Source organism: Equus przewalskii, chromosome 3, assembly GCF_037783145.1.
Source record: "Equus przewalskii isolate Varuska chromosome 3, EquPr2, whole genome shotgun sequence".
Classification (NCBI taxonomy): Eukaryota; Metazoa; Chordata; class Mammalia; order Perissodactyla; family Equidae; genus Equus; species Equus przewalskii.
The window spans coordinates 91,991,759-92,135,937 of record NC_091833.1 but is presented as its reverse complement, the minus strand read 5'-3'; positions in this window follow the sequence as shown (position 1 = coordinate 92,135,937).

Genomic DNA, 144,179 nt, shown 5'->3' with positions numbered 1-144,179 from the left:
TGTGGCAGGCATCCCACATATAAAGTAGAGGAAGATGGACACAGATTTTAACTCAGGGCCAGTCTTCCTCAGCAAAAAGAGGAGGATTGGCAGCAGTTAGCTCAGGGCTAATCTTCCTCAAAAAAAAAAAGGAAAGAAAAATTGGCAAAAATTAATGACAAAGAAAAATATTAAGAGCAGCAAGGCAGAAAAAATAACCTAAAAGGGAACCTCTATTAGCGTTCAGCAGATTTCTCAGCAGAAATCTTACAGGCTAGGGGAGAGTGGAATGACATATTGAAAATTCTGAAAGACAAAAACCTTCAGTCAAGAATAGTCCATCCAGTGAAAACATCCTTCAGGTATGATGGAGAAATAAAAACTTTACCAGATAAACAAAAACTGATGGAAAATTGTCACTCTCTATCAGAACAGATTAGCAAACATTTAATTATAACATTAAAGATAAAAGGAAGTAAAACTTCAAGAATAAATATAATCACTTCATTTTAACCACAGACTCACAACACAAAGTGGAATAAGTTGTGACAGCAATAACTTAGATAAAGAAGCAGAAATGGATGGAACTGGCTTAGGCTAAGGGAATAAGAGGCTATCAGAAAATGGGCTAACTCATCTATGAGATTTTTTATACAACCTTCATGGTAACCACTAAACAAAAAATCAGAACAGAGACACAAGTGATAAATAAAGAAAAAACTGAGAAAATCATCATAAAGAGCCATCAAACAGAATTGGCAGTCCAAAATACCTGGGATGAGAAACAAGGGAAATACAGACAAATCAGAAAACAAGTGATAAAATGGCAGTAGCAAGTCCTCATATATTAATAATCACTCTACATGTAAATGGATTGAATTCTCCAATCAAAATATATAGAGTGCCTGGATGGATTAAAAAACAGGACCCAACAGTATGCTGCCTCCAGGAAACACATCTCAGCTCTAAAGACAAACACAGGCTCAAGGTGATGGATGGAAGATGATTTTCTAAGCTAAGATCAAACAAAAGAAAGCAGGTGTTTCCATACTTATGTCAGACAAAGTAGACTTCAAGATGAAAAAGGCAATGAGAGACAAAGAGGGACAGTATATAATGATAAAAAGGACACTCAACCAAGAGGACATAACACTTGTAAATATATAAGCATCTAAAACAGGAGCAACAAAGTGTATAAAGCAGCTATTAACCGACCTAAAAGGAGAAATTGATAGCAACACAATAATAGTAGGTGACCTTAACACAACACTTACGTCAATGGGTAGATCATCCAGACAGAAAGTCAACAAGGAAATAGTGGAACTAAGTGAAAAACTAGACCAGATGGACTTTATAGCTATATATAGAACACTCCATCCAAACACAGCAGAATACACATCCCTCTGATAATGGGAACAAGACAAGGGTGCCCACTCTCGCCACTCTTATTCAACATAGCACTAGAGGTTTTGGCCAGACCAATTAGACAAAAAAAACAAATGAAAGGAATTCAATGGCAAGGAAGAAGTGAAACTCTCACTATTTGCAGACAACATGATTTTATATGTAGAAAATCCTAAAAAATCTGCCAGGAAACTATTAGAAATAAACAACTACAGCAAAGTTGCAGGGTACAAAATCTGTTGCATTTCTATACTCTAATAAGGAACTAATAGAAAAATAATTCAATAATAGAATCCCAGAGGCTGGCCCAGTGGCATAGTGGTTAAGTTCACACACTCCACTTCAGCAGCCTGAGGTTTGAGGGTTTGGATCCCAGGCCTGGACCTACGCACTGTTCATCAGTCTATGCTGTAGTGGTATCCCACATACAAAATAGAGGAAGATTGACACAGATGTTAGCTCAGGGACAATCTTCCTCAAGCAAAAAGAGGATGAGGGACCAGCCCTGTGGCCAAGTGGTTAATTTCACACACTCTGCTTTGGCAGCCCAGGGTTTCGTCAGTGGATCCTGGGTGCAGACAAGGCACCACTCACCAATCCATGCTGAAGTGGCATCCCACATAGCACAACCAGAGGCATTCACAACTAGAATATACAACTATGTACTGGGAGGCTTTGGGGAGAAGAAGAAGAAGAAAAAAAGAAAGTTGGAAACAGATGTTAGTTCAAATGCCAATTTTCAAAAAAAAAAATGTTTAAAAAGAAAAAGGAGGATGGTTGGCACTAGATGTTACCTCAGGGCCAATCTTCCTCACCAAAAAATAAAAATTAAAATTAATACAACGCCATTTACCATCACAACAAAAAAATAAAATATCTAAGAATAAATTTAACCAAGGAGGTGAAAGACCTACACAATGAAAACTATAAGATATTATTGAAAGAAATTGATGATGACATAAAGAAATGGAAAGATATTCCTTGAACATGGACTGGAAGAATAAACATAGTTAAAATGTCCATACTACCTAAAGCAAGCTACAGATTCAGCACAATCCCAAATCAGAATACCAATGACATTCTTCAGAGAAATAGAGCAAACAATCCTAAAATTCATATGGGACAACAAAAGACCCTGAATATTTAAAGTAATCCTGAAAAAAAAGAACAAAGCTGGAGGCATCAGAATCCCTGACTTCAAAATATACTACAGGGGCTGGCCCAGCAGAGCAGTGGTTAAGTTCACACGTTCTGTTTCGGCAGCTCAGGGTTCACCGGTTCACATCCTGGGTTGGGACATGTCACCGCTTGTCAAGCCATGCTGTGGCAGGCATCCCGCATATAAAGTAGAGGAAGATGGGAATGAAAGTTAGCTCAGGGCCAGTCTTCCTCAGCAAAAAGAGGAGGATTGGCAGCAGATGTTAGCTCAGGGCTAATCTTCCTCAAAAAAAAATAAATACTACAAAACTATAGTAATCAAAGCAGCAAGGTACTTGTCCAAAAACAGACACATAGATCAATGGAATAGAATTGAAGGCCAGAAATAAAACCACACATCTATGGACACCTAAACTTCGACAAAGGAGGTAAGAACATGCAATGGAGAAAGGAAATTCTCTTCAATAAATGGTGTTAGGAAAACTGGACAGCCACATGCAAAAGAATGAAAGTAGACCAGTATCTTTCACTGTACACAACAATTAACTCAAAATGGATTAAAAACTTGAAGGTAAGTCATGAAACCTTAAAACTCCTAGAAGAAAACATAAGCAGTACACTCTTTGACATATTTTGAATACCATGTCTCACTAGGAAAGGGAAACAAAAGAAAAAATAAACAAATGGGACTTCCTCAGACTAAAGAGCTTCTCAAGGCAAAAGAAACAAGGATCAAAATGAACAGACAGCTCACTAACTGGGAGAAACTATTTGCACATCACATATCTGACGAGGGGTTAATCTCCAAAATATATAAAGAACTCACACAGCTCAACAACAAAAGAACAAATAACCCAATCAAAAAATGGGTAGAGGATATAAACAGACATTTTTCCATTGAAGATACACAGACGACCAACTGGCACATGAAAAGATGTTCAACATGATTAATTATCAGGGAAATGCAAATTAAAACTACAATGAAATAGCACCTTACACCTGTTAGAATGGCTATAATTACCAAGACAAAAAACAATAAATGTTGTAGAAGATGTGGAGAAAAGGAAACCCTCATACACTGCTGGTGAGAATGCAAACTGGTACAGCCACTATGGAAAACAGTATGAAAATTTCTCAAAAAATTAAAAATAGAAATACCATACAACCCACTATCCCACTACTGAGTATTTATCCAAAGAACTTGAAATCAACATTTCAAAAAGATTATGCACCCTTTGTTCATTGCAGCATTATTCACAATAGCCAAGAATTGGAAGCAACCTAAGTGGCCATTGACTGATGAATAAAGAGGATGTGGTATATATATATATATGGGAATACTACTCAGCCATTAAGAAAAAGACAAAATTGTGCCATTTGCAACAATATGGATGGACATTGAGGGTATTAAGCTAAGTGAAATAAGTTGGACAGAGAAAGACAAACAGCATATGATTTCAGTTATGTGTGTAGAATAGACAAATATATGGACAAGGAGAACAGATTAGAGGGGATGAGGGTTGGGGGGTGGCACATATATATGGTGACTGACAACAATATACATCTGAAATTTCTCAATTTTATAACCTATTATTGTCTCAATAAAATAAATATAATAAGAATACTACAAGAAGAGAAAATTTAGATCACTTTTCATCATAACACAGAAAAATCCCCAAAAGAAAAAATCAGCAAATCATATACAGCAATAGATACAAAGGGTAACTCATGATGACTACATGAGATTTATTTCAGGAATGAAAGATTGGCTTAATAGTCAAAATATTATAATTCATCACATTAATAAAATAAATAAAATGTATAATCATTCAATAGCTGGAGAAGAAGCATTAGATAAAATTTAATATTCATTTATAAGAAAAAAAATCTCAGAACCTTTTTATCGAAAGGAATATCCTCTATCTGTTATAGGATATCCATATAATTTATCTCAGTAAATCATATTATGTGATAAAATTATGTTTTCTCCTAATTTTAGGACCAACGCAAAAATATTTCCTCTCCCCATTTCTATACAAACCTGTACTGGACATCCTAGCTAGTGCAATAAAAAAAGTATATATATCTACATATAGGGCATAAAAATTGGAAAAGAGGTGAAATTGTGTTATTCACTACTTAGCATGTGTGAACAGCAACATAATAAAAAAATACACACAAATACAAACAGTAGGTGAATTTAGTAGGATACAAAGTAAACATATAAAAACCAATTTTATGTTTACATACTATCAAAAGCAGCTAGAGAAAAGAATTTAAAAATAATTTTGTATAGCAAAAATACATGAAATCATTAGAAATAAATATTAATTGAAAGACGTGTAATGCCTTTGCAAAAATACCTAAAATCATTGTGAACTAAACTAAAGAAGATGCAGTCAAATACTCATAGATAGGAATACTCAAAACCATCAATCTGTTAATTTTTCTAAATTAAACTATAGAGTTAACACATTTATGCTCAAAGTCAAAATTTGTTATAGTAATTGACAATTTAAATCTAAGATTTATATAAAAATGCCAAAGCTTTAGAATATTGAAGACAATCATGAAGAATCATGAAGAATCATGAAGAATACAGCAATTCAGACAGCGTGGCATTTAAATAAGAATAGACAAATAGGTTCAATGCACCAAATGGAGGCCAGTGTTGAATTGTACATTGATTGGCAATAAATATTTAATTAAAGAGTCAAAGCAATTCAACAGGAGAAGAACATTTTTGCAAAATGTATGCTTAACTAATTGTATACAAGCATTAAAAGGAAAATAATCTTACCCCCACCCCATGTCACCCTGTGCAGAAATTTTAACCTGATACAGATAATAGACATAATTTAAAAAACTAAATCTACATCAGTTCTGGTAGAATAAATAAAGTACTAATTTTATTATCCTGGTTTGCAAAGATTTATTAGATGGGACTCAAAAGGAAAAAAATCTTGATTTGGATTTCATCACAATTAAAACTTTTTATTCACTGTTAAGGCAGTGAAAGGTCACATAATAAACAGGACAAAAAGATTAGTAATAACTATTCTAGCAAAGGACTCATCAAAAGAACCCATCTACATCAGTATTAAAATGGCAAATATTCTCATTAAAATTTGTATAGAATTCCTGAATAGGAATGTCATAAAAGAAGAAAGCTGAATGGCAAAAAACATATGGAAATGTGGTAAACACATAGTTTTTAACAAAAGGCCAATTAAAATCTCAGGTACCAGTGCAAAACCCCAGCTGACTAAAACTAAAAAGGCTGATGATAATAAATGTTAGCAAGAATGTAGAGCAGTCAGAACTCTTACATTGCTGGTGGGAGAGGGAAATCAGATAATTACTTTGGAATTCTCTGGCATTTTCCAATAAAGTTATAATAATATCAACCCTTTGCCTTAGTACTTCCACTCCTAATTACATACCTGAGGGAAAAAAAGTTGTGTTTCCACAAAAAGGCATGTAAATATGTCCACAGTAGCTTTATTCACAATAGACAGAAACTGGAATAAAATACAAGTATCCATAAAAGAGTGAATGAACAGATTGTGGTACATCCATACAATGAAATACTTCTCAGCAGTGAAAACAAGAACTGCTGATGCACACAATGACATAAATGAATTTCAAAAGCATTATATTGAGAAAAAGTCAAATACTAAATAGTACATACTGTCTAATTCCAATTATGTGAAATTAAAGAATAGACAAAATTGATCTATGGTGACAGAATTCAGATGAGCAGATGCCTATGCTGGTCTAGATTTCTTAGAAGGGGCACAAGGAACTTTCTGGGGTCATGGAAATGTTATTTTTCTTCATCTTTGTGATTTTTACATGTGTTTTTACATTTCTCAAAGTTAAAATACAGCCTTGAGATTTGTGCATTTTTTATAGCATGTCTTGTATTTATTCACTTTCTTTTTTTAAGATTTATTCTAATTGCGATACAATTGATATATAATATTGTGTATGTTTAAGGTGTACAATGTGCTGATTTGATGCATTTATATACTGTAGTATGATTCCCACCATGATGTTACTTAATATATCTATCACGTCATGGAATTATTTCTTTTTGTGGTGGGAATAATTAAGATCTAATCTCTTAGCAACTTTAAATTATATAATACAGCATTGTCTACAATCACTATGCTGTGCATTAGATCTCCTGGACTTATTTATCTTTTCATTCCAAGGTTGTACCCTTAAACAACTTATCCCCACACATGTAAATTATGCCCCAATAAAATGATGTTGACTTTAAAATAAAACAATAAGTAAGAAAAGTTCACATAATTTTAAGTCATAGGAAGAAATTTCATTTGGAAGATATGGTAAAGAGTGAACTGGTAGGGTGGAGATAATCAAGGGAAGTTTCTCTGAGGAGATTGCATTTGATTTAAGAACTGGGGAGGAAAAAGGAGACAGCAGGAAAAAAAACATGGAGGTGGATCATTCTAGATAACTAGAACAACAGATGGAGAAGTCTGATGGAACACACAAGAAAACCAACCTATGAAGCAAGAAGAGCCACTCGATGAGTGTATCCATACATGCTTATTCTTGTGTACTTGTTGTCTCTAGAACATATGCTAGACATCTGCTGCCCCTTCAGTATGGGCCCCAGAACGGGAGCTTGGAACACATTTCAACCTGACCTGAAGCCTGAGCACCAAGCTCAGTTGACCCATACCTTGAAACAAACTCACACCAGTCATGGGTATACATATAAGAAAGTAAATAATACAGTTTTGTTTTGGTAAGCCACTGAGATTGGAAGTGGTTTGTTATGCAGTGTTATTACATCAATGATTCTCTAATGCATGGTAGTGATTTGTAATGAAGAGTAGGAATTTAATTATAATTTTATAATATTAGATGATAGTGGAATATATAGGATAGAGAGCTGTCTCAGACTTTGACAAACATGAGACTCTCCTTGAAAACTTGTTAAAATCTACACTTAATGGCCTATTCCCCCAGAGAATATGATTTATTTGATCTGGCTTGGGGATTAGTAATCTCTTTATTTAAAATATTACCCACATCAATCCTGTTGGAATTGTTTAGCTAAACGCACTTGTACTAAATAAGCAAAATATAAAAATGCATTTAAAAATCATATCTCTTGAGGGCCAGCTCCACAGCGCAGTGGTTAAGTTCAAACGTTATGCTTCGGCGGTCGGGGTTTGCTGGTTCAGATCCCAGGTCTGGACATGTCACCACTTGGCAAGCCATGCTGTGGCAGGCATCCCACATATAAAAAAGTAGAAGCAGATGAGCATGTTAGCTCAGGGCCAGTCTTCCTCAGCAAAAAAGAGGAGGATTGGCAGTGGATGTTAGCTCAGGGCTAACCTTCCTCAAAAAGATAAAAATCATACCATTTGTCTTCTACTCTTGAAACATTTTATTTCTTAGGCAAATGTATGTTAGAACCAAATGTACACTTAATTCCCCTTCTATTTTTGTTTGAATAAGCATGTAGTTTCACAAAAGTGAAACCAGTATATTTTGATTTGTTTGGAATATCTACGGGCAGCTTCATTTAAAATATTGCTTAAACTTTGTCGTCCTTCATCCTGCTTGCCTAACAAAGTTTTCATGACTGGAATCTAGACTTTAACTGACATCCTGGCAGATGTTCTTGTCTTTTGTTCTTTGGAGACTAGGTTAAAACAGGTTATCATCGTTATTTATCCCATGGTTTGAAAGTGTTATCATTTATTCTCATGTTGTCTATATCCTTAATTATGGAAGCATATTTTTGCACGAAATGTGTTGTTGAAAGTTTACATGGAACTATGTAGAAATACAGAAATCTGCTACTTCTTTTTTGTTTTCATACAAAAAGCCTCTAATTTTGTGTGATGACTTTTTAGAAGCATTCCCATTCTTCCGTTTTCTAGCAGCAGAAGACTTGGTTGCTAAATTTTTGAAAGAAAAGCCCTTGACTTTCCAATTTGAATTTCAGAAAATTAGTTGCTGCCAGCAAGCTTTTTCTTTCTATTTTACTGCTTTCTCTCTATTTTCATTCTTTATACTACTTCCCAATATGGGATGCATATATGACAGGCTATGTATTAAACAACTATATCATAGCTTGGTTTCATTGGCTGTCACTATTCACAATATTTAATAACTCTGAGTAACAAGAAGCCAACAGCACACCAATATTGTACACAAATAACAAATGAAAAACCTGAGCTAGGATAACAGTTTGTGTTGCAATCACTGTGCTTCTCTTTGTTATTTGACAGCTCATTGACTAAAGCATTAATCATACCTCTCTTTCTGTCCTCCTGCAGGCAGTGGTTGAGGACAATAAAGAATTATCAAATGAGGGCCAGTCATTTTAATCCACAATGTGAAATATAAAGGCCAAAGTATTCAGGGTAACAGAATATGATTATCACATTCCTGTGATAAGGATAGCACTGTGACAGAAGTGCATTACATTAGTTTAGGCTACAGACCATTGTCACAGATATAAAGAGACATGAGGATAAATGCACCTGGGGAAATCAGTATCCATTTTAATGGACTATTCTTCTAAACTTAGTTTTCTGCTGTAGTGACTACCTAGATCCTTATACTAATATATAATTCTGTTCATCATGGTCTTGAAAAGTCTGATTGAATACGCTTTCAGTTCTTTTTTGTAAACAAATTCCCTTTTGAAGTCTGACTTTTGGAGGGCAAGGCAGTTCCCGCATACACATCTATTTATTACTTTAATAGGTTGTACCTTCCCAAACATCTTGTCAGTACTAAAATTAAGGATATGCTCATCACTGAAGATAGGAGGAAACTCTTCCTTGTTAATATCTCTAAGGCCAAAAAAGGAAGAAAGAAAAGAAATAAATAGAAAGACAGAGAGAAAGAGAGAGAAAGAAAGAAAGAAAGGAAGGAAGAAAGAGAGAAAGAGAGAGAGACAGACATACAGAGAGAGAGAAAGAAAGAGAGAAAGAAAGAGAGAAAGAAAGAGAAAGAAAAGAAGAAAGAAATAAAGAGGTGGGCTTTCCTTCCACTATTTAGCAAGTTTAATGTAACTAACAAAATAGATTAATTCAAATAGTTTAAATCACTATACTTAGTCTAAAATAATGTGGATTGGTAATTTACACTAGTTACGCCAGCATCTAACAATTATTGAGGACCTATCATGTGCTGGGAGCTATTGTATGGCAGTAGTCTACAGTATTTGAACTTCTGACATTTATTTGGGCCCAGAAGCAAACAGACAAGGATCACATAGTCCAGGTTTCTTGCAGACAACTGGACCATGTGGTCAAATTTTGGTCAATGTGATATGGTTGGTCAGAAGTCACATGGAGCCTTTTAAGAATCTTACTTAAAACACAGCAGTTGCGAACCCTTTGTTCCCTTTCTGCATCCTTTACTTCTTCCTGTAAACTGATACGTAGACACAATGGTAGGAGAAAGGGCAGTTGCGCTGGTTCATGATTTGTTCTTGTGGGAAAGGCCTGGGTGTACGTTATGAAGCAGTACTGCCACATCAGCACTGGACTGCCTGATTCCAAACTTCTACATAAAAGATAAGTAAGCTTTATCATGTGTTTGCTTGTTTTAAGTCACTGTTATTCTAGATCTCCATCATTCTCTACGTTACATCATACATACAGTATCTCATTTAATACTCAAAACAGCTATGAAGTAGGACTCATTAATATATCTATCCTACTGTTGAAGAAACTTAAGTACAGGGCATTAATTAAATTTTCTAATATCTTACACATTGTAAACAGAAAAGCCAGGTCTTTATATCTGGGCAGTTTGATTCCAGAGACCATGTTCTGAATAAGTATGAAAGATCCGTCCTCCTGATTAAACCACACACCTATCTGCGCTGTGAAGCTGCACTCATTCTTTGTTGTTCTTGCACATCCTATTTCAATTTTCAGAAATGTCCGCATCTAATGCAGAAAGTAAAGACATTTCAACTGTGACATATCTGAGAAATTTCCCTTCAGATGCTCCAGTTGTTTTGTAGCTCTATCAATAGGTTCGCCCCTGTCAACTTTAGCTTTAAAGAAACAGTGTTGCTTAGATTCCTTCTTTCCCCTTAGGCTTGCAAAGAACATTTAGTACCTGACCCTGTGTTAATAATTATTAGCCTTTTCAAAACTCTGAATCTTCAAAAAGAACAAACAACAATCAAAATAAAGTATTGGAGATCCTGAAACGCAAATGCCATTTTTTAAATAATGCTTCCATTGCTTAGTTTTTCTTATTACTGCTACAACACATGGCCATTTGAAATATTGTTATATGGATGAGCAATATTATCTAAGGAAATACATCCTTTATCAATGGGCTTAGATTGCATTTCCCCACCATTTCATCCTAATTATTGCTTGTCCCTGGGAGATTTGCATGTGTTTGCTTTAACGTCTTCAAGAGTAAAAGAACTTCTCTTATGATTGTGCCAGATTCTCACGTTATTGAAAAAGAAATCTGACTTGAAAGAGCCATAACTATACTGAAGGAAAAATCTAGACTGCTAGAACTCTTCTGTGGCAATGATTACACTAGACTTGGCATGGATTGCCCTCACTACTGAGGGGGCCATTCGATTCAGACAGAATGCTTTAGATCCTGAATGTTGTAGACATCTCCTCCATGTCTATAATAGTCATGTTCCCCTTGGAGATTAGGAAGAACGTATACCTAAGATCCAGGAAAACAAGTTAAAAATTTAGTGTGACGAGGAATGGATCTCTTGAAAGAAGACTAATTAATTAGTAACCGTCAATGTAGAAAGATAGGAGGAAGTAAAAGCTCAAATTACTTATACTGAAAATGTTCGACTTCTACTTTATAATTTCTTCTTGAAATTGTCCAATTCCTATACTAAAAGTACTTCCTTTATTTCTGCAATATGATGGCATAGCCACACGATTAATTAAAAGTCAATGTGAAGAGGAGGAATAGTATTTTACCACCCTCAAATTCTTGTGCTTCCAATGAGAAAGTGCATCATCTAACAGAATAGGTTGCTTTGGAGAGAAACAGTACAAAGCATAGTTTCCAAGAGGAGTTATCATCCTTGATATTATACCTCCCTCACTCACTGAACAGAAATCCAATAGACAACCTAAATATCATGGAACAATGAGCAAAACCTGTATGATCTGTCTTCATAACATTATAGGTGTGAATTAGGAGTTCTTCACTCCTTTCTGTACTGGAGAAATTGTCGTCAACATATCCAGCCCTATTTCCTGGTGGATGCTAGGGCATAGGTTTGGATTTCAACACTGTAGTTAGGTGGAGTATACCCTGAAGTTGGTGACATTCCAAAACTCATGTCCTGTCCAATTTAAGTAAATTCTAAGGGAAAATCTCATTAATTCTCAAGCAGTTCTGTTATTTGTTCTGAAATTAGATGAAATACTTATGTCCCAACCTTCAGGCTGTCAGATTCCAAAAACAGAGAGTCTACACATACTGACAATAGCAATTTGCTGTCTTGAATGTTCTCCAAGTAAACTCCCATGTGGGCAGGTTTATCCTTTGGATGGAATGCACACAGATCTCACATTTGAACTAGACATCTCTGCCATTCTAGGCCAGGTTCAGTTTGTACTAAGATCTATTCTTTCCCCACTGACCAAAGACATTCTTGAAAATTCCAATTATCTCTGATCTCTTTGAACTGGCCTTTACTGGTCCTCGTTATTGTACCTCATTCATGAGACTTAATTTCCTACGGATTCACAGCAAAATATGACTCCTCTAGACACAAGGAATCTTGGCTCTTCCCCTTGCCATCTGAGACTGATAGCTGGACCATCACGTTTCTATTAAAGGAAGGAAATGTTCACTCCATCAGACAAATTATTATAGGAACTCCTCTGTTATCTACTCTTCTCTAATCCCATAGTTACTCTTTCCAAGAAGAGGAGGAGTGAATTTTCACCATGATGAGTTTGGGAGAATAAACAGAGTATGCTCAATTCAGCATCTCTGAGTATTCTCATTGAAAGTTGATGTACCTTCAAGACAAATACATTTTGGTATTTCATATAAATACCTATACTGGTGGGGAACCTGTATTTTCCAACTGTTTCAAAATCCAAAGAGAAATAGGGTATCTTTTTAATCGATATCCTAAAATCCAAACATTGATATCTGGAATCCCACTTTAAATGGCTAAGACTGGTGGAAAATATTCTTACATATGTGGGAAATGAAAGGAATTTAACAAAATCAGCAAAGACTAAATCAAGAGTTTGCAATTAGACCATTTATCAATGCTTCAAATGCCAATCACAGATTTCTCCCCAGTTATTACACAAAAAATTTTTATTCTCAAAAACAGGTGCCCACAGACAAAAGTTGTTTATTTTCATGTGCCTAAAATATATCATCACAGATTGCAAAACCTTATCCTTCTAAACCGATGATGCTGAGGGTTTTAAGGGGTCATTGATTTTGCCCTCCAAGATTCTGAAGAAAGAACTTGTAATGAAAATAGAAGTACACTTCCAAGTTCTTTATGTTTTCAGTTAATTTTTTATTATGAAGAGAGTATGATAGATATACCAAATTTTGGAACTAGATTTAATAAAATTTCTCTGTTATTATCTATCTCCTTGACTTCTGGAAGTCAGATTTGGGCAAGTTTCCTCATCAGTAAAATGGTGATGATAATAATGGTTTTTGATCTCACTGACTTCTGGTGAGTATTAAATGCATTAATATGTAGAAAGTTCTAATAACTGCCTGGCACACAGTATTTGCTTAATAAATGTTAATGATTATTATCATCCACTAAAAGATTATGAGGACCCCAGAAGGATTGTTGAGCATTCTTCCAAATGAATGAAAACCCATAGGACATATGAAGGCAGTTAACGCTTTCCCACTGCAGCCATGGTTAGGTTTTTCATAATATTCATTTTTTAACTCAATACTGAAAAAATAGTTTTCAAATAGTTCAAGGTATGTTGAACTAAGGGCATATGGTGCCTATCTATTTTAATTCAACTATTTAGAACATGATAATTCATATTGATCCCTATTTTCCCGGTGTTTGTTTATGCTTCTTCGATAAGGGGAATCAAAAGGTTTGTCATTTATTGGCAATTCTTCAGTAAGCTGTCCCAATATTTTAATTTGAGAAAATGCAATTTTCCCAGAATCTTCCAAGAAAAGGTAGGAACCATCTGGCTATATTGTATGATGTTCAAAAAGAATCATATTCATTTATCATATATGGGGAGGAAAGTAATGACACTTGGTGTTAAATTTCCTGCTTCATTTCTTCTTCTACTACTTTGCTCTTAAAGAATCTCCAAAATCAAAATTCTCACATTTTAATTTGGAGGACCACTTAGGTGAACTCTTTGGGGTTTTTTTACAGAAGAAATCAGAGGAGGTATATGGACTTCTATTCTATTTGTTCCTTTCTATAATTAATGACTCTATGTTTGAGATGTCTAGTACCTGCCTGATGCAAACATTAGTGGTTTGAAAAGATAGTTATTCTTTCCATCTACTGCTGACATTCCTGGTGCATTTCTAGGGCCCAGATATTCCAACATTATAATTATCTAATTCGTGATAGAGTATCAATTTATTGCCTCTCATCTCTAAGTCCATCCTTCATTGCCTGATCTACAATAACTGAGCTGAATCTGTAAACATTTATTTTTGTCAGGTGGCATGATGTTAAACTGTGAATAGAAGGAGCTGGAGGGGCACTGCGGATGAAAGAGACTGGCCTTCACGGTTATAGTATCCTCAGGGCATGCTATGGCAGTGCAAAGCAGGCAACAGTATGTGGTGCTGAGCATTGTACGGCTGCCCAAAATACATGGCACCTCCCTGTAGACAATTTCTCCCAGTACCCTAGTGGGAACCTTCCAAGTTATTTCCGCTATGTATCATCTAAAGGAACTTCTCTGTACTCTTGTGAGCCACAGTTAAACCTCCTGCCAGGAGGTCTTTATCTCACTTCTGGGCGGGTAGGGGGATCTTCCAGATCTCTTCTTTCTTTGGATGCTCTGCCTCCACCCTAGAGGATATGGCTGCTCACTCCATATGCTATTCCTGAATTCTTTATAGTTCTCTTTTCCCCATAATGGCTAATACCTTATAGGAGTTTATAAATTTTCCCTGTTCAAGTTAGTCTGCGTTTTCTGTCTCTTGATTGGATGTTGACTGATAACAGAAGCAGTATGAGGAAATGAGGTGAGATCTGGAAAGATGTAAGTTGGGAATTAGTTTAGTCATACCCTTGGGCTTGGGCATATTGAGGAGACCCTCACCAAAGATATTAGTAATCTGTGGAGTGTAGTGGCATAACAATTAGTGAAGATATGATCTGTGTGGTTGTGATAAAATAACAACTGAGTCAACTCCCTTGGGAGCTCATTAGCGGCTACACTTTAATGTATGGGAATAATAGTGACTACAAAGACTGTGCCAGAACTCCTGGAGTGCATTGGAGTGCTTACAGAAAGAAGTGACAAGCTTGGGAACTTAAACTCCAGCTCAAGTCATAGTCTAAGAACCAGAGAACTTCCATGATAACTATAAAATTAAATCTTATTTCTTAGAGCCACAAAACCAAAATTCCAAAATCAAACACAAAATTGAATTGTAAATGTTGCTGAATTCCAATTACTACATTATCACCATCCCTGAGGGTCAAGTTATAAACATTGACTATGAGTTATTGTTTAGTTGTAGAAATAAGGATTGGTGTACCTACTTTATTTTTTCCTGTTTTATTTGTATATATTTATATTATTCAATTTCCCTTTATCTCTCTCTTTTTCTACTGTTTAACAGAGAATGCCAATGGCAATTAAAATGATAATTTATTCCATAGATTACGTAATGTCGAGAAGAGATTGTAACTGAAGAGGAGTGAACATCACACAGAAATGGATGCAGTCCCTGAGAGTTTTGTCCCTTGCTTTTGAGAGAGGATGAGCATGTTATATCTGTTAGAAGAACTATGGTGTGTTAGAAATGAGAATTTTTGTTCTTTTGCAATTGCTGTCTGGAAGTTTAAGTATGGAAAAGAAAAGTGTGTGAGTGATGATATATTAAAGTTGGCTCGCTCAACATCAATTTCAAACTGCTTATTGTGTGCTCTTTTATATTGCAGAGGCTAAAATCTAAACCAAAACAAAAACAGTTTTCCAGATTCCCTTGAAATATTTGGATGCGATTTTGGTTTGTTGAATCACTTTCACTTCTGGGAAATACTAGCTGCTTTAGAGAAAAGCAGACAGTAGGTTCTGGATCTGGCCGGAGTTGCAGCAGCTTTCTGATTGGCCAGGTGATTTCCTGATTGTGGCAGAAGCAGTGGCTCCCTTAAGGTCCTGGATGTATACTGTGGGCTTTGGAAGTCATTACTGAAAGCTCAGCCTAAAGTCTGTTCCTCAGTCATCTCAAATATTTTGAAAGCTTATTAATATCCTATAATAAATCCCCATCTGCTTAACCATTCTTGGATGGGGGCAGAATCTGCTCTTGAGAGCGATAGATATGATTCGTGAGTATACACTCAAGTGTATAACCTGAGTCCCCCATCATGTTCTAGGGCATTTTTGGTGTATTCTAGGCAGCTTCTTGATGCCTTCTCTGCTGGTCTGCATGTCAGGCATCAATCCTCCCCTAATGCCTAATCCTCTTCATGCCTAATTTAATTCCTATTTCATCTAAATTGCTTGAGGGTTTTGTCTATAAGCCTTGTCAAATACTTTGGGCATTATGAACTCTATGCCATATTACTTTGAAGGACTTCTGATTCTTAAGAGCCATTTCTTCTAACATAAAATCCTGGTATTTTCAAATCAGAACGTTTGTTTTCACAACTATTGTTTATGATGCGGGCTTTGAGGTACTGTTTGAAGTCGACAATAAATAATAAAATGCAGAGATCGTAAATTCAGTTTGATGAATTTTAACAATTGTACACACCCATGTAAACACCATTAAAAAGATATATACATTTTCATCATTCCAGAAGTTTTTCTCATGTGTTTTTCATCCCCCCCCCGAGCCCCCACCATCACTATGCTTACCATTTTGATTTCAATCATCCTAGTTTAGTTTTGCTTTTTCTTGAATTTAAAATAAATTCATACAGTATGATGTGTTCTTTTGCCTGTGGTTTCTTCTGTTCAATATGATGTTTTTGAGGTTTATCCATGTGATGGCATGTACCGTTCATTTCTTTTTTTATTATTGGGTAATATTCCATGGTAGGAACATGCCATGATTTGTTTATCCTATTCTGCTGTTGATGGGCATTTGGATGGTTACAGTTTAGGGTTATTATGAATAAAGATGTTATGTGGACATTTCTGTAGGGTAAATACCTAGAAGACACATTAAACAAGTCCCTCTGAAATACTTCAGGCTTTCATCTAGGGCACGGATTGACTGCTACAGGCTTGTGAGGATAAAAGGAACGAGAGAGATTGACTGAAGCACCAAAACCTGGGAGTAGAGCAAGGGAGAAAAGGCAACCTCCCAACAACTCTACAAGCTGGTATCACGGCTGAGCATCACAAAGAGATATCCAGAATCTTCCTCATGCTCATGCCTCAAGCTTGGCTGAAGGGGAAGCCCCAGTCCCACCCTCGTAATATTTTTCCAAAATTCAAAGAGAAAAATGCTGGAAATAATAAGAAACTTCTCTCACCTTTTCTTCTTGCACTAAGCCTGGCCATTGTACGCTTTAATGAAAAATATTGCATAACCAGACATAAGTTAAAATGAGGCAAAATTGCATTCAGATGCTATTTACTTGATTTTGTTCTCTTTGTGGGCAGCAGAATATTAATCAAGCAATCCCGGAGGAGAGACTCATACTTCATTCCTATATTTAATAGAAATTAGAATAAAGATTTGTTTTAACTTGTGATTTGTGATTTTTTAATTATTGAGAAATAAGAGCTATTCTATCTATCTATCTAGACTTATCCAACTTTATTAATGCATTTTTTTCACAGCTTTCACCCCAAAAGACATCCACCAGCTTTTCTGTTGTAAAGAGAAACCATTCTTGTTTGTTTTGAGAGAGCTTAAATCAATCTCCCTTCAGAAAACTCACTAGAACGACAATGAAATGATATCCTTTATGTCATTAAGTGAACACACGAATGCAGATGGACTAAGAAAACAGGACTGCAGAAGACAATTAAAGTTATGGTGGTAGAAAATAGAGAGATAAGCAATACTGAATTAGCTTATCTGAACAATTTTGAAACATAAGCTGAGTAGGAAGCCAAGATGCAATTTGATATCTCGCACCTGCAGTTTCAAACTTGTGTAGTGCTAAGCTCAGATTCACATCACTTATATGAATTCCTTGGTAACAGCTGAGTTTCAAAATTCAAAACTTGCTTTTGGGTTTTAGAAAGGTAGTATAGTGCATATACTATATAATACGTAATACACACTTTAATATTACATTGAAACATATAAATATTCATAGTGAGAATAAAAGAAAGACCATACATAGTCTGGTAAGGTCATATTTTGTTCCAAACTAATTACAAAAGCAAACAAAGAAAACAAATAAATGAAAAACTTGCACCTTTTGGATCAGCAGATGAGGCGTGATGAACTTCTGTCTCTGACAATACAGAAGTGCAGCTCTCAAAACAAGCAGGGCGACCAACGCGGTTTAAAAGCATTGGAATGCCAAATTCCCTGCCCCATTCTCCTCAGCTACACAACTGACCTTCCTCACTTTGAAGCAGACTGAAAACTCATCTTTTACAGTAGATAAATTGGAGGCATCTTGTGTTGAGAACACTAGAAATACCTGAGTTTGGGGGAATCATATAAATAATAGAAGCTGAGTGAGAAGTTGAAAGACAGGCAATGCATTCAAAATTCAAAGGGGAAATGATTTCCTACTTAGAACATTATACCCATCTAGCTGTCAATGAAATAGGGGTAGAATAAAGGCATTTTCAGACATGTAAGATATCAAAACATTTTCTGTTTTCAGGAAGTTACAGGAGAATATGTGTAACAAATGAGGCAATATAAAAAGAAGCCACATGGGTTATAGAATCAGAGGATGAAATATAAAAGACCAGTAGAAGCAATCCCCAGGGTGATGGTAACAGGATTTAGGAGTATGAGAGCTTTGCAACAAACCTAGGGAGGAACCTGTCCAGCAGATCAGAAAGTTCTAGAAATATCTGCAAGGTTATAAAAGTAATAATTCTTGATTTTTCAATATGTTGTTTATACTCACATTGAACTACTTTGCGTTACTTGTGGAAGAAAAGAAACGTAATCCAAGTGTAGTATATGTCACTGCTGTGAACAGTCATAATATAGAGAATATGTGTATAATCATAAATCACGTATAGCTGTTTGTGTGGAAATGGGTGAGCAGACGTACGTTGAATAATGATGGAAGTGGAATAAAGGTTGTGAAGGAGTGCTAAATCATTATTTTTCCAGGTATAAAAGTGAAAAAAATAATAATCATGTAATTCTAAAATAGAGATGTAACATAAAAGAAAAAAGCTAAAATTGTTCAAAGTGGCTAGTCTGGTGAGCAGGAAATGAGGGAGGATCACAGGAGATTGCTTCTTCCCATTAAATCTTTGTAGAATTATTTGATTCTCTCTATTTTGCGCATCTATACTATTGTTAAAAATGTGTCCTACTTTTTTTTTTAAAAAAGGAAGTGACTTTAAGTAAAGAAAACAGGCATAAAGATACATGAGGGACTGGTTAAGCGCTGTGTTGCTAGGCAGACACAAGGTTTACGAGAGGAATAAAGAGGAGAAAACCTAGGAAGATAGTTTGAGGCCTCATTGTGCGAAATGCATGTTGATGCCAGAAAAGTTTATTTTAAATTCCACAGGCACAGCACTTTATATGGAATGTGTTTTAACTTCCCAGGCCTCCCATCCTGTACTCCCCGAAGAGAAGCAGGACTGCTCTCTCACAATGGCAAGTACCGATTGAGCAAGCACAATTTTCTATTTGTATATTAAGATCTTCTTTCTGGTTACTAGTAATTTTAGGGGATGAGGGATGGGAGAAGTAAAACAATATTAAAACAGAATATTATATTGACCAAAATATTTACCTTAGCGCTTTGGAGATTCTTTTGTGAAGCCCCGCATATCCCTGTGCCACGGTGTCTGCATTCAATTCTTCGGTCTTTGATTACGCAAGTGCTTAAAGTACTGTAAGTACAGAATCAATGATCAGTCTTCGTTAACTCGAATGCGTTCTGCAAATTACAGCTGCCTACTTCAATTAAACCCTCTCTCCGGACCTGCAAAAAAAATGGCTGAGTGATGCCCCTGAATATTCTCTCTAACTGGAGGTTCTCAAACATTAAAGCACATAAGAATCAATTGGAGATCTTATTTAAAATGGAAATTGCAGAGCCCCATCTCAAGAGATTCTGATTCAGGAATTCTGCTCCCATACTCAGAAATCAATCAGCATCTCTCTCATTCTCTCTCTCAACAAGCCACTATGCTTTTTCCGGTGGGTTGAAGACAACATGTTTTTGGGAAAAAGCAACCAACCAACCTAGCTCTCTGTTATGCTTTGTATTTTTTTGGCAGCTGTATTCTCTCTGGCAAATTCTTGTTCTCCTGCAGTGATAATAGGAGGAATATTATTAACATATTTTGGCAGATAGATTCTCTAATTTGATTCTAAACTGAAGCTGGATACTCTATTGAGAACAATGTCTAAAACAACATTTTATTTGCTATGTCGTTAAACAACCCCAAGAAGCAGCAGCAAATGGACCACACAGTTCAATGACTTCTTGCCCAGTATCCTTTGGGTTACAATTACATGTCAATGTCCTATCTTTGAAGACAAAGCTTTAAAACAGGGACAGAATTTCTTAGGAGAGATAGGTTCTGAAACATCCTAAACATTCCCTGACATTCTAAAATCCTTACCATATAATTAAATTGGAGAACTCCTAATTTATGGGATTATTTGTATAGTTTGAACAATCTCAATAATCCCACCGCCCTCAAAGAAAAATTTTGCATGAACAGGTTCTTTCTCTCATGCAAAATAATTGACAATTGCAAAGATAATATTACAATCTTTTTGAAATATTTTTAGCATAAAGTTAAACTTTAGAAGAGCTTAAGAGAATATAGGAAATGAATCTACAGGGAGCAAAAATAAAAGGGTTGAAAAGTGCTTCTTTGCAAATATGATGAGAGACTTCCTTAATTAAAAAAGAGCCAAAAAAAGAGAAAAAGACAGTTATCAAACAACGTAGAGTACTCCAGTTAATTTTGGGTCTGCTAATTAGTTTGCTACAATAACTTAGCAAATTTCAGTTCCACCTTGGCTTTATTTCTTAGCAGTTGATCAACTAGGTTCCCCGAAATGACCCACAAGGTAGTGGTAACTGTGGGAAATCTTCCCATAATTTCTCTTTGTAGTCACGTGACGTACTGAGCACGATGTGGCAAGTCCAAACTGAGGTGTGTTCCAAGTAGAAAACACACACAGGCTTTGAAAGATTAATCATTAAAAAAAGAAAAAAGAATAAATACTATGTCATTAATCATTTTTAGTATATGCTGAAAAGATAATATTTTGGATATATTGGATTAAATGAAATATATTCTTAAAGTTATTTTATTCTATTTATTTTTATTTAAATATGTCTACTAGATAGTGTAAGGTTACATACATGGTTTGCCTTATATTTGCGTCGAGCATTGACTTTATAAGAATCACTCACAAATGAGCCTTTTTTGTGTTATAATTTGAAGTGATATTAACAGCACCTCCGGTCATGATTCTTCATTCTTCCTATCATTTTATCCTTGATCATGAGGTTTTCAAAGAAGACAGAAACTGCAGGAGAGATGCAGCTAGCAGCAGCTACTTCCTGTCATTCCCTCTCCGCTGATTTCGCTCCTGTCCTATGGGTCAGCCCCCTGCTCTGCCCTTGCCCTTGAGAGCTAGCCTCTTCTTTGGCTTGGAAGTGATGCCTCTGTCCTGGTTCCTGTCCTCAAACGACTCTTCTTTCTGAATGTTTTGCAACAACCGCTTCTACAACCTTCAAGTAAAAAATTTCATAAACTCAGTTTATTTCTTACCCTGTGCAAGCTTCAACTAAAAAGGCAACAAAAGTATCAGCTATTCTTAATCATAATTGCAACAAATTGATATTTAGTTTGCATATCTTTATTTGTCTAATATATCAGTGTATCAGTGTATTAACTGAATTGGCAGAACATCTGGAACTCCTAATTACAGGGATAAAGAGTGTGAAAGACTGAGAAGAGATTTTTTTTCCTTAGGAAGAAGTAGTTTGCTAAGCAAATTAATAATGTAGGTTTTTCAGAGCTAATTACAATTCTTTCTTACTTGAATCATTAAAGCAGTTTTCCTCTGCTAGGCAATATTTTGTTAACCTAGTTTAGCCGTAGCATGCACTAATAAAACCAAATTTTTAAAAATATGGCCTATTATTCTGTCACTCTTTTTTGACTCAGAATGAATCTAGCTAAAATTATAAAAAATAAATTAGAATTTTAAAAATTACCTGACTTTTTGCAAAATGCTATTTCTTTTAAAAAATAACTCAGAATAAAATTTCAAGCTGTGAGTTTTATTGAGTACTTAACAAAATTTTAATATCTTGTCCTGGGGTATAGCCTGAGGTTTGAGCAAAATGTGACTTCAGGATACATACATGGTCTGAATAATTAAGATTTAAATATACTACTTTTACCTAAATAGATAGTATAAAGAAATGTAACTCTGAACTAACATACATTTTCCTGGATCTTCTTTTCAGCTATAAAACAGACAAATATGCAAAATATGTATATAAAATATGAATTCATCACATTTCAATGCATACAATAATTTATTTTCTGCCATTATAATTGCTAATCCTGAAATAATTTTGGCAACCAGAAAGAATCTTGCTAGAGTCTTCCAAAACTGCACAGAATACAATGATTTGATAATAGAGAGCTACAGAGAAGCATAAGAAACTGATCTGAGCATGAAATTCCCTGACATGACTCAAGTCAGGCTGGTAATTTAGCAGTGAAGGCTGGCCTGGAGCTGAAGGAAGATGCTGTCATGCCAGGTGGTGTATGGAAGGCAGGCTGCCACTGGGGGAATCACAATTTCCAGTGCACTGTATTACAAGGGCATGTGAACTTGTCAAACCAATTATTGTAGAGCTCAGCAGCAAGATGATGAAAGTCCTGTGGATGGTGGCACTATGAGCCTGAGCAGTCAGTGCATTCAGAGTTGCAAAGCTCCCTATTGCAAGTGTGGAGAATAGGAGTCAGTCTCCAAGGAGAACTGGCTGGCAAACACCGGGCAGGCAAGTTATTAGTCCTGTTCACAATTGTCCATTCCTTAGCCACTGACTTGGCTTGATAAAACTTTAGGCGGGCCTCTCTTCTCCCTACAGGCCTCTAAACTTTGGCTAACCCCCAGACTTTGGCTTTTAAGCAAGCTTAAGGTGCAGAACACGCTCATCCAAGGATGGGCTGAGCACAGAGATATTTTGTGTTGAGCTGCCCAAATCAAACTGTCTGCTGGCCCCTACCCATTTGCCCAGTTTCCCCTCAAAGTTCCTGGTATCCTTGCTCATCCTCCCCTATAAAAGAAAAGTCTTTCTTGGTCTTTTTTTGTTTTTTTGTGTGATGGTTGCAGATGCCGAGGTTGGTGTGTTCTCCCTATTTCGAGGCTGTTTTGAAAGAAAGCTTCACCTTACCTTAGTCTGGATTTTCATTTCTTTGATGGTCCCAATGATGGATCTGCTGCATCTTTCCTTCCCCCTGCTATTCTGTCATGTCACTTACCTTCTTGTGCTATTCCATCGCCACTCTGAATGAGTGGCAAATCCAAGAATAAAATTATTTCTCTTAGATCTGACCTATTATTGCAATTCTTTAAGTCTGTCTAGAAAGCTCTCAAATTCATTTCTCCTTTTTTCCTAGAAAATTCCTCCTGTTCTAAATCTCAGCTTATATACTTCAGAAAGAGTCCTCCGATGCATGCGATTGAATTAGATATCTAGTTTGTTGTTTTCATTGTTCTCAAAGCTTTTTATGCTTAGCCTTACTGTTGTTATTCCCACACTGCAATACAAATACCTGGTTCCTTCCATCTGCCCTCCTAATCTCTCTGAGGGCCAAGTCATCGTCTTATTCATCATCTCTCAGCACCTAACACAGAGCCTACCACATAGTAGTTGCTCATTCATATTTGCTTAATAAATTACCAGATAAATAATATAACGAATACCTAGGATCCCGCATTCACTAGGGAACTAGCACACCCATTAACCAAAGCAGAAGACAAATTGTATTAGAAAAACTTGTTTATCAGTGGCCAAGGAATGCCGCAAAAGTAACCCAGTGCAGTGCCTAAGAGTCCACAGCAGCAAAACTGTATTGAGATAAACCCTATAATGTGATTTGCTGAGGCCGTGTAAGCAGTCACTGCCCAGCTTAATTCCAGCTTAGAAACTAAGCAGAGCCTTACTTCCTCAGGTCAGGGTGGTGGCGGGACATGAGCAAGTCAGAGGAAGGCACAAAGACCAGGAAGTTCAGTCCTGCTTACTTTTATTAGTAACTCAACATTGTGTTTCATGTTACTTTCACCAACCTGAATCCCACTTGAATGCTCTTTCATGCCTGTTCATTTTAATTTTCTATTTTCTTCTCTCCAGTTTTCCATCTACCTTTGATTGAGTCAAAAATTTGTGAACACTTCTCAATCCTTATTGTATTTACTTTTTCCGATCTAAATAGAATCCCCAGACTGTGCCTTCTTCTGTTTTAAATTAGTTTAACAGAGATCTAGTGTTGGGAAACATTTTGAAATTTTCACCTCCTGAATAAAACTTATAAGCTTTTAATGAACTTCACCACCCAAAAGACTGCTTTCATTACAGTATCAAAATAATGCACATTGCAAAACTACATAATGGTAAGATCGTCAAAAGGTTTTGGATGAGTTCTTTAAGCTGATTAAACTGGGCCACCTGTTTTACCAAGTTCGTTTAGCATCGGTGTTTCTTTCATCTATTTAGTTAGCTAACAATTGCCTTGTTTAATTGCATCAGTACGTGATTCTTCTGACAAGGACAAATAGGATATGCTTTCAGAGAGAAAACAGTCTCAAAGGTTTTATTTAGTCCATTGAAAGATAATACCTATGAAGTATTAATATAATGGCCATTAAAAGTTATTTCAAAAAAGTAACTGTAGATATATGCTCATTATTATATTTAATGAACTGTAATATATTTTATTGAAAGTTACATTAAAATATTATAAAAAAGAAATTCAAACTATAGAGCAATCATGAAATTCTAAAAGGGAGAGTAATTTTAAAACAGATTTTTGAATATTGAGTCATAAGTTGAATTCTTACCACGCGCTTTATTTTGTTCTAATAGGCTTTTGCTGTATTTTTGCTGTCATTGTTACTGTTGTCTTGGGAAAAAACAATCTTCTCACAAAGAAATGTGATTATTTGTGTTTAGTATGAACATTTTTATGATCTGGGTTTATTACAATGCATCATGTTATAAATACTAATTATTGGTATTATTAATATTTTTTTTCCTTCTTTCCTCCTAACTATGTATCAGCCTACTGGTTCACAAACTGGCCCCCATACATACAGGGCAAGGAGAGACTGAAGAAAGAGGCAGACCATGCCAGATGGGTAGGTGGCAGGTTTAACAAGCAAGGGAACTTACATTGGAGGTTTGTTGTGGATGGCCACAAGACGAGTAGATCTCAGCCCCCGCCTGCCAGAATCTTAAAAGTGTGTATAGAAAACTTAACTGGGTTCACTCACATTTACCATCCAGATGGTCTGAACACACATTACTATCTCAAGGCTGTGTCCTTGGGGCAGCTTCTAGTGAGGAAAGGAAAGTGGAACACACATTCCGTGGACAAGGGATGGGGTGAGGAGCCTCCAATTGCCTGGGCCCAGCTCTAGGGTCAACTGGTGGTCACATCCTCTCAATTACCTCCTCCAACACAGTCATGTCTTGATTTTATTTAAAAAAAAAATTCTGCATAATATCTCCTTTTCTGTTTTGCAGATACCTCCAGGGTAAAATAGTGTGTGATGGGATGGGGAGAGGATAGAAAAATGTGTGCAGTTCTGTCTGCTTCTTTCCTTAGCTTGTATCTGGCAGTCAAAGCTAATCTTCAAGCACAGCCTGGCCTAGATCATGACAGCTAATGTGCCAGGGGAAGTACTGCAGAGGAGGGGCAGGGACACACTGCTGAAAAGAGATAAGCACTATTGATCACGCGTGTTGCTCATTACTCTAGCAAGAACAAAATAGAATGAATTGAGGATGTAGTTTATGTCCTTTATTATATTTATTTAACGAATGCGTTCTGAGTTCCAACTAAAGAGGAAGCACTAGGAATATATCAAAGAAAAAATAGAAAAATCACTCTGTCTCATAAAGATTAGATTTTCCCATCAGCACAATTAAAGCCTTTTTAAGCAGCACTTCTCCCTGATCTAGCCCCAAAGTTGGACTATGATGGAAACGATGAATACCTTATAGCTTCACTCCATGGGCCATTTGAGCTTGTGTTGTGGTTCTACATCATGATGAGCAGTTCATCCACGGTCAATTAGCATACTTTCTATACCTATAATAGATTGTGAACATTTATGCTACATTCTCTCTCGAAAATTCCACATGATAAATCATGGTAAGATGAACTGGTTTCTAGTCACACTTCTAACAGTTGTTGTAAGCTGCTTGATGTAATTGCTTTTTAGTTCCTCAATCTATAAAATGTGATTGGTAATACAGTAGAATTCAACTTTTACTAAGTGCGTTAAGATGAAGATCATTCCATAAAAATGGATATTCCCCAGGGGTAAGGAAACATGTGGGCCATTTAAGTTAATAATTGTATAGGAGAGAAGGCGGGGAAAGTCAGTCCTCCATTCTACTTTAATAATGAACGGGACAATACATACCTGTTTTTTCCTTATTTACTTTACCTTTTGTAAATGAACTATCATGCAAAACAGCTCAATTAAAAATAAGTACATTAAAGGTCCATAGTACTCTTAAATTGTGCTATCTGATCACACATAGTATCAGGCTATAATTTCCATTATGAAAGCTGACAGATATGTAAGGCCCAGTCCTACTCTTTCTCCCCTCCCTGCCTCTCTCCTTCATCAGTGTTCTACTTTCTGTTAATACTGCAGGCTCTTGAGAGACCTTAGGCTTACTGAGCCAAATTTCATGAGACACCTGTTAAAAGGTCTCTCCCTCACGTCTCTCAGAAAAGGAAAAAGCCTCACAGACCATATTCTGTTGTAATTCAACTGTGTCTAACACATGGAAAGATTTTAAAATATTAGTTTTTAAAATGAATTTAAAACATCAAATTAATGAATACATAAAGAGGCTTTTCTGTAGGAGAATATTCTTTTATCAGAAGTCCAGGCTATTGCTATTGCATCTTCAGTTTTCATTAATGATCTACACAAGAAGAGGATGTTTTTCACTGGGGTCTCTAATCAAAATTGATTTCCTAAGTTTGCTAAAATGCTAAGATTTTTGAGAAAGCCCGCTTTCTTTGAATTCTTGACCTAGGATTTAATGGGAAACTGAAAAGTAGGAAGAGGAAAATAGACCAGATTGCCATGAAAGGGTTGACATGTTGGAATATAAAGAACACCACACACACACACACACACACACACACACACATGCACTCAAAATGTCCTTATGTGGAGATCAAGAAGGTCACATTATAAGCATGTGGGTGAATATCAATAGCAAAGAAAGATAATCTGATGACAAAACTGACAATTCAGGTAAAAAAGTAGTGAGTATGTGTATGTTTCTGAAACTGCTGTGCAAGTGACAGATATAAAAATATCTACAAAGTTAGGAAAGTAAATGAAATATTGGTCTTCAGCTCTTCTGTTAAGGGAGGGGAAAGACCTAAAGCATGCTGAAAGATTAGAAATTCAGTGGTCTTAATTGCTTCTTGTGATAATAAGGATTGCATTCTAAACATTTGGATGTGGATAAGTGACTTGGAAATAAGGATATTTTTATCATTTATTCCAGTTGATCTCTTAGATCTACCACTTAGATATGGGCAGTGTAAATGCATTAAAACTTTATTGGAAGATTCTATTGAAATTATGGTCTTAAAAAGGTAAAAAGTTACAGCTTGCAATATAACAATTTATTCTATTTGTAATTATCACAATGAAGATATGTGAGTAGAGCTAGAGTTAATAAGAACCTGCGTTTATTAGTGTTTTATAACATTATAGATGTCTTCTCTAAAGCTATATAGGGTATTCTATAAAAAACAAAATATTTATTACTCATTCATAAAGTAAGAGATTGATTAAGGAACATTTTTTTGTCTTAATTTTTGTTTTTGATGTTTAAATAGTTGTCCAGGGCACCACTTCAGGAAAGGAAAATTTGGCTTTGACTAAACTATAATGAGAAATATTGAAATATTAACATGTTCAAAATCATGTTAGCAGAATCTTAGATTACTCTTGTCTTAGTTTCTATAAAAATACAAACAAATTTAGTTAATATTTCTGTTGGGTTTTTAAAAATTAATTTTTTATTACTATCTGTACTGTGTTTAGATAACTGAGAGAAAAAAATGATTTTTGTGTTTGAAAACTTGGATTATAGGAAGAAAATTGACCTCTTACTGATCCAGATCTGTTTAGAATTGTTTCCTCCTGCTTCATTCACATGTATGTGTGTGTTTTGGGTATCTTTCTATAAGGTTATAAGCACTTTTCAAGAAAGAAGTTTATCTACGTTCTTCATGGACTTAAGAACCTAGGACTGATCTATTTCCATCACAAGCATTTAACCAACATAGATTCACTTCTCAAGAAACCCTGGGCTTTTTGTTCAAAACTGTGGATATTATGAGAAAGCGTAGTGCAGTTGTAAGTAAATTTTATCAGAGCAAGTCACCCAGTTCGTTTCAAGGATGAGCTCTTAGAATTATAGTTTTTTGGAGGGGTGGGTGGCAATCTGGTCTATTTTCCCCTTCCTACTTTTCAATTTCCTGTTAAATGCTAGGCCAAGAATCCAAAGAAAGCAGCTTTCCTCAGTCAAGAAAGCCTACTTGATCCCATGCCTACATTCATTCTTCTATAGCATTGCAAAAGTGAAATATAACTTCTTTCTATACATAAATGCGTATGAATATACTTATGTGCATATATTTGTGTATGTACATACACACAGATATACATATATTATATATTATACATATATTATATATGTTAAATATTACTCTTTGTTTTCTTTAAGATGTGCTTTCCCTTTATTTTAATGAAAGAAGCATTTTAAGGAGTCCAAAATATTCATTTTTATAACTTTATTGAAATTCTACTGTTTCTTATTACTCTCATTTCTCTATGCCAAAGAACATTTTTAATTAAGGTTATATGAATCCAGGGTCATTAATAATCTGCAGATTAATTGCCACCACATGATTGTAAGATGGCTACTTCGGAAAGGTTATAAATTACGTTTAAGTTCTAAATACTAGGCAGTTCAAACTGAAGAAAAAAACAGTGGGAGCTGATTAGCTGAAAAAATGGAGGAAAAATGAAGGCAAGAAAATAAATAGTTAAAAAAACAATGTTATTTAAAGGATGGTAGGTTATTTATTCCATTTTACATATTTTGATGAAATTGTAATTATGAAAAATTACCAATATAAAGTAATGAGTCAACTCAGTTGATTTTGGAAATATCTATATATGTTCATATATATATGTCGTGGAGTTTTATTCTAAATTTTTCATGAAGTCTTATAGCTTATGAACTACATTACTATCTTAAATTTAAGAATCAATTACAGTCACGTGCTGCAGCCACATAATGACATTTTGGTCAACAATGGACGGCACATATGACGGCAGTCCCATAAGATTAGTAACACATAGCCTAGGTGTGTAGTAGGCTATACCATCTTGGTTTATTTAAGTACCCTCTGTGATGTTTTGCACAATGATGAAATCCCTTAAAGATGCATTTCTCAGAAGATAGTCTCTTCATTAAACGATGCTTGACTGTATATGAGAAATATATATAATTTCATATTTTTTGTACCATATGTGTATAACAGAAAATAATGTCAGCATCTTTAAATTAATTAGAGTCCCTCCATAAATCATAACTTGGGAAATAAAGGTTCTCTAAATTTTATCTTCTATTTCTACCAGCTACACAATGTTATATTTGAAATTTTATTATAAACAACGTTTTAACACTGCCAGTACTACTTTAACACTTCCATCTTCCAAGTGCAGCACTATTTGAGTACTATTAGTGTGTATGTCTGAAATTTGCTACTTGTGAGCCTTAATCAGAAGATCTGGTCTTTACATGGTTATAGAAGTTATACATAGAATTTCTGAGTAGGTTATAATAACCTAGTGGTGACTGGATATGCTTTCTTTTTTTGTATGTCCTATTTCCATATGACTCCTAAGTAAAGAAAAAAAATGTGATTATATACTAGCATAAAATAAAAACACAGAACAGAAATTTCTCACCTAAGAAGGCTAAAGCACCATATCTACAAAGTTTATAAGCAACAGTAGTAAGGATAGGAATTAATATTAAGGTGCAAGTAAGTAAGTCAGTTAAGTGTAAAGTTCTATTTTTATATACAAGTACATACATACACATTGAAGGAAGAAAGGAGAATATAGATTAAAAGCAAAATAAAACAAAATAGACCAATTTTTATTTTTTTGAATAATTCTAACAGAATGACATATTGATGCTACAGCCTTATTGAGATATATTTTGCCTACCATAAAATTTAACCAATTAAAGTGGCAGACAGATCAATGATTTTTAGTATATTCACAGAGTTGTGCAACTGTCACCACAATCTACTTTTAGAGTATTTCAACACCACCAGAAGAAATCTTATATACATTAGCAGTCATTCCCCATTCTCATTCTCCACTCTACCTCCTCCTTCCACACACCACCAGCTCTAGGCAAACACTAATCTACATTCTATCTCTAAGTATTTGCCTATTTTGGAAACTTCACACAAATGGCATAATACAGTATGTGATCGTGATTAGCTTCTTTCATTTAGCAGAATCTTTTCAAGGTTCATCTGTGAGATAGATTTTATTGAGAACTTACTCTTTTATTGGCAAATAAAATTCCCTGATACGCATATTCTATATTTTGTTTATCCATTCATCAGTTGATAGACTGTTAGGTTGTCTCAGAATTTTGTCTATTTTGAATAATGCTAAAATAAATATCTGTGTGCAAGTTTTTGGGTAGACATATGATTTTATTTCTGTTGGGTACACACCTAGTAACTAATTTGCTGGGTCATATAGCAAATTCATGTTTAGCATTTTGAGGAACTGTCAAACTATTTTTCAAAGTGGCTAAACCTTTTTAAACTCCCACCAACAATTTATAAGGTTTTCCAAACTTGATATTGTCTGTACTTTTTATTATAACCCTCCTAGTGTCGTATCTCCTTGGGGTTCAGATTTGCAATTAAGTGACTAATGATGTTGAACATCTATTCATGTGCTTATTGGCCATTTGTATATATATCCTCTTTGGAGAAAAATTCTATTTAAATAATTTCCTCATTTTTGAATTGGGTTATTTGTCTTTCTTTGCTGAGTTATAAGAACTTTTTAAATAAATTCTCAATATAGGTCTTTGTTAGACAGATGATTTGCAAATATTTTCTATTCTGTAGATTTTTTTTTCACTTTTATGATGGTGGCCTTTTGTGCACAAAAGTTTTTAACTGTTATGAAGTCAAAATTATCTATTTTTTCATTGCTTGTTGTTTTGGTATCATATCCAAGAAACCGTTGCCTAGTCCAAGTTCCAAGAAGACATATTCCTATGTTTTCTTCTAGGTTTCTCACTGTTTTAGCACTTACATTTAGGTCAATGATCCATTTTGAGTTATATTTTGGGCATAGTGTAAAGAAGGGGTCCACCTTTATTCTTTTGCTTGTCTCAGCACTATTTGCTAAAGAGACTGTTCCTTCCCCATTAAATAGTCTTGGTTCCCTTATTGAACAACTCACTATAAATGTGAAGGTTAATTTCTGGACTCTCAGTTCTATTCCATTTCCCCATGTGTCTATCCTTACACCAATACTACACTGTCTTGATTATTGTATCTTTTTAGTATGATTTGAAATCATGAAGTGAGTCTTTCAATTACATTCTTCTTTTTCAAGATGGTTTTGGCTATTCTGGATTCAGAATGACATTTAATCATAATTCTGTTACTAAATATCTGTATATTCTTCATTAAGGACTATACTCTCTTGATCCTCAGTTTTATCATCAATAAAAATGGGGAAATATGTGTATCACAGCACATATGTGGAGATCAATTGAAATAAGATAAGTGAAAGAAGTTAGGAAATCAGAGAGCACTAGATAAATATAATTTGGTTTGGTTAATATTGCTTAATTATATCACCATTTTTCCAAAATATTCTAAAGCTATTATCAAATGAATATAAACAAAAGAAAAGTCATTTAAAAATAATTGCTAAGAAGGAAGGCCACATACTATTACACCTAATGAATTTCCTAATCTCTCTAGATTTTGAAGTTACTTGTAAGAATATCCCACAAACTTATTGAAGGAAAATAAATTCCTGGAATATAATCTTTGCCATATCAAATTTTCCTTACATGGAAAACAGGATTTTTTCCAAAGTGGACAAGTTATTATCATGCCTCTAATAACTATAATAACCTTTAGAGTCATGCTCATCAATATTTTTATGTTTTCTCACAAATTAATTGGTTATCATTTGATTGATTCAAGTCATTGCTGCCGTATATCTCTAATTTTCGGATATAGTTACATGATAGATTCAATGAACATTTAAAGATCCTGATCAAATATCTTTTCTGCAATCTGATAAATTCTTAGTTATAACAAAACAGGCTAAGTATATCTATAAATAGAAATCCATTCAGAAGTCATTGTTAGAAAAAAACATCCACTGCTGATATATCTAGTGTGTCATTGCAATCAATTTCTTTGATATATACTAACACAGATATCACTTCTACATCAGTTTGAATGTAAAAAGCAGAGTATGAATATCAGTTCCAATAAAAATGTCAGCAATATTGTAGTATTATTATGTACCAAGTCTAGCAATATATTTTATTATCTCTCAAGCACCACGTGAGGGAACAATATGATTATCTTCACTTTAAACATTAGAAAGCTGAGGTTTAGAGAATATATATAATTCATCTGAGATTCAGTTGTCTTTAAAGTGGAGGCACTCTACTGTTATGCCATGCCTTGTTTTAAAAATGATAAAATAACATTTCCTAATCTGTTTATTTCCCTTTCTTCTAGATATAAATTTGTCTCCGTTGTTAACATCACCATCAGATTTTGCCTGAACTCTGCTACCACATTTAACTATCTTATTTATCTCTTTTATCAATACAAAGTTTTTATTTACAATAATATATAGTAAACTACTCTATTCAAATTCCATGAAATCTTAGTTTGTCACAACTCTACATGAGGAACAATCGAGAAGGTTATTTCCTAATTATGAAACCAAACGGAAATTTTCAGGGGTTCCAAGGTTTTGCTATCTTAATGCATGTGCCAGAACTGTATATTGTAAATATGGTTAGCCTGGAACTCTGTTTCTCAGAATTTTCCTCCCAGCATAGTTCCTGGCGACCATTAGTCAAAGAGATACTTGTAAGACACTTGGAAAATAGAGATGAAGCAGCAGCCATTGCCTTACAAAAGTGTAGATAGATAGTTGTAGACAAATCCACACAGAGCACCTCACTCCACATCCAACTCTTCTCCTGATTGCTGACCCTGATGTGTGACAGTGGCCCCAACCAAGCACTTGACACTGGACCCATGGATTGCTCCTGTAGATTTATCTAGAAGTTTTGTGGCTCCACTTTTGTGGTAGTCATGGTTGGCTTCTCAGAAGGAGTGGTTGGTGATTCTTTTGATTAATCCTGCAACTTCCCTTCCAGGCCCTTACTTCTCTATCTCTCACAATTGTTCATTATCTAATTCCTATTTTTTAAAAAAATCCTTACAACCTTACTTACAAAGGTTCTGCTTCCCTAACTGAGCCTTTTGCCATACAGCATTTGACAGCCTTAACTGTCAATCAATACATTAATTAGATAACCTCTATCTTTGGCCTATGTAACACTAAACTATACTGTTTTTCTTTTTTTTTCTGGTAATCTCTTTACCAGCTTTTACTTTCATTAATTGCCTATATCCCTTCCTCTTTATGCCCCCCGGGTATGAAGGGAATCTTTGGCTCATTGTTCATCTTTTTATTTTCTTCCTCGAAGAACTCATTCATTCCCCTGGTTTCAAGTTTCATGTTGATGATGTTCTTTTTCTTTTTTTTTGAGGAAGATTAGCCCTGAGCTAACTACTGCCAATCCTCCTCTTTTTGCTGAGGAAGACTGGCCCTGAGCTATCATCCATGCCCATCTTCCTCTACTTTATATGTGGGACACCTACCACAGCATGGCTTTTGCCAAGCAGTGCCATATCTACACCCGGGATCCAAACTGGCGAACCCCGGGCCTCCAAGAAGCGGAACGTGAGAACTTAACCACTGTGCCACTAGGCCAGCCCCATCATGTTGATGATTTTCAAATCCAGATGAACTCCAGTTTCACATTTCAAACTCCCTTCTAAGCATTGCCACTTGGATGTTCCACAGTTCCAACACGACACTGTGAATATAATTAGGAGCCTTTTCATAGTGTTGACTCTGCCTCATTTCATTTCTCTCTGTCTCTCTCTCTCAGCTACCACCACTAAACTAAAGTTGATGTGACCCTTTTTTTGTTTAGATACTAGTGGTGAAAAAACTGTGTGTGTGCACATACACATGTATCTATGTGTTTTAGTTCATTAAGTTTAAAAATGAGTACAATTTGATGCTTAGTTTCATTCCTTTCCCTTAAATAAGAATACTCATACATAAAGTTCATCATTATTGGTGTGTCTTAAAGTGTTTTTCAATTATGCATGTGTATACAATATTTCAATTAGCTCATTTGTTGATGCCAGTCATATACAACTACCTTAAGAGATGTAGCTGTTATACTTTAGATTTTTGTGCAACATTTAATTGAGTTTGGAATGCTTTGTTTTTTCTCTCAGAATAGGCTAGGCTATGTTTTAATAACAGGAAACACCAGTATCTCAGTGGCTTTACAACCAAAATTTGTTTCTTGCTCATGCTATGCCATGCCATGCCAAGTTTGAGTGACTCTCCACGAGAGTGGACTCTATCAAGATGAGCTACCATGAGCATTTAAAAAAGGAGAGAGGGAAGGCTGCAACTTGCAGGCAGATTTCATTGCCCAAAGGGAAATATGTGGCAATACTTTCTTCAGGAGTATGGGGACATGTGATATGTCTTGGGCCCAGGAGGAGAGGAGGATGTGAATTATTGGTGTGCAGCATTAAATACCAGGTATATAACATAACTAAATTTTAAAATGTATTCACATTATTTTCATCTTATAACTTGGACAACAAAGAAAATACAATAGGGTTATAAAACTTTCTGTATTTACACTTCTCCAAGGAGAGAGAATGGTACCATTCAGACTTCTTTCTAATACATCTTCTCTGTAAACATGCAAGTTTAAAGTATTGACTATATTATTTTATTACCCCTAAAAATGACAACACGTTGTTCTCAAGTAAAAACTGATTAGAAGAAGTTACCTTATTAAAAAACTGACTGATACTGTTTCATTAGATATTTTCTCAAATTTGCTTTGTTTAGTATAATGAAGGTCAATAGATGCTATAGATAGAATTCTTTTCTTCCAGTTTCGAGAAGTTAGCCTACTCTTAGTCAATAAATCACTAAGGAAAACATGAACCATGATTTAGAAGGTGCTTAAGTGCTGAGCAAAAACTTTAGATTAAAGATCTATAATTCGGCTGTCTATTAATTATAAAGGGAGAAACCTGAAAAAATCTGTCAAAATTATAAGTAAATTATAATAGTAACTTTTCAAGGAGAAATAGATGTTTTATTAAAAAACTGTAAATTTGCATACATGTGTATTCTTTGGCTTTCACAACATTGCGCTCAAACATAAATTGATGATTTAAGCACCACCCTAAGGAAGAGAATAGAAATAGAGAGATAGGAAGGAGAGCAGAGAAAGAAGAGAAGTAAAGATAGTCTCTGGGGTCGCAGGGTATGCCGGATGCCATTTTCAGTCTTGTCCTGAATACTACATCATGTTTGGTTTTCTTTGTTTTAGAAAATGTCACACACCGTGAGCTGCAGCTTTGCTCTGGTTTTACTGCCTGTCATAGTCACAGTTGACAAAGCCAGTCTTTTTACCACCAGTCTGAGTTCAACTATACTGCTGACTTCCTCACGGAGTGTGGAAAATTTATTGCCAAGCAAGGTGCACTTTATGCTTACAGCTATTGCAGCAATGCTGGCAATAATATACTGACATAACCCCAAGCAACTGCTATATGTGACAGAGGAGAGTAGATTCCTAAAGCACAATATATCCCATATTGTATGCGCATATGGGGTAGTAAAGAGTCCTCTACTGCTATGGTAAAATCCTCCATTTGCAGCCATAATTTCCAATGCTTATACTGTTTATTATTTATTCATTTTAACAAGAAAGCAGACAAAGATTTTGTCTATGTATAACTTAGAATGTATATCTAATGTTAAAACATAAATAGAGTAAAAATGTCTTCCAGGGTGTAGGACTCGCACGGTAAACGGGAATGTGTATTCCAGTTTTCAATTATAAGAAAAAAAACCTTTTGCTCTAATCGAAGGAAATGAAACTTCTTTTTTAAAAACTGTTTTTGAGTCTGTGTTAACAAAGTCAGGTAGTTTAAAGTTTTTTCCACATGCAACAAGGGACAGCATTTAAAAGTGAAATGTTTTCAATTTTACTCCTTGTGTTTAAACCCCATCTCTGAAATTTACTACCTGGGTAACCTTGAGCCAGTTCCTCATTAGCTTTGTACTAAATTCTTTAATCAGTAAAATGGAAAAAATAATAATACCTATTCCCTAGAGTTGTGGCAAGAATTAAAGAAATTAATATGCATGAGATAATTGAATGCATGCCGTGTAGTAAGTGCCAAGTAAGCTTGGCTATTGCTATTAGAAGAATTTGTCTAATCTCTTCCTTTAATTCCTTGTAAAGTCCAACCCTGTATTTCCTATTCAAAGGTATTTGAGTCAAGGTCCCTCATTCTGGCACTTAACATCCTCTGTGACTTGAACACTATGAGCTCTTGAAGATTAACGAATTGAACTACTTTTGGGATATTTGAGATCAGTACCAAACGCATCATCCATCTTGTACCCCAACTCACTAAGGAAAGTAAAGCACCATCTCCCTTCCTTCCATCTACTTTTCAGTATCTTAATCTCACCATCTGACTGTCCCAATTTATTTAGCACTGGCTCATTGACCATTGTTGCTCATTCCTATCTCTTTCTGCTATGCTGTCTGGAAACTTCATGATCTTATTAACAAAGTAGTCTAAACTCTGAACAATTTTGTAGGTTTTCTCCACTTCATGGATGTAACTGAAACCTAATCACCTGAGAACAGACTATTCATATACTCCTCTTCTATATTGACTTCTCCTTCTCCAGCAGACCCTGACCTAAGTTCACTCCTTAATTTGGCACCTGGGGATGTCAGTGGTATGCTTCTTGTCTTCCTCTCCATCATCATCCTTGCCAGAACCTGCCTCACGAATTATATGTTACCATCAAAACGTGGCTTCAAATTTCCTGCAGATGCTATCACTTCATTCAATTATTCTCCCATCCATGTAGGACTTCACTCATCACACCTTAACTGAGTACCCATGTTGTAGTTGGCACTATGGAAAATGTCAGCTACTTAGCCAAAAACAAAGGCAGATTCTCACCCTGGACTCATATTTCTCCTAAGGAGTACTATTTCAAGCTTTAAGTCCTTTAATTATGCTCTCCTCTTTCACCTAGAAAAATTATAAACATCTTTTAAAATTTAGCTGAAAAATTAATTGAGTCAGGAAACTTTTTCTCACACTTTTCTACCCCTAATCTGAGGTAGATACCCCTACTCTTTATGCAAAAACGATGTTCCCTTATATATCTATTACTATGTTTATCAAACTATATTGTATTATTATTTCCAGATTAAAAATTTCTTGAAGGTAGGGATCATATTCATATGCCCAGCTCTTAGCATAATCACTGATATATAGTAGAAACTCAATAACTGATTGAGACCAAATTGTATATATCCCTTAAGGAGAGAGATAATGCTCCTTTTATCATAAAGACTCATTTAGACTGAAGCACCTCATATTTGACTCCCTTCGGCATCTGTCACAACTAATTCTGTAGTTCAATACTCATTGAGTTTTGAATAAGTAAATATTACTCTTATTTCTCAAGCACAATTAAAAGCTTATAAGAAAAGATTGATATAAGATAAAGATTTGTCATTTTTGGATATCCCCTAATGGCCTATATCAGTTCTGGAAACAAAATAAGTACTCAATAAATATTTGATATCTCTCTGTATAAAAATATATAATACCAGGCCTTACATCTGATGCTTTGCAAATTTTAAATTAAAAATATTTGAGGATACTTTTATTAAAGATGACTATTTATAGCCATAAGGGAAACTGGGGCATGTTTGATTAACATAAAAATGCAAAGTTAGGGTTCAGAGTGCCTAGCGTTTTTTTCAATTTGACAATATATGGTTCTGATCTAATATTATCATCTGAAATATGAAAATTAAAATAAAATGATGATTTAAATTAGAGTCAAATCTTACCCAAATATGGAACAACATGCTAATGTATCTCTGAGACCCTTTTGTGAATGATATCATGGTTAGGGTCTCTTTCTGTAGTGTTACTATTTCTTTTAATTATAAATGTTTACTTTCCAAACTTATGAAAGCTTCAGTTTCTGTCCTTTTGGTGAAATATGTGTCTGCAGTTCTTTCCTGACAAACAAATGGTTTTGTCATGAGAGATTCAGTGTAGTGTGCCTTTATATTTCACATCCGTTCATAAACACAGTCACTGTGGCAATAAAGAAGAGAGAATGGTGCTGAAGTTGATACAGGCAGGGTGAGCAAGACAGAATTTGGGAGCTTATAAAGGAAAGCCATTTTAGGAGATGGTCACAAAATATGGAGAGGCTTAAGATGATATAAAATGTTAACAGTTCTTTAATTGAGCATGCAATTATATGATTATTTGAATTTGTTGTCTCCTCTATTTGTCCAGTTCTTCAAAGAAAGGTGAGGCAATCTGGACCCATAAATGCCTAGTTTTTTATTTAAACACACCACAACCAGGTCTGCCCAAGAGGGCAGTTTGACCAAACTTTAGGCAGGCTTCGTCTTGACTATCAGCCTTTGATCTTACTTTTCATAGAGCAATTGCTTTAGAAAACTTGCCATTTTAAATTCTTTCTCTGCCCTTTTGAGATGTAAATCTTCTGGAATCCATAAATGTCTTTCTCAAGGACCTGGTAAATGTAATCATCAAGAAAGACAGGGCATGGTATATACAGATGTCAAATTACAATGTTGTACACCTGAAACATATAATGTTATAAACCAATGTTACCTCAATAAAAAAAAAAAGAAAGATAAGAGTCCCTATCTCCCAGGTTCTGTGGGATGGTAGGAGACTAACTTCAAAAAGTGACAACGAACAAACACAGATGGTCTAAGCACGTTGACTAACCTCCGCCTAATTATCCTTCAGTACTCTTCCATTCTCTCACCCCACAGTTTAAAAATCGCTCCACCTTTTGTTTCAGTGAGGTTGAATTCACGCTCTCTCTCTGATTGTGATAGCTTTGAATAAAAGTCTTCCTTGCCTGTTTAACTAGTCTGATGCAGTCTTTCTTTTAGAGTTTTTAGCAGGTGCAGAAGTCCAAGAAATATAAAATTGTGTCACCATTCCTACTTTTTCTCACTTGTATTATCTTACTCCATATTTTCCTAATTTGAGATGATTAGTATTCATATTTTCTAATTTCAGTTTCAAGAAAAGTATATGGAACAACTTTTTTTTTACTTCATCATTATTTTAAACTAAGTTCTTTTTTAAAAAAGAATTCTTATCTTTAAATAAGGTTATGGGAAGTGTAAGTTTATCAGGAAATACATATGAGTACATGCCTGAAGGAAGTTTAAATGAGGAAAGCAATTTGAGTTCCTCAGACCTGACCTAAAATGGGTTGCATAAAATACAAAATAGTTAACCCACTTAGAAAAGAACTCATTCAAACACCGAGTCTGAGAGGCCTGAACCGGAAGTGTACTAAGGTGAGGCCTGGCCCCAGAGATAGATTTTGGACAAAGAGTTGTCAACCAAATCTGGGATCTGCTCTAGGCTAAATTGTGAAGTGATGGAGAAGGACTTTAGGCTCTTATTCCAAAATCATTCCCTTACCTCCTCCCCTTTGCCTGACCCTTGCCTTTATTTCAGGATGTCTCACATAAACACCTTAACTGAACTCACTTCCTTATGGAGTCACAACTCAATTTTCACCATGCCTCTCTACTCTAGGCCAAGCCTTACCTATTCTACATTCCATTCCTTCCAGATTCTGCTCATTAATCAGTCAATCTGATGAGTTATGTGAACAAGTGAGTGTGGGGGACTGGAATTGGTCACCCCAAGATATGTCTCTTTGGCATGAGGATTATTTTGGGCTGGTTACTTTTAAAAACTGCAGATGGGAAAGCAAATGAAAAGTAGAATTTACTTACACTTTGTTAAGAGACATTTACATTTGTAAGAGAAATCTCCATCTGTAAAAGTGTCTCCCTCTCTGTACCAGGAAGAAGGGGGGATGACCTTATCTCTAGAAACTCTTAATTAATGTGGAAGGCAAGGACTTAAATCTGCATAATAATCTTATTCCTGTTTACTGTACTTGTCTGGTAACCTCCTGTAATGGACTCCCCCCACCCCCAACATCCTCCTATGTCTTTAGCTGAAGATGATATTTAAGTTGGTGGCTTCAACTATTTTGGCAAGTTACTCAGGTTGCCTGAGCCTCTCCCATGTATACATGTTATAAAGCTCTGTTTAATTTTATCTTGTTATTCTGTCTCATGTGAATTTAATTCATTCTCCTGCCAGAAGAACCCAGAGAAGGTAGAGAAAATGTCTTCCTCTCCTATAGTTTGGCCACTTGGATGGGAAAAATTTCGCTGGCTGGACATGCTCGCTCCTTCACTGCTGCAGCCCAGAGATCCTGGACCCCTGACGAGAGCCGGCAAGAGGTAAGAGTTCTTACCACTTCAGTCTCCCAGATCTCTGCCTGCAGGGTCCAATGGAAGCAAGAGTGGTGAGTTTTTCTTGCTTTTCTAAATTTAGATTAGCAGGAGAAAATTTTGGTGAGGCTAGCTTCTTGGATTCAGCAACTCTAGGATTTGGTTGAGTACTCATTGATTGTAGATCCTCTTCCTCCCACATATAGTACTTTTCCTTGTCTCTGTCTTTTTGTTGTTTGTCATAAGACACAGCCATCTCTGTGAGCCTGTTGTCTGGGCCTTTTGTCTTGTTCTATGTCTTGAGAGCTTGGCTTTGTGATCTTTCTTGTCTCTGCCATTGGAGGATGCATGTACCGGCACGCATCTTGGCAGCCAATCGAGTAGACTCGGGTTCCAGGACACACTGTCTTTGTCCAGCTGTTTCAGCTCTCAGGGGAGTTTGTCATAAGAGGTCCCAATTGCTTTCATAAGGGGCCTTTGTCATCTGAATCGTTGATGCTTGCTTGCAATGAAGGCCTTTACTTTCTTAGACTATTTTTGGAAGTGAATTTTCTGGATCTCTTTTGGGGATGCCTCTTGTGTTCATGGTTAAGCTTATTGGTTGAGTTGCTGTTAAGATCCTACTCGTCAATGTGGCCAGACACTGGATCATTTAAATTCAGAAAACTTCTAAATTGGGGGAAAAAAATTGTGAGAGCTCTCATCATAATTCTTATTGGTACTAATGAAAAGGCCAAATTAAAAAGGAAACAACACACACACACACACAAATAATGACTAAGCTTAAGACACTAATTCTGGTTACAATTGAATCAATGAAATGCAAAACTCTAAGTGTTGATAAGATTATAAATGTTGGAATTCTTGAGCTGATTTTCTTTATGAAGAGGTTATATCAACTTTGCCTGAGTATGTTTTAAAATGTCTGCCTAGGGAGCCTGGCCCCGTGGCTGAGTGGTTAAGTTCACGAACTCCGCTGCAGGTGGCCCAGTGTTTCGTTGGTTCGAATCCTGGGTGCGGACATGGCACTGCTCATCAAACCATGCTGAGGTGGCATGCCACATGCCACAACTAGAAGAGCCCACAACGAAGAATATACAACTGTGTACCAGGGGGCTTTGGGGAGAAAAAGGAAAAAAAATAAAAATCTTTAAAAAAATGTAGACAGTAACAAAGCCTTTAGAAGAAAAAAAAAGTCTGGCTAGGAATACTTCCCTATCCAATAGTATAAGACCAAGACCTATAAAGTCCTGCCCATGGGTCCTGTCACCATGCTAAAGCTCTTCACTGCCCATGAGCCCTGTCCCCACACTATTCTTTGAATAAAGGAGCACTACTTCCAGACCTTGAGTGCAAGAAATCTTTCTTTTGACTTCTTGGGGCCGCCGAGCCTGCTTGCTTGACCGGCTTGTGAGCTGAAGTTCTAGTCTTCCTTGTGCCCTTCTCTTTTTTAAGGGTGGATCTAAATTCACTTCTTCATCGGGAACCTTCTTGGACAGCTGTATGAATCCACGTTTGCTGCCCATGGCTACTCTATGGGGAAAATCATGGCATTCAGCCTGAAGAGAATCAGTACCTTAAGCCTGAGGGTGATGAAGAATGAATTAATCCATTCCTTCCTAATCCTATCCCTAATACATAAATTTTACATGGGTGTGGGTCGAACACTTAACTCATTAGCATGGTCGCCAATCTCCAAGACTCCCGTGGCAGGTTTCTTTTCCTAAGGCTGTATTGGCATCCCTTCCTATGGCTCCTGACCACACTCTGAACCACAGGAAAGTCCCAAGCAGGACTCCGGTTCAAGGAAAGTACCAAACTCTAACCTTTGGTTGAGTATGGGAACCCCTTCTTGGGAGAACGGCTCCAGGACACAACTGGGTAGAATGTCCCCCAGACTGGCAGAAAATTCTTCACTGTTTTTCTCTATTCTTTTATCTTTGGAACTATTCACCTGGCACTTATTACTGCCAGGCATAGTAGGGAAGGTATACAAGGGACGCACTGCAGAGGAACATCCACCCTCGCCCCTTGCTATAGGAACCCCATAGGCAGAACGGGTAGGATGCTGCCCTAGATTCGAGGGATATTTTCAAGGTGATGGACCCTTTTCTTTCTTCTCTCTTAAGGTTACAGTGGCCACTTTGGGTTCCTTTTGAGCTTCACAATAGAGAAATAAGGAAATCTTTAAAATGACAAAGGCCCACCCCTGGGAGCCCCCACTCTGGTTTCCAGGCCTGATCACCCTGGTGACCAAGTGGGGTGCCCTCTCTTGGCGGTTGACTCATTGAGTATTTTAGGTGCCTACTGAGTTCAGTTATGAGGATAGGAGGCCTGTGGTTTATTCCCCTACATGAGCAAATGAAGTTGTCTTCACCAGTACCATATTTGTGTTTTAACAAGAACCTCTGGAGAGAGAGACTTTATCCTTAGGTGACTATATCATACATATCGATTTTCAGAGCATGGTTAATAGTCCCAATTATACCAGTGTAATTAATCATAATATGCCTTTTTACTCCCAAAAATGCCCCAATTTGGACATAAATGTAAATGGTTAATAGTCCCAATTATACCAGTGTAATTAATCATAATATGCCTTTTTACTCCCAAAAATGCCCCAATTTGGACATAAATGTAAATGGTCACCCTATGTATTCCAAAAAATGCCTCTAATGATGGAAGTTTCAGATATAAAGGCAAATTGTTATTAGAGAGAAGACTGCCAGATTCTGGGGCTTTAAAAATCACAACGTAAGGGGGATTTTCTAGGATTGCTCATATCTTCATGATTTCTAGTCTGGTAGCTAATTGCCTTAAAGTTAGCATGCCCTGGGCAGCCTTACTTATTACCTGAGATGGCTGCCCAGGCAGCAGATTTGAGAGACTCACTGTGAATACTCAAAATCCAAATATGAAGGGGAAGGTAAAAATTAAAACTGGAAAATGAAATGGAAAAACTGCAGTAAATAATAATTGTAATTTTTATTTTTATAATGTTTGTAATTACCAAGCGTTGTTATAATTATGTTACTAATATTAACTCATTTAATAACAGCAACAACTCTGAAGATGATGCTACCATTTTCTGCATTTTACGGAAGAGAAAACTGAGGCAAAGAGAGGTTATATACTTACCCAAGTCACTAAGAAGTAGTGAAACTGGAATAAAAGCGGATAATTTTGTTCTAAGTTTGCATAATCTAAAACATAATTTTGAACTTCCTCTCAGGAAAGGAAGAGAGAGATGGAGAAACAGGGCGAGGGCGAGGGAGAGAGACAGAGAGCGATTGAGTCTGCTTTCATCCACAGTAGATATTAGGCCTGTGCATGACTCTGTATCTCCTGATACCCACTCGGTTTATGTACTGCCTCTCTTCCACCCCTGAGATCTATCAGTCTATTCTACTCTTGAACTGCCTTCTCTCATTCCCCATTCAACTCTAGTTCCCATCTTATCTTGTTTTCAGCCTCGAGGGAAGGATGTCAGACGGTCAACTCCGTCATGCTCTACTGTTGCATGGGACTCACTAATTCCAGATCCTAAGGGAGAAGGAAGAGAGAGGAGGTCATTATAAGGCTATGGTCTCATAGAAGACTATCAGGTGATGAGTGCATGCCAATTATCACTGCTTCTATGTTATTTTAATAAGAATTTTGTCATCTTCTCTGCAATGAGTCGCATTTTCAAAGCCCTTTTCTCTACATCTTGAGAATATGGAGGCTTTCGGGAAGGAGCAGTGTTTGCACGGTGTGGGGGGCTGGTATGCAAGAATCCATATGGTGAAAAGCAAAGACACTCAGAGTAAGCATATGACAAAGGCAAACCATTAGACACCACCACCTCATGAACTGTTTCTCTTGAGTCGAGATGTAGTAATCTGTATCATCCTATAGAATGGACGTTTATCTTGTCCTGTGTGGTCATCCCTCTTTAGTCCTTCTTTTATATTTTCAGTGTATATTAATAATCCATTCCTTAAGTGTACTAGCAGGATATATCTGGATCTGTATAACATAATGCAAATGCTGTGCTCTATGAACAAACTGGAATCAAGGAAAACTCAAGGTAAAATATTCCTAAGAACGTACTTCTATAAATCACACATTAGTGACCTATATTTCTCTAATTTGCCATAGTTATAAAAATGGATGTGTCACATCATTTATTGGCATCATTGCTCTTTAATCTACCAAATGCAAACTGTAAAGGCATACAATTTTTGCTTTCTTGTACCTAATCACATCTGACCCCAAATTTCCAGCCAAATCAATCATGACTGGCACTGCATGTAACTGCTTCTAAAGTTGTCAGTTTCTCCAGGATGCCATGGGGATGCCAGGAAAGTTTCAGGGCAATGTCCATTAAGTGGAGGGTCACCTGCTGAAGGAGGAAAGAGATTTGAAGTCTATCTAATCTTAAAAAGTAGAAAAATGATGGGATCTAGAGCAATGAGATTGAAAACATAAATAGTCCAAGAAGTCCATAAGGAAACAACACTAAGCTACAAGGAAAGGAATTATTAATATATAGACCAAAACCAAACACAAAAGTCCTTTTGACTTGATAACATTTTTTGACAACTTGCTATATTTTTAAAATACATTTGTGTTCAAAAATTTAGACTGTAGAAATATAATCTGATTCAACAGCAATAGAGTTTTATTGATCAGTGAATAAACAGAAAGAAATTAATTGATTTGAATTTTTTAGGCTTTGAATTTTAAGCTCATCATAAAAAAATTTAAATCGGGTTTAGGACAGAGACAGTAAAGTAGGAGTTGGAAATTCAGATTTTGAAAATGTGACATACTGGAGTGTGTATTCTAGTTCCTTCATTTACAATCTGGTTAAACACAAATTTATGTATTTTTAGATCTTGTAATAATATCTTTCACAGGGTCTTTGCCTGGGTTAAATAACATACTGCATTCAACCAAGATATAGGTAGTATTTTTCTTCTTATTATAATAAAGTATTTATTTTAATGAATAAAGTATTAATAAAATAGTATTATTGATGTTGCTATGAAAATATTTAGACTTAAAGAACACTGTCATTCACTCAGCTTCAAGAGAGTAATTTGTTCTTTGTGTTTATAGCAATTTCTCTTGTCTCTCTTGAATATATCACATCTTTATCACGCCGTGGGAGTTTCCCATTTATTTTATAAGGCGAAATAAACTTTATAAACTTTATATATAGATTTTAAACTTGTCTCCCTGACCAATCTGGATGCCCGTCTTTCATAACTAACAATTTATCCTGCATTTTCCTAAAACAATTGTATTGCTTTTGACTAGAAGGTATCTTTAGTTTACAACTGTGTAAATCGTGCTAGCATTTACCATACAACTATTACTGGCACGCACCCAACTTTTTGGTAGATATTAAATGTGTTATCTCAATTTCATTCTCAGAATAATCTGATGAGTTTCATAATATTATCTCCAATTACAGATGATAATACTCAATTTGCAGCTAACACCATGGCAACAAGGGCCACCAAAATCTGTTTCAACCACTTATTATTCCAAATCTTCTTCCACTGCTTCCTTTCTTTATTTACCCCCAAAGCAAGTACTTGCTCTAGCCATATCTTGCATCTCCTAGCGTCTCTTATGGTCATCCATGTTTTTGTGTCTTTGAACAGCAAATTCCTCTGCTCAGAATGACCATCTCTAATTTTTCTCTTTGGAAGAGTTCTCCTAGTGTTGGAAGAACCAGAAATGTTCTCAATGCATTGTGTAATGTACATATCTTTACTATAGCACATATGCAGTGTATGTGTGTGTGTCTGTCTCTGTGCACAGTTTTTTTTTTAAATTTTTTCTAGCCCATTAGACTAAAATCTCTTCAAATATAGTCTTACGGTCCAAGGTCCTCATTTTCATTAATTTTTTTATTCACAGTTCCTAGAACAGTTTCAGGCACATATAGGTGTTCAAAAATACCTGCTTGAATTAGTAAGCGAATGAATAACACTCTGTATGATGTTGATATTTGATATTATAAAGTCAAAATACTACGCAAATTATTACCACTGGAAAACATCATTGTATTTGCATCTAGCCGTTGTTATGTAGTAACCACAGTTCTGACTTGATATTTTAAATTTTATGTTTACATGATCTAACCGGTAACAATAAAGAGAATCATTCAGAACTGTGTTTTCTAAATTGATATTTTAAATTTGACTTTAGCCACAAAAAAGTAGCAAATATTAAAATAAAAGTTTTGTCTTAATAGATTTCAAGTCTCTTTTTCATAACATTACATTTTTGGCAGCTGATCCTTATGGAATAAAAATGATGTGAATCTAATAATAAAATGTAAGCTAGCCAACTCTATTTCCTACAGAATACTCTATAAAATAAATTATCATAAACCAAATTCTTCTAGACAGTAATGATGGATAATTCCAATTTATCTTATTTCATGAATAAAAATATACCCATCATAAATCCTTTCTTTTAACATAAATGACTACTGTTAAATTTCTGATGATGCTACCTCCCACAAATTATCACCTGAGAATCCTTAAAAAGAAGCTGAAATATATTATGGATGATTTCATTCTTAGCATTCATATTAATCCATACACTGCATCTCCCTTATTGAAATCATTTGTCCTTCTAAAACATATTTTATTCAATGATCATGGTACTTCATATTAATTCATCATCATGTTTCAAATGCCAAGTACATTTAAATATAAAAGAGCTTAATTCATCCTTAAAGCAATAAGCATCTATTGGTCGTGCCAGTATAAAAAATGCATACGCAACATATAAAGAGCAAGAAAAACTTACCTTAGTTGACACAGAAATCAATAATATATTTCTTTTTTCCTTTATTTTCTCTCTGTTTTACTATTTTGTATCCTATATTCCTTAACTTTCTGATCATTCATGTCATTTCCTTTATTGCCATTATTAAGGGGTATATAAGATAGGAGAAAAGATACAGGAAAAAATGTTTTTTCAGTATTTAATATATAAAAGGCACTATACTTGGCAATTTACATACATTCTTCCATTTGTAAGATGGATGTTATTTCCCTCATTTTTTTCAGATAAGGAAATAGAGATACAATAACACCTACACAATAGCTAGTGCGATACCAACAGATGGTATAGTAACTCAAAGGAGGAGCCATTGTAAAAGGCTCTCCTGTGTCAGAGAGGGTTTCATAAAAGAGACAAAGTGACGGGAAAGGTTTGACGTACTCTAATTTGTTTAAGGGAAAGTGGTGATAAACTTGAATTAATTATATTATGGATCATGAAAAGTATCAAATGCCAGGTAAGATTATTAAATTTATTTTATTATAAATGGGATATTTTTTATGGTCTTACATGATGATTTAACTTGTGTTAAATTGTGTTTTAAGAAAGTTATCCTGACAACCATAGAGAATCTAATGGAACAAGAATAGATGGGTGGCAAATTGACCAGTTGGAAAATTTTGTGATAGACCGCAAAAGAGAGTTATTGGAGGGATGAACTGTGGCTGTGACATGGAGACAAAAGAAAAATATAAGTAAATCTGAGAAGATGAGAATAATTAACAGTGACAGATTGTAAGCAAAAGTTATCTAGAAACGGGAAGAGAAGCAGGTGGAGTCAGAGAAGACTTCAAATTTCAGAAATGAAAGATCGGAAGAATGATAATGTCTTTGGTCTATCTAGGAAAGCAAGGTTTATGTAGGAAGGTGGAGACTTTGGCTTCAGCATGATGGATTTCAGATGATAAAGCAGTCATTAGAATCAGATACTTGGCGGTTGATCAGAGATACTCAGAATCTACTTGTAAGATTTCTCTCTATAGAGGAGAGAATCGAGGCTATGAGACCACCTGAGCTCTTTCAAAGAGAAAGGGCAAAATGTGATGCCTAGTCCCTCTCACCACACCCTCATTTAGAGAGAAGATAATGATAAGAAAGGAAAGAAAATGAAGATGTATCTAAGATATGGATCCAGAAGAAAGCAATATATCATTACGGAAATCAAAGGGGGCCAGATGGTTCTTTTTTTTAAGTGACTACGATAACAATAATAACCACTTGCAACTTTTTCAGAATTCTCTATTTTTTAAAACATTTTTATTAAGATATCTATGACATATAAAAATTACATATAAGTGTACAACTTGATGTTTAGATATATGTATATGTCATGAAAAGATGACCCTAATTAAGCTAAATAACTTATCCATCACCTCTACATAGTTACCATTTTGTTTGTGTATCTGTGTGTGTAAATTGGTGAGAAGATTTACTTTAAGATCTATCATTTAAAAAATTCCAAGTATATGATTACAATATCATCTATCATAACCATGGTGTATGTTAGATTTCCAGAATTCATTCATCTTGCGTAACTGAAACTTTATACCCTTTGATCAACATCTCCTCATTCTCCTACTCCTCTTGCCCCTGGCAAGCACCACTCTACTCTCTGCTTCTATGAGTTTGACTATTTTAGATTTCACATGCAAGTAAGATCATACAGTATTTGTCTTTCTGTGTCTGGCTTATTTCACTTAGCATAGTATTCTCTAGTGTCATCCATTTTGTCACAAATTTTAGAATTTCATTCTTTTTAAAGGCTGAATAATATTCCATTTTATTTATTTATTGGTCCATCGACAGGCATTTGGCTTGTTTCTATATCTTGGCTATTGTAAATAATGCAAGTATTTCTTTGAGATCCAGATTTCACTTCCTTTGACAGTGTACCCAGAACTGGGATTCTTGGCATGGACTCTTATATGCATTATAGCTGTTTAATGCAAGAAAACCTCATGATGGAAATAATATTTATTATTATCTCTATTTTAGGTTGAGGAAACCAAGACACAGAGTAATTACATAACTTGGCCAAAGGGGGAAAAATGTTAGTTATGATAGTGCTAACTTCTAAGTTCATATCTGCCTGATTCTAGTTATTACTCATAATGATTCTGACATTAAATTAATCTTCATGGTGTAACCACAGATATAACTAAAATTCCTGGCTTGTCTTCTCACTACTTACCTTTAATGCTTTCATCCCAAGAAGAGATGGGTACATTAGTTTATTGGTGAATTGGGAGAGGCAACTGTGTATGCTCAGTCCTTTCTCCTGCTTGTCTGTTTAACACAAAGGACTATGTTAACTTTTCAGTTATGTATAATAATATTGTCCAAGGAGATTGAGACCATCTAGACATCCTGCAGAACATTAAAATGACCCATTACATAAATGACTTCATGCTAATTCGGTTACACAAGCAAGAAATGACTAACATGTTAGAGGCCTTGACTGACACATCCAACTCTATAGAGGGTGGAGGACGAACTCTACGAAAATCACTACATCACATTACCCCTTAGTTACCTTTTTAGGGGTTCTATGGTTAGGAGCATCTTGGCGTATGACATCTAATACGAAAGACAAATTATTACCTCTCAGCCCATAATTACAAAGAAGGAAGTATAATGCCTCCTAAGACTTTTCACATTATAAAGGCAGTATATTTCACATCTAAGAATATTGTTCAAGCCCGTGTTTTAAGTGACATTAAGGTTGTCAGGTTTCAAGTGGGCCATAGAGAAAGAAAGGGCTCTGAGGAGGTTCAGGCTGTGGTGCAAGCAGCCCTGCCATGTGGGACTTGTGATTTGCCAAAATCTGTGAGAGTAGATGTATCAGTGGTGGAAAAAGATGTGTGGCATTGATGGGAAGCCCTAGTTACAGAACAACAACGCAAGACATCAGAGATCTGGAGTAAGCCCATATCATCTTTCAAAACATAACCCTTGGCATGTTCTAGGTATTGGTATAGGTGAAGCGCACAAAGATAGGGCTTCAAGTGACCATGATTTTGGAATTCTGATCATAAGCTGAATTCTTTCTGTTCATCAAGTCATTAAGGTTGGGCAGGGCAAGCAATAATCTATTATAATATGTAATCAGTACATCTGGGATAGAACAAGCAAGACAAGAGAGCAAAAGCAGTCTGTGCGAGCAAGTTGGCCTGAACCCGTTATCATCCACCATATTGTTCCAGTTCCTCTCCTTTAGTTCACACTCATGGCTCTGTGGAAAATCACTTATGACCAACTGAAGAGGAAGAAAAAGCCAAGTGTTGTTTATAGATAGGTTAGTGTGAGATACCTGTGCAAGCAGAAATGGAAAGCAGCTGCTTTATATCTTCGCTTAGGCATACGCTTGAAAGGCATCAGGGGAAGAGTGTTTTCCAAAAAGGATTTTGGAGCCACTTTGACAGTGCATTTGATCACTGGGCATGACAAAGTTTTGCATACATATGGGAATCATAAAGGATTCCATAAAGAACCAGAAAGTTCTCAAAGGCAGAACGCTTGTGCCTGAGAACCAAGCAAGAGTTCCATTGAACTATAAGCTCTGGCTGCCACCTGGTCACCATAGGTGCTTTATGTCCAGAGACCTGGCAAGCATGAAGAGGAGTTACTGTGGCAGGAGTAATTGGCCTGATAACAGGAGGAGGTAAAGGCTGCTGTTACAGGATGGAGGGCAGGGAAGTATATGCTGACATGCGAGTAATCCTCATGGGTTCCTCTTGATTCTCCCTTACTTGATAATCACGGTAAATGTTTATGTGAAGCAACCTCAAGCACATAGTGACAAAGGGCTCAACACTTTGAGGATGATTTCAGTGTCATTGCCACAGGTAAGCTAACACTAGCAGATGGTGAGGGAAATCTAGAATGGAGGACGTGGAGGAAGGAGGTGAGTGATAAATTTAAGTTGTAGTCTAAAGATCAGCTACAGAGTTGGGACCTATAGTTTGTCCCTTCACCCTTCCTTTTCTAAGTTTCTCCTGGAGAAAAAGACTTAACAGAATCCTGGAGGAGTTGCCCCCTGAACAAAGAAGTGGATCTGAGTGGCATGAGAAATGATGGACGGGCCAAGAGATCCACATTCAGTGATGGACTTGTTGCCTCAATTGTTTGTGCTGCAGCAGACAGTTTCAGCTCTCGGCCTCTGCAGGGATGCTTCAGCATAAAACTCTTCCTCTCTTACAGTGACATCTTTCTGGGTTGACCAATAGATGGAGACAGTGAGACGAAATATCCGGGCATTTGAGCTCAATGAGGGGCTACTCTGAAGTGCTGTTTAACACCAGTTGATTGTCTTTTGGTCTATATTGCAACTCAACTTCTCTCCCCGCCCACGTTTGCTTCATTCCCTCCCTTCTGTTGTTGTGTACTCTAGTAAATTTCCTGCCCGCTACACTTAGTTTCAGTCTCCTTCCTTGAGAACCCAGCCTGCTACAGCTGCTGTCATATAAGTCATGTAAGTTATCAGAAGTATGACTGTTGCATAAAATGACCGTGCTATAGAAAGCATTATTTACCTTGTCTCACAAATGTCATTATTTTGTACAATATTTCCAAATCACAGTTTTCTTGATGTCATTTCTGTGCTTGGTATTTTTAAGTAAGCATCCCTCGTAAACTCTTCCTCCCATACCTTTTATTAGAAAAAACTAGCGGAGTAAGTTGCCACTTTTCCTGCTACCTGCCATCAACTAACTGACATACCCTGGATGAGTTACCTAATCTCTCTGGATTCAGTTTTGTTATCTAAGAAGGAAGGAACCAATGATATAAAGTTAAATCCAGAGAATCCATCTTCTATCATTACACATTGCAATATTGTGCCAAAATCAATGGTAATAGAAGATCTACAAGGCTGATGAGGTCATTTTAAATTCAATTCTGTGATTTGGATAAGGCATTAGGGTTGGATATCTTATGCTTGAAGTGAAGGTTTTCAAGATCAGAAATTTTTATTCAATATTCTCTAATAATGAGGCAATTCAGTCACCTACAGTGTTAGATAAAACAAAGGCACTGCAATTAGCCATATTTATATGTATTTGTAAAACCAAATTAAATCTTTGCTTTGTTCTTACTAGGACAGTCTTTTTTTGTTCATTTTAGTTTTGAAAACCTCCATTTTCTCATTGCAGTCTGCGAAGAGTGATTGTATCTTCTGAAAATTAAACGAGGTTGAGATTATTTAAAGAACTTTGATGTGAAGTTTAGAAGCTTAAGATGCTGTGTGTGCTCTGAGGAAATCTCATCATCAGATGCCTTTGAAAGCCCTTATTTGTGTTTCAGTCTGCCTTGATATGTCTTTAGTTTCTTTAATCAATGAACACCACTGTTCCACACAGCCCCTGAGGCAGGAGTTGCCATAAATAGTCAGTTTTCAGTGTAAGAAAAAAGTAAACTGAAAAGGGTGTTCCAGAATAAATTTACTAGTATCTCAGACAAAAGTTTTCAATCACCCTACGGCCACCACACATTGTGAATGGCAAATGAGTCTTGTCAACAGAATCAGTGTCTTCCATATTCTCTGATAATTACATTTTGGTGTCAATTTTAAAAAATGAATTACTGATGCATTTTTTTAAAAAAATATTTGATTGGTTAGGCAAGAATGGCAACAAAACTCCTAATGAAGGAGAGGCCTTTAAAAATGGTTCCCAATTTCTATAGATTTTCTCTATCTATTGCTTAAATAATAAAACAAATAATTGAATAAATTGCCAGTGTCTTTAACTTATCAAACAGAATCTAGGAAGGCTAGAGAGAGAGCTTGGTAGAAAAGACATAATCATAGACTGGAGAGTAATTCTCTATGGGGCAACGAATTCTTGACATTATGGTATCTAAATTAGGTGGCTCTGGGTAATGTCTGAGAACTACCTTTCACTAATTATGTAACTTGGTTAATGACTAAATGCTACTAACTTCAGTTATCTCTTTCATAAATGGGGACATTAACAATGCTTACTTCCTAGGGTTTCTTTAAAAAGAAAATGCACATAAAGGAATTGGCACAGAGTTTGTACGTAATACACTTTAGCACTTCTCCTCCTCATCTTCTTCCTTCTCCTCCTTCTTGGTATCAGGATTTTGTGATGAAACCAGGAATTTGAAATGTAGCAACTCTTGTTTTATATCTCCCTGGAACTTTGTTTTTATCTTCAAGTAGCACCTCCCTGAAGAAGCCTTCGTGTACTACCAATCGAAATAAGTCCCAACAAGTAACTCTGTCAATAACCTATTTTATTTTTTCCTAGCACTTAAAATCATCATCTTATTTATTTATCTATTTACTATTTTGTAATTAATTTCCTGTTCCAATGTCTTTCCGTGAGAGGACAGAATTTGTCTTTTCACACTCTCTCTATCCTGGTATTTAAAAGGCGCACTGTAAATATTACTTGAATTAAGGAACGAGCGCTCTTCCTCTTCCTGTTTCTTCATTAGAAGTGTTAACTGTTAACTGTGAAAAACACCACCAGAGAAATTTGTTGATGAAACATAGCACATTTTACGAGATTTATTGTAGCAAGGGAACACAATACCTTGATAAGGGTCGTCTTAGCATGTCAAAACAGAAAATTGAGATATGGTATGGTTAGGGTTTTAGGAATTGAGTTGAGTGATTTTGAGGCGAATCTTACAGGGTTAGCAAATAGATGGATTACTATCATGACGCAATTGTTTTGAATTGATGGACACAGTAAGATGAGACATGAGTCATGATGAGTAAGCTATTTAGTTGTTTTGGTGTCTCACTTGCTAGGAACTGGTATTTCCTGCAGTAAGCATCTGAGTTATTTTGCTTGCTCTTAGTATTGTTAGCAAAGAAGAGGAAATTGTGTTTTTTTCCAAGAATTGTCTAATACAAGGACCAGGAAGTATTACTGGACCCAATATTGTTTAAGACAGAGATAGAAAATTATTTGGTTTCAGTTATTAAAGATTTATTTGTTTTTGACACATGGATTCCTTTCTTATTTTTACACTATCATTACTTTTGCATATTACAGCTTGATCCAATTTCTATTCAAGTTTTCATTTGTGTTTCTGCATTACATTTTTCTAGAACTCTTCTTGCTTGCACTTTTTCTATCTCCTTTATGGAATAAATTTACATGGTCCCCACATGTTCAATGCATATAAAAATTTAGTCCTAGACTTTCTTGCAAATTTTAGTCTTCCTGAACCTTTAGTCATTAAGATATACCACCATTGTCCCAGATTATGTCAAACATAATCTGTTTGCAGTTGACTCCTAAATATTAAACTTTTATTATGAACTTTCTCTTAAATTTCCATCCACTCTTACATACAAACTAGTCCACCCTTATAAGGTATTATTCCATCTTCACATTCTTGTCTGTATATCCAAATGTTGACTAGTGGGCATCCTCTTACAGTGTTTTTAAAAAGTCCCATTAGAGATTCTATTATTTAGTTGGGCTTGATGCTTTAGAAATAAATTTAACTTTATTCTTCCTGGTGACTCCTCACCCACATCATATTATAATTTTTAGTTGGTATTAGTAACGATAATTGCAGTGTCTCCCATAATAACCTTTGTTTTTCATTCCCATGGCCAAGAATATAATTTACTCTCTTATCAACTGATGTCTGATTTTTATAAATAGACTTTTCTGTGATCTCAGTTACTTTCTCTTCAAACTCACATTCACCTAGTAGCCAGATTAACTTTCCTAAAAATCTGCTTTGACTTTGTTATTTAAAAAATCTTCAGTGACATGGAATAGCAGATAATTTAACATCAATTCACCTTAGCTTAATATTTAGTATTACCTAATAAGTCCCTGGTCAATCTTGGTTAATTTCTAGGTACTCTTTTTTCTATATCACTGAACAGCCATGCTGGCACACTTGCTATGCCTTGGATATGCCTTCATTTTTCTCCATTTCTGATCACATAGTGTCCATGTTTAGAATACCTGTTCATCTTTTAATTCCACTTCAAATTCCTTTTCCATGAAACTTTCCCAAAGCAGTATAATCTACAGGCTTAGCTAAATCTTGAAAGGAAGCGGATTCAGTGACAATGATTATTTTTAATGCACAATAAATATTGCCTTGACATTGACTGTCATTTCACTGCTTTTGTATTTGCTTTTTACATATGCAAAATCTCATGATTAGAGAACACACTCTCTTTTAGATCCTCTGAAGACTCTACTTTGCACATATACAGTTTAAAATAAATATCTTTGCTGTTGACTGTCATCGTTTTAGAGATTTGACAATCAGTAAGGGATGGGCATGGTTCATGAAAGCTCTCTGGAGAGCTAGGGCCATGAGGTAGAAACAGAACGTGATTTGGTTCACTGGGAGTTAACAGGCACATGAATGAAATAAACAAGCTAGAGCATCCAAGAATTGTTCTGAGATGAAAAGTACCTTCAGGCCCTTCAGGCAGCACTGAAAATATTCTTATTCAATAGGCTATGTATGATACTGCTCAGCCTTCTCTTACATAATGTATTGTCTTTGTTTCTATCCTATTAAATGTGCGAAATATATTGAAGTCAATTTGTTTCTAGTCTCTTCATGAAAAAAATATATACAGTTTATCATCTTCTAGGACTCTCCAAAGTTATAAAAGACAAAGAAACTACATTTTCAAAGATTTTGCACATAAAACTGTATCCAAAGTAAAACTCGGAATATTTTCCATTAGCAAGTGAGTTTCCTTTAGGGAAGATATAAATATGTTTATTGCTTTATGTCTTCAATTGTTGCTCTTTGAATAGATGCAGCTTAAGAGTAGAAAATAGCACATATTCAGTCTTTCAGAAGCCCATATTCATTGAATTTAAAGGTACAGGGTAATCAAATTCAGTTTTTTCTTTCGTGTGTTTTTTATATCTTATGTATTGTTTAGTTAATGAAAATAATCTTTTTTTTCCTTTGAATATCCTATTGACTCCCTTTCTAGAAAATGAAACACTTAGAGAATTTTTGGAAAATGCTTACTTCATATCTATGTACTGACTAAAATGACATTTCCCATGCATCTATTAATTAACTTTGAAAAAGTATTTCCCATATGTTCTGAGGAATCTTAGACTCATGAGATTATAAGACTCAGTGCAAGAAAAAAATCTGTGCTCAAATACACTGAGGAAAGCCATGTCCTCAACTTTCATCTGGAGAGCCACACTGCACATTTCAATTTTAAAGGCTCTGAGGAGTCCTGCAGGAAATTTTTTTTTTATATTTAACCTGGAGTTTCTGCAGCATTTTAAATAGCGTTTTTTAGAGCAACACTTTTCAAAATATCTCTGTTAAGGAACAGGTTTGTTTTTCTCTAAGTCATCATGGTATAATACTTTAATAAAACACTATAAAAATGTGTCATTATAAACATGAATTTAAAAACATAATCTGAGATTTTCATTTGTAGCTTCAATAAAGATGAAATAATACTTTCATGTTTCTAGAAAATTCAAAATATTTACACTTAGTTTTTCTTTGTAGACTGAGCCTGGTTGGTAGACCATAATTTGCTTAGCATAATTATAGAATACTTTGGCTGCCAGGATTCTAGAAGATTCCTAAGATTAGTTTAGATTAATTAAGGAATAATTGATAATAACATAAAATTTAAATCATTAGCTTTAAATGTTTTCCATAAACCCCACTCACTTTGGATATATCATATTCATTATTTTCCATATTAAGAGGAAAATAACCCTGGTCTGGCTGCTTTCATGCACTTTTTCCAGTCTATTTTCCTTTAGGTTGACTTTTCCACTTTATAGATTTTTTGTGCAAAGTAACAGTGCACATGCTTTTGTTGTTGATGTTGTTCCTCCTGCAACTTATAGATTGACCTTCTTGCATTGCAGTTTATTAATCTTCTTTTGGTCTAATTCATTACTGGAAGGTCAATTGGCTTTGAGCATGAAGGATTAAGGATCTGACAGGAGAGGGCAGAGGATCAGGGATCAGCTAAGGTGAAAGAACAATGACTATAATAATAGTGTCTTGAGCATCTTCTTCAAGGACTTCTGATGTTCACTTAATGATTCATCACATAATGACTGTTAAAAGATAGTGATACTGAGATCTTAATACGGAGCTCACGTAATGTCAAAATCCTCGGTGTCTGGACAGAATTTGATTTGGACATAGTAACCATCTACTTCTAGCAGCTAGTCCTTAGCCTGGCCAGTTCCTTTGTCATGAACCAGAGGATTTAGGTGGTCTCCCTCAGTGGTTCCTAGAATCTCGATTGCAGGCATGTGACTTGGCTGACTTTTTGAGGGAGATTTACCTCACGCCTTACACTAAAACATCGTAGTTCGGGAATCTGAGGTTCAGCTGAGTTTCTTGTCACTACAAATCCCCAGTGCTGTTCTGATGTGCAGCCAGTTTGGGAAACTAATTCACCATAGGATAAAGCTTTTGACGAGGAGGATTATGTGGCACAGGGCATCTTCTTTCTCAATCTAGCTCTCATACTCTCTAAGAGGTTTTGGGAGGTGAGAAACTTTTGGGATGCTCAAATCTGGCAAAAGTAGTGACATTTTAGCCATTACAAGAATATTAAATGCTTCTGTCAGTATATAGGTGATTTCTCAAGGTTTGGGCAACCACAAATATGAACGTAGCCTATAAAGTTCCTCCAAAGAACATAGTTATTATAGTAGTAGCTACTATTATTTAAACACAAAAGCTCAATCCAAGGTTGTGTGCAGATTACTGAATGCTTCTACATATAACTTTCAGTCTTCTGGCTCCACGTGTGTCTCCGTTTAATCTGCTACCTCTAAACTGCTTTTAAGTTTCTTTGCTATTCAGCTTTGCCTTTTTAGCTATGTCTGCCTCTGATTTATTGAGTTTTTGGCAGTTTTTCTAATCAAAACGGACTTCTGAAGCCAGTCACCATGCTGACCCCAGTCTAGCCTTTGCCACAAACTGCCCTCTGTCCTGCCGACATTCTGTAATGTGTTCTCAGAGTTGCTAGCAATTTACTGTAGCTTTCCTAAAGATGTACCAATCTATAGAGCAATAAGGGATTCCTGAAGTAAAATGTAAGACTTTCTTCCTATCTAGACTCACTACGAAGGCCTTAAGTTTCCCCTCAGCTTGACTATGGAGAGACTTCTTCCTGTCTCTAGGACCCTGACCTCCCTTTCCTTAGTGCGTTTACTTTGGAAAATGTAATTGCAAAGCTCTTCCCTCCCTGTTTGATATTTAAAGCTTTTTAAAAGCCTCTTGGCAGTTTTACAACGAAGGACAGTCTTTCTTAAGGACCTTGGAGGCATCCCCTTGAAGCGTAACCAAAGAAGATGGCACCCCATCTCCCAGTCTCTGTGGGAGGGGAGGAGCCCAACTTCACTGGGTGCCTTGGTCCAAGCTGTAATAACCTCCAGCCATGAAGACACAAAAAAGTTTACTTTTCCTTTGGGTGAGGCTAACTAGCAGCACAGATGGCCCCTGATCCTCCTGTTCATTACACTAGCCTTGAATAAAGTCTCCCTTCCTTGTTTAACTTTGTCCTGTATAATTTCTGCTTTCACAGGACTAATATCTTTACCATATGCTAATCTAAATAGAGACTACTAAAATAATCCACTACTAATTTAAAAATCATTAAATAAATGTGAAAATATTATCTTTAAAATCAGTTTATTTTATAGTATTATTACATTATTATGTATCTGATAACATCAGATCCTTTTGCATCACTTAAACAAATACAAAAGTCTTCCTTATAATTTATCTCAAACTATGGAATTTTATTTTACAACACTAAACAATTCTTGTCTATGTGCATGATAAGTATAATGAAATTTGTATGCCAATTAAGCAATATTCACATATTTTTCTAAGAACCTATTCCCCCTTTTAAATGCTCACATGTCTAGTCTAATAGAGCATGTCTTGATTTTTTATTTCATATTTGCTATGTTGTATTACTTTAGTTTCTGCTACGTGACTCATCTGAAATGATGGTCATCGTTATTCTCTTATGTACTATAATTTTATAAACATATTTGCCTATTTCAGTTTTCAATGGGCCTGGCTCAATTTATAAAGACTTATCTCTCTAACTGTCCTTTTGGGATTTTAACTTGCATTTATAATATTTTCTAAGGTGAGAATTTAATAAAATAATCAGCCATATATTTTACATAATTCTTGTTGATATTTTTTTCCTTTGTGAAAGCCTATCATTTTTATTGGTTTTATTTTTCAGAAAGAGTGTTCATTGTAAAATAAAATTATATAATGACTTAATAACTCTTCAATAACCACCTAGTTAATGATGAGAGCATTTTATAATATTGAAGAGAAATGATAATTGTTTATCAGTCATCTTGGCATATTCTTACTGATTTGTCACCAGAATGCTTTAAAGATTATCTCTTACTTTTAATTCAGAATAGTAAGATTTAAAATGTTTTACTTTAAAGCATTAAAAATATGCTACTTAATGCAATTTTCTGGACTTATGTTTTGGTTTTTTCTTTATATTTACCAACTAGCTAGTTTGATCCATGGCCATTAACGCTTGTAGATGCATCTTTACTGAGCTCATCACAAATAAAACCTTGGAGATGAGGATTTTTAACTGTATTTTTTCACGAAAGATAATTCAATTGAGTTTGATATTTTAGGGTAAAGAAATAGGAGCACAGAAAGATTAAGTAATTTGCCCAAAGTTGTGTTGTTGGAAGTGGCAAAACAAGGACCTAACTCATGGTCTCTATGCACCAAGGTCCAAGCTTCTAACCACTAGGAAAACCTTCCTCCTTAGTAGGCTGCTGGGAAGCGAGTGTGCATTTCTCTTCTTTGCTCCTGAGAGCATGATCTGGCACATCCTTGTCATTGAAGGGCCAATTTGTTCTCCTTTTGATCATTTTCCACTACTAAAATCCAGTGATCTCAGTAAAATCATCCTGCATGATAGACAATTCTATAACCAGATGTGAAATATCACAATTCAGTAGTCTGTAATCAAAATCAGATATTCAGGTTTACATTTAAAAATTTTCGTGTGCTCAGAGGTGAATATCTGCCTGGACTTTGAAGTAATGGACTTCATGTATTTTGAAAATTGTTTTTCTCTATTCCCAGTTTCCCCTTAATTTTACCTTGCTTGATGTGCTTTCTGCAGCCTTCTCACACCATTGCAACATAGAGTGGAGTGTAAGCGTCCCCTGGAGCTAGTCATATTCCCATTCTTTAAATTAGCTGATTATGGGCTGAGGTAGATGTCATTCCCTCTGAGGTGTGGAACTTCTCTCTCTAAAATGACCAGTCTCTACAGACCAATTAAGCAAAAAAATGCTGAGCCGGCTTCCGACAGGTAAAGCCCTCAAAACACACAGCAACTGTCAGCCTAGGTACCTCTAAGCAATTTCTGTAAGACAATTTTCTGAAAGGTTGAGCTAATGGGTTTGAGTACAGCTGTGCACAATGTTTTGCGGAGCCAGCAAAACCAAGAAAATGTAAGTTTTTGCCAGTTTCCTAAAACAGCGGTTCTCTGCTTTAATAAACAAGGCAAGGGAGGAGCAAAGGATCCCTTCGCTACTAAAGCCTGCTTTTCATTTGGGATAAGCAGCAGTTTTGAACTCAGACCACCCCGTGGCCTTCAGTTGCTTAAACATAAAAGGGAAGTCAGGTTTCTAGAGTAGATTTGGCTAAGCTTGTACTTTCATCCTTTTCCCTAAGCTTTTATCTTCTTTGCAGGGGAATTTCTCAGCAGCCTTTTCTGCATAATGATATCTGAAATGCTGTCACCACTAATCGATCTCAGACTTTTTTGAAGGAGTATCATATATTACTTGGGAATCAAAGTGCATACATTTTCTTTATTTAACATTAATTTTATTTCAGTGTAGTAAATGGAAAGAACCAAGGCTTCAGAATCCAACAGACTTGGATTAGAACCCTGAGTTAACCACCTAACAGTTGACTGTTTCTAGGCATTAGTTAACCCCTTCCTATTAGCCTTATTCTCAATTCGCACGTAGCAGATCGTGGTAATACATCTGCTCACACAGCTGCAATGTATCTGCAGAGTGCCTGGCACATCGTGCATGCTTGATGAGTGTCTCCCTTATCCACATTCTGTATACTTCTAAGAACAAAATCGGTCTTGAATTTTTTAAAAAAATTTAGTATTTTTAGTAGAAGACTCCACTGAATTTTCCAACCATACTTGCTGTGTTCATCATCATTATGATTTTCTCCCTCAGGAAAAAGTATTTTAGACCAATCTGATCCATGAGCTGTTTCTCTATAGACCCCAGAGAATTACTTTTACATTTTTAAATGTAGGATTGAAAAAAGGAGAATAATATTTTGTGACACATGAAAATTATATGAAATTGAAATTTCAGTGTCCATAAATAAAATTTAATTGGAACACAGACATGCCCACAAGTATATATATTATATATGGCTCCTTTAGTGCCACAATGGCCCGGATGCGTAGTTGCCACAGAAACCAGAGAGCTTGCCAAGCCTAAAGTACATATTATCTGGCCCTTTATAGATAAAGTTTACAGACACATGGTCTAGAATATTGGGTGTCATCGTGTCAGTACATTAAGAATGTCTTCATTGAGTAGAGCACTGCTTAAAAAATATCAATCCAGATATTAAAATTTAATATGGAACCAAACAAAATATTCACATAGACTTTGTTTATTGTTGCTTATTGTTTGTTTTCTGGAGTGTGAATCACAGAGATGAAGGATAAAATCTAACCATGTACTTTATTCCAAAGAACACATTCTGGAGTCAGGAGTCTCTAAACCTTAGTTTTTCCAGAAAACTTCTTTTATGATTTTTGTAACTCATTTTCCTGCCTGGGAAGACAAGTTTCCTCTTTGTGATCAAATGACCACTAGCCTTCAGTCATATCTGAAATTCTAAAATTTCAATTGAGTAAGTCCTTACTACCCCTTATCAAAAATGCCCTTAACACTCTTGAACTTAGTATTTTATTTAACATCAAAAGAAAAAGGATGTTAATATCTATATAAATAATACCTTGAAAAGCTTACCTTTGAACTCTTTAAGGTGATCGTTATGACTTTTAAATTCAGTTGGCCAGAGTTTGCTTTAGGAAATAATGGAAAACATAGCGCATTAATTTTTTGACACTGTGGCCTCCTGAACCATAAAATGATTAAAAAGCACATCCCTTCATTCTTCATACTTCAGAGTTTCCTTTAATATTCTACATATTTCTAAAGATATTGTACTTTATTTCCCTTCATTCTTTGTACTTCAGAGTTTCCTTTAATATTCTAAATATTTCTAAAGATATTGTACTTTATTTGAAAGCTCTATAAATTCAGTGAATTTCATTTAAATAATGAAATTGGAGAAATATTGAGAATAAAAGTAGAGGAAATGTACACACTATCTTATATTTTCTTGTGTCCTTGTAACCATTTCATGTTCTTTTCAAATTTTGATCCCAAAATAAATTTGTCCATGCACCTACACATTCAAATGAGAAGATAGATGAAAGGCAAAAGGATTCGGATCCAAAGAAACAGGACAATAAAATAAGCTGTTAGAAATTAGGGCAGCACAATAGGCAGGAAACAATTAGGGCACTGCATTTCAGAGATAGGGAGAAGTGGAGGGCAAGGAATAACATAACATGACAGGTGAAGAATGAGCTGGGTCTTTATACTAGAAAGGAGAAAGACGGAGCGCTAGGATAGGGAGGGAAAATCAAATGAGCATCTGCTGATTCAAAATAACGTGTCAACATTCCAGAGGTGAGACATGAAACTAAACAGGAAAAGTAGTAGTTAAAGGGCTCCAGATTGTTCATGAGAAATTAAAGAGATTCGATGAAGATGAAAGAGGTTTCTCTGTTCCTGTAAGCGTAGACATATTTTGTCTTTGGGCGCTTCCTTCTTCAATATGTATCCAAGGTGCTAATTTATTTTGTAAATTTTTAATAGATTTAAACAATCCTACGATAATGTACATAGTGGATCTGATTTTTAAATGCCATAATTGAAATCATTCTAGTTCTATTTTACATAGGTATTATTCAAAAAGAAGTTCACATGTTACCTGCTATGACTGATTATGTTAAAACTTAAATAACCCACTGATATTCTGCCACATAATTAAATTAACAGCATAATAGTATAAGGTTTTTCATGTAAGAAATTAAAACATAAGGTCCATGATTAATATTTGTATTATTCCAATTTCACTTCTGATTCGTTTTTCTAGAACTCATATTTCAAAATGTATTGACATAATTAAACAAACAAGCAAATAATAATCACTCTCCTCCACAAAATAACAAGAACAAGAACAGGAAAAAGAAGAATGATAACAACAGTATCAAAAAGAAGGGCCAGCTGTACCGGATGAGGCAGGATTTTTTTTTTAAAGATTGACCCTGAGCTAACATCTGTTGCCAATCTTTTTTTATTATTCTTCTTCTTCTCCCCAAAGTCCCCCGGTACCTAGTTTTATATTCTAGCTGTAGGTCCTTCTGGTTGTGCGAGGTGGGACGCCACCTCAGCATGGCTTGATGAGTGGTGCTAGGTCAGTACCCGGGATCTGAAAAAGGAAAACCCTGGGCCGCCTAAGCAGAGCACGTGAACTTTGCCACTTGACCATGGGGCCAGCCCCCCGTAGGATGCTTTTTAACAGCAATTTCCATCTAAATGATCTGAGCACTACATGAGGAGCAATAGTCTGAAAGAATGTACCTTTTCTCAGTGTGACAGAAACATCACTCTCCAAAACCTAACTGACTTCATAGCTCTTGAGAAGAAAACCAAGAAACCAGTAAATGCTATACCAGGCCATACCCCGGATCAACACTGTATGCCCTGAAAGCTATTATTTACTTAGAAATAATTTGTGCCCCTATCCCTGTGAGCTGCCCAATGATAACAGTAAGGTGGTGCTTTTTCTCACTAATTCAGAGAGGATGCAATTTCCTTACTAATTTCTACAGGCATTTTGACAGAGTTTAAATGTGCAAGCTGGCTCCAAATATTTAGATTCAATTACCCATGTGCAGAGAGGCACTTTTAAAAAAAGAACTAATGACAATCACAAGGATATTATGCAGCTAAGATCAAAGAATAATTTACTGAGATGTGAAAAAAAAGGAAATAACAAGGAGATTTTGTAATGTCTCTTGTGGAAATGGAAATTCACTCCTTTTTTGTTGTTCAAGGATAAGCCCAGAGGGAAATTCACCAGTTTTAGATTCTCAGGTGAATCTATCAAATATATTCTGTAAGTAGTGAAAGTAGGTTTGTATTTAAAGTTTCTTAACTACTATTTGTATCTATTGTTTAAGGTAAGCCCTTCTCCCTACTCCTGTCATGATTCGTCTTTTTAATTCTGTCAAGGCTTCTATTTCTGTACTCACTTCTTTGACACAGTTTATTCTTAAAATCCAATCTTAATTGCTTGTCAGAGGACCAAAACTCTCAAGACAATACCAACATTCTGTAACAGTTTGTAACCATTGGAGAATTATGATGTTTGTTCTGTACTTAAAACTCCCTGTAGACTTCAAAGTTAAACTTATTGGAAGTAAATACAGGCAATTTTATCATGAATCACTAAACTCATAGACATATTTACAAAGAAAACAAAGAGATTATATTGGAAGAAAATTAATTCTAATTTTCTCTAGAACTTGAAATGTATTTTAAACCAGTTATTCTGTTTACTATTTATGATCAGTCATAATTAGGTTATAGATACCAAGTGACAATGTACAATTTCCTTTAAAAAAGAACATGACCTGTCACAATGATAAATAAGCACTTACATTTTTTGGTGGCTAAATTTTATGCAGTCTCTCCCGAGGATATTTATGTCTTTACACCCCAGGAGCCCAGCTGTATTCTAAACCAAGTACCAAAGCCATCTACACAAACCACTTGTTCATTACTAGATCCCCAGGCTCAGCTCTATTCTCCTTTCTTTGCCAGAAGCTGTACTCTATCTCTTCCTTTGAACTAGATTTCGTATTTGTTGTTATTATCATGACACACGTTTCTTCTTGGTCCTGAACTAGGTATTAAAGAACAGATTAAACAAAATTATGATATTCCTGAATCTGTTCCCAATTCAGAATCACCACTTTAGGCAACAAATAGGACCTACAGTGCTGCTCCCAGTAACACGAACACACTGATGTAGATCTTCAAGTAACACTATCTTGGCCTTGGTGTCTGATGCTTTAATGATTCCTGGATTGGGATTTCAGGTCTGAAGTCATTCATTCATTTCTTCATTCAGTTACTTGTTCAGTTAAGAAAACTATTTTTAGTGCCCACTATGTCCTAAACACAGTCTTGGAATAATAATAACAGTCAGCTTTATTGAGAGCTTACTATATTCACTGAGCTAAAAACTTGACACTTACTTGTCGTGATATAGCTTGAAAAATCATATGAAGTATGTGCTAATATTACGAGCACTGTAGAAGAAAGCAAACTGAGGTTAAATAAGTGAAATAACTTTAGCAGGGTTACACAGCTAATCAGGGACAGAGTATACTTTGAATCTAGGCCCTAGAACTCCAGAGACTACACTGTTTGTCAGTAAAAAATAAGGTTTCTGGTGTCAGAATTCTCATAATCTAAGGGTAGGAGTCAAGAATAAAGAGATAATTGCATCATAATTAGACTAACATGGAACTATGCATATGTTGTTATGATATAGAAGGTGCAACAGCACCTTTATTTAGAGGGAAAATATTTTTGGATCAGTTACCTTAATTCATTACCATGTTGCTTCCAGGGCCACTAAACAGTTTGTTATGCAAGATAATAAATGGAAAGTGATCAGATATCCTTTAAGTGATTTATGTGAAGTGACGTTTGTTTTGTCTTTTCCATGTCTATCTATATTCATGGCTGGCATTTCCACTACCTATTCATTTCTTTCCGCTCCTTTTTTACAACAAAGTAGAGGAATTTAATGTCATTTATTAGTCAATATTGATTAAATAAAATTAACTTCTTCCAGGTTTATGTGACTTAAAATGTGTAATTATTGTGAAATTAACACATGATTTCTATTAACTCTCATGTTCTACATATAAAGATACATATATAGATACATACATACATAACATTTTATATACATGTTATATATACAAATATATATGTATAATCTCTTGACTCCATATCTGCCTTTAGGTACTGCCCTATTTGTTGTCACTTTTCACTCAAAACTTAAAATAGTTTCCTATAATCCATTTCAACTTTCTGAATTTCTTTTCTTTGTTAAACTTATTCCCCAACATTCCACTGAAGCTGTTTGTGTCTATATCACCACTGACCTCCCTATTACGAAGAACAGTAATTCTGAGTCTCTTCTCATCTTACCTGGTCTCTCAGAAGCATTTGAAAAGATTGAATGGCCCCTCCTGCTTCAAACACTGCATTCCCTTGACTTCTGTGATACTGTCGTCTCCTGGTTTTCCTCCTGCTTTACTGATGTGTCCTTCTGAGTCCAATTTTTTGGGTTCTACTCCTTTTTTTGACTTCTAAATATATTTTGCCTCAGAGATTAATACTTCCTAGGCTCCTTTTTTGTAATTTTGGACTTTTTACATTCTCTTTCTTGGTAATCTCATCCTGAATGCAATCATGAATCTATCTACATATCTAGGACTCACATACATGTCTCTAGCCCTAAATGCTACCCTGAATTTCAAAGTCATGTATCCACATTCTCTTGATTGATTGATTGATTCATTCATCTTATCCATCTTTCAGCGAGACAAGATCCCTACTCACATAGCAATTTTTTTCTAGGATATTTGTGAGGGAACAAATCTCTTTAATTATTAGTGCATTTTGACTGTAATATGAAACTTCAGACATTAGAGCATACTAGACTCTCTGAAGGGCTCTTCTAATGCAATGTTGCTGTATTTTTCTTTTAGGAAAATGTTTAAAACACTGCAAATAAAAAAAACCCTGAATTTAATTATTATTTTATTCAAAATACTTCTTTTTAGGATGTATTTTTATTGTTTGTGTATTTAAAAATATATATTTATTGTTAGTGTAATCTATCTATCTATAGTCATTATATTTATTGCACTCCAGTACAGGAAGTTATTCAGTCAAAATAAACTTGATAAGTGGCTGATGTTTACATTTCATATATTTCACATACTGCAAAGTGATATGCATAGCAATAGAAATAGACATAGTTTTGTCCTTAATGAGCATACAATACAAAATCATACTATCACCACTGACAAATAAAAAGGAAAGAGCATAACAGTACCAAGACACATGTTAAACACAAACATCAATAAGATGCTGCATTAATAGGTAGACCTGTAATATCTATGTACGAGACTGAACATGGAAGTTCTGCATCTAAAGGGTGAAGGGCCAAGAGAAATTTGCAGCTGAAATGATATTCAGCCTCAAACACTATCTATATCTTATCTTTTGACAGTAAAATTCTGAGTGTAATCAAGTTAATAAACTCACTAAATAGGGGGCCCAATAGTGACTAACTCACTTAATACTCACATGCCTTTTAGATTTCACCCATTCCTAAAAACAAAGTCAAGTGCCTGCATCACCATACAGTATATTAATATCTAGTCTACGTTATGCAGCAGAGAATCTGCTAAATTTTCATCCTTCCAATAATTAACTACAATACTCCATGATAAACGAGGCCACATCTTACCTTTATATCTTTATATTCTTATCTCCTGCATATGGGTTGATAATCAATTCACACATTTGTATTTACTCAAAGTGACAGTAAAGAAGCCCCCTTTTAATGGGTAAAATCAGTGGCAAGAGAAGTAGGGTTTAGGTTTCTTTTCAAAGTTAATTTACAAAGGATGTGTGTCTGCTCTAGACTCCAGACTTTAAAGCAGATTACTCTGTCCTGATAGTACGTGGAGAACCTTTAAAAATATTTGTATGTACAAGTCCTGCTACTAAAGATTCTAATTTAATTGGTCTGGGAGTAAGGCTCATAATTTTTTTTAATATATATTTTAAAATCTGTATTATTTCAAAGTTTCCCAAATGTTTCAAATGACAGCCGTGTTTAGGAACCACTGATCCAAGTGTGATTGCATGAGTCAAGATACTGATGGGAAATAGATTGCACATTTAAAGCTTTAATAGAAGATGTCTTTTAACAGAGATGTGGACAGGGTTCAGAGACCCAAAAGTGATGGCATTAGCAACATCAGGAAGTTGTTAGTCCCTAAGTTTGTAGGGGCAATACGAGGGAGTGGTGTTAATAGTCCCTAGCAAGTATTGTAGCCAGTGGAGAGGGACTCCAGGAGAGGAACTTTGCCATGGATAAAGAAAACATCCTCATCAAAAAGTAAGACACGTAGGGAGGGAAGACGTGGGTATGGATGTGAAGGGAGAATGGGATAAACAATCTCTTCTCTCCTTTCTGTCATTTTGCAATCTCTGGTCAGCAGTCCCTTCAGTAGATTCTAAGTGGAAATCCAAGGGCCAGTGAGCTTAATATTTTTGTTTTAGTAGTGTTGATGAAAATAATCCATAACCAATCTATAAATGAAAATTTGGGAGAGTTTATTCTGAGCTAAAATCTGAGGACCATGGCCCGGGGCCTTTCTTCCTGAAGGAAGAAATGGCACTGAAGAAGTGAGGTATACAGAGTGGTTATATGCCTCCAAACAGGATATTTCACATATGATTGAAATGTCCCTCCCACAATAGTCACAAGATTGCCCTGTTGGCACAGCGCTTGATGGAAACAGCAGGTAGTGGGTCTGTTATCTTGGAGGGTGTAGCAGGAGGCAAGTCTATTGTCTCGAGCTGGGTGGTCACAGGTGAGAACAGCAATCAGTTCCTAGCCTAAGGAAAGATGTTTAATCCTTAAGGAAATGCCAAGGATGGGAGGGGGAGGGAAGTTGCACCTTTATCTCAAGGGGCTTTGTTCTTGCCATAGGGAATGTCTAAAGCAGATACACAATGCATGCTCAATGGCCATGGTCAGGCCTTTTTGGAAAGACAAGGTCAGGCCAAATTAGATTTACACCAAATGTCTTCCTCATATTCTCCAATCTATCCTATTGCTTGCCATTTTTATTTGTCAGTAGTCAGTTGGGTACAGAGTAAGCTGTGAGAATATGGCATGGAAAATAACCAGCACATTGAAGGACTCTCCAATTCAGTATACATATTTTTTCATTTAATCTTTCTTTTCTTTAAAATCATGATTCCATATCTGTATTATATCATTTTATTCTCAAATTTAATATGCTCTGTGTCTTTATACAATGCTTTTTTAAGTATATAATTTGAAACATTTATTTATTTTAAAAATTACTGTACTAATTATCTGAACTCAAAACTAAAAAAGGCATTGTTACAAATTCTGTGATAAACTAACAAGTAATAACAATAAAGCTCTGGACATCACATACCTTGGTCCTGAAAGGATTGATAAGATTCAAATGTACCTTAAAATATTTTTATACAAAAATATTACCAGTCACTGAAAAAGATAACATGATAATAAGTAATTGTAAAACTTTTTTCTTTCACAGTATTCAATTGATCCCCTAAACAGTTTTGTCAGTTAGCTCCTAAAGTCACTTAAATTCCAATTAAAATGAGAAATTTAAAGCTAAGAACTAATACAGTCACTTGAGTTGTTTTTAGGCTATTAGCAGAATTTAGCTTATAAAATATAATATTTGTGAATGATTTTACATCCATTCCAGACAGGGCTAGGCAATATTTCTCTTCAGAGAATAATATAATTTATGAGAAATTCACTGCCCACCCCCCTAAATTCTCAACAAGTGATCAATTCAATACAATAATTTGCATTGATTGCCTGTGGGCAAGATACTACATTAAGTATGCAAAGTGATGACACAAAAACAAAGAACTGGTGTCCCCAGATCAACCTTTTGAGATAGAACAGGTTAAAACATATGTCAGATAAAAGTCTAACGGGTTACTATTTTTTTGGCTACAGCTCTGCTCTCAAAATTTCAAGCTTTCCAGACCTATAAAAATCCCTTTGTCTTGCCAAAAACTTCAGAAATTCCAGGATTTCTTACAAATGGCCAATTTCTCCATATTCCCACAGGTCTCTTGGCTTTGAGATTGTGATTAGGTGCCACGATGGCTTTTCATCTATTTTGTCTTCTAGTGCCATCCTCTGATAAAAAAAAATGCACCAATATTGTGAGTCAAACATCACCTTTTTCTCCCCAAGTCTCTTATTACTTTCCATCTTGGTTGTTATTTCAGCCACACTGGCCTTGTTGTTGTTCTTCAAATATGCCTTGTATACTCAAGTCTCAGGGTCTTTGCACTACTTTTTTCCAATTGAAATGTCCTTAGCTCATATAACCAGATGGCTCATTCTGTCATCTTCACAGATCATATAACCTTCTCTGCAAGGTCTGCTCTGAGTATAGTAATTGCAAACCCATCTTCTGGGCCAGTGTTTCATCCACCCACTCCCCTTGTCTATTTGTCTATCTCATAGAAGATATCACCTTCTAACAATGATATATTTTATTTCTTGAATTAATTTTACTTCATATCTCTCTTGATTATAATAATCCCAAGAGGGCAAGGATCACTGTCCTCCATTGTTTTTTCACTGCTATAGCCCAGAACCTGGCCCATTGTAGGTACTCTAAATGTTTGTTGAATGAAACAGACATATCCACCATGATAGCAAGATACATTCACACTCATTGTAATTGATTTAGAAATAAATGATAGCAATTTCTGTAATTGATTTATAAATGACTGCTGAAAATCACACTAGGTATCACAACTTGGGGGGATGCAGCTGAAACATTAAGTATAGGGAGCTTGATAAACTTAAATGCCGAATTTAAGGGAAGACAGGATCAAGATAACTAGCTAAATATATGAGTTACAAAGTTCAAATACTTAAGGCAGAATACACTGTCAGAAAGTGGAAAGGAAAAAAAAATTAAGTGAAAGTTCAGTTATTTTATAAAAGGAATTACATAGGTAAACACTTGCCAAGGTGACTAAGGGAAAAAAAGAGAGCAGACAAACATACAACTTTTAGGAACAAAAAAGGGGGATATGACAATAGATGCTACCAAAATTAAATAGAAAAGTCTATGTTATGAATAATTCTAGGCAATAAATTTAAAAATGTAAATAAAAAAGAGAAATTACTATTAAATTACAATTTAACAAACTAACTCAAGAAGAATTGTAGAAACTGAACAAGCTTATAACAATTAAACAAATAAGATTAGTAGTTAAAAATTCTCTACCAAGAAAATATCAGGTTTCCAGAAGGATTTACAGAAATATTTCATGAAACATTTAAGGAACCCCTAATTCCACGTGTATGGATACTCTTACAAATGAAAAGATCGAACGTTTTCAAGCTATTTTATGAGGCTAGCACACCTGGCATCAAAACTGTTAAAGGACGTCATGGGAAAGAAATATTTAAAGCTAAATTTACTCATAAACAGAGATGTCAAAATTCTGAACAATTATTTAACTGAACATAACAATTTATACAGGAAAAAATAGTACATCTTAACCATAAAGATTTTCTCCAAGTATGTCATGGTATTTCCACCCTAGAAAATCTGTTACTACGATCACTACATTGTCTTTAATTTTATTGCGTGGGATTAAAATGTTGTGATATGATTCAACAACTTATCATAATAGCAACTATTAATAAACAAAGAATAATCAAACAAAGTAGACTTACAAAACCCCTCCATAATAACGTACTTGATGCAAATGTTGAAAGAACTTGCTTAAGATTTTGAAAAAAGATGATGATCCATTAAATTACTACTTTTATGTTTTGTGTAAGGTTTTCACCAGTACATTGTAATAATGACATAAAAAAGGTTAATGATTGAAAAGGTAAGTAAATAAATACTCATTATTTGCATTTGATAACATTGTCTACACAGGAAACTAAAAAAATACCTTTACAAAACTGGAACTAATCAATTTGTTTAGCAATATTGCTAAACACAGAATCTACAATTAAAAGTAGATTGAGTTGATTTGCAATTCTATATATCAATAACAATTACTAAGTTAAAAAAATACCATGTTTAGATAGATATGTACCTACATACATTATATATATGTATGTGTGTGTTTTAGCATATATATACTAAAGTAAGAAAAATTGTAACTAAATATGTATAAAAATTGTATCTCAATATGTGCAAGACTATTATGGAAAATATGATCATTAAACAACAAACAAATGCAGAAATATACCATTTATGCATTAGATGTATCAATGTAATTAAATGTGTCTGTTCTGTGAAAACAGTCTCTAGGTTCATTGCAATTCCAGACAGAAGCAAAACAGGAATTATTAAAGAAACAGAAATAATGAATCTAAATTTTAATAGAAGAGCAAAGTCAAGGATGTTTGACACACTCCTAAAGAATGATGGTTAGACTTTCCTTCTGGCTATTAAAACTCATCACAAAGAGTTAGTAATAAAGAGTATATGGTCTTTTCCCAGGATAGACAAACAGACAAATGAAACAGACCCAAATCATTCCCTGATCCTGGTACATATGGGAACTTGAACTGTGAAAGAGGGTATATTTAAGGTTATGAGTAAAGGACTGCATATTCAGTAAATGATTCTGGAACAAACGGTTAGCACTACAGAAAAAATGAAATTGAAACCTTAATCATACCATACTCAAAAATCAATTCCAGGTGGATTAAAGTCTTAAGTATAAAATTCAAATCTATAAAATATTTACAAAATAATGCAGGGGAATATCTTTATGATTGTGGAGAAAGAGTTTCTTCAATAAGACACACAATGTAAATGGTGAAAGAAACAATTGATTCAATAAAATAAGATTTGTGTTGATTAAACGTCAAGCCACATACTAGGAGAAGGGTGAAAATATTTGTACCTATAACTTTGAAAGATTAGTATCCAAAATATATGAAGCAATTCTTTTAATAAATAGAATATACAATCAAACAAGAGCACAATAATTAATATGATTTTCACAAAACAGAAAAAACAAATGGCCCATTAATATTTGAAAATTCACTCAAACTTAATAATCAGAAAATGCAAACTAAATCCTCAATGAAACATTGTCTCACCCCTGTGAAGCAGGTAAATATCATAATTGCCAACAATATCAGAAACTATATAGGATGTAGAGTAACAAAAAATTGAATTCACATTTTGACAATAACTTGTAAAGTTGAAAACGTTGAATCCTATAATCTAACAATTATATTCCTAGATTGTTTTTTCATCATGTAACAGAAGCTAGTAGCATTGTTCAGAAAAAAGTGGAAAAAAATCCAAATGTTTGTGGCCAGTAAAATGGATAAAAGTATTGTGTATACATGTAGAATGAAATTAAATGCAGTGACTAAAGTAAATGAACTATGGTAAATGAATCATTAATATGGATGAATCTCTTAAATGTGAAAGAAAGGCATAGAATATATATATATATAGCAGTTTCCACTTCCACAAAGAGTAAAATTAAACACTTTATATGAGGTGGATTCTTAAGTGATAACATCCAAAAACTGAAAGAAAATAATTAATGAAATTCAGTATACTTGTTTCTTTTGGGAGAAGGAAGCTGTATGAGATCAAGGAGCATCACTCAGGGGGATAGAAGTACTGGCATTGGTCAGTACAGAGGTGTTTGTTTTACTATTACTCTTTAAAGAAATTCTCTTTTAGTATACATTTCACAATAATTTTAAAAGAGATATACATTTCAAAGAGTGGGAGCAAAACTCCTTCAAAGTTCGTGGACGTTTCCCTTACTGAAGTTTCCGGGAATACAGAGGTCTGGGGCACGTTGTGACACCCCTTGCAGAATGAAAGTAATGAAAGTTTTCTAAACTTTAAATCCAATGCACTGGGAAAAACGTAAAAGCATGCTGAGGTTTGGGGATTTTGAAAGAAATAATTTGGCACATGTAGAAATTACTTCCCCAACCTACTTATTGTAGAAAACTGGAAGGCTGCCTGGTTCAATCAGTGGCAAAACTTATAGGGAATTACACTAAAGACTTTCACTTTTTTGGAGCACAAACGCTCTTTTTGTCTATGACCATTCTCCCTTTGAAGATCACTGTCTCCATCTTTGAGGCTCTTCCTAGGCCCTAAAAGACTTAGCTGCTCTTCATAAACTGTATTTCTTTGGACCCCTCAAACCATAAAGTTATGTGTGCCCATTGACATTTCATTGTCAAGTAGAAGTGGGGTACCTATGTGTGAGGTAAGGCTCCTAGAGCTCCTTGCACAAGTACTTTGAGCTGACAATTCATCGTTCAGTGACCTCAATTCTGCTGTATTGCCACCTCCCTCTCAGCTGGCATGCACAGCTTTATTCATATTTCCCAATGAACTATTTGAATGAGTAAGAAAATCTCAAGGTTAGTTGGCTCTGCAAGATGTTTTGGCACCCACTCAAACGGCTGCAGTAGACAGCTCCCTCAGATGTAGTCTGAAGGGGAGGGAGAAAAGGAAATCTTTCCAATTGCCACAACTTCAAGCATTGTATACGCCTGTCACTTGGTCTGGAAGGAGAGACAAGAGGTGTGAATCTCTGGCAATGTATGGGCAGTGACTAATCATTTGGCTGGATGACCAGGGATTTCCATATTTTAAAAAAATGGAAGATTGGTGACAAGGAGCTATACAGAGCATACTTTGTAAGAGTTCTCTAAAAAGGTCTACAGTCTGAAAGTTTTTTTTTTTAAAGATTGGTATCTGAGCTAACAACTGTTGCCAATTTTCTTCCTTTTTTTTTTTTTCTGCTTTTTCTCTCCAAATCCCCCCAGTATATAGGTTGCATATTTTAGTTGTGGGTCCTTTGAGTTGTGGCATGTGGGATGCTGCCTCAGCATGGCCTGATGAGCAGTGCCATGTCCTTGCCCAGGATCCGAACCGGTGAAAACCTGGGCCACCGAACTGGAGCACGCGAACTTAACCACTTGGCCACGGGGCGGGCTCCTGAGAATTTTTTTTAGTATTGCTTGTTTGTTTCCATTTGCATGCTTATTCAAAGATCCTTGTGAAGAAAACGGAAAATAAAATAGAAGATATCCAGCCTCTTTCTACAACAATCCTATTGTTTTCCATTGAGCTCTTGGAAAAAAGAAGAGTGGCCATGAAATCATAGAGGGCATTATTTTGGGGCCCATTCATATAGAAATTCCCTCATTAAGGCTGAATTATGTGACCAGTGCATAAAACTTTTAGAACTCACCAAAAAAAAAAAAAAAAGAAGAAGACGAGGAAGAAACCAAAAAATAAAAACACTTGCAAAAATAAAAACCTAAAACAAACTGCTGTTCGATGCAAGATTGAAAGTAGATCACTGACAACAAACTAGTTTCCAGGAAAGGACAACTACACTCAAGTTGCAAGAGCCTGGAGAAATTTAAAAAACTCAAAGCAGGAAAAAGCCTGGGAGAGAAAGATAAACTGGCTTATACACATGGATTCTCAGGAAACTGCTCCACCCATTAAATCTTAAAATCTTTGAGTAGTCAGTTAATTCTCAGGTCCTTCAGTTCTCATTTGTAGAGTTGCTAAGAGACAGAGATGTCCAAAACTACTGCATTAGTCAATATTTTCCAGAGAAACAGAACAATACGTACATACTGATAGTGTATGTATATATGTATGTGTATTTGGAGATAAAGATCTATATAAAGATAAAGGTATATAATGGTAAGATACATATAAAGATATAAGGATATATAGACATATATATAGAGAGAGAGAGAGAGGTTTTATTATAAAGAATTGGCTCACGTGATCATGGAGCTGATTATGGAGGCCGAGAAGTTCCAAGCTGCAAACACAGTAAAGCCAGTGGTGTAATTCTAGTCTGTATCAGGAGGTCTGAGAACCAGGGAAGCCAATGGTATGAATCCCATTACAAAGGCAAACAAAGACCAATATTCCAGCTCAAGCAGGCAGGCAGGAAGAGAGAGAATCCTCCTTTCCTCCCCTTTTTGATTTTTATTCAAGCCCTCCAGGAAGTGGATGGTGCCCACTCATATTGGGGAGGACAAACTACTTTACTGAGTCCGCAGATTCAAACGCTAGTCTGGAAGCATTTGGAAACACCCATACAGACACACTCAGAAATAATGTTTAATCTGGGCAGTTTGTGGCCCAGTCAAGTTGACATATGAAGTCAACCATCACAACTGCTGTATTGTTAACTTAGCTTCTGATTATTTTCCAAAGCTTGCTGATCCACTTCCATATGGATATGTACATACAACACACAGAAGGGACAATGCTGGGTTGAGGAAAGAGATTGGTACTGGGTTGGCCTGAGTAAATTGCTTAAATTGAGAGGAAATTTGGTTTGTTTGATTTGTTCACATGTAACGTGTTAAGAAAATTGCTCAAATAACACAATTACTTGTCCAATTTGATTGTGCATGATGTGTAAAATAATATACAAATAAGAGATATATATTATTATCATAGATATTTACTTTACAGCACTGCATTTTAATTATAAACTTTTATTTGTATTGCAATTACAATGTTTATTTTGGGGGAAATAATTTTACTATGGTGGGTCAATTAAAAACATGGCCACATACTTCCTCACTTCCCTGTATGCATTCCCTTTTGCAAAGTGAGCTTACAGTTCCCTCGATCAAGATATGGAGCCTGTTTCCTCACTTCTTGAATCTAGGTTGGTCACAGTGGCTTGCTTCGTCCCACAGGACTTTAGCAAACATGATGATATCACAGGATTCAAAAAGTTCTCTTGCTGTGGCAAACCCTGAGACCATCGTTCTGTGAACAATCCAGCTAGCCATGTTAAAGTACACAATTCAGTGGCAGTTAGTACATTTACAGTTCAACCACCAATTCTACGTAGTTCCAAAACTTTTTCATCACCTCCAAAGAAAACACATACCCATTAAGGTGTCACTTCCTATTCCCTTTTCCCCCAGACCCTGGCAATAACTGATCAGCTTTCTGTCTCTGTGGATTTACCTATTTTGGATATTCATATAAATGCAATAATACAACATGCTTCCCTTTATGTCTGGCCTTTTTTGGAGATTAGCAAAATGTTTTCAAGGTTCATGAATGCTGTTGCATGTATCAGTACTTCATTCCTTTTTATGCCAGATAATATTCCATTGGACGTCTATACCACATTTTCTTTACCCGTTACTCTGTTGATGAAAATTTAGATTGACTTCATCTTTTGGCTATAGTGAATAGTGTTGCTATGAACATTCATATACAAGTATTTGTTTGAATACCCATTTTTAGTTCTTTTGATATATACTTAACTGTGGCATTGCAGGGATAGATGGTAATACTATGTTTAATCTTTTTGAGGGGCTGCTAAACTGTTTCAATAGAGCCTGTACCATTTTACACTGTGTACATTCCCTCCAGCAATGTACAATGGTTCCAATCAATTTCTCCACAGTCTTGCCAACATTTGTAATTTTCCAATTCTATTCTTATTGCTATTATTATTATTGCTACTTAAGTGGATGTGAAGTGGTACCTCATTGTCATTTTGATTTACATTTCACTGATGACTACTGGTGCTGAGAATCTTTTCATGTTCTTTTTGGCTATTTGTATATCTTCTTTGAAAAAATATCTATAAAAGTACTTGGCCCATTTTTTAAATGGTTTAGTCATCTTTTTTTTGTTGAGTTATAAGAGTTCTTTACATATTCTGGATACTAGATCTTTATCAAGTATGTGATTTGCAAATGTTTCCTGCCACTATGTAGGTTTTCTTTTCACTTTCTTGAACATCAGGCAACAGGAACTCTCATATATTGCTGTTTGGAATGCAAAATTGTACAGCCATTTTGAAAGCAGTTTGGCAGAGACTTTTCATTTTAAATCATTATTTGTTTTATAGCTCAGCATTCTCACTCTTATGACATTTCCCAAGAGAAATGAAAATATATTTCAACACAAACAATCTTATGTCAATATCTATAGGAGCATTATTCACAATTGCTAAGAACTGGTATTAACGCAATGTTCATCAAATCATGAATGGATGAACAAAACAAATTGTGCTATATGCACATTATGGAATGCTTCTCGGCAATATAAATGAATAAACTATTGATACGGCAAAAATATTTCTTAATCTCAACAATATTATGCTATGTGAAAGCAGTGAAACCCAAAGACTACATAGTGTTTTATTCCATTTATATGGAACTTGTGATATTTATTAAAAAATAAAAGAGAGGGGATTGATGGCAAATCAGCAAAACTAGAATTTTATGCCATTTTGGTGGAGGTTACATAATTTTATACAATTGCTAAAATTTAGAAAACAAGATTCTTAAAATGAGTGAATTTCATTTTATATAAGTTAACTTCAATAAGTTCGAGGAAAATAAGTATCTAACTTATTTGAACCCAAAACAGGGAAGAATTAATTAAATATATGCACTATTTATACCAGTGAAATATTTTATCTCTGGTAACTTTGTTGGAGGGAAGATGCTGATTAGTTTCAAATATAAATTGTTAGGTGTTAATTATGATATTTTTTGGAGGGCTCTCATAAACTGTTTTTCTGTTTTACATTTCAAATGCCAGTGTTTAGCCATGGTTAAGTAGGTATTTTTCTTTAGGGAAAGATCCCAGAGGGCACACTTACACCTGTCGGATTTATATTATTAGCCCAATAATTAAGAATAAACTGAGAAGTGAGAAAATAATTTATTTTATTCTTTCAAATCCTATAACATTGGTAACCCTGTAAACTTCAAGAAACCTGTAACTCTGTTTCCTTGCCGTCTGAATGTACCAATCAACTAAATTACCCAGAAAATGAAAGCGCCTTATTCACTGAGCATTAGGAATGCCATTTTCATATTTCTTATTTCTCAAGTTTCTCATTTAATCTGTAACTAATTACAATCAAGTATCTTTATCATGGATATCCTCCACAGATATTTTTCTACCTAATAATCTCCTATGCTCCTATATATACCTACATAAGTGGTGTACAATAAATAAGAACTGATTTTTTTTTTGAGGAAGTTTAGCCCTGAGCTAACATCTGCCCCCAATCCTCTTCTTTTAGCTGAGGAAGACTGGCCCTGAGCTATCATCTGTTCCCATCTTCCTCTACTTTATATGTGGGACGTCCACCACAGCATGGCTTGACAAGCAGTGCCATGCCCACACCCGGGATCCAGGACTCTGAACTCTAGGCTGCCGAAGTGAAATGAGCAAACTTAACCACTGGGCCCACCAGGCCAGCTCAATAACTGCATTTAAGACTCCTTTTTTGTCTATGACTAGATTGGTTTTTAAGGTCATATGTTATTATTATAATTAATAATCCATCTTTATTATGTGAAACTGGAAGAATTCAGTGCAATCAATAATTAAAACTGGCTAACAACCTAGAAATTACTTCTAATGGTTTTATAATATATAACATATCTTTTTAATATACATCTGAATATAGAACTTATAAAATGATGCCATTTTATCATGCAATACATGAAGATACTATCTTCCAAAATGGCATTACCATTTATCTTGCATTTGGAAATATTAAGTTAAATTTGCAGAATTTTAAACTTTTAAATTAATAATGATGATTTAAATCACTTACTTTATTTTTCATACTTTTGTTTTTGGTTATCTCAACTATTGAGTCCAGCCTGGAAAAACCCCATATGATCAATAAAGGCAATTTTTCCCTTTACTCTCTAGTCATTTCATGTATTTCCTGCCATCTAAGTCTTCTTCTCACTCCCAAGCACATTTAAAGAAAGAGGTAGGATTTCTTAGGGGGCTATAAATGAATGAAAGCACTAGAGAATTTACTGTAAAATCTAAGAATTCCAACTCATACTTGTGAGATCTAGATTGTGACCAAAGGCTGTTTTCACTAGGTCCTCATACCTAGTCCCTTCATTGAGATTCTTCTGTATTTTGTAAGTCAAACTAACATTACTTCATAAGAAATCAGTGGTAATATAATTCTGAAATGTACTGCTTAAACACACACACATGCACAAACACACCCAACAAAAACTAAATGCCTCTTGTTAGTCAAACATCACAGCTCAAAAGACACTCTATTATTAAAATAACAGTTCATTTTTTGCTTTACATAATGCCCCCAAATCATCACTTTTGATGATTTCTAGGCTGAGCCCAAATGATTTAGATGTGCCTTACTAACTGACTTTTAGAAGAATGAAAAAAACGTTTTGAGTCTGTGAAATAAACAACAAGAAAGGATAAGATGTTTAAACAAGTTGCACTTTCTCAATATCTGCACAAAGAAGGGAGAAGACCTGCAATTATTTATTTATTTAATAAAGGTATTAATTTTTTGATTCTCTTCTTGAATTCTTACTAACTTCTAGAAAATATATCAGGAGTGCGAGGTGCAATCATGTATGCCATGCAATAATAAGCACCATATGGAAATATCCAGGATGTAAAAATGTAATTATCTATGTATTATTGACTCTCTATGTCTGACTCACCTAATTTCAGAAATATTTATGTGAGCCAACTCAGAAAACTCTTGCAATGTAACTAGGACATAATTTCTAAACCATATTTTAAAATTCATATTTCATAAATCATTTTGTTAAACAACAAATGTTCTATTATTCCTTATTTCATGCTTTACTCACTTCTTATACTTTTCTGAAAAATTCAATAAGATAGTATAAGTAATTACAGGGAAATGAAGGAAATACAGTATAATTTATTTTATCTTAAGTTTATTCCCTGAAAGTAAAAAGTGGTTTGGTGCATTTTAAGCATTTCAAAAGGAGGCAGACTACTATCAAAAAAATGCCTATGGTCTTAAAAAGAAAATTTTGTGCCATACTGTCATTTATGTAGTCTTCGATGAATTACTTTAACTTTTCAATTTCTGACAATATTTCTCTGAGAAAACATTTTAATGACAAATTATGAGCACCAGAGTCAGCATTTTCAAACTGTCACTGACAAAAAGATGATAAATCTAATCATAACAATTTTATAAGAGAAAAAAAGCCATTTGTGAGTCTATCAGAAAATTAAATAAGAAAATAATTATGGTAATGATTTATTCATCTACCGTAGTTATCTTAGGTTAAAGTTGCCTTTATGAAAAGTATTTTCCAGGACCAAGTCACTTAAATTTATATTTTAAATAAAACTAATTTAATAAATAGCAAATACTTCTATATTGCTTACTACATTCCATACACTATTCTATTTGCTTTATAAATATTAACGCAATCCATATAACAACCCTATGTCCAAAGTACCATTATTGCTCCTGTTTTAGAGGTAAGGAAATTGAAGTACAAGAACATAATTTGCAGATACTTATCCAAAGAATACATGGTGCAACTTAGATTCAAATCTGAGGGGTCTAATTCAGAGACCTTTCCTTTTTCACAAAGAACTATGCTGTACTGCCTCTCTTAAGAGTAAAATATTAACTTTAATAGCAAACAGCATAGCTGTGCTTCCAGCGTTATGTCTATAAGGAAATTCCACTAGCAGATGAAACTCTCCTTGAGTCATCCCTGCTCTCACAAATAGACAGGAGGTCACCACGGTTGTGGTCTCTCTTCAAATATGAGCTCGAACTACTGCAGTGGGAGCCAAGTTTAGTTCAGAAGAGTTCCCTCACAGTGAGCTGCCAAGAGCAGTACTGCCCCGGAACAAAACCTAGGGCCAGCAGCAAGGTGAAGAGTTTCCAGCACATCCACTGAAGTTGGGGACCTCAAGCTGAGCTAAGGGGCTCTTGTGAGGAGCACAGTGGCATTTCTGAGGTATTGTTATTTTCTTGTTTCTTTGCCTGTATGACAGTTACACTGTGTACTAAATTTGGGATAATTCATCCTATTGAATGCCTCTGATTTGTGCATTTTTTCCCAATATATTTTGTTTTTTATTTCATTAAAAAAGAAAGAAGGGAGGGAGGGGAGAGGGAGGGAGCGAGTGAGGGCGAGGGAGACAGAGAGACAAAAGGAAGAAAGAAAGAAAGAAGGGAAATGTGTAAAAAGACACAAAAAGAAATTTAAAAAGCAAAAGATTTGTACTTTGAAGACAAATAAAATATTCAATACTTTACCAGATGGATCAAGAAAAAAATAGCGTGGCACACCTGTGCACAACATAGCAGGAATAAAAGTATGCTGGATTCAAATATTAAGAAATTAAAGTACCACAAACAACTCTATACCAATAATTTTTTTAAAAACCTGGAAACATTTTCAAATCTTAAATAAAATACAAACTGTTAAGTGAAGTAAGAAAATAGAAAATCTGAATGATTTCATAAGTATTGAAAAATTCCGATACAAATATAATCTATATTTCTAAAGCAATAGCCCACAGTTTAAAAATTACAATTTTAGATAACACTAGAAGCAATAGCAATGAAATTTAAGTCATTGAGAATAAATCTAACAACATATACACAAGACCTCTGTGCAGAAATCTGTAAAATTTCATTGAAAACATTAAGTAAAGATTGAATTAAAGAAGAAATACCTCATGTTCATTCATGGGAAATATCACTATCATGTAGGTATCATTTTCAAATTGATCTGTAGATTTATTATAATTTCAAACAAAATTTCAATAGGGTTCTACAAGAAACATAAACTGAAACTAATAAAAAATAAGGAGGGATAATTTTTCCAGCATGCAATCAAATCTTATATTTGAAAAATGGTATAAATTAATATTATATAAGCACAAGGAAAGGAAAAAATTGACCAACAGAAAAGTATAGGGATCTTAGAATCCAACCCTTAGATAATTGAAAATGCTATATGTATATTGCAGAGATGAAATTGAAAACCTGTGGAGGAAAATAAAATATTAAATAAATGAAACTGAGAAAATTCAGTTCACAAATAAGATAAAAAGAAATGGTCATCCTTATATGTTATAAAAAAGTGAATTTCAGATAAATAAATATTTAAATATTGAAATAAGTTTATACTAAAAGGACATTAATATTTCAACATTGAAAGAGGAAAAAGTTGCTTAAGCAAGCTCTCAAAACCACTATTTATAAAGAAAAAAATACATTGCAAGACATGAAACTTAAGAACATATGTTAATTTAAAAAAACACCATAACAAAAGAAAAAAGACAAGTCTCTTGGCTGAAGATAATAGGAATACAAAAAACTGAGGATGGATTACTATACAGATTAATTCCTAAAAATTAAAAACATAAAAGTAACAAAAATAGATAATATGTGCAGAAATTTCCCAGAAGACTAAATATACATGGACAACCAATACAGAAAAGTCTGCTCTGTTTCAGAAGGAATCAGAAAAAGATAAATTAAAAACAAAATAAAAAAACTATATTTTACCTATCCATTGGCACAAATGTTGGATAGGATGTGGATCACATGAAACTACTGTACTATGCGTTACTGATGGCAGTGTCCATGGTAAAACAAAGGTGGAAAACCATTTGGTATTGTCTTGTGGATTGAACACTAAAATCTTCTATGATCTAACCATTCCTCTTCTCTGTATATTCTCTGAAGAAACTTTGAACTCAGGTGCAAGAATATACCAAGAATATACAAAAATGTTCATGGGGGCTTTATTCGTCTTAAATTTTTAAAAATGAGCACAAATTGTGAATCTGCATGACAATGGATAAATAAGTTGTGATCAATTCACCACATGCTGTAGCAGTGTAAATGACGGGGTGACAACTACACTCAACAACACAGATGGATTTTTAAAATTATAATGTTGGTAGTTTCAGGACACTACTTGTATGGTGTTAGCATTTTTATGAAACTCAAAAATAAGCAAAACTAAGTAATACGTTCTATAACTTGTATATTTTCATATATTCTTTACTCTGTATGAAATATTACTTTAAAAAGGTAATAAAATACAAATAAACTATTTGGATGCATTTTTATTTACATGTTATTTAAAAAGTGAATCCAGAAAGTATTTGCTCTTTTCAAATCTGACCACTCTCTGCCTTAATACTTCTCATCACTGACTCTCCACTTCACCTAAACACACCTAGATCATGTCCGCTAAAGCCAATCTGTTTGTTTTTCTTTTATAATAGTAATTAAAGTTTATCTCTTTAGACTGAATAGAGCAGTTTTCTCATAGTTTGAAAATGCTTTAGTTAAAAACCATATCTAAATTTTTTTTTTGTAATGAGAATATTTTAATTTGGTAGATATACTTTGAATATTGTGGCATTAAATTGCTAAGAGATAATCAATTCTTGTAGCAGTTTTCTGTTGCTGCTGTAACAAATTACTACAAACATAGTGACCTAAAACAACACAAATTTATCATCTTATACAAATTAGAAGTCCAACACAGGTATCCTCCAGCTAAAATCAAGGTGTCAACAGGCTGTGATCTTCATGGAGACTGAAGGGGAGAATCCATTTCTTTGTCTTTTCCAGTTTTTAGAAGCCACTCACATTCCTTGCGTTATGGCTCCCTCTCTCCATCTTCAGAGCTAGCAACAATGCGTCTCTCTAACTCTTTTCCTGTAGTCGCATTTTGCTCTGTCTACAGCAAGGAGATGTTGTTTGCTTTTAAGGATTCATGTAGTTATATTGGGCCCACCTAGATAATTCAGGCCAATCTCCCTATCTCAGAGTCCTTAACCTCCAACACATCTGGATTATCCCTTTTTCCATGTAGGATAACATATCCACAGGTTCCAGGAATTAGGGCATGCGGATTTTAGGGGGCCTTCCTTCTGCATGTCATAATCTCCCTGAAAGAGATTAAGGTAGTTGCTTTTCCAGTTCCTTTCATTTCATAATGTCAGAGAGATAAATGATAACAAACATAACTGTTCTAACAATAATAACAAATATCCTAGAAGAAAACTGCATCCAGGATACAAAATGTACTGTCTACAGTACTACTGAATTATTCTGTAATCTTGCATACATATTTTAACTTCTCAAGACTTGTATTCTCAGCTGAGAAAAATATAGTAAAAGCTCATTATTGGAGCATATGATTTTTTTTTTCTTTCCAAGCTTTTTTTTTTTTATTAATGTTATGATAGATTACAACCTTGTGAGATTTCAGTTGTACATTATTGTTAGTCATGTTGTGGGTACACCACTTACCCTTTTGTGCCCTCCCCCACCCCCCCTTTTCCCTGGTAACCACCGATCAGATCTCCTTGTCAATATATTAACTTCCACCTATGAGTGGAGTCATATAGAGTTCGTCTTTCTCTGACTGGCTTATTTCGCTTAACATAATACCCTCGAGGTCCATCCACGTTGCTGTGAATGGGCCAATTTTGTCTTTTTTTATGGCTGAGTAGTATTCCATTGTGTATATATACCATATCTTCTTTATCCAATCATCAGTTTCTGGGCATGTAGGTTGGTTCCACGTCTTGGCTATTGTAAATAATGCTGCGATGAACATAGGGGTGCAAGGGAGTCTTGGGATTTCTGATTTCAGGTTCTTAGGATAGATACACAGTAATGGGATGGCTGGGTCATAGGGTATTTCTATTTTTAACTTTTTGAGAAATCTCCATACTGTTTTCCATAGTGGCTGTACCAGTTTGCATTCCCACCAACAGTGTATGAGGGTTCCTTTTTCTCCACAACCTCTCCAACATTTGTCATTCTTGGTTTTGGATGCTTTTGCCAATCTAATGGGTGTAAGGTGATATCTTAGTGTAGTTTTGATTTGCATTTCCCTGATGATTAGCGATGATGAACATCTTTTCATGTGTCTATTGGCCATATTCATATCTTCTTTTGAGAAATGTCTGTTCATCTCCTCTGCCCATTTTTTGATCGGGTTGTTTGTTTTTTTGTTGTTAAGCCGTGTGAGTTCTTTGTATATTATGGAGATTAACCCTTTGTCGGATAAGTGGCTTGTAAGTATTTTTTCCCAATTAGTGAGCTGTTTTTTTGTTTCAATCCTGTTTTCCCTTGCCTTAAAGAAGCTCTTTAGTCTGATGAAGTCCCATTTGTTTATTCTTTCTATTGTTTCCCTCAACTGAGGAGTTATAGTGTCCGAAAAGATTCTTTTGAAACTGATGTCAAAGAGTGTACTGCCTATATTCTCTTCCAGAAGACTTATTGTCTCAGGCCTAATCTTTAGGTCTTTGATCCATTTTGAGTTTATTTTGGTGTGTGGTGAAAAAGAATGGTCAATTTTCAATCTTTTGCATGTGGCTGTCCAGTTTTCCCAGCACCATTTGTTGAAGAGACTTTCTTTTCTCCATTGTAGGCCCTCTGCTCCTTTGTTGAAGATTAGCTATCCATAGATGTGTGGTTTTATCTCTGGGCTTTCAATTCTGTTCCATTGATCTGTGGACCTGTTTTTGTACCAGTACCATGCTGTTTTGATCACTGTACCTTTGTAGTATGTTTTGAAATCGGGGATTGTGATTCCGCCGGCTTTGTTTTTCTTGCTCAGGATTGCTTTAGCAATTCGCGGTCTTTTGTTGCCCCATATGAATTTTAGGATTCTTTTTTCAATTTCAGTGAAGAATGTTCTTGGGATTCTGATTGGGATAGCATTGAATCTGTAGATTGCTTTAGGTAGTATGGACATTTTAACTATGTTTATTCTTCCAATCCATGTGCACGGAATGTTTTTCCATCTCTCTATGTCGTCGTCAATTTCTTTCAAGAAAGTCTTGTAGTTTTCATTGTATAGATCCTTCACTTCCTTGGTTAAGTTTATCCCCAGGTATTTTATTCTTTTCGTTGTGATTGTGAATGGGATTGAGTTCTTGAGTTCTTTTTCTGTTAGTTCATTGTTAGTGTATAGAAATGCTACTGATTTATGTATGTTGATTTTATACCCTGCTACTTTGCTGTAGTTGTTGATTATTTCTAATAGTTTTTCTATGGATTCTTTGGGGTTTTCCATATATAAGATCATGTCGTCTGCAAACAGTGAGAGTTTTACTTCTTCATTACCTATTTGGATTCCTTTTATTTCTTTTTCCTGCCAAATTGCTCTGGCCAACACCTCCAGTACTATGTTGAATAGGAGTGGTGAAAGTGGGCACCCTTGTCTTGTTCCTGTCCTCAGACGGATGGCTTTCAGTTTTTGTCCATTGAGTATGATGTTGGCTGTGGGTCTGTCATATATGGCCTTTATTATGTTGAGGTACTTTCCTTCTATACCCATTTTATTGAGGGTTTTTATCATAAATGGGTGTTGGATCTTGTTGAATGCTTTCTCTGCATCTATTGAGATGACCATGTGGTTTTTCTTTTTCATTTTGTTGATGTAGTATATCACGTTGATTGACTTGCGGATGTTGAACCGTCCCTGTGTCCCTGGTATAAATCCCACTTGATCATGGTGTATAATCTTTTTGATGTATTGCTGTATTTGGTTTGCCAGAATTTTGTTGAGGATTTTTGCATCTATGTTCATCAGCGATATCGACCTGTAGTTCTCCTTCTTTGTGTTGTCCTTGTCAGGTTTGGGGATCAGAGTGATGTTGGCTTCATAGAATGTGTTAGGGAGTACTCCATCTTTCTCAATTTTCTGGAATAGTTTGAGAAGAATAGGTATTAAGTCTTCTTTGAATGTTTGGTAGAATTCTCCAGAGAAGCCGTCTGGTCCTGGACTCTTATTTTTGGGGAGGTTTTTGATTACCGTTTCTATTTCCTTACTTGTGATTGGCCTATTCAGATTCTCCATTTCTTCCTGATTCAGTTTGGGGAGGTTGTAGGAGTCTAGGAATTTGTCCATTTCTTCCAGGTTGTTCAATTTGTTGGCATATAGTTTTTCATAGTATTCTCTTATGATCCCTTGTATTTCATTGGTATCTGTTGTGATTTCTCCTCTCTCATTCCTAATTTTATTTATTTGCAATTTCTCTCTTCTTTTCTTGGTGAGTCTGGCTAAAGGTTTGTCAATTTTGTTAATTTTTTCGAAGAACCAACTCTTTGTTTCATTGATCCTTTCTATTGTCTTTTTTGTTTCAATATTGTTTATTTCTGCTCTTATTTTTATTATTTCCCTCCTTCTACTGACTCTGGGCTTTGTTTGTTCTTCTTTTTCTAGTTCTGTTAGGTGTCGTTTGAGGTTGCTTATGTGAGCTTTTTCTTGTTTAGTGAGGTGAGCCTGTATTGCAATGAATTTCCCTCTTAGGACTGCTTTTGCTGCATCCCAGATGATTTGGTATGTCGTGTTCTCATTTTCATTTGTCTCCAGATAATATTTGATTTCTTCTTTAATTTCTTCAATGATCCATTGTTTGTTCAGAAGAGTGTTGTTTAGTCTCCACATTTTTGCACCTTTCTCTGCTTTCTTCTTGTAGTTGATTTCTAGTTTCATAGCATTATGATCAGAAAAGATGCTTGATATTATTTCAACTCTCTTGTATTTATTGATGTTTGCTTTGTTTCCCAAAATATGGTCAATCCTTGAGAATGTTCCATGTGCACTTGAGAAGAATGTGTAACCTGCTGTTTTTCGATGAAGTGTTCTATATATATCTATTAAGTCCATCTGGTCTAATTTTTCATTTAATTCTATTATTTCCTTGTTGATTTTCTGTCTGGATGTTCTGTCCATTGGTGTTAATGGTGTGTTGAGGTCCCCTACTATTATTGTATTGTTGTTGATGTCTTCTTTTAGTTCTGTTAAGAGTTGCTTTACAAATTTTGGTGCTCCTGTGTTGGGTGCATATATATTTATAAGTGTTATGTCTTCTTGGTGGAGAGTCCCTTTTATCATTATATACTGTCCCTCTTTGTCTTTCTTTATCTGTTTTGCTTTGAAATCTACCTTGTCTGATATTAGTATAGCGACACCTGCTTTCTTTTGTTCATTATTAGCTTGGAGTATTGTTCTCCATCCCTTCACTCTGAGTCTGTGTTTGTCTTTGGGGCTGAGGTGTGTTTCCTGGAGGCAGCATACTGTTGGGTCTTGTTCTTTGATCCATCCTGCCACTCTGTGTCTTTTGATTGGGGAGTTCAATCCATTTGCATTTAGAGTGATTATTGAGATGTGGGGGCCTACCACTACCATTTTATGTCTTGTTTTCCGGTTTTCTTCAATTTCCTTTGTTTCTCGTCCCATGGTTTAATCTGTTCTGATGAAGAGCTGCTACTCTCTGTTGTTGTCCTTCTACTTATCTCCTCTGCTCTTGGTTTTGTAACCCCTTTCCTTTTTTTGATTTTTCAGGAATGAGAGTTTTCCTGAGGATTTCCTGAAGAGGAGGTTTTGTGGCAATGAACTCCCTTAATTTTTGTTTATCTGGGAAAGTTTTTATTTCTCCATCGTATTTGAAGGATATTTTTGCTGGGTAGAGAATTCTCAGCTGTAGGTTTTTGTCCTTCAGATTTTTGAATATATCATTCCACTCTCTTCTAGCCTGTAAAGTTTCTGCTGAGAAATCTGTTGATAGCCTGATGGGGGTTAGTTTCTTTCGCCTGGCTGTCCTTAGTATTTTCACCTTGTCATTGACTTTTGCTAGCTTCACTACTATATGCCGTGGGGTTGGTCTTCTTGCATTGATAAAGTTTGGAGATCTATTGGCTTCTGTCACCTGAAGATCCATCTCTCTCACCAGATTTGGGAAGTTCTCAGCCATTATTTCTTTGAATAGGTTTTCTGCCCCTTTCTCCTTCTCTTCTACCTCTGGTATACCTATAATCCTTATGTTGCATCTCCTAATTGTGTCTGATAATTCTCTGAGAGTTTCTTCATTTCTTTTTAGTCTTACTTCTCTCTCCTCCTCTGCCTGCAGCATTTCTATATTCCCATCTTCCAAATTGCTAATTCTTCCCTCCATATTATCAGCCCTACTGTTCAGTGCATCTAGATTTTTCTTAATCTCCTCTATTGTGTTCTTCATTTCCAGTATTTCTGTTTGGTTCTTCTTTATTGTATCAAACTCTTTTGGGACATAGCTCCTGAGCTCGTTGAGTTGGCTATCTGAATTCTCTCTTAACTCATTGAGTATTTTAATGATGGCTGTTTTGAAGTCATTGTCATTTAGGTTATATATCTCATTTTCTTCGGGATTGTTTTCTGTGTATTTGTTATTTTCCTTCTGTTCTGGAGATTTAATGTATTTTTTTCATATTGCTTGATGTTGTAGATTTGTGCCTCCGCATAGAGATAGAGTTTAGTTGCTCCTACCACTTGTTTCTGCTGGTGTGGTGGGGGAGCAGCTGTTTATACTGCACCAACCAGGAACCCTATCCGCAGTTGCTAACTGGGCCTGGGCCCCTCCTTGTAGTCACAGTGGTACTTTGGATTCCCTCTTCTGCCATGGGGGCCGTCACAGAGGGGCTTCTGGCTGCAGGTGCCTACTGTTGCAGCCCACCTAGACGTGCTCCCTCCTTGGGGTCTGCAACAGTGTTATGGGCTTTTCTAGCGGCCAGGGGTAGGATCACTTATATTTGCTGCTCCGTCACTGTCGGCACCCACAAAATCTCACTTGTCCACTATGGGTCGCAGCAGAGCTATTGGCATCTTCTACAGTCTGTGGTTAGCTCAGCTAGCTATGCTACTTTTGTCCTGGGGTTTTCCAGCCTTGTGGCTCCCGGATGGGTGCTCTCTACTAGTGCTGTGCAGAGGCTTTCCCTGAGGCTACTGTGAGCCTGTAGGGTTTCCCTCTGGGCTACGGAGCTGGGTCGCTGGAACTCCACCCAGCCCCAGTCCTGTTGCCCAGGAACTCGGGGAGCCTTTGCCCTGTCCGGGGGATAGCTGGAGATCCTGATTTCAGTGTTAGGTGGTCAGCTGCTGCCCTGCCTGATATTCTCCTCTCCGGGGCCCTCCCGGTGTTGTGGATGCTGGGTGTGGCCCTCTGCTAATGGCAGACAGAGAGTTTTGTGTGCTGCCCAGGCAGAACTCTGGAGCTTCCCCTCCGGGCCGCGGAGCTGGCCTCTGGAGCTTCACCCAGCCCCAGTCCTCTCCGAGATCTCCGGCAATCCCTAGCCCCACGGGGCGGGCAACAGCAGCTGGGGGTCACCTCACCCTCTGGGATTCTCTCCGGGACTTTCCCGGAGTTGTGAATGCTGGGTGTGGCCCCTCCACTAATGGCAGACAGAGAGTTTTGTGTGCTGCCCGGGCAGAACTCTGGAGCTTCCCCTCCGGGGCGCAGAGCCGGCCTCTGGAGCTTCACCCAGCCCCAGTCCTCTCCGAGATCTCCGGCAATCCCTTTCCCCACCATGCAGGCAGTGGCAGCCGGGGGGCCGCCATACCCTCTGTGATTCTCTCTGGGACCCTCTGGGCGCCGTGAACACTAGGCGGGATCTTCCCATCAATGGCGGGGCGAGACTCTCCCCGCGGGCTCAGGTGTGTAACTCCAGAGTTTCCCTCTGCGTTTAGGAGTAATTGCGGGGGGTTTAGGTAGGGTTCTGGTCACCTGTTTCCACCGTCGCTCCTCTGGTGTGTGCTCGCTCTTGCCCTAGGTGTGTGTTGATCTTCTGGGGTCGTCCGTTGGAAGAAAGCCGCTTGAGGTACTAGGCTGTTCGGTCGGGGTCGGAGAGTTTTCACCTATCTCCACATCCTCCTGGAGAGAAGTCCTTCTGCCTTCCGATGTATAGTCACGTGGGTCTCTCAGACGTCCTGAGATGCTATCTGGATATCCTTTGTTAAGCGATGAGTGTTCAAATAATTGTAGACTCGAAGGGGGAGAGACAAAGAGGACTACTCACGGCACCATCTTGGATCCTCCTTCCCCATATCTAAATTTTTGTGACTAAAATATAAATGTAAATATAAATATATTTAATATTAGTAAATATAAAGATAAGATATAAATATAAGGGTAAACTTTGATTTTAATTTCTGAAACAAACATTTAAGGTAGATATATGGATTATTCTAGACTAATTCATGTACATTTAAATAAAAATAGAACTCAACTAGCTTAAAAAATAAAGGAATCTATTGTTTCAGCTCTGAATGTCTCTGGGTTGGCATTATTTTTAGGTACGTTTATCCACATGATGCATGGGATCTCCACAAGAAGATCCAAAATTACATCGTCTTCACATCTGTTATTGTGGAAATAAGGATTAAAAAAATACTGTCATCTTCTTTGCAATCTGCATGCTCATGGTTGGAACAATTTTCCTTTGTATTTTAAAGGCATTTGTCAGAACTGCCTTTGATTTTGTTTGTTTGTTTGTTTCTGAAGTGGATAGGGCTTGGTCACATAGAGATATCATGGTGAATGGAGGCTGTGCATATGTACAGTCAAGGAGGAGTGAATGGTATCCTCCTAGGTAATATCAAAAAGAGAGATGCCTTTGCTCTATCCTCATGGATACATCAAACGTCATCACAGTCTTTGGCCCCAGCAAGACATGCTGAACTATAAAGAGCAATTTCTTTAGAAGTATGACAGTGAAATCAGATTTTTTGTAGACCTAAGAATGCATAGGACAAAGGAAGGACATAGAGAAAGCAGTAGAGTCTACTCTTTCAAGGGAAATGAGATAGAAGAGAAATAAAAAGTTAAGATTATAGACAGATATGAAGTTAAAGACATTACTGAAAAAAATAGGGGCATTCTGGGTTTCATAGGGGGAATGATATATTTATTGAGCCATCAAACTGCCAAGTTCTGTGGTTATATCCAGGGTTTCTTAGTCAGAAATTAAGATAGAGAACTGGGTACAGAAAATTGATTTTAGTTTGGGGTCAGCAAGGTGTATATGATAAAAGAAAAAAAAAAAAACTCAAGCAGGCAATGGATTTAAGCATTTTGTCCAGAGAATTCAAAATTATGGTTTTCAAGTACTTGGTTTAGGTGCTCAACAAAGAGAGAGAGAGAGAGTAAAAAATGAGATACTAAAAGACAACATGAAGTTTAGGAGACATTACAGTGATTATATGAGAATGAGTATTTTAGAATAGACAGTTCTTTTTTATTTAATTACTAGGTCAAGGTAAAGTGTTATAGGGGACTTGCACAATCCTCAAAGAAGGAAGAAGGAGCGATGAGTAAATAGTTGCAGAATGGTGGAAAGATAAATAACGACTTAGTAAATGAGGGAGCTTCCTTTCCCTTGAGTTGCATTTTTCCACTTCTAATAAGTATGAGAAAACAAGTAGCCCACAGAAAGCAATGTTGCAGGTAGACTGTCCTCAGAGAAAGTTTTACCATAAGTTACAAAGACGTGGGTTGTGGAAGGAAGCGTTGCTTTTTCTTTAAATATTCTCTGATATCTTCCCAGTCTTCTATCCTAGGCTCTGTTCTCACTTTTTCCACCATCTCTGCAGATATCATTCCCTCCAGTGGCAATATTTGTAATCTGTATGTTGTAACTCTCAGCTAATTGTCTCAGCCCAGATTACTCTCCTGAAGTACAGGCCTATGGTTCCAAACACCTTCTTGGTATGTGAACAGATTGCGTAGACACCTGAAACTCAATAGTTGCAACAGTGAATTCATAATATTGTGTTTTCCCTAAGCTTTCACCCTTCCTTTTATCACAACCATGGTGATTGGTACCATAATCCTTTATTTTGAGCAAATTACATATATGTCCCTGACTTCTCCATTTTCCTTATTCCTGCCTCCTGTCTCCAAAACTTATCAGTTCCATATGATTAATATATTATAAATCATATATTGTCCTCTCATCTCGATTGGCATTAGCTTTTCTTAAGTCAGGACTTTTCACCTAATTCGTGATACAGTATGACTCTTACTGGGTCTTTCTGCCTCCTCTTTTTCCCCCTGTGGCCTATCTCTATACTGAAGTTAAGATAAGATTGCAAAAACTCAATTGTAATTGAATATCTTTAGTCTAAAATCCTAAATGACTTTTGATTATCCTCAGGATAAATCCAAGACTGTAGCACAGCAAAATAGGAGTTCCAGCGCTATTCTCTGTTTGCTTCAATTCTTGACATTTTTATTCTCATACATTTCATACTCAAGATTCTAGCCATATTACACAAATTTTCTCAGAATGTTTCTTACCTGCAGTTGTTTACACATTCTGCTCCCTCTGCCAGAATCCCTTGCAAGCATTTATTCCCCATAATAATTCTGGTTTCCATATCATAGTATTTCACACTCTACTTTTGCTCTTATATTTTGTGTGTGTGCATACATATGGAATATATATTACTACTTAATTATAAACTCTTTAAAAAAAAGTGAGGGTGTACTTTGTATTCCCAATGTTTAAGATATTGAAGATTTATTGTCATTTATTTATAATGGATCTGGATTTTCAAAAACAGAGTGGAAATGTTTAGGATGGGAGGAAAACCAGTCAAGAAGCACAAAGATGCATCAGAATGAGATTACAGATAAATGGAGAAGACAGGAGACTCTCCAGTCTTGTAATGAAGTCATTGTTTAATATACATACCTGGTTTTGTTTCTGTTTTGTTTCCAGATAGAGAGTCTAAGAAACAATCTGATGAAACTAAGAATTTATACAATCTTTATTTTATATTCAAAAAATATTTTTGTAAATATTAGGGGTTTTACTTAAAAATAACATGTCCAGAGTGTTGGAGAGATGGCGCTAAGCTAGCTATGAAGATACTGACTTCTTAAAGTAAACATACAGCTCAAGCAATAAATATCAGGATTGCCAAGTGAGGAGATAAATTCAGAGGAAATGACAATATTTCCATTTTGAATAACTGGGTAGAGGGTGGTGCACGGACAGAGGAAAAAGAAGAGACGAAGCAGCATGAGGTGGAGAAGAAAGATGAGGAGGCGGTAGAGAAGGAGGAGGAAGAGAAAGTTTTTGAATGAAAACAGTTGAGTATCATAAAATCGACTTTGAAGTGGAATGTGCGCAAGTAGACAGTAGACTACTCAAAATTCAGGGATTTGTCAGAACAAGTCATTACTGAGGATTTATATTTGAAAATCACTTGTTGAAATGATTGTTGAAGTCAAGAGACTGTAAAAGTTTACTGAGGGATTTATATAGGTTTCATCTTTCACTTCCATTTGAAAAAAGTACATAATGGAGGCTGGCCTCGTGGCCGAGTGGTTGAGTTTGCGCGCTCCGCTGCAGGCGGCCCAGTGTTTCGTTGGTTCGAATCCTGGGCGCGGACATGGCACTGCTCATCAAACCACGCTGAGGCAGTGTCCCACATGCCACAACTAGAAGGACCCACAGTGAAGAACATACAACTATGTACCGGGGGTCTTTGGGGAGAAAAAAGAAAAAATAAAATCTTTAAAAAAAAAAGTACATAATGGCAGCTTTTCAAATTCTCTTTGGAAGTAAGTAATTCCAGTACACATTCTTTCTTGTAATAATTCTAAATATTGTTATATATAAATGAAGTCAATGATATGCACAAAATTTTGTGACTGTAATAATAAATGGTATTTTGACTTTACGCCATGTGTTGGGCAGGCACTCACTACTTCGCATATTTTATTCTCTTTAATCCTCGCAAGTCACAATGACCCTAGAAAGTATATAGGCACAGAGAAATTAACTAAATAAACGTCCACCGACATGAAGCTAAGGAGTGGTGGAGTGGCAATTTGAATTTGGGTAAACTAACTCTGGAGTTGCGGGAGTACCCACACAAACAGTGGAATGCGACTTTTGGACTCCATGTCTTTTACATCCGGGTACATTGCTTCAACTGGACCGTAGACCAAGAAGAGTAGGGAACCATAATAAGTAAAGCAATGATATACCTTCTTAGAGACTAAGCGTCTGGGAGAAGAATTACCTTGGAGGTATAGAAAATATTTAATTCAAAGAAATGACAGGAATTCCTGTAGAAGAAAATATTTCATCAACTAGTAAAACAAATGGTTTCAATTCTTAAGTGCTCTATTACAATAGAATTGTGTTGTTGAGTAAGATCCTCAGGGGGAATAGGATGGATCCTTAAAGGCTTTATTAAAAATAATATTTATCAGATCTAGAGCAAAGTTAACCCAGGGAATGGGTTTTAAAATAATTTCACTAAAACGCACACATCAAAATATAGATCTATCTTTTTTTTTTACCTAAGATAATCAATGACAGACTCAGGGCATTCATATGACTTCCATTAGATGCTCATTTTTCTTAAAAAAATGATTGATTAGGCAAGAATATCTCTAAAATAGCTTTTATTACACTGCCTCAAAATTTCTATTTTTAGTTGTAGGGCTGTCCAAATGCTTACAAACTCTTTGAGGCTAATCTGTGTCTTTTTCAGATTTGGATCAAGAAACTTAACACAACTGATAGGCCACATGACTGTAAATAGGTGTAAATTGGAGGCTGGCCCCGTGGCCTAGTGGTTGAGTTCACGCGCTGCAATGTGGCAGCCTGGGGTTTCGCCGGTTCGGATCCTGGGCGTGGACATGGCACCACTCATTGGGTCACACTGGGATGGCGTCCCACACGCCACAACTAGAAGGACCCACAACTAAAAATATACAACTATGTACTGGGGGGGATTTGGGGAGAAAAAGCAGAAAGAAAAAAAAATAGGTGTAAATTGGATAAAAGAGGAAGTTACTTTTACTTGAATATAATTTGTTGGCTAATTGAGGTCGATGAGAGACAGCTCCTCCATTGCTCGTAATGCAGGTTCTTTATTTGTAATTCTTAGAAGTTACTAGTTTCATAAATTGTTTGTAATTGAATATTTTATAAATTTAGTATTTTCCTTACTAGACTTGCTAGTATATCATTTATAACACAGCGTGTTATGCTTTGGGAATTTTTCCTCTTTTCTCTTGATGAGATGCAAACTGAACACAAATTTTTTGTTATACTCTTTCCTTGAACCTCATAATGTACAGTAGCACTTCCCTACACACAAAAAAAGGAAAATGTAATAAAAATTGGCCCTTTTCAAATTTAGAAAATATAGCGAAAAGTTAATTCCATTCATAATTTCAACCATAATAATAAAGCATAAAATATCTTAGAATATACCTGAGAAATAATGTGCAAGACAGAGCCAACAGTAAAATTTTCTAAAATATATTTTTAAAAAAGCCAAACAAATAGATGAAATTCACCATTTTCCTGAATGAAGTACGTAACAAATATTTGCTAAACAAGTGAATATTAATAAATGAAAATAACATGTGTTCCTCGAGAGGAAGAAATTGTTATCTTGTCCTGATTCCCGGCAGCCTCCTATGGCAGAATCTGAATTCCGTTGTGAACCGGTATGTACACAAAAGAGCAGAACTAGGAGCTGGGTTGTCCATATAAGCCAATAGATCGATAAGGAAAAGTTTACCACAGGGATGGCCCACGATATATTACTGATTGATGATTTTCATATTGTTCTGCTGTTTATTGGGTATTTGCCTTAGGGCATGTCTGTAAGGTTTGACAGATTATAGAGCTAGAGATGTAAATGTAGTTTTAGATATGTAAACATAGATACAAATAGATAGCCAATGTGTATGTCCCTATTTATACCTCCTTCTACATATATTAGAATAACCTCCTTCTACATATATTAGAATACTTATCATATACATTATTGTGGAGATTAAATTATAACATACACAAACTATTTGTTATATTTCCTAACACATAGTAAAGTCATGATAAATATTGTTCTTATTATCATTACTTTAAATTATACCTATGTTTGGCACGTTGCAACTTCTGATCTGAAAGCCATTAATTTTACCAACATCTGAAGTCCTCGGTTTGAGTCTAGGCCCTCCACACACTGATGTCATGGAACTGGCAAAGCACTAATTTCCCTCAGCCTCAGCTTACTCATTCTAAAGGGAGAAAAGCTTTTTAACTCTCAGCATTGTTAAAAATGTGTTTTAATCTAGAAAGCAGTATAAAAGAGTTGAAGAAGCATCATTACTTTTTCGTCATCACCATTTTTCTAGTAGTGGTTCCAGTGGAAGTTAAATGGAGCAAGGCAAGCAACTGGCTTCTGCTACAAAGAAGATGGTGTTCTTGTCCAATGTCCGATACTTCTTAAGTCACATCCGGACATTCTCAGTAGAGCGGACACAAGTTTGAAGTAACATGTTGAGAATAGATGAATTTTCCCAATGATCTTAGAAATCACTTAATTCTTTTTAAAAGTTCAACAAGAAATGTGTCTAGATTTTGCACACCCTCCTTGGGTCATCTCTAACAATCCTGTTCAGTAATGCTTAATCATGTAAGATCTTATTCCAAAACCTTGCGCTATAAAATGTTTTTCAATATTCTACCATCACAGGAATATATATGTTTGTTTGTAGTTCCCTGAAGTTTCAGTTTTGCTGAGTTTGTACTAAAAACAGTTTGTACTAATACTGGTTCCTGGTTTTCACCACATAAGTCCTGTGCACATGTGTGAATGGTAATATTTTGATACTCCTAACCTCACTATTGCTTAAACGCCCTTTGTTGCCACAAAATAACAGGTAGGAGAAGTTGTTTCACCCCATTGGTAATCAAGACAAGAAAAATTCAGTCTTAACTTAGGGAAAATGTATAACAATTTTCATTGGTTTTGGACACTTTGTTTGAATCAAAAATTCAATTATAGACACAGATTTGGAGACCAAGAAAAAGAAGAACATGATCTTGCCCTGCTGATGCTTCTTTTACCCTAACTCCTCAAAACTTAAGTGGAATGTGGATATCAAAATCATGTTGTACATCCTTACCAAAATTTTCCTCTAATAAAAGTGAGAATGAACTCAATTGCATAAATCTTCCTTTAGGAAACATTCTAAAATTTAATTTATTATGATTGAATGAACATTTCTATCATCTATAAAATTATTAGGAATCTTTTATTATTATAATATGTGTAATTTCTCCAAACCTGCCAATCATCCTTGCTTAGAAAATTGTTTGTCAGAATATTGTTAAGACAAAAACACAACTTGGAAAAAATTCAATGACGTCTTCACTGAACAGCAAACTCCTATTATTAGGATGATTGCATTATAGCATCTCCAACTGAGAAGAAATTTCAGAGATCCTAGGCTGATTTTTTTCTTGGTGATTTTTAAGTAGTATGCCTTAGTATATGGTAAAACCAATCCTTTCTGTATGCACTGCTGAATTCTTAGCATTCATTATTTTGCTTCAAGTATGTGTCATTTTATGTGGTTGTGTCTTAGCAGGACTAATGAGATGAGTAGGACATGTCATGGGACAAGCTGTACATAGGATACAAGTTGACAGAAGTAAGAGGTATGTGTATAAGAGAATACTAAGCTAGATAGAAAATAAGATGGTGGATATATTAGTCAGGGTCCTAGCAAGGGACAGAAATTGCAACAGTAATTTTAACACAAGAATCTTAACATAAAGAACTATTAACTAATAACTATTAATTTAAAAGGATAAAGAGGTCAGCCTGGTTGCATAGTGGTTAAATTCGTGTGCTCTGCTTCGGTGGCCCGGGGTTCACAGATATGGATCTTGGGCACGGACCTACACACTGCTCATCAAGCCATGCTGTGGCTGGCGTCCCACATATAAAATAGAGGAAAATGAGCACAGATGTTAGCTCATGGACAATCTTCCTCAAAAAAAATAATAAATAAAAATAAAATAAAAGGGATAAAGAAGATACTAAAGAAAAAAATAATAGCAGATTTAGGGATCAGCCAGTAAGACTGAAGCAGAGGACCCAAGAAAAGAACAAACTTGGGAAAGACTTGCCTCCCATCAAGTCCAAGATGCAGACTTCACTGGAAAGCACGTGCTTTTACTCCATCGTTTGTTGAAAAAGTTTGCCTAGATGTCACAGTCCAGGGTTGAAAATCAGGAAACTGTCCAATGGGGCATTGTAAGTCTTGAGGAGGAGCTTTCTAGAGTGCTGGGGAGACTCACTGAGAAACTTCTCACTGATGTGCCAGAAAGACCTGCTGGAAAGCCCCCCACCGGCATAATGCTGAAAGTCACAGGAAAGCTGCTTGCTGGAGTGCCACTAGAATTCACTGAAGGGTGAGAACCAGGTGGAGTCCAGCTGTATTCTGGTCATCATGCACCACAAGAGCAAGAACGAAAAGCTAACTAGAACCAGGAGGAAAGGCCCCTTCCTCCTACAGTGTCCCTCTAGTGCTCCCACTGACAAATTTAACATTGTGCCAACTGGCAAAGGAGAGTTGTTTGTAGGTTTACTTGGAGAAGTGATCTCTGTCATGGTGGTATTCCTGCAATTTCAAAAATTTATCCCATGAAGGTTACAGGAATTCGTTTAGGGCAACAAAACAGCATAATAAGTATAGTTGAAGGGGAATAATAGTGCACTGTATCTTTGTCAAAGTTCATCATCTAAACTCAAAATGTAAGGTACAATTAACCTTTAACTAGTTCTTAGATCTACCAGTAAATTGCCACATACATATTACCATGTCTCAGGAGCTCCGGTGAAAAGCTTGGAGTGGTTAGCAGACTGTTCTGTTATGGTAGGCCTCCAACTCCAGGGTTTATCTGCCCACTGTAATGAGCCTTTTAATGACTCTGCTCAGCTTCTGCTCTTTGTGATCTGGACAGCTCATGGGTTGGTGAAGTCTTTGAGAGAAAGACAGCTCAGATTGTTGGCTTCATTTCTGTGTACTTTGCTTCTATCTAATATCTTGACTTCTCAAGTCCTGATGCCTTGGTCATCCTAAATTTCAGCTTTTCTCTTCCAGTACCATGAAAGGATCTGTTAAGACTCTCTGCCACTTGGAAGATAGACCTTGTTCAGCAGCTCCATGTTAATATACCATTTATAAATATTCTTTTGTGTCTACAATCTGTCCCTTAAGTCCCATAGTCCATATACCTTACTATCTCTTTCATGCCATTAAAGAGAAAATATCTTTGTTTAATATTTTGGTTTGTTTCTGTTTCTTAGTTTTTCTCAGCAGGAGTATTGCTCTGCTATAAGCTAATTCGTCAAAGCTGGAAGTGGAAGTCCATGAAAATATTTTAGAAAAACATTGATTACTTATATGATTTGCATAGAATCTATGATTTACAATAAAAATTATTTGTGAAAAGGGCAAAATTCAGCCTCTAAAAAGTGTTTATTTCTTCCTCTTCTTTATCTCCATTATATTTATATATTTATCTCCATGATATTAAAGAGGCTTGTTCATCCATGTGGTTTTATAATTTCTGTAAGGAAAAATGTTGCATAGTATTCAACCCAAAGTCCTAAATTCAGACATAATACCATTTATCATTTTTCTGACATCTCTTGTGAAGATCCAGTTTGTTCATATGCTGAGGCAAAATGTTAGCCTTTACTGAAATATAGCAGTAGTAACTTCAGCTACGTTTTTAGTGACTTTCACCTCAAGACATTTTAGTAAATCAAGACTGAAGAAGTCAGGCAAGTCTGTCATAAGAGTAAAAAGGCAGAAACCACTGCATTTTAATTTTTTTAGAGTTTCTACTTTCCTGAGTGAGATATTGCTAAATTTCTTGGTTGCTTTTCAATTAAGTGTGACATGTGAAATATAACCACATATCCATTTATCAATGTATCCCTATGTCATTGAGGGTCTCTCCTTTTACTAGTTGTACCGTGGTTTCTAATAAAGAATGGAGAGGATTTTTGAGTGCATGTTTCTTCATATTGAGCCTGGGAGGTATAGTCAATGCATATGAAACATATAGAGAATAATTGAGGCAACATATAAGTGAGGCCCAGACAGTATAAGTGATACTCTACATGTGCGGAGAACGTGGCCAGAGTAGCTTCCCATGAAGACAGGTCCTTATTGTAAGCATATGAATATATATTTAAGTTGTAGTCTAACAGCATATGACAGAGGCAAAGTACAGTCCACATGTGATAAGTTTACTTTTTCCTCTCAAAAACGTGAACTGGGAATTTCTGACTACAGTGTTTCAAGAGATCTCAAATAAAACAAATAGCAACATTTATTCATTCAACAAATATTTTCATGACTTTACTTGCTGGCAGGCACTAGAGTTGGCCTCTAAGGATACAATGGTAGGAGAAAACACAGTATTTAGGCTTACAGTCTAATGGAGGACATTGGTATTCATTAATGTTTCACACAAATATAATATTTCAAACCATAATAAGTGATAAAAGGAAATAAGCAGCATCTTGTAAACACATATAAGAGGAATATCTGAGCTTGTCTTGGAATTGGGTACTGCTTTCTCAGGTAAATGCTTTGAGTTGAAATAGAAACAAATGTCATGTGTATACTGGAGGAGGGTTGAGATGAAAATAGTGATGATAGCACTTCAGGCAGGAAGAAGAAGCATGCACAGACGAACTGAAAGATGAACAATCTGTCGGGAATGGAGAGTGCAGACTGAAACCTGCTTCCTCTGACTCCGTACCCTGTTCTCTTTAACCATCCCACCTGCGCTATGGTCAAAGAAAAATAATGGGAGAATGCTGGCTTCAGGGCCAGGCACTCACATTATTGATAAATAGCTACGTGATCTTGGTCAACTTTCTCAACTCCCTGAGACTCCATTTTTCCATAACGTAAGTGCAGCCACTTGGCCCCTCTCACCCTGAGATCTAATAACTGTTGTTGCATTTAGGTCTTGCAATTCAGTGACCAAAGCTCCCACTGTAAGGTCTGGTCTACAGTGATTCATTCAACCTGTTTCATTCAGGTTCAAACACAAGCAGCATCAGAGGGCGTGAACATGCTTCAGGAGCAAATAGTCCAGACGGTCATGTCGCTTACAATGCTGCAGCGTCTCTTCCTCACCACACACCTATAGTCCCATCAAGAACTCTTTATGACCTCCTGACAAAAGAGAAAAACATCTGAGTTTAGTTCACGGGTGGGTTATCTCAGTATAGGTGCAGGTGAAAATGGATGCTGGCTGTACTACAGCTCCAGTCAGCCACAGCACTGAAAGACAGTGATGAGGGAAAATCCTTCAAAATACAGATCTTTGCGTGGTACATCTGGTATGCACTTTGTGTGGAAGATGATGTAGCCTAAGTTTAGAATATATGCAGACTCATAAACAGTTGCAAATTCTCAGCCTATTTGTCAGAGACCTGAATGATCTCCTATCCTGGAAGATAGGAGATGAAGATAGGGTATATAAGCTTGTGGAAGGACTGAACAGTAGTAGTCACAAAACACAAGATTGTTTTCTTAGTGCCTACTAGACTTGTACTAGACTTCTTCAATCTTGGAAGAGACACTAAATTACCACATGAACAGAATGTCTAGACAGTTGATATCAATCAATCTCTATCATTGACCACCCCAGAGCGGTCACAATAGGTCCATGAATGGAGTAGCCAAAGGGGCAGAGCTGTGGGTTACACATGGGCTTCTACCTACCGTCTCTGATCAAGTTGCTGACACTTTTGAATGTCCCAACTTCCAGAATGAGAAATGGACATTGAACGACCATTATAGCATTTCTCCTCAAGGATACCACCCACTCCTTAGTGATAAATTGATTAAATTGAAATTTCCACTGGAATGGGGCAGCAATTTATTTTTACTGCAATTACCATTTATTCTGTACTTGAGTTTGCCTTTTCTGTCCACGCTGCCTCAACGAGCACCACCCACTGAGGGCTCATAGAGTGTTTGATCCCCAAAACAGCATCCTGTAAGATATTGCCTGAGGTCAAGGCACCTATTTTACATTAAAGGAGATACTCTCAGTTGGTCATGACCATGGCATTAATGGATCAACCACAAAGAATGATGGCCTTTTGAAAGCATAGCTGAGGTACCAGTTTGGGGATAACGTTGTAGGAAGATGATGACCATTTTCCAGAATGCTGTATACATGCTAAATCAGTTACCATTGTGCACTCCTATTTTCCCAGTTGGCATATAGGTCTAGTAACCAAGGGACAGAAGCAGGAGTATCTTCCTGCTTCCATCACTTCCCATGACTCACTGGAGGAATTTGTGAGTCCATTGTCATAACTCTGTGCTCTGTGGAATTAGATTCTTATTTCTCAAAAGAGAAATATTTCTACCAAGACACAGAGCAAGAAAAAGTCCTGTTGAATTTTAAGCTACAGCTGTTGTTTGGGCCCTTTGTGCACCTTGTGCCAAGGAAAAAGCCGGTAAGATTGGAATCATCACACTTTCAGGGCTAATTAATTTTAGTCATTAGGAGGAGGTGGGGTAGGGACAAATATATTTGGCAACCAGGTAATTAACTTTGGTATCCGTTAGTTCTACCTTGCCGAACTGTGATGTTAAATGAAAAAGTACATCACTCATGGCCTGAGAAGGGCACGGTACAAAGAAAATTGAACTTCTCGGGGATGAGTCTTGGTCACCCCCAGGGTGAGGCATCCTGATAACAGAAGTTCTGCTAGCTAAGGGTGAGGGGAGTTTAGTGAGGTGGAGAAAGGAGATGATAGTTTGTCTTTAGATCAGCTGTAGGAATCAGTGCTCTAAATTGTTCCACTAATCTTTCTTTCAAAATTTTTTCCAGGGCTGGCCCTGTGGTGCAGCAGGTAAGTGTGCACTTTGTGCTTCAGCAGCCCAGGGTTCGCTGGTTCAGATCCCGGGTGCGGACATGACACCACTTGGCAAGCCATGCTGTGGTAGGTGTCCCATGTGTAAAGTAGAGGAAGATGGACACGGATGTTAGCTCAGGGCCAATCTTCCTCAGCAAAAAGAGGAAGATTGGCAGCAGATATTATCTCAGGGCTAATCTTCCTCAAAAAAAAGAAAAGTTTTTTCCAAGTAAAAGAGGCCTAATGTACTGAAGTGGGTCTAAGTAGCATTAGGAGAAAACTCTAGCTGTTCAAGCCAGACAGCATATCCTCTCCCCATATAAGACTGACAGATGTTTCTCTGCCTGCTCAGAAAGTTGTCATGTGAGAACTCAGCCTGCTTCAAGAATAGTTTTTGCCTCTCATTTTGTTTAATCTCCCCTTTGTTTATCCCTCCTTCTCCAGTCAGCTCATGGTCAGTGACTGAACAACACAAGGGATAAATGCTCAGCCTGCTCGCTGAAACTCGTGATGGCTCTGGAGGGTTCCCTCTAGCTCAGAGGTTTTCACAGTGTTGGCAGAGGTATTGTTTTGACTGCACTACTGTCCAATATCTGCTTCTACTCAGTCTTGTTTCTTCTGTTTTCCCCCAAATGTTGATTACAAGAACACTCACTAATAAATTTCCTGCACACATCTGTCCTTCTTAGTACCTGTTTCTGGGAGAACCTGTGCCACTTTCAAATTAACTTCTTGTCAATCAGATATCACAGAGTGCATCAAAATAGACGATTAGTATTCTGGAATGTGTGCTTAAAGCTGATCCATACAGCACAGCATGGAGATCAATGCAGAAATTTGTCTATCTGTACTGAAAGTAAAGAGGCAAAAGGTAAAAGTCTGCATGCTGGAGAAGGCCCACCTTGACAGCTATGAGAGAAGCATGACAAATGATGCTGCCCTAACTAACTTAGGTATAACTATTTCAGTACAGACATGTTAGAACTCTTCTTGCTAATATTATTTTATTTTTTTGCTTCAACTTGCATTTGCATTACATTAGATAGTGGAATTAATAGATATTCTTCTGAAAGTCATTGAGTTATTACATTTTCACCAACTGTCAAGCTTGTCTAGTATTGTTATTTACCAATTTTGTTGTACTGGCAATTATATGTTAAGATAAAATTATTTTAATAAACAAATCCCATTTTTTATTACAGATGTATATTTATATTTGAGTAATTTATGGGGAAAGGCAGTCATAAATTACTTTAATAAAGCTTAAATTAAACTCCAGTGGATAATTATTCTTTGATCATGTTATAAAGTCCTATTTTCTTTTGAAATTGTTTTTGCTTCTGTAATATTTATGATGAATACTTGGATTTACACAAAATATTTTCTGGCTGACTTCATGTATTTTAAGTATTTAACCTAATATTTAAAGTATTTAATATTTATTTTGAACATAACTATTGCCTCAATTTTCTCAGTTTGAACTGTTATTTTGTGTTAGTGTTTAAGATTAAGTTACTATCCATTACAAAGTAAGCTTTATAAGGAATATATGCACAGGAGCTATTTTCCTAGGTGTTGGAATTTGTAGGGCATATTTTGAATGTAGATAGTACTTGGAGAAATTATCCAGAAGACGTTGGATAAAAATGTCTTTGGTTTATCCTTAATCTTTGAAATTATTTGAAAGAACATAAGCTTACTGTATAGATAGTTTAATTACTAGTTTCAAAATAGTATTAAATATTTGTACGTTTTCCCTTTCTTTCTGCCATAACTATATCCTTTATATTAACCTCAGATATTTGCATGACAAAGACAAAGAAGAAAAATGAACTTCTCCAAGTCATCTATTATGTTTCACTTGAGTATTCTTTTAAACCTAGTTTATATGATAAACAATTTTACTTATAAACATTCTTTTGTGAGTTTCCAGTACATATAGAAACCTCTCTGCTTCAATCACAGGAAATGTTGGCTAAAATTGTTAGAAGAGGTATACCTCTGCTCAAATGCATGATACATTATTATGGGATAGTTCAAAGTCTGCAGATTGAGAAGAACTGTATTTGAGGAGCTTTATTTAAGAAGCTACCGTGAAGGAAATTTATCTACACTTGGACCTGATTTAGATAAGGCAATTCTGCACTTTGAGCTGATACTGTAATGGATGAGACTTTTGGGCTACTTGAAGGGGAGAGTGTATTTTTATGTGGAAGGGATGTTAATGCTGAGGCCTAGAAAGCAGATTGTGGTAGCCAGTCTCCAAGATGGACCCCGATGATTCGCTCTTCTTGATATTTATGTTCTTGAGCAGTCCCACCTCACATTTTATCAGAGTTGGTCCATGTGGCCAATAGAATATGGCAGAAGTGATGACCTATGACTTCCAATGTTAAGTCATAAAAATCATTGTGGCTTCTGTAACACATTCTCTTGGATCACTCATATTAGTAAAAGCCAGATACCACGGGATGAGGACACTCAAAAAATCTGTGGGGAGCTCCATGTGGTGAGGCACTAAGACCTCCTGACTACAACTAGGACCAACTTTGCCAGAAGCGTAAGTGAGCTACCATGAGGGTGGATCTTCCAGTCTCAGTTAAGCTTTCAGATGACTTCAGCTTTGGCTAACATCTTGACTGCAACCTCCTGAGAGACCCCAAGCCCAAAACACCTAGCTTAACCCTCTTCGATCCTTGATCCTCAGAACTGTTTGAAATAATAAATATTTGGTGTTTTAAGCCACGAAATTTTGGAATATTTTATTGTGCAGCAATAGATAATTGAGATAGATGTGGAAGGTCTAAAGAGGCTGAAGAAGCGAGATGCTGGATTGGATATAGTATGTAAGGTTAGAACACACACTTCACTTAAGTCACTGGGAATGAGCTGGTGAGAGGAGCACCACTACTTAACATCACTTAGAACTTCAGTACTGTAGCTTTTCTGCAAGCCACAGATGGCAGTAGATCACAGATCTTGGCTTCTTCATATCCACGGATAATGATGGTCCTCTCTCCTCCTCTACTGCGCAAGTAATAGAAGCCAATTGCAGGTGCTTAAATGCCAAAAGACAGAAGGCTACAATAACTATAGGGACTGGAGAGGCTAGAGGGGCAGCCAAAGCATCTCAATCAACAGGGATTTTTTTTTTATTGAGGTCATATTGGCTTACAACATTGTATAAATTTCAGATATACATTATTATATTTCAGTTTCTGTATAGACTGCATCATGTTCACCACCAATAGTCTACTTTTTAGTGATAAGCCACCCAAGTGCTTATCGACGGGTGAATGGATAAAGATGTGGTATATATATATATATATATATATATATATATATATATACAATGGAATACTACTCAGCTGTAAAAAAGACAAAATTGTGCCATTTGCTACAACATGGATGGACCTTGAGGATATTATGTTAAGTGAAATAAGTCAGACAGAGAAAGATAAATACTGTATGATTTCACTCATATGTGGAAGATAAATGAACACATAGATAAGGAGAACAGATTAGTGGTTGCTTGAGGAGGAGGGGTTGAGGGATGGGAAAAAGGGATAAAGAGGCACATATGCATGGTCACGGGGAGTTTTAAAGATGATTATTAAAGCATGACACATCAAGGGACAAAAGAGTCCCAGTAAGGTTTACACTTAACATTGCTAGTCAAAACAGAAAAATAGAGGATCAAGAGTCTGACAGTGGTCACCCAAATAACAAATCATGATCCCTTGCTCAGTTCCTGGACTTGAGCCAATTTTCAGGTACATATCCATTGACTGAAGAAAAGATGAGATCCCTAGGAAGTAGGATCCCACAGCACCATGGTTAGTGCTGTAAAATATCCCAAATGCTTCTTCAAAATAACTTACAGCCATTTACATTGGGAAAAGGAAAAATACCCAGGAAATTTTAAATCTATTTATTTTATTTTATTTATTTATTTTTTTAATTGCAGTGACATTAGATTATAACATTATATAGCCTTCGGACGTACATCATAATATATTCTAAATGCTGTGTAGATTACATCATGTTCACCACCCAAAAACTAATTATAGTCCATCCCCTCCCATGTGAGCCTAATCACCCCTTTTGCCCTCCCCCCTCATGATAACCACCAATCCATTCTCCATTGCTATGTGTTTGTTTGTCATTGTTTTTATCTTCTACTTATGAGTGAGATCATATGGTATTTGACTTTCTCCCTCTGACTTATTTCACTCAACCACGTTGTCACAAATGGCTGGATTTCATCATTTCTTATGGCTGAGTAGTATTCCATTGTGCATAAATACCATATCTTCTTTATCCATTCGTCCCTTGATGGGCACCTAGGTTGCTTCCAAGTCTTGAGTGCAAACTGGTACAGCCACTATGGAAAGCAGTATGTAGTTTCCTCATAAAATTAAGAATAGATCTACCGTTTGATCCAGCTATCCCACTGCTGGGTATTTATCTAAATCTATTGAACATAGGTTCTGTGCTAACATGGAAACCCAGAGAACATAAGCATCATTCTGACATCCTTCCTCCCCCACCCACCATTAGAGTCATGACTTATGGAAGCTAGGTAATAATGAGTTGTGGCCAAAGTTTGGCTTATAATACCTGCATGGGGTGAATTTAACCACCCAATGGTGTGTATAAATGAGGGTGATATATTTGTAGTTGATGTAACTTCCACATTGGGTCCTTAGTCCATGAGGTAATAGATACCATAGCAGGGAAGGACAAATGGCAACCTGTGAAGCTGCCCTTTTCAGCTAATATAGAAATAAGAAACAATATCATCTTTTGATGATAGGGAAGATGAGGCTGGTAGAGATCTGTGAGCCATTAAATACTTAAAGGGCACAGGCATGGTTACTTCTAACTTATCCAGTTTAATTCACCAGAATGGATCCTGCAGAAACAGAATGGATACTAGGTAATGAGAGTTTGCAACAGAGTTCTCCCATCCTGTCAAAATATAGTCTGAAGAAATATAGACCACCTGTCCATCCCACAGAACATCACACTGATACGTTGTATCAATGAGAAGTCACTGATTAGACAAGATGAGGAACAAGAGGAGGCTAGTATACTGATGACCTGTGCAAGCATCTATCATGGAAGGGGCAGTGAACAACCAAGTAGACAAAACAACTAGGGTAATGGTCTTTGGTTATTTCTTATTATTGGCCAGTCTGGAAGCAGCATAATGGGCACATAAACAAAGCGGCCGAGATGGTAGAAGTGGATGTTATGCATGAGCCCAACAGCATGAACTCCTAGTTTCCAAGACTTACCTACCTACTGCTGCTCCTGAATATTCAACCATCCAACAACAGAGAACAACATTTATCCTTTAAGATGGCACTATTCTTTGGGAGACTAATTGGTTACTTAGTAAGTTGACTATGTTGGTACCTCTCCATTTTGGAAGATCCAGCAACTCATCTTCATATGGAGAGATATCTACACCTGGTAAGGACTAAACTTTCCTGTGCACAGAGCCTCAGTCAATACCATCATCTATGTACTTACAGCATACCTGATCCACGGACACAGAATTCCAGACAACAGAGCATCAGACCACTAGACTCCCTTCACAATGAACTCTGGTATTTACTTGTGCTATCGCATTCCATACCATTCAGAGGCATCTGGCTTCAATGAGTATTGGAATGGGCTTCTAAAGGTACAGTTGATGTGCCAACTGGGGATACAATTATCTGAAAGAGTGGTGTGACATCCTTCACAATGTAGTCTATGCATTAAATCAGAGACCTGTATGTAGAACTGTGCCCAATGGAAAAAAAAAACACATTGGTTCAGGAACAAAGAGAAGGAAGCAGGAATGGATATACTTACCCCCTCTCCCAGTGGCCAGTGGGACTTGTTTGTACCAGGTCCTTATAACTCTGGGATCTGAAAGATTAAAGTTCCTAGTCCACAATGTGGAAGTACTCCTACCAGAGGATGTAGCAAGGATATCATTAAGCCACAGGCTATGGCTCTTCTCAGGGCCCTTTGGACTTCTCCTGATCAAGATCCAGCAGGCAAGAATAGAAGCCACTATTTTGGTAGAGTAATTGACTCTGAGGGGCAAGAAGAGGTAAGATTTCTTGTATACAATGAGAGCAGGGAGGGATATGTGTGGGACCCTTGTTATCCACTTTCTCATGTCTTGACACTCCCTTCCCTTATTGTAATTGTGAATGGACCCATATAACAACCCTGTTCTGAGACATGGAGTCCTCTAATAGGTGATTTGGGCTTGATTACTTGCCACAGGTCTGGCTAAAATATTCTGGCAAGTTCACTGCAATATGAGCCTCTTTTTATCCAATTCTCCCTTCTTCTCACTCTTGTTTTGCAATGTCAGACCTGCGTTGCAGTCTGAAGGCTCTATCTGACTTCTAATAATTTATTTTTGAACAATATCCTTTATGAGCACATCATTCTTCACTGGTCATTACTCTTCTGAATTCTTAGAGGAAAACCTCCCTCCTTTCACAATTATCAAGTATTGTCTCATAATTTTATATTACTTACTTTTTATGCAAATATTCTCTCTGCTGCTTGATTATAATCTTGGTAAGGAAGAAAACATAACACTCAAACTAGTTCCCTAGGTGTGTGGTAAGTGTGCAACTAAGGATTTTTATGTTGCTACTGAATCTACATATCTGAATAGGAATATGATACATGACTAACAACCTCCAAAACCATATTTCACTTATGCTTGTATTATGCATATCATAAAATATAAACTTTAATAACATACATATCAAAAGTAAAAGTAATACATTTGAAAATAGCACACATTGGTAATTCCACAAATATTATCCAGAAAATTCTTGGTAATAAAATCATCTTATTAGCTATTCACGTTGAACACAATATCATGGGCTATTGCAAAATGAGATCAAGGAGACATGGGATAATATGGGTGTCTACTCATGAAGCCATATTTAATGATGACTGTTGAAACATTTAAAAAATATATTTATGTAAAGCAATAAAATAAAGAGAGCTGGAAAAAACAAGCACCTTTTTAATAATCTTGTCATTTAGTTTTATTTTTCAGATATCAACAAAATTAAAAACTTACCAAGATCATAATGCTGATTCACATCCCAATAGATATTCAATAATTTTACTACCTCATGAGCAATCCATCAGCCAAGACCAAGGTCTTAATGACACCTCTTGACCCCTTTCACAAACTAATACTCAGCTTCATAAGCATATTAATGGAAAGAAGATAGACTTTTAAGCCAGACAGACCTGAAGCTTACTACATACTAATTTCACGACCTTGGGTAAGGCAAATAAACTCTTTCAAGCTCATAGTCATCATCTATAAGATAATAAGAATGCCTATCTTAGACAGCTGGGTGAGGAATAAACATAATGTTCTTGGCATGCAGCACGCACTTAATAGTTATTATCATTTGTCTCCATTGCTCCTGTCAACCCAGCCATAAACAGTAATGTAGAAATATTGTTTACAGTAGCTTGCAAAAGTGCATTCTCTAAGAAAGTAATACTAGCAAACAATCTACCTTTATCTTTAGGGAATTAGAAAGACTTGAAAAAGATTGTGTTAAATATCTAATGATATGCCACTTCTAACCTTGTTTCCTAAATCAAGTTTAAGTTTTAAAGAAGAAAATTATATTATACCCTCATTTGTCTCAGATACTTAAGACAAAGCTTATAGTAAAAAAAATATAACTTTGTTCATCTAGAACCTTTGCATCCTCTCACAAACCAAGGATTAACTTGTTCTGTTAACATGGAACTAGTGACATTTCATCTCTGAGATCAAATGCCTTTGGCTTTTTTGAGAAGAATGAGGAAGGTTAATAAAGAGAACTTCCAAATACCAGATGATGAGAGAATAGTGAATGCGCCCCAACGGAATTATGCATTCCACATTTTTTTCTTGTTTAAATAAAATACGTATACAATTTTGTAAATATATTTCTATGAATAATACATCTAAAATGAGCCAAAACTGGCTAAAAAGCACTAGAGAATTATTAAAACCACAGGCTCACAAACATACAGCATATGTTCTGCAATATCTCTTAGGAGAATGTTTCAAAGTGTTCTTATTTTATTTGTATATCATCTCTCTTTGGAAAAACAGTGCTATTCTGCATATGGTTGGCTTTGGTTTAGTGATTTATGATTACAAAATGAAACTTCTGACTTGGAACAAAAACAAATAAGTGTAAAGCATTTTTTTCTGTGTCATGGCAGTAGTTTGCTTTCATCTCCTCTGAAGCTGGAATGACCTGGACAATAATAACACGTTAATTTTTTGAAAATGCCTGAACATAAAAAATTGTGGCCGGCAATGACAATGTGCAAAACACGTTGACAATTCACTTATGGTTAGACACTCAGTGTTTTACTATGTGATCATTTATCAATGAAATGACATCGAAATTCACACGTTTATAATTCACAATTTTGCACATTTTATTTTTGTGTCACAGAACAGCTATCCATGTTATTTTTCTGATTTAAAAATTTAATTACAAGATAATTTATTAGTATTATTTTAAGGTACTGTGTTACTTTTCACATATTTCTCTGTATACAGGTCACGGAGCCTGAGATTTAAAGTCAGACAGAACACACTTCAATTCTGAGAATGATTTTTAAACTTGAGATTGTATGGATGTCATAGAGTTAGATGTATTTTAACACATGTGCTCACAAACAGGACTCAATGTTCTCAATGAAAATATTATCCTAAGAGGGAATCCATATTTATGCTCATCAAAATGTTAATGTATTGCAATTTAAAAAGCATATCAAAGTTTAGTGTTGATATAATTTTATATCTGTGTATGGGGAGAGGCTAGAACAGATTAATACTATTTAAAAGTTGGAGAGAGTTTAGAAGGCAATCCAGTAGAGCTTTCTAGTTTGAGCTGATCAGTGTCTTTATAATTTTAGAGCACAGACCAAGAAGGGAAACTAGTGCTTTACATGTACAAAAAGCTCATACTATAGAGCATATATTCAAAAGTGTGTTTAATTCTATTGACATTGCTTTTAATTAAAATGTTATTGAAATATAGAGGAAATACATACATATATGTGTGTTTGTGTGTGTACAAAATTTATTCCTAAGCTTCATGTATTCAGTTATTGTTCAGAAAAATATGTACTAAGATTTGACTTATGAAAATGAGAACAATGAATTGTACTTTTTATTAATAAAATATGAATTATCAATTTAATGTGGTTCATATAGAAAAAAATCTGACTGAATCAAGGAAGAAAATAATAGATTCAACATTTGGAAAGATTCACATACCTGCTATGTGTACAGTCTCAGTTTGATTAGGAAGAAAAATGTACTTATACTGCAGTATTAGTAAAAGCTCATAATAAAATTGTCACAAAATTAAAATATAATAAACTGTATTTAATACTTATGTTAGTTGAACAAACAAGAGAATAAAGGGTTTAACCTATTAACATATATGAGATCCAAGGAGGTTGAGTTAATCAAGCTCGTTTTTTGAAGACTCATATATGATTAAAGGGCAGGGAAATGAGCAGAAGGCCATGGATTTTTCATCGCTGTCTGCCCGGAGCGGTTAGGGTCATCTTTCACGGATCTCCGACGACTTAGGAAATTATCTCTTAGCTCCCATTTGTTTTGTTCAATGTCTTTAGTAGATGTTTAAAGACAGAAACAAATGAAAAAATATATATTATTAATTCCCGTAAATTTGCACAGAGAAGTATAAGTAGTTTTCATTTTCCTTAAATATTTGCCAACGGGATCTCAGAAGACCTCACAAGACCTCAGAATTTTTTTTTCCTTTAAATTTACTATTTTCCTTTTTAAAAAGAATTTTACCTATGGTCACCATCGATTGGGATCTGTTGAGCAGTGTCAGAAACTACTCTTGAATGCTTCACTGTAAAAAGTTTTTCATTGTTGTAATTTATTCTGATAAATATGAACAATTGGAATCCTTTCAAAAAAAAATTGTAGTCATGCATGTATTCCAATTATGTTTTAAATGCCTCAAGAATGAATATCTCCATTATCTATATATTTATAGAAATCATGAATAATCTAGCCAAAGATTACATTGGATACTTAATCATCTCGCTATTGATTGAACAATAGAGCAGGCGGTTAGTTTGTTTGGCTTGATTTAGTAATTTTGTTGTACAGACTCAGTCCTTTCAAATGGAGAACTGAAAACGTTACCAAAATGACTAATACAAAAATCATCTGTTTTCCTCATTTAACAGCTCGTCTCTGGGCTCATTTTTGTGCTTTAGAGTGTTCCTCATCCTTCAACATCTAGATAATTGCCTTAATTATTCATCATATTTTGCACATTTTTCACAAGCATCATCTTCTTTAAATACTTAAGATAATCTCCAGAAAAGCAATTGCTATAATGTTAATTTTTATAGTAATAAAGAGGTGAGCATTCTACATAAAACAGTTTTCTCCTTAAATTCCAAGAAAATAAAAATATATTAAGCATTCATTTCACTTAATATGTTTATGATTGTTGTTTTAATAAGCCATTGAAAAAAGGGATTGTAAATTTATGGATGTGATGTATATTTATCCTCCCAGCCCTGGCAACTCAATAAAATATAGATGTAAAGTTGTCTCAAAGAAAAGGTGGTGATGTAACATTTTAAATTAATATCTATAACACTTTAGAGAGTAAGGAAAATTAACTTTAAAATTCTAATTCAGGGGCCAGCCCTGTGGCATACTGATTAAGTTTGGTGCACTCTGCTTCAGCAACCCAGGTTCGGTTCCCAGGTGCAGACCTGCACCACTTGTCAGCAGCCATGCTGTGGCAGCAACCCGCATACAAAATAGAGGAAGATTAGCACAGATGTTAGCTCAGGTTGAGTCTTCCTCAAGGAAAAAAGAGGAAGACTGACAAAAGATGTCAGCTCAGGGCGAATCTTCCTCAACAAAAAAAAAAGTGAATTCATCTTGGGACAATTGGTAAGATCCAAATATCTGCTTATTTTTCCCAAAAAATTGCATTAAGGTATATATCTTGAATGTTTTATCAATAATAACATTAAAGTTTATATACTATCTAACTCTTAAAATGGAATACTTTATATGTTGAATCTATTTATGTATAAATCTGTTACATATCTCTATATAAACGTTTATAAGTTGAATTTATTTATATATATCATATCCTATTATATTTAGTCAGACAATGTATAACTGATATCTATTATTTTGACTTTCTGTAATTCTCACACTTAGGAGTACTGAAAGGGTAATCCAGCATATAAATCTAAAACAGTAATTTATAAGTTGGGAGCTAGTATTTGTCCTCCACCATTTTTTATAAAGGTAGCTTTCTCCCTTCTCTAATAGTACCAGAAAGTTCCAGGTAAATTCTTACGCTGCTTAAATCTCCCAATAATTGTCTCTCTGGAAGCACAAAACCCTAATAGCTATGAAATTACGTGTCTATGTCATGAAGAAAAAGGCAAAAATAAAACTTCTTGTACTTAGGGAATATTATACATAGAACAATAAGATAGAGGAAATGAAAGCCACAGAGGACTCATGTCATCCACAATGTCTTGAGTTAACCAAGTGGCTTAGACCAAACCCCTGACAACGGTTCTCTAATCAGGCTGCATGTACTCAAATATATATTGTAAACCCAACGTCTCAGAGACGCTAGGATCTATGGCAGGGCTTATTCCTTTGTTTTTTCAATTTTTCTAATAAAAGATAAAGACAAGATATAACAACAAAATGTTGGGAAACATAGACAAATTATTTATTAAACATCATCAAATAAAGTATGTCAAACTTTTAAAGTAAATAGAACTCCACATGGAAGCTTTAAGTTAAAAATATTTTAAGGACCTGCCCTTGTCTCCATCAGAACTTTGTTTAAGACCATCATAACCAAATAATGAAGAACAGAACCTGTTCTGTCCATTAATGATTTTATCTCAGCTCAGGTAAAACTATATCATATATGTTTTGTAAATACATATTACCTTTTTATATTTCTCAACACTCTTAAATTACTTCACCATTATTCTTGGTAATGGCCCAAAAGTTTTCTATAAAAATTAACACACACCCACAGTGACCCATAAAGAAAGCCTAGCAATGGGCAGCAGAGCTGAGATAAGCTGCACATTCTGTTACAGTTTTAATATATATATCAGTTCCTTGGTGCAGTCCATTGCATTTATAGCACATATATCTGTACCCACGTCACATAAATATCATTCTAATTTTTATTATTTGTTAATGCATACTATCATGAAAAAAAAAAGCACAGCCAAAATTTTAGTTTTATAATTATTGCCTCCAAACTGCCTTGTTCACTTACCAAAAAAAAACTATCATTAATAATATGGTTATCAAGTCAGAAAATATTAAAGTGAAGAACATATGCAAGGTAAATTGTATGAAGACAGTTTAAATTATAATCCCAACTTTATATGTTGAAATCCTTTAGTAATTTAATAAAAACAAATCATACTTCATCCTTTTCACCCTTTGGTTGATTTAAAAAAAAATTAACAAAACAACTTATCTAATTTGAGGAGGGTTTGTAATTTCACAGATTGATTATTTCTTTAAAATATTTGGATAAGAAATGTCTTAGGATCGTAAATTCCTAACATGATGTTCTGAATTATAAAAATGACAACCATTTCAACATGAGGCTTTGTCAATATAAAAACTTTTCAGATACTGATTTTTTTTAAACCTGTCAACCTATAACATTTCCAGTATAACATTTCTTCTTCCAATCCAAAGAAGAAAATTGTTCCCTGGAAAAATTCAAAATACAATTCAAACACTAAGGAAAAAGCAACAATGTCTGATTATTAATCCCTCATATTTATTCTACCTTTTCCCATGGATCTTTTGATTCTTCTTACGAGCACAAGTTTCATTTGTCTAAAATAGATTCAAAAAACACAATTATCCTCACATCCTTATGATTTTCTTTTTCATCTGATATTTGATCCCAGTGATGAGGCTTTGTTCAAGTGGCGTTCCCTCAGCTGGTCTGTATGGTCTGCCCCATTTCCATTCAGGAAGATTCCTACAGTGGACAAACTATTGAGTTAATTCAGCAGGCAACCTGAAATCTCTTATGAGGACCTCAACAACTTCTAGGTGGCTCTGAGTACCTCGTTAAACAGTCATGATTTTCCTACATCCAGACCAGCACAAGCCCACACAGAGAAAGAGTCCAATAACAGGCCCACAGAGTCCGTCCACAGATGGTGAAGAAAAATTTAAAAAGCAAGCTCTGGATAGCATCCATCTCAGTGGACTCTACTGTATTTCAATATGATCTTATTGGCCTTTTGAAGCTAATACCAGAACCAGAACTCTTCCTGTATCCTGTGGTTGTTTAGAGTCTTGGAGTAAAGAAGAGAAAAACAAGTTCTGCTCTAAAACATTATGCGATTTTAATGATTTTGTGTTTACTGGTGTCAAACCAGTGGCAAATTAAACCTCAGTGAAGGTTAACTCAAAGCAGGAAGTTGTCACTAAAATTGTTTCAATTTAACCTTAGCTATCATGATCATATCTTCCCCAAAGCTGACCTAATTGTCTTCCCTCCTACCAACATAACAACCAATATTCTGTAATGAGAAATCAACATGTTTAATTTAAAAAGACAAGGAAGAGGCTGGTCCCACGGCCTACTTGTTAAATTCGGTGGCACAGTTTCATTTCCCAGGCATGGACCTACACTGCTCATTTGTGGCCATGCTGTAATGGTGACACACATATAAAATAGAGGAAGATTGGCAACAGATGTTAGCTTAGGGCCAATCTTCCTCAGCAAAGAAAAACAAACAAACAAACAAACAAAAGGCAAAGAGAAGCCTTCTTATGTATAGAGTGTTTTCCTCCAGTTCTTATTGAGAGAAGGAAAACGTACAGAATAAAGGAGTATTAAATCCACTGACCAAGACAATCAAAAACACATCGGTAGTCAAAGAAGTTAAGTTTAAGCTTTAGGTGATTTACATATATTATCTCATTAATTTTCTCACATCCATTATCTACAACATTTTATAATAAAGAAAAAAAAGCACAGGAAAGATACCTAAATTGGCCAGAGTACTACAGGTAATAAATGACACAGAGAAAGAGAAACATAGGTACTTGGACTCTGGACAATGTGATTTTAACCATTAAGATAATCTTCCTGCTAAGATCCATTTATTCATTCAACTTGTACCACTTACTATGTGCCGATTACTATACGAGGTAGTGGAAATAAGTAGTGAATAAGAGGAATTTTGCAAACAAATGAAAACAAACAAATAACCCTGCTTCATTGATCCTTTTATTTTTAGAAGTGAATCAATATATAATTAGCAAGTAAAACATATTCAATTTTAGATCAAGACAAGAGTGTGGAGAAAAATAAACCACAGAAAGGGAATACGAAGTGCCCAGGATGTGTGTGCTGGAGGTTTAAATAAGCAGACAGTAAAAAAGTCACAGAGATCTGTTTGTTTTTTAAGCGAACTACTCTGTCAGCAACTTATAAAGTGATTCAGAGGAGAAAGTGGGAATGTTATTCAGGAAAGAAACTTTGCATTTAGAAATATTTTAAGAAAGAAAGTGAAATTTTTGGAGCAGCTTTTAACTTAAAGAAATCAGTCAGCTGGGCATTCTGCAGAAAATATTGAAGACCAGCCAGAGGATATCGTGCTTGGCTAGTGTTTTTTTTTTTAAATCTCAGGATCTGGAGACCAAGAACTGGAAAAGTTTGTTTTCTGATACTGTGTGGCTTCCACTACTTTAATTTTTGAAAATACAATTAGGCTTCTTTACTTATGCACAATGCCTCCAGAAAATGTATAGGAATATAATATGCGCAAAACTTGAATAATGAAATTATAACTTAGAATAATAAGTTAAGTTTAGAGAAAAGTGGTGAGACTTTCGAACTATAAGAAAGTTGAATCTCTGAATTCAGGAATTGATGATAATGCCAATTGATGGGTAGAGTCCTTTACTTTTTGATTGATTGTGTTTGCTTTTTGTTACATTGTGGCCTGTATTCTTTAAATCTACGTGGTGTTGATAGCTTACTGAACCGTTCAGAGAAAAGATTTTCCTCAATTTTCTAGATAGTACACCAAACCACTAAAGTAGGTGGGTCGTTATTCATAACATTAGTTCTCTGATACAGGTATTTCTGACGTTAAGTTCATGAGGCCTTATCCCACAAATGCAGAATGAACTTTTGTCTTCTCAGTTATATTTAAAGAGCTGGTAGCATTAAAATTCACTCTACAATCACAAACCAAAATCACTGGATTTCTTTGAGTCTTTCACATTAAACTCTCTTTTCCTTTTATAAATCACATCGTATTAAAAGCAATATGTTGAATATTTGTTTCTATATGCAATTTTTCATCAATTATATTTTTGGTTTTGAAATGATGGCAGATCTGTAAAGGTGATTGTCTGATTTAAGACACGAGTAAATAATACATATTCCTTTTCCTTAGAAAATCTTTCCATGCCATATGTTTTCTACAAAATTAGTGTATTATTTGGCTATATAACCAAAGTTAATAGTAATGCAGTGCTTATTACATGCTGAGCATTATTCCAAAAAGTTAACATATGTTAACCTATTTAATGCTAACAACAAACTGCAGAGATAGATACTATCATTGTTGCTATTCCTCCTTTTAGGGAAGTGAGATATGGAGACAATACATAACCAAGTTGAAGTCTCCTGTTTAGAAAGTAAGAAAACTAGGATTCTACCCAATGAGCATGACTCCAGAATATGCACTCATGAACCAACTCACCTTCATAGTACTTCAAGGCTGTGTTAGCATTCATTTACCCAATTATCTCTTTGTACTTATCTTGGTGGTTCTAAAAATTCTGAAGTAATAACACCAAGCTGAACATTGTTGCAACAAAATATTTTTACACATATTTTATCATATTCTGAGGATACAATAATACAAGACAAAGTTTCAGATTTGAGATTACGCAAAGTAACATTCCTTTATTCAAATTACCCTCCATACAAATTGTATAGTCTCCCCTTAAATAGGTCTGAGTTCTGATTTCATCTACAATTATATATTTTCTTCTTTAAAAAATCTATAAAATTAAGCTTTCTGGGGCCGGTCCTGTGGCCGAGTGGTTAAGTTCGCGCGCTCTGCTGCGGCGGCCCAGGGTCCGGATCCTGGGTGCGGACATGGCACCGCTCATCAGGCCACGTTCAGGTGGCGTCCCATGTGCCACAACTAGAAGGACCTGCAACTAAGATATACAACTATGTACCAGGGGGGATTCGGGGAGATAAAGCAGAAGAAAAAAAAAAAAAAGATTGGCCACAATTGTTAGCTCAGGTGCCAATCTTTAAAAAAAAAAAAATTAAGCTTTCTTTCAATTATGTGGAGTCTCTTTCTATAAATCCCACACATCATAAAAACAACTTTGTGGCTCATTTTCTCTTTGGATCCAGTCTTTGCCCATGTAGAGGGGGCAAAGTTATGAATGGGAACAGCATTTCCTAAAATGCTGACTTACTTGAAAGGTAGTAAGAAACTCACAAAAGAATAGATGCTTTAAGAGGAGGGGAAGATTGCTCTATTTTCTATTCATGGTCAAGTTAACTGTAGGGCCGATGAAGGGCAAATGATTTCCATTGTGTGACTGTGTAGGAGGATATGGCAAGACAGCAATTTAAAACTTTTCACCCACTTTAAAGAAAAGATACAGAGTATTCTGAAATTCTTCCTGTGTTGGAGAGAATACGGAACATTTTTAAATATTAATAATCATTATCTTGGCTCAGAGAGGACACACAAGGCTGCCTGTCAAAAGTAGAAATCACAACCTTAAAATTGTGTGGATAATATGATTGCAGAATTTATAGAATCAATTTATCATTTTCCTTCTGTTTTAAAGTTTTTCCACATTCGTTTTGCCACTATCGTTTAACATTTAAAAACTTTTCTTAGTGGGTTAGATATAATTCTGCATAGGAAAAAAGCATGGCGTCTGCTCTGACACACTATAACTATAAGTATACCCATGTAAATGTAAGTTAGCTTCAAATGTAAGTAAGATGTTCAGGCAAGTGAGCTTCAATGCTAAATGCGTACTCCTCTCTTTCAGTGTGTAATATGATTATTCATTGTCTACCATATACATTTTGAGAAGTTGTAGATTATTTATCTCTCTTAAAAGTCAACCTATCCCACAGAACCAAGAAGCCTTTTCTAAGTACACATGAGGTAATGAGCTTTCTTACTCTTTTCTGGGGTCAGGCAGGAATCCATACTAGTTTAGCGGCACGTAGAAAAATTTCCAACCTGTTTTATGGAAGAAATATACCTATATTCTTCATTCTTTCACAATATTTATTATGTTTATATTATCTTCAAGTCTTAATATGAGGCTTGAGATCCATAGAAGGAGGCCTTCAAGGATCTTATAGACATTTAAGGAGACAATCATATGAAGGAGATATCAGGTGTATATGACACAGTGTTAGAAGTCATCAAAGCTGTGAACGAATAATAGAGAAATTTCACACAGCAGAATGTGTCGAAGTTGGTTAGACCAAAGTAGAACAGAAATTCCAGGCACAGGTTAAAAGATGTGGAAGAAAACTGAAAAGGTATGCTCTGCTGGAGACAGCTAAGTGATTCTAATAAGATTAGGCTGAGAAAAGGGGGATAATGAGGGTAGAGCAACATACATACGTCTTCAATGCCACGTTGAAAAACTGGAACAAGGGCGGCAGCTAAGAAGGATTCAAACATACTCTGTGCAAGAAGCAAAAAATGAAGTCGTGTGTACCTTGATTCATGTCTTTCATATACGTTGATGAGTGGTAAAGAAAATGCATGCCTGCATATAGAAGAGGTGAATTTTTAAATAAATAAAATGTCAGGCATATACAAAATAATTGGCAATTTTTAACGACCCAGTTTTGTCCTGAACAGAATAAATTGCTTTTTAAGATTCTATAAAATTTGTGTTTAGCAAGGAGATGATGCATTCCCTTAAATACACCTATTTTTTATTTCCAAATTGATGCAGAAAGTATTGCTGGGAACATTACATAGGTATAAAATTTACCCTGAAGATAATAAACTCATGAATACATACTAGACAGTAGAGCTCAACGCAATGAATTTTCATTTGTGTCAGGTAGAATCTTATTCCAACATTTTCCATGTTCTGGAAAGGGCAATTACAAAACAGATAACATCTTTGTGGACCTAAATAAAGGAGCAGATTTTAATCTCCACAGTATACTTTTAGAATTATAGAATGCACAAATTATTTGGCAACAGATTTTAAATGGATTACAACTAGGATTTTCCTTTGTCTTCATGTGAAAATAGATGGAGATTGCTTTAATTATGGAGTAAAATAGATTCCCTGTTTAATTTCAAAGATGGTCTTTGTGACATAAACGCACCATGAGAGTAAAGCAAAAAGGTAATCTACTAGAATCTCTCTCTTTTAGTTTCAGATGATGAATCAGCACTGAGCCTGACTTCTGAGTCAGTAAATTCTTTTTTTCCTAAAATGTTCAATGTCCTTTCTTAATTTTTGTCTAAATTCCACTGTACTGGTATTCATGGTCAATAGTTTGGGGTTGCTGTATACATATGCATATATTCTATCATGAAACTAGAAGGCAGATAGAATATATGATAGAGTATGTGTATAAGCATATGTATTCTATCATGGTCAATATTGTGCTATCAATATATATTCTATCATGAAACTAAAAGGCAGCAACAGCCCCAGCTACTGATCATGAATACTGGCACAGTGGAATTTAGACCAAAGTTAAAGAAGGACATTAGTCATTTTAGGAAAATTTCACTGCCCAGTGTCAAGCTTGGTGCTAATATCTATAATGTTCTATTCCATCATAAACTTTCTACCTATCATATACTTTTCATATATATATATATACTCTTTTCTTCTCTCTTTCTCCCTGCTTATCTAAATCTCCCTCTCTTTTATAGGTAGGGGTGTGTGTGTGGTGGCAGGGATACCATGACTCCTGGATCTAGTAAAGAGCAACAGCCTAAACCTACAAGCATGAAAAAGCAACAATATAGGGAAATGAATCACATGCACACAGGCATTCAATATTTAGACATATTCTGGGGAATTTCAAGATAGAAGGGGTCATACATACACCTATTTTACCCTGATTTTTTTCTCATTAACTCCAGTATCCCTTGTCTAAATCTTCTAGCTAAGCCTCCCAGCTGCGAATTTCTCAGTAGATTCTTCCCTATTCAAGTAAAAACTGTTCCTGCTTAAGACCACATACACCATCATTATTTCAATTTCTTTTTTCCCATTTTATATTCATCTTCTCTTTTGTCTATTTTATACTATTCTGACTCTGATAAGAAGGTTCTTTCCATTGGAAAATTAAGTATTAGAATATGTATGTATTTGCGTTTTTTTCTTCTTTTGCTAAAGATGGTTTTCTCATTTAAGAAAAATTATTTTGTCACTTATTTAATTAATATTTTTCTGTCTTTTAATTCTTCATTCAGAAATATTTTTGTTTTACTGTTATATGAGGCATCACGTTAAGAAATCGCAAAATATTGTTAAGACATATCATACTAGTTCTCACCCAACTTAGAGCCTAGCTACACATTTTCTACCCCTTCAACAGCAACACTTGACTAAATATGCCGGCTGTAGTGTTCTTAGTGGAATGGCCATCAGTCTTCGCCACTGCTGTGCGTCCTGGAGCTTAACATAAAATATGCAGGGACTGTCTATTTCTAAAGTGCACAGTTCAATATGGCAGCTACTAGCCACACAAGTCTCATTAAGTTTAAATTCAAATTAATTAACATAAGCAATATTAAGTATTATTTCCTTAGTAACACTGTCCCAATTTCATGGCCTCAATAGTCACAAGTGATTATGGTTACCATATTGGACAGAGCATATGCAGAACATCTCCATCATTGTAGACAGTTTTATTGGAAAGTGTTATCCTGTAATATATGGACTAAGAGATCAGGGTATTATATCTCATAATTCTGTAAACTTTTTTCTTTTTTTCTGCTATGAGTGCAGATTAATGAATCCTTCCGAAGCCCTTTAGAGAATTGAGGAAAAATTCAAATTTTTCCACCAAATTTTAGTCAACATGTTTCTTCTTTCTCTATCCTTTTTTGTTGTTAGAAAAAGAATTACATTCTGATGTAGCAGGCATTTTCTTTTTTTATATTACCCCTTGGCGTCTCTCAAAATGGTCTTCACCTTCATGTCAGTGTCCAATTTGACTGCTCTATATTGTGTGTGCTTGAATTAAAGCATATAGTGGATTAAAGCATATTTTGTTCTTATGGTTTTCTCTAACTAAAATTCAATATCACTGAAAAATAAAAGTGAAACTATTGATTTATTTCACTACTGAATTAGAAATAATTTTATTTATTAAGCTCTATCTACTCTAGGAAAACTAATTTGTTTACAGCCAACTGTTCTATTCCCAAATGCACAGGAAAAAGAAATAATAGTTTTTCTTACCTTCTAGAGACAATTATGTGAAAAATTTGTTTGAATTTTCATTAAGAGGAAGTTTGGCATTTGCTATAAAACGTGGAACTGCTGGCAATAAAAAAAAAATCTTCAGCCAAAGATAATATACATCAAATGAGTAGTAATAAAAATAATATTTATAATCAAATTCGCAAGCTTATGTGTATCAGTTACTTGTGCCAAGCACTACTCTAAGGTCTTTACACAATTAGCAAATGAAATCATTTCCACAGCCTTCTGATATGGGTGTTATTATCATTATTTTTATGTCTCAATGAAGAAACTGAGGCGGGAATAGAGTGAGATGTTCTAGCCAAGCGTAAAATGGTTAGAAACTCTGTCAGGACAGGAAGCACAGAAGAGTGAAGTAACTGGAGTTTGAAATTAGAAGAGCTTTGACTCCAGCTCCTCTGCTTCCACACAATCACAACCACTTCATTGGGTACATGGATGACCTTGGCCAAGATGCTTAACTTCTATGTTTTGATTCTTCATCTTCATAATGGATGTATTTGATTATAAAAATGTTTTAATCTGATAGATTTAAAATGATGAAGAAAACAAAATAGTGGGTTAATATTGGTTGATCCTTTGTCCTCACTCACCAACTTGTCTGTTGTGTTGAGTAGCAGACTCAATAATTATTTCTCCACATAATTTTACTTTTTCTTTAAGTATTCAAATCTTAACCTGCCCATCAGCCAATACATCTAGAAAATAGATGAAGCATATTTATTCTATTTGTCATTTATTTTCAAAGAATTCCTTTATTTTCAAACTTGCTATATGTTCAGTGATACAGGGTATGATTGTGAATGTCAGGCTCGGTACAGTTCCAGCCAATGCCAATTACAGAGGCTGCAATCATATGCTGTGGCTTGGATTTATAAAATTATCTGGGTACATTATTTAAATTATTTCCTCTCTCAATAATTGCAATTGTGAAATAGAAATCAAAACCTATAGTTTGTGTTTAGAAGAGATGTACTTTTTGGATATGGATACACAGAAAGCGTGACTATGTAAAATGTACGACATTTTCTTTTACTGTAATCTGGATAATTTTTGTCTTCATTCATTAAGTCCTCGGGCATCTGCAAACAGCTTCACACTTTATCCAAGTGTAAAATTAAAATAAAATTCCAAACTAGAACAAAGATTTACACATCATGACAGCATGCTAAACGCTTCTATGTAAACAATGTGTATTAGGTAAAGCAATAAACTAATTAATCTCAATTTGCATTTTATAAAGTGACCCGCCATGTCTATTTAATTTTAGAGCATGTTTTATGTACCACACATTTTTCTTAAAATCTGTTACGATAGACATAATATAAAGAAAAAAGAACATGTTTCTTAACGTTTCATTAGAGTGATTAGTATTTCTAGGTCTTCCCGTTTTGATTAGCGATAAGAAACAGAGGAGATAAAGTGTCATCCACGCACAACTAGGTACAGCCAGGATTCTTATATACTTTGAAAAACGTGGTCTTCTATGCCTTTTCCATTATCTCAAACATTTGGTTAGTTATGGAACATTTAAATTGGAAGGGACATAGAGGGGAAACGGTTCATTGCTTTTGTTGTCCAGATGAAGAAACTGGAGTCTAAAACATTTAGTGAAACTGCTGTCAGAAGCATGACAATCACGAGAATCTATGTCTCCAAAATCTCGTTCTTGTGGCTGTTCCCGCTCAGGTATGGTACCTCCTCTCAAAAAGGAAACATAAGGTGCCTGCAGTTCTGGCTTTTTCTATAGCTCTGATTGCATTTACATACAGGCAAAAGGAATTTTTCTTAGCTGTATCAGGAAAACAGAGCAGGCTAATTATATAATATAATTGATTCTATTTTTCTTCAGGGCATCCACATAACTTAGAGGCTACTTTAAATTTAAAAGAAATATCTACTAGCATATTTCCTTGTAGATTTATTGAACCAAAGACAATTTTCTCTATAACATAACTCCATATGCAATCTGCTGTAAAAAGATCACATATTTTAAAAATGCTTTTCAATGCCTACTAAGTTCTGTTGTTTTTGTTTTCCATGTTATTTCAGAACAGTAACATTTCTTACAGATGAATATATCTACATTATATCTATAAGAATAAACTTCTCTTCATATAAGGAAATTCAGTGGTCTTAAAGAGGCCATATAGAAATATACAAACAAAAGACTGTGTCTTGTATATGGAAATGGTTAGTATTACTTTACAGTTTTAAATTTATGGAATTCAATGTTTGTTTTTTAAGTTTTTTTATGATGTTTCCAGAGATGCAGTACAGTATGGTGGGTAAAAACACCAACTCTGAACTCCATTTGGTGAAATTCAAGTCCTGGCCCCATCACTTACAAACTGTTTGACCTTGGGAAGAAATATATCCTCTCTGTGCCTCACTGGTAATAAAGAAGTAATAATGATTTTCTGTGGATGTTAAATGACTTCTATATAATGTTCTCAAAACAGTCCAGCCCAGGGCTGGGCCGGTGGCACAGAGGTTAAGTACACAAGTTCCGCTTCAGCGGCTCGGGGTTCACCACTTAGGATCCCGGGTGCAGACATGGCACCGTTTGGCAAGCCATACTGTGGTAGGCGTCCCACATATAAAGTAGAGGAAGATGGGCATAGATGTTAGCTCAGGGTCAGTCTTCCTCAGCAAAAAGAGGAGGATTGGCAGCAGATGTTAGCTCAGGGCTACTCTTCCTCAAAAAAAACAAATCTAGCCCAGAATAAAAGATTCTGTAAACTTTAGTTATAATTACTGTTACTGATGTTATTGTTACAATAACCAAAGTACAAAATATTTAGCCCTCTTTATATATATATGTGTATATATGTATATATAAACATAAAAATATTTATTAAAATATTATCGGATGCACACATAATGGTATTAATATTAAATATTAATATTTTATCACACAATTTAGTTATCAAGATGTTATAAAATTCTTTAAAATTAAATACTAATATAATTACTAAAATTATTGTTTTAACTTTATTTTTATATTTTTTATATATATATATATTTTATGAGTATTACAATTTTTTTCTAGAGAGAGAACATGTAGTTAGTGAGGGACAGGAAAGTGACACATCAAACAGAACTCTGCTGTTTTTGAGCTTGGTGTCTAGTCAGTAGACACCAAATATACTCACACGAGGAAATCAAGTCAAACCCCACAAAATCTTGACTACATGCTTTACTATGAAAATTTAAACTTCAATCAATTTGTCAAACATAAAGATATGTGGCATCTCAGTTGACATTGCCTCTCCATCGACCATGCCAGATTCAGACTAGAGCCTCTCTAGGTTTGTTCAATTCTCATTAGCTAACAACTTTGACTAATCTAATAGGTCTCTGATTCCCTTAGAATCCTCCCCGACTACTCATATTTTGGCAAGAAGAGAAGAACTCCACTCTCTCCCCAAGGTCTTGACATTGGGTAATGATTATCCTTTGCCTTCTGTCTTCTGGAGTGGATGAGGCACTAAAGATTCAAGACATTTAGTATCCTCAACATACAATCAAAAAGAATACCCAAGATCAGATATAATATGATTTTATGTATGTTTGAAGAGGACAATAAGAGGTTATACAGTTAATAATCTCCCAAGGCTTAGAAAACCTTTGTAACCAGGCTATCACAAGAAGTAAGTAGTGATCTATTTTAATCATCTTAAAGAGGAATAAAAAATAACACCCTAAGCTACACACATAACTACTCAACTTTGTAACCACCCATATGACAGAGGTGAAGATAACAGAATGCAAACTCTATATTTTTATGTTATACTTTTAGTTAAATTACACTACAAGTGCATAAAAATTTATAATTTTTGAGTGATTCAAACTTAAAAAACCTTAATGTTTTTATTCCACTTGTGAGTTAGACATGGAAGAGGCAAGAAAGACAACATTCTAGAATCCTTATATATCGGGATATTTAATGTGATACTTTCATGTTATCTCAGAGTATCAACTGAAGTCCTAGGTACAGAAGTTAATCCAATAGGTACCAAGTACACCAGATTCTAAAGTATAGTACTGTACTACCCAGGTGTGACATGTTAAGAGACTGTAGTACTGATTGTCTTAGCATTTAGAAATCACTCACCGTTGATAATTTAGAAGAGTCAAAGAGAAACTACGTCTTTGCAGGGACTTGTCAGTACTTTGTGCACTACCAATTTATGACAGGGGTTTCAAGGTGATCACTCAGAGAGATTAATGTATATCTTATTAAGTTTGGGAAGCATGAGGATGCTATGAGTGGCTGTGGCTAGAAAGTGATTAGATCAGCAGTAGGAGATCAGAGAGTCATAGTGGTCACCAGCTATGACCCATGTTTCCATATATAACAGCAATATGAAAAAAACTTTTATTCTGTGAGTCAAAAGTGAGCCATGCAGGAGAAAGCTGGTTGGAGCCTTCTTAAGAGAGAATCTACTTGAGAGTCTTGCCACGAGTTGTAAATTGACCCAGCATTGCAGGCACCACAGGAAGACAATGTCTTAGCAATAGAGTCACAAAAGGCCAGGTGGAGGAGATATCTCTCCCACATTAAGAATTGCATTCGTAGTTTCCAAGCAAGGAGTGGGGGTGGAAGGAGTGGGGACCCAATTAAAACATAAAAGCATACCATCAGAGAGAGGGTAGAGGATTGCACATCTAACAAAGCACAATACATTCAGTTTCCTATCTTTTCTGGTTTTTCTGCCTCACTGAGGTGTCTGTAAATTGGGTAATGAATGTAGGGGAAGGAGTAGAAGAGTATGGTGGAGAAAAGAAGCTAACCCTGCCCAACACCCCAGTGCAAGCTTCCCAGCCTATAGCCAACTCAAAATGATGGAGGGGAGGTAATCTACCTTTGTATTAAATTTTAATTATTTTATTATTACAATAGCTTGGGCTGAGCTTTAATTAAAGCAAATGAGATCATTTATATTTTTAAGAAGAACCTGGCTAAAATACCATCTATGGACAGGAAAAGAACTAGACCACAGATCAGTTGAAGGGGCAGATAGAGAAAAGTCAACCTGTTCAATTTAACAGCTGCATGGTGTATTAGTTTTGTGTGGCTGCCATAACAAATTACATAAACTTGGTGGCTTAAAACAACAGAAATTAATTCCATCACAGTTCTGCAGGCCAGAAGTCCAAAATCAAAGTGTCAGCAGGGTGAGGTCCTTCTTGGGGGCTCAGTAGAAGAATCTGTTCCATGCCCCTCTCCCAGCTTCTTGTGGGTGCCAGCAATTCTTGGTATTCCTTGGCTTGTGGCAGCATAACTCCAATCACTGCCTCCATCACCACCTGATGTTCTTCCTGTGTAGTTCTTTGTCCAAATTATCCATCTTCTCATAAGGACGCCAGTCACTGGATTAGGGCCCACTGTAATCCTGTATGACTTCCTTTTAGCTTGATTCCTTCTTGAAAACTCTATGTCTAAATGAGGCCACATTTACAGGTTCCTTGTGGAGGTGAACATTTGAGAGAAACTATTCAGCCCAGTACACATGTCAAATATTTATTAGCAAGAGTTGTGAAAAAGATGTACTCTGATTTCACAATTTCATTCTCCAATTTATTTATTTATTTATTTATCTATTTATTTATTTATTTAAAGATTGGCACCTGAGCTGACAACTGTTGCCAATCTTCTTTTTTCTTTTCTTTTTTTTTTCTTTCTGCTTTTTCTCCCCAAATCCCCCCAGGACATAGTTGTATATTTTAGTTGTGGGTCCTTCTAGTTGTGGCACATGGGACGCCACCTCAACGTGGCCTACGGGCGGTGCCATGTCTGTGCCCAGGATCCAAACCAGCAAAACCCTGGGCCGCCATAGCGGAGTGCGCGAACTTAACCACTCGGCCTCGGGGTGGCCCCTCCAATTTATAAAATCATATTTTCTGCCTTTGGATTTAGCTTGGTTTCCCCATTATATTAATGAGGAGGTAATTAAATTAATTGGATGCCTGAAATTGGCAGAGGGGGAGGAGAAAAGAGATTAACTTCCATGACTCTAAAAGGCAGGTCAGATTAATGTGATGAAAAAATGAAATAATACATGTATAAATTTAGAAAAATGTCTGGAACATAATAAACATTTACTATTATTGTGTTTTTTTCATACTAAACAAGCAAAGCAGAAGATTATTTTTTACAAACATTTACTATTATTGTGTTTTTTTCATACTAAACAAGCAAAGCAGAAGATTATTTTTTACTGATTGCAAAGTATCTACAGGGCTAAGATTTTTTTGAGAAAGGGAATTGTTGATTATCTATCATTCTGTTGTTCAACCAATTTACATTGAGCACTATAATGTTACTCTACTTAGAAAAAACATCCCATTTAATTGATGCAGTTTGAATACAATTACATTTTTTATGAAATGAAAATTATGAATATGCGAAAGATACTTGCGACCCTTTATCTCCTAAATACAGCATTTATAATTCATTGGAAAAGAGGGAAACAAAGCTATGATGGTTCACTGTTCCATTATTTTCTAAAAGTAGGAGAATCATTTCAACTCTTAGTGTTACTAGTACATGTGAACAAGTAAACAATAACAAGAATACTTGGGCCTAGCCCATTTTGAAACAAATAAGATATTATTTTCTGTATTTTCATGTGAAATTTACATATTTTACTTGTATGTCTTACCTTTATATTTAAAGCAGACTGAAGTCTCTCTGTGAATAAAGATACACATATTTTCCAAGATAGAATACATTTTTTCCTTGTTCAAACCTGGAAGGGTTTGAAACATCACAGAAACATCAAATGGACCTATTATATCAGTTAAGTTCTAAAAAGCCTTATATTTATTCATTGTGGGTCTACGAGAGAGGAGACTAAATGTTTTAAACACACGCACACATACTAGAAGTCCTTGACTTATCACTCCTGTGTTTCGCCAGTTGTAGTTAGAAAACATCAGTATAAAACGTAGAGAAGGAGGTAACTTCATGCTCTGCTATGGGATTTTTTTTCTTCTAAAACATCTTTATTTCCCAATAATGATTACAATAAAATATTCTTGAATGAACATTACTGACTGAAAACACAGTTATAGTATAACATTTAGAAATCAAAAGAGAATAGTCTAAGGCATGACTGGACCATTTGAAAATAAACATGAAAAGTTTACTTTCAGGAATCTAAATGAAAAGCTGATCTAGAGAAATAAGACTTTCATATAATTTTTTTCTGGTTTTTTTTGGAGGGTGATAGATTGTTTTAATTTCATTTTATTTTTGTCAGAGTGAATTGGTATTCCTACCTGTGTATACCATAAGCCATGCCTCCTTTGTTTCTGTTTCTGACTGAATTATATATATTTTTTACACACTGCTGTGTGAACATCTAGTTGAGAAAGGAACATGGCTTTACTCGTGTGGCTACATGTCAGGGCCACTATGGAAATTAAGTTAAAATAAGAGCATCTACATATCAGTCCTGGTAGATGCACGGCAATGTGGTACATGCTAGCGTGTCTGTGTTTCCTCCTCAATGTGCATCCCTCAGGGCATGAATCATGCACCATTTATCCAGGTATTCCCAGTGTCTATCACTATATCTGGACCATAGTAGATGTTCACTAAATGCTTACTAGGAGAAAAATCATTAAAGGAATGAATAAAATAAACTCAGCCTTGAAGACATTATCATCTTTCTCTAAGAAAGGCTTTGTCATAAGAATAAGAATGTCTTAAAATATAGTTATGTTATGGACCTATTTTTCTGACAAATATACTTAATTGTATAAGAAATTAAATTTACAATGAAATATTGATTATAAAGTTATTTAGGTATGATTTCCTCATTTTTCTTTCAGCTAATACTAATCAAAGCAATGTATAAAAATTATAGAAAATAACTTTTGTGTAAATTATATTAAAATAATGCATAGTGCACACTGTCATTTGCTGCAAACCAGCACTTCACCAGGAAAAGAAAAAACAAAGAAAACATGATTCTGTAGAGGATCAATATAAGCTAAGCTAACTAAGAAAAGAAGAGAGTGAACACAGATTACTAATATCTTAAATGAAAGAGGAGACAGCATTATAGATCCACAGACATTCAAAGGATAAAAAAGGAATATTATGAACAACTGTATGCCCACAAATTTGATAACCTAGATGAAATAGACTAATTCCTTGAAGGACACAATCTTCCAAACCTAGCACAAGAATAAATAGACAATCTGAATCTATCGAATATAGGCCCATATCAAGCAAAGAAATGGAATCAATACTTAGTAACCTTCCAAAACAGAAAACACCAGGCCCAAATAGATACACTGGTGAATTCTACCAATTAAGGAAGAAATTTTGCCTATTTTCTACAATCTCTTTCGGAAGATAGAAGCAGAGGGAATACTTCTCAATTAATTCTAGGAGGCCAGCATTACCTTAATACTAAAACCAGACAAAGATATTACAAGATATGACAGTTAAAACTCAATGTCTCTAATGAAGATAGATGCAAAAATTCTCAATAAAATACTAGTACATCAAATCTAACAATGTATAAAAAGCATTATAATTATAAAAAGCATTACACCACCACCAACTGGATTTATCCCAGATGCGAGTCTGGTTCCACATTCAAAAATCAGTTAATGTAATCTATCATAAAAAAAGGCTAAATAAGAAAAATCACATGATCTTATAAATAGATACAGAAAAAACATTTGAAAAATGCGACACTCATTCGTTATAAAAACTCTCAGTAAACTAGAAATAGATGGAAACTTCCTCAACTTGATAACGAATATCTAAAAAAACTTACAACTAAGATCACACTTAATTGTGAGAAACTCAAAGTTTTCCCACCAAAATCAATAACAGGGAAAAGATATCTTCTCTCATCACTGCTTTTCAACGTTGCACTGGAAGTCAACATTATTGCAATAAAACTAGAAAAGGAAATACAAGGTATACAGAATGAAAGAAGAAATAAAACTGTCTTTGTTTCCAAATGTTGTGGTTGTCCATGTAGAAAATCTGAAATATTCAACAAAAACATTCATGGAACTAAAAGCAATTATAGCAAGTTTAAAAGATACAAGATTAATACACAAAAGTCAATTGTTTTCCTATATACTAGAACTGAACAGGTGGAATTTGCAAATAAAAAGACAATACCATTTACATTAGCAATCAATAAAATGAAATACTTAGATTTAAATCTAAGAAAATATGTTCAAAATCTATCTGACAAAAACTATAAAACTCTGATGAAAGAAATGAAAGAAAATCTAAATCTAAATAAATGGAGATATATTCCATGTTTATGAATAGGAAGACTCAATATTGTCAAAATGTCAGTTCTTCTGAGCTTACTGTATAGATTTAATGCAACCCCAATCAAAATCATAGTAAGGTATTTTATGGATGTTAACAAGCTTATTCTAAAGTTTATATGGAGAGGCAAAAGACACAGAATAGCCAACACAATATTGAAGGACAAGAACAAAGTTGGAGAACTGATGCTATCCGACTTCAAGTCTTACTCTAAAGTTACCCTAATCAAGAAAGTGTGATATTGGTGAAAGAATAGACAGATAGATCAAGGGAACAGAATAGAGAGCCCAGAAATAGACAGCCATAAATATAGTCAGTTGATATTTGGCAAGGAAGCAAAGGTGATACAATGGAGCAAATATAGTCTTTTCAACCAATGGTACTGGAACATGTGTACATCCACATGTAAAAAAAAAAATTCAGACAGAAATCTTAACACCTTTTGCCATAATTAACTCAAAATGAAACATAGACCTAAATGTAAAATTCAAAAGTATAAAGCCTCTAGACAGTAACAGGAGAAAATCTAGACGACATTACATTTGGAAATAACTTTTTAGATATACTAAAGACACAAATTGTGAAAAACAATGGATAAGCTGTACTTTCTTAAAATTAAAAACTTCTGTTCTGGGAAAGACACTATCAAGAGAATGAAGAGACAAACCACAGACTGGGAGGAAATGTTTGCAAAAGACACATCTGGTAAAGAACTGTTATCCAAAATATACCAAAGAACACTTAAAACTCAACAATAAGAAAAAAAAAGCCCATTAATAAATGGGCCAAATACTTTAACAGACATCTCGCTGAAGAAGATAGACAGCAAATAAGCAGATGAAAAGATGGTCCACATTTTTACATGTCATCAGGGAAGTGCAAATTAAAACTGCAATAAGATACCACCACACATCTACTAGAATGGCCAAAATCCAGAACTCTGACAACTGCAAATGCTGCAGTGGATGTGGAGCAATAGGAACTCTCATTCATTGCTGATGGGAATGTAAAATAGTATAACACCTTCGGAAGAGAAGTCAGCAGCTTCTTACAAAACTAAACATCCTTTCCCCATATGATCCAGCAATTGCCTTCCTTGGTATTTACCTAAATAAGTTGAAAACTTCTGTCCACACAAAAACTTGCACACAGAAGTTTATAGCAGCTTTATTCATAATTGCCACAACTTGGAAGCAACTAAGATGTCTTTTAGTAGGTGAATGGATAAATAAGTTGTGGTACTTAAAGACAATGGAATATCGTCAGTACTAAAAAGAAAGGAGCTATCAAGGCATGAAAAGACATAGAGAAAACTCAAATGCCTATTACAAGGTGAAAGAAGCCAATTTGAAAAGGCTATATACTATATGATTCCAACATTCTGGAAAAGGCAAAACTATGGAGATAATAAAAAAGACCAGTGGTTGCCATGGGTTAAGGGAGAGAAGAGGATAAATAGGCAAAGCACAGAGGATTTTTAAGGCAGTGAAAATACTCTGTATGTTACCATTATGATGGATACATGTCATTATAAATTTGTCTAAACCCATAGAAAGTGCAACATCAAGAGTGAAGCCTATTATGAGCTATGGACTTTGGATAATAATGACATACCAAGGTAGGTTCATCAGTCATAACAAATGTGACACTGCTGGAGGATGTTGATAAAGGGAGAGGTTATACATGTGTTTGGGGCAGAGGGTATATGGGAAATCTCTGTACTTTCTGCTCATTATTGCCATGAACCTAAAACTGCTCTAAAAATTGTCTATTAAAGAAAGCATCACTATATAAGTTTTTGATGACTGTTAAAGAAGGAAAATTTCTGGATGACTGATGGTTCTATTTCACACTATGTTTTTTTTCCAAAACTACTATTTCTAGTTACTGATAGCAGCATCATCTCAAGTCCTTCTCATGCAACATTCAAATATCCCTTGAATCTTCTTTTTTAATTCATTAACCACAAAGTGAATATAACCTTGTATATCTCAATGACATTTTATTCAAAATGATAGTTTGAGTAAATGTAGAACAATAATGTTATGCTATCATGATTATATACTTTTGAAGCTTTCTAGCTACATCATTACAGATCAAAAGCTCAGATAACTTGGCAGTTCTCAAAATAGAGTTAAAATTTTAAAGAAGAAAATGCCATTTCTTAAACAATGAATCATCACTGAGATACAATTCTCCATCAAGTAATTAGTAATTCCTATTATATCATAGGTCTTCTCAACATTTTTCTAAGGAAGGAAAAAAACCTCGAAATTGGATTTTAGAAACGTCTGTCTTTAGTTCAACATATTTCAACATCAGCAGCCTGGTCTCGGCACATATCATTAGCAGCTATCTCAGTGGATTCAGTTAATTATCACTATTTCTTTCAGATGATGAATACTAAGTAGAATGCTTGCTTTGTTATGAGGTCAGAAACTATACTTTTGATATGAAAAAGTACCGCTAAAATTACCATGAAGTGGCATCTTTATGCTTTGTTAATGCCTGCCTGAAACTTTGCTCAATCTTTTTAACTGTCTAGAGACTATTTTCTCCCTCTCTCTCGTGCACGCGCCTTTTTTTTTTTTTTAAATAATTGTGGCATGCTACTAATGATTCCAGAAGACCTTAGTGGAATTTTAAAATTGATGATCTCATTTTACAAAGACAACTTTCAAATTGATCTTTTTGTGACATACTGAGCTTGAACATTTTACTGGATAATTATTGAAGACTACCTTTCTTCTTTGTTAAAGACACTGCAGGAAAGATGTTTTTGACTTGATTATGAATCACTGAATGTCGAAACAGGGAAATAGGGTGGTCAAGACATGATGCGGGAAACTATTTAATATCTCCTTAGAAAAGAAAGAGGACAGAACATTTCTTATTTAAAATAAAGATGGCTTAGTAAACGGGAATTACGATGTCACTTCAATATGTAATCTGATTATCAATGGAAGTATACCGAATGAAAATTCAGAGAACACTTCTTTCTATCAAGAAGGGTTTTGTGTAGGTCTGGCATGGGGTAGAGATTATACGTATGGAGAGAGAGAGAGTCCTTGTCATATTTTATTTGAAGACATATAAAGTCACATGGCAGAAGTGGATTCAGCAAAAAGGAATGAGTATCTTTTTCTTAATGTCTTATAATCCACATACTGAAATTGAAGTAAAAACAATGCTTGTGGACTAACTTCACCCCTTCTAAAAAAAATGAGGGAAAAGTACATATTTTGTTATAATTAAAACTAAAAAATCTTGGCAAGTATCTTTAGCATTTTTTCTTTTTATAAAAAGTCACTGAAAACTGCTCTGCTCCAACACTGGTTGGCCAAAATATTAAAGGAAAAATATTTTAAAAAGTAGAGAGATTAATCAGAAGCTGACCGAAAATGAAATGTAACATACTATAATTTAGGTGGGGATGAGGTTAAGTATTACTACTCGCATTAGATTTTATTTTATTCTGTTAAAATTATTTTCCATTTACTATACCCTAATGGTATCTGAGTATGTAAGGAATTGTTCATAATTTCAGCAACCTTTCTTTTCTACTTCTTTCTAGAAGAAAATGTTTCTTTATTTAAATTTCAAAATGATTATACATGAAACATTATTACAACTTTCCAAGCACCATTTACTGACATTTGTAAGTGCAATATTTCGCAAAAAAGATGAAGTGGTTCCTTTTAGACCCCTAAGTGATCGAATAAAATAATAATACCTTATGCTCCGAAATTGCCTTGGAATTTTCAAAGCATTTTCACTTACATGACTTCACTTGGTCCTCAAAGCAACTCTGTGAGGCAAGCAGGACTATTTTCAGTACCGCCATGATACAGGAAGGGGAACAGCTTCACCAGGTTCATCAATTTATTGAGGTCACAGAGCCAGTAAATGGCCAAGCCAACTTTCGAAGGTGTGTCTTCTGAGTGCTTCTTCTACCACATCAGGCTGTTGTCAAACAGAGAATAGCGTATTCATCAGACACTCAGTGGAGACAGCGGCAATGGAATTGTGAAGAAATTAACAGCCTATGACTAATGTTAATAAAGGATAAAAGATTAGGGGAAGAGAGAATGAAAATGAGATAGGAAATGGACGAAGATGGTTGAAGGAACAGTAAGAAAAGTTTTGGTCCCTTTGAGCTTCCTAGAAAATAGGTGACCTGAGCTAGTGCTCCACATTCTTCTCAAACAGATGCTATGCATCCATCAACTCTACATGTACACACAGCCTATTCTGAGAAAGGCATTTGGCAGAAATCGAATTGGCAAAAAATGGCAGGACAGACTGAGGTTTTGTAGTCAGATAAAGGAACCAAGATTTTAATGAAGTGACTCTTTACTGAAGTGGGAGCAAGATTAAGACAACCAAAATGAGAACCAGTAAAGGATGTTGAGGTGCTCAGGGACTAACACCACCACCCCCGCCCAGGTCAATGGTGCAGAGAGGAGATGTTACTTGAGCCCAATGAGACCTAGACTCATGAAAAATGGTCCACTTGGCAGAAACTGTATTTTTGAGGAATGCAGCTTTTTCCATAATTGCAGAAGTAAAGCAGGGAGGGAGGAGGAGACAATTTCCCTACTTTTGCTTCTTTCTGCCCTTGAATCTAGCTACTGCTGTCTCCCAGTGATTGAACTTGACCAGAGGTCAAAAGAGTGTTCAATTGATGGACTCTTTAGGGTTAGCCTTATGGGCTACAGAGTCAGGCATAAACAGAGCTGGATAGATTAGAGTGTGTCTTTTGTCAGTTTCTTAAAAAAGTAAGTAAAGTTTGACATTTTTGTGTTCCCACCTCCAGGCAGTTCTCTCTTTCCTGGACACTGGACAGTCATTGAATTCATTGTAACCCCATCCCACTCTGTTTATCCTCCCTGTGGTCAGTTAACCTAAGTGGACTTCCATTATCTGATTTAGTCACTCCTAGTAGAAGACAACGATGAGAATTAACTCTCTAGGGGACACAAGTAATCTAATGTGGAACTTTTAGAACAAACTCATCCATTACTGGTAGAGTGTGTTGGAGGCAAAGGAAGGTATCTTAGAGAAGAACACCTTTCCATTGTTCTTTGCCAATGTTCTGCCTCTCTTTACAGGAGATAATCCATGACTAAGAAAGGAATCAGAACTGCCATTCAAATCCATCTCTTCGTTTCTGAAAGCTCTGGTATTATTTCCACTCTGAATATTTCAAAGATCTGGTCTATCCCGCTGAGGTGGATTTCGCTTTCACAAGTATGTGTTGATTGTGAGGGCAGAAAAAGGACCTAACTACTGTGCCATTATTTAGATTTTTTTATTGTTCACAGACATGGCCTCACCTTTATAGCCTTCTTGTTGATTTTCACAGTTAATGGATATGTATCTCTCTGTATCTCTCTCGGCAACTTTTGTAGGTTTTGTTCTGTTTTGCTTTGTTTTTTAGAGATAGTCAAATGTTTTTATTTTTTCTTACATGCATTTAAAATTCTTATAAACATAATACATGCCCACATTTAAAAATAACACATGGAAGAATTTATAGCTAAAAGCATCATGCTCCTGCCCCATCTTTTCCTACACACAATTCTGTTCCCCAGAGGTAAAAGTGTTTTTCTCTCTTTCAAGTGTTTCCATCTTATACATCTTTGTGAGTTAACGTCATATATCTACATACTATGTATACTATCTCTCTATTTATTAATTTTACACATAGACATTATTTATTAACTTTCTGATGGATGAAGATTTAGCTAGGTTATCCCCTCCACATCTTTGCCACCACCATCTTCTGGTTTTGTCACACCATTTTATGACTTCTGCTGGTTATTTGTGTTATCTACCTGTTACAGACAGTATCTCTAGACTCTTCACTTCATAAAAGGACATTACTGCCCCTACTCTTGATTTAAACTCTCTTCTTTGTTTCCATCTCCTAAATTACATCATATATTCTTTTACTTATACATGTCAAGTTTAAAAGCATTTACACTGTATTCTGCACTCATAATTAGCATCTTTCTGATGTATATACAGGTTGATTTTGAGTTGAAAGTCAACATATTATGGGCTGTGACTTTTTTCTGGCTGATTTTACTAGTTATCCCATGTTATTCTAATTTTTATCTCCTGAAAATTCTTATTTGCTGATTATCCACCTCTGGTTCTCTTTGTTTTTGAGATCTTGTAGCTTTTTAAAATTTTTTCTATTTCTCTAGTGGCGTTTCTACTTCTTTTTTTTTATTGAAATATAATTGACATGAAATATTACATTAGTTTCAGGTGTACAACATAGTGATTTGATATTTTTATACATTATGAAATGATCACCACGCTGTCTAGTTACCATCTGTCACCATACAATGTTATCACAATATTATTGACTATATTCCCTATGCTGTACACTACATCCATGTGAAATATTTATTTCATAACTGGAATTTTTTACCTCTTTGTCTATTTCACCCATCTCCTCACCTTTCTCTCCTCCAGCAACCACTAGTTTGTTCTCTGTATCTGAGTCTGTTTCTCTTTTGTTATGTTTATTCGTTTGTCTTATTTTTCAGATTGCACATATAAGTGAAATCATACAGTATTTGTCTTTCTCTGTATGATTTATGCTAAGTGAAATAAGTCAGTCTCTGACAACTTTTGACTAAATCGTAGGCTGGGTGGTTGTAATCGTAGGTGGATTTTACAACCTGCCTTATCTCCCTCACAAGACTGGTATGGATCAAAGAGGATATGCTATGTGAAATGTCTCAATAATTATAAAGTGAAATATGATATTCATTTTTGAACTTACATTTTTGAACTAAATTCCACCTTTATCCTCAAGATGGAATATAGACTTGAAATATGTAAATGATAACACAAAAGTGTGACTTTCGTTCATAGTCATAAACCACTGGAGATCACAAACATATTTGGCTAATGAAAAAAGAAAAGATCGATATGTTCAGGTTCTCTGTCAAGAAATCACTCTAAAGAGATCCTTTCAGCATGAATGCATGCTAGTTCAGAATCAATGAAGATAATGCTTAATGGTTCTGAAAAATCTCCTTATTGATCCATCAATCTATAAATTTTAAAATATTGTCTATTAGATGCCTGAGTCTTATAAATTCTGGAATCAGGAAAGCGGAAACTGTACATGTTACACCTGAAAAGACTATATGTGAACTCAGTACCTAGTATGAAAATAACAAAGTCTAATAAGACTTGATCTGCCATTATGAGGCCCACCGTGATAATGGAAAGCAAACATAAAGGTATAAGTCCAATAAAATGAGAGGTGCCATAATAGAAAATTGTACTGCCCACACAGGGACTTAGAAGAGCAGACGTAATCACAGATATCGTTTTAGGATGAAGGAATGGGGTGGTGGAATATTTTCCCTTTGAAAACTTCATTGCACTAAGCTAAGAGATAAAACATGAATGTTCATGGTAATGTTGATTATTGGCAAAATGGATAAAAAATATTGAGGATTTTGGCCAAAAAAAAATGGGAGAAATGATATAAGTGAAGTTCTAAAAATTCCTGGCTACTTCTCAAGTTGGTGGCTATTATCAGTTATTGTTAATTAAAATTATTGGTAGTTAGTTGTGATTGTCGCTAACAAATTTTGTGGATCTAAGTAATGCAGAAAAATGGTGAGATCATATGAAGAAAGTTGCATAAGAAGCCTGAAGAGAAACAGGCAGATATCCAAGGTAGCTACTCTAAGGAGTCACACAGGAGGAAAATCACATTTGCAATAAAATAGTTTGGAAATTGAATATTGTGTTCCAAAGATATTCCCTGATTGACTAACAGAATTAAGTGCCAGCTCTCTGTGAAGCTCATGCACGCTACTTTCTAGGCCTCAGAAAGGGAGAGACTTGAGAACAACCACTCTGTACACCAGCTTAGAAGACAAGATAAATGGCTTCTAGGTAGAAAGAAGGAAACGCTAAGGAAGGTGAACTAGGAATTACAAAATGCTCAAAAGTTTAAAGGGAATTAAAGCATGGATGGCTTTGGATAGGAATGTGAAAAAGATCACAAATAGGAGAAAAATTCCACAATACTGAATAAATCATATCTAGATTGTTCTTTCTTCATGTGGTGATTCTAAGAATTTTGGAAAAATGGCGCCCTAGGACTTTCATAAACTGCTTGTATTAATGCAAAATGTATAACCTGTTGGGAAAAGTTTATCAGTTTCTTAAAAAATTGAACACAGACCTATCATATGACCTAACCATTATACTCCTAGGTTTTTACCAAAAGAAAAAGGAAATGTATGTCCATTTAAAGACTCGTACACAAATGTTCACTTTAGCTTTATTTGTAATAGCAAAAACTGAAAACAGAGCAAATGCACACCTCAAGATAATTAACAACAAATTAGCAAATTATCTATTGCTTATCCAATGGTTGTCAAAATGATGGTTAGCCAAATGATAACCATGATATGCAGATTATCCAAATGACAACCAAGTGTTTATCAATGGATAAACAATTGGGGCATATCCATCAAATGGATTACTATTAATCAATAAAAGGAAAGAACTTATTGATACATGCAATAAGATGGATGAATCTCAAAATAATTATGCTGTGTAAAATAAGCCAGACGAAAAAGAGTATATACTGCATTAATTAATTTTACACAAATCTCAAGAAAATTAATACTAATATATAGTAACGGAAAATGAATCAGTGGTTTGTGGAGATATGAAGTGGGGAGAAGTGTGAGGGACGGATTACCAGAGCCATGAGGAAACTTCTGCAGGTGACGGATATAGGCTTTCTTGATTGTTGTGCTTATTTCTATTGTGTATGCATATGTCAAAGTGTACACGTTTAATATGCGTTAAATATGTGCAGTTCATTGAATATCAATTATACTTTAATAATCCTGTTTAAAAAGTAATTATGGGGCTTTTTACTCATGGGGTGATTCTGAGACTGTTGGAGAAGCTGCAGTACCCCATTCTCTGCAGTGCAAAGA